Source organism: Haliotis rufescens, unplaced genomic scaffold (genome assembly GCF_023055435.1).
Source record: "Haliotis rufescens isolate VD_foot unplaced genomic scaffold, xgHalRufe1.0.p SCAF_6, whole genome shotgun sequence".
In the NCBI taxonomy this organism is placed as follows: domain Eukaryota; kingdom Metazoa; phylum Mollusca; class Gastropoda; order Lepetellida; family Haliotidae; genus Haliotis; species Haliotis rufescens.
The window spans coordinates 19,208,219-19,331,058 of NW_025964334.1; the positions used below are offsets into that span (position 1 = coordinate 19,208,219).

Consider the following 122,840-nt stretch of genomic DNA (forward strand, 5'->3'; position numbering starts at 1 on the left):
AGGGTAGCCTTGTGGTTAAAGCATTCTCTCGTTAACCTGAATGTTCGATTCCAATTCTGGGTACAATATGTGTGAAGCCCATTTCTGGTGTTCCCCAGAAACATGTGCTGGAATATTGCTAAAAGCGGCGTGAAACCGCAGTCACTCGCCCTCCTGAACAATGTTTTGCTGTGAATACAATGTACAGATTAATATAATGTTGGTTGGTTTGTTTTTTTACGCCACATTCAGCAATATTCCACCTATATGACGGCGGTCTGTAAATAAATCGAGTCTTGACCAGACAATCCAGTGACTGATACCATGAGCATCGATCCACGGAGCCTGACCACCTGATCCCGTTAGTCGCCTCTAACGACAAGCATAGTCGCCTTTTGTAAATGTTTCTAATATATATGGAACATATTTTTAGATGTTATCATCTGTGTATTTTATTAATTTTGTAAGTAAACGTAGTTAAATACATAATCTCAATTTATATCTTATCCGTTTTCACCAATTTTAGTCCACTTTTGCCAGTGAAATTTAGGGCCGTTTTAGCCAGCACCAGTTATATCGATGGCCGTATTACTTTCTTTGACCGAACATCAACAGCATCAGGACTTCTTTATGCAACAGTAGATGCACATATGACAATATGAGAGAACCTTAATTTTATCTGCGCCTTCTCATTCTGCAAAGGTACATTTTACGCTACCCAAGGGGGTGTGAGGCGCCTCAGAGGAATTGCCTCAAACAGAGCTAAGAAAAATACATTATGTCTAGGCATCATCTGCTGTCTGTCAGATGGTCTGGAATGGTTTCGCACTCGTGACCTAATCTAGATAATGTCTAGACATATTCTATTCTATTCTATTATTGCCTGTGTTGTCCAAAATTGATTTTATTAGGCTTTATTTATTATACATTCATTAACAGGGCCGTTCAGCTAAATGTAACGGTGGGTGGCTCTTACTTTTAGTTTACGTACTTATTCGGAAGCTGCAAGTTGAATAGTATAGTGCACTTAATACACCCTTTAGTGAAGGATTATCAAATATAATTTTGGCACAAACAAAACAGTTAAAGGAACCCCATTACACACCGAAATTCAAACAAATGATTTTGTTTTGTTTGTTTGTTTGTTTGTTTGTTTGTTGTTTAACACCGCACTCAGCAATATTCCAGCTACATGTCGGCGGTCTGTAAATAATCGAGTCTGAACCAGACAATCCAGTGATTGACATCATGAGTATCGTAAGCGGTGAGGTTTACAAGTGGAAGTTGATGAGGCCCGTAAAGATCCGGGATAGAATAGGTCTTCAGCATCCCATGCTTGCCGTAAAAGGCGACTATGCTTGTCGTAGAAGGCGACTAACGGGATCGGGTGGTCGGGCTCGCTGACTTGGTTGATGCATGTCATCGATCCCAATTGCGTGGATCGATGCTCATGATATTAATCACTGGATTGTCTGGTCCAGACTCGATTATTTACAGACCGACGTCATATAGCTGGAATATTGCTGAGTGCGGCGTTAAAAAACAAAACAACCAACAACAACCAATGATGTGACTTCTAGAAATAGTATAGCATGCTGTAGCACGTGTCGCCTTGTGAAGGAAGTGTAGTACACATTAGCTCAGAAACGGTACATTGAAGCGTAACTCACAGATCGACGGCCGCTGCTGGCAAGTGTGACTTACGTCACCATCCTTGATCGCCTCTGGCTTGGTGTTACTGAACGATATAAATTTATCGTGACAGACATTATTTCAAATGTATCGTTACAGACCTTAATCTGTTGTCTAGTCTACCATGAAAATGAAGAATTGTGGTTGGTCAAAGCAGGATTACAATCAGGTATCAAATTATGATGCATGTCATCGTATCCCAATTGCGTAGATCGATGCTCAGGATGTCAGTCTGCTCCAGACTCGATTATTTACAGACCGCCGTCAGCTGGAATATTGCTGAGTCTGGCGTTAAACAACAAATAAAAAAAACTTGTTGAAGACTTGATTTCAAATGTAAATTCCATTTGAGTCTGGTAGTGATCTAAATTCTCTCATCACAGGGGATGTCTGCATGCATACTTACCAAGAGTAATTACTCCAAAACTGTGAATCATTAATCCGGAAAATGTTAATGTCGATCATTTTAAAAGGACAGTGGAGTCCGGGTTATCGGGGTTTCGGTGCATATTCCAACTAAACATAAAAAGTCCGAGAGCGCGTGCTATAACAGAGATTTTTTTTAAATTATTTTTTTCTTAAAGTCACTTGATGGTTTTATTAACAGGTCATCTTCGATAACAGCTACAGATCACTGGCGTCGAGTCATGACTAAGCATGATCGGGGTATGTTGACAGGGGCAACAGTGAAAACACAGATAGCTCAAATCTTTGCGTTTGCCCACCATGTTGACAACTGAACAACGCATTCGTATATGGGCAGGTGCAGTCATGAACGACATTCAGCCATCGTCATGGACATGTTCTACCGTCAGGTGATCGAGTCGATCGTGGATCTGTTTCCTTCTGCTGAGTATTCGATGTTGTCGTGCAAGATAAGCAGTCACATTGAAGCAGATATAGCCAAGTATATATAAAGTATTCTGCAATTTAAATGTAAAGGTGGCCCAGTCGTCTTAGGTGCCGCCACGTGTGAAGATCCGGGTTAGAATAGGTCTTCAGCAACCCATGCTTGTCGTAAAAGGCGACTATGCGTGTCATAAGAGGCGATCGAGTAACGGGATCGGTTGGTCAGACTCACTGACTTGGTTGATGCATGTCATCGATCCCAATTGCGTAGATCGATGCTCAGGATGTGAATCACTGGTTTGTCAAGTCCAGATTATTTACAGACCGCCGTCATGTAGCTGGACTATTGCTGAGTGCGACGTTAAACAACAAACAAACACGTCCATGTATTCCATGGCACAGGCAATGCCTTCTTCATTTGGGATATTTTTGGGGAGTGTTCAGCCTTTTCTTGATCGTTCGATCACCTTGCAATCTCATTAAAATCAGATCTGAGTTCGCGCTACCGCTAAACAAAGATCTGAGGACATCCCATTACGAGTCACGTCAGACCGACCTTGCGCGAACTTTGACCGACCAATGGAATAACCAATCAGAAGGCAGTTTTCTCGTGTTTTACAGCACTAATTTCAAATTGGCGACTACGCTTCGAAACATATTTTGACAAATTCTCGATTACAAATTTGAAACCTGAACAAAAGAACATTCTGGGATGGCTAATAGATGGTCTAGATTGTATGGATTCAGTCGTTAAACCCGTAACTAGCGTTCGGAGTTAAAGTTTTCGAGGTTGCATGTCACTTTCACAATCTGGTAAGCGATGCTCTGATTGGTCGGATGAAAGGTCGTTCTGACGTGACCCCTAATGGGATGTCCTCAGAGCTTTGTTTAGCGGTAGCGAGAACTGAGGTCTGATTTTAATGAGATTAGTCACCTTGAGTCATGAACAAGTGGTTGTCGTCTGTTACAGATATGTTTCCACGCGGTTATGCATTAGTTCTATTACCAGTTTTACTAGTGTTCGAATCAAGTTCTCAAACAAGGCAATCATTGGTGAAACAGGCCGTACAAATATATTATATACAGTGAGCCAATTAAGGTTGATTAAATATTGGATTAAGTTACCTAATGATGCCTAGTAGATACCCATATCCGTGAAGATCCGGGGTAGAATTGGTCTTCAGCAATCCAAGCTTGCCGTAAAAGGCGACTATATATGCTTGTCGTAAGAGGCAACTAATGGGATCGGGTGGTCAGACTTGGTTGATGCGTGTCATCGTATCCCAATTGCGTGGATCGATGCTCATGATGCCTCGATTATTTACAGACCGCCATCATATAGCTGGAATATTGCTCAGTGCGGCGTTAAACAACAAACAAAGATACCCATGTCATTGTTACACAATGTTAAAGGTACTTGATAATGGTTAAAAGAATTAGGTGTCAGATGTGAGAAATCTGTTATTTATTTGTGGCGTTTCATATGTATGGATTTCCACAGTTATTTTTATATTCATTTAAGGAGAGACTATGTGAAAGATATATTTTGTCACATCAGAGTGTTTCTGTGTCATTTTGTCTTAGCAATTACAGCAACATAAAATCGTTGTTACAAACTGAAAGATATTTAACTTGTTTAAATGACAAACTTTACTCAGAGCTTATTGTATGCCTAGAATTTCTTTAAACAAGTTTAATGGAAATGAATGTCGCAGGTCCAAAGACGGTGATATTGTGAATTCTATTTGTACAAATTGTTTATCCGGTGAAGTAGAGGATGAATACAATGTCTTACTTATACGTGAAAAGTATTCCCATTTAAGGTATAAATGTCTCCCTATGTTCCAGGGTGGTTTTTGAAGACCGTCAGGAAGTTATGAATCTGCTAAACTCTGAAAATTCTGATATTATCCATGCTGTTGCTGTGTTTTTAAATCATGTCTTTATAATGATCGAGAAATGTGTAAATAATTTAAAATCTAATCATGTACGTCACGTGACAAATGTGAATATGCAATCTGCATTGTACTATGGGCCTTGGTGCCTAATATACTGAATAAACTGTCTGTCTGAACCCAGTTCTCATTGTCCATACTTTAATGGTTCACTAGGGGTGGTCGGGTAGCCTAGTGGTTAATGCGTTCGCTCGTCACGCCAAAGACCCGGGTTCGATTCCCGACATGGTTACAATGTATGTGTGAAGCCCATGTCTGGTGTCCCCCGCCATGATATTGCTGGAATATAGGCAAAGGCGGCGTAAAACAATGTTCACTCACTCACTCACTCAAGGGTTCACTAGCCTGGTACAGGATCAATTTAAGTGACTGATGATATGTCTAAAGTTATCCTCGCTGTGGACCGCCTCCGTGGTCTTGTGGTAGAGCGTCCGCCAGGAGAGCGGAAGGTCCGGGGTTCGATCCCCGACCGCGTCATACAAAAAGACGTTAAAAGATGGCACTTGTTGTTACCCTGTCTGGCGCTCGGCATTAAGGGGCTAAAACAAGGACTGGTCGGCTCGGAGTCAGTATACTGTGTCTGAGTGGGGTATTCATGTTAAACATGGTATCTCAGTGAGCTATCACTATAAATCGGCATCAGTCCGGACTAGTACAAGCAGCCACACAAACACACACACACGCACATGCACGTCGCTATATAAGTGCAATAATCTTGGACGCGACGTTAAACCCCATTTCACCTCACCTCACCTATCCTCGATGTCGGTACAGCAGTAACATCTGAACATTCTATATTGTGAAACATGCCCTATGTTAGTTTAATAGCAACAAAACTGAGTATTGATTGCAATAAAACCGAGCATCAGCCCCGTCAGCATGTTGTCTCACACCGACAACGGTAGTCGTTTGCTCCGCTGTAAGCAGTCGCAAATTAAATACCAGTGCCTAAATATAAGTAGGTGAAACATACTTTTTTAAACATATGTTGATACGGGGATCAGTTTGTGAAAGATTTTTATCAAACTATTTTATATCTGTCGAACCCTAGCTGCAGTAACAAATACAGAAATAGCATTTGAAGAGCCAAAGTTACAAAATTTCACTCGGAGTAAAAACCGGATTGTGTATCTTCACGTTATTGGGTATAGGTCACCCCCACCTAAGCAATGGTTGATGGGTGTGTAGTCAGTAAATATAATAAGCGCCCTCGGTGATATTTGCTAATATTGTATATTGGCTAGTGGACAATCCCAATTAGCACCCCTTCCGATTGATCAATGTACACAAGACTTATTTATTCGTGTATAATATGTGTGTTATATGCACCCTTAATTATGGGCCATTAACTTCTTGAAAACTATATCTGTCGTATATAAACATTTCAGGCTGTGAGTATAAACCATGAAATTTACGATCTTTCAACTCCTTTTTTTTGTCATCAAAATAATATTCTAATAAAAGCCCCCTATTTCTAATTTTCAGAGCGCCATGGGCGCTTATTATATGGAATACGGTAAGTAGTTCAACTAGGAAATACTTTCAAGTACTGTAGTAGGCTACAGACAACATTTTTTTATGAAGGGTATGCATAAGTCCAACAACCATATGTATTTGTTGGTGATTATTTGTTTCTCTAGATCTAAAAAATGTGTTTAATGGTTTGGAAACAAGTTTTGATTATGCTCTCAAAATCTAATCTGAAGAACACAGGTTCTAATTTAAAATAGTTATCGCAAACATGTCTTGATCTTGATTTGATTAAACGCTGCAAAATTACGTCTCGCTTTCGGTAACTGCATGGGTATTGTCCGGGTGTCGAGACTATTGTGTTTACATCCTATTTTTCAAAGCCATTTGCTTTGATGAACCGCTTGATTGTATAATGTTACATAAATGTTGATATGATGACACAGTGAGTTGGAATGATTACAGTGCTGAAGTGACCCAATCGCGAGTGAGAGCATTACCCGCCAAGACATTTTCCATCATCAGTAAACCAATCCATGATTGGTCCATTGTTAAGATCCAAATAGAGCTAACCAATGAAATTTGCTCTCTCATCCGCTGTCGATCTTTTTCCACCATATTTTCCTCGTGCTCTGCACCGAGAAGTGTAAGTAAACATTATTGTAATATATTACGGTTATGCGGTGTAATATTTGGATCAATGACAAATTATTAACAAAAGTGTAACAGCTCCGTCACATCTGTACATATTAATTTCGTTTTGACCTGTAATTTCTTCTGCGATCAAAATTTGTCTCGAGGTAAAAAAAATGTGCGCTTTCATTTGCAGCCATTTTGGTCGGTGCTAACGCTGAAGGTCGCAATAAAATGCGTTTTCTAAATAGTACAATCAGGATATGTCGTTTGTGTGCATTCTAATTAAGCTATAGTAACTGTCAGGTTGATACGATCGGCGATTTCGCATTCAGCTTCGCTATTTCGCGTCCGTAGTATCCATCTCGATGCCACTGCGGTAGGCACGTTGTCGGGAGTGAGACAGACGAGAGGCATGTTGGAGTGGCGTACGTCGTCACTCACTGACTAGAACTTATTACGTCCCACATGTTCTGTTAGAATTGAAGAAGTCTCTGAGATATTCTGGTTACCTCGAGTGTTCGTACAGCACGGATCTCGGGAGATGCAACGGTCCCACGTGTTTCTATAAATAGAAATCCGATTTGAGTATATCTTTTTGCAGAGGGGTCTACATATCAGATTTATCTGTGTGAATCAGATACAGGGTTGATGTGATAATGAAATAATTAACAACCACTCAAAAATGTTTTTCTTTAGTCTAGTATATGGTAATTTGATGACTTAGGGTCTTGCACAAGATGCAGTAATACTTGGAATCAAGAGATCAACAAATTAACATTTACTCCATAATGATCTACAATTAGCAAAGGAGACAATTGTATGATCGTTTGTTGTTATCAGTGGTTTTGAGATCATGTAATGAATAACGTTTTTGTTTATATTATATTTATTACTAAGTATAAGTGGATTTCAGTTTCTGTTCGAAGCTGATGAAACAAAAGTGAGCTCATCTCATTATATTCTGTCAGATTGCATACTGCAGATTGTACAACTAGCTTGTTCGCCATCTGGCTCCTATGAAGATCCAAGGTAGAGCTGATCTTCAGCAACCCATGCTCGTTGTTTGAGGTGACAAACATGATCGGATGGTCAGACTTGCTGTCTTGGTTGATACATGTCATTGTATCTCATTTGTGTAGCTCGATGCTCATGATGTCAATCACTGGTGTGTCTGGTCCAGACTATTATTTGCAAATTGCTGTCACATAGCTGGGATGTTATTGAGTGTGGTGTTAATCAACAAACATGCAAACCTGAGAAATTATTATTTCATGTGTTGTATGTATGACAATAAATGACTGTTATTTAACAGAAACCCCACGGACAAAAAACTATGACAAGTATTGTGATGAAATAATCATTTGTATTCTTTTTATTTCCAGACTCCAAATTTTACCAACAATGGCTGAACCAGAAAGGTATGTTCATAATCCATTGACCAGTATATGTATACTTTTTGCCTTGTCCAGACTTCATTATTTACAGTCCCACTGTGATATTGCTGGAATATTCGGACGTTGGCATAATCTGAAGGGGTGAAACAATATATTGGTGCACCGATGCATCGTGAGTTTCCATGTGATGAGGGGCGGTCAGGTAGCCTAGTGGTTAAAGCGTTTGCTTGTCACGCCGAAGACCCAGGTTCGATTCACGACATGGTACAATGTGTGAAACCCATTTCTGGTTTCCCCCGCCATGATATTGCTGGAATATTGCTAAAAGCGGCATAAAACCATACATGTCTGCAGGTAGCTTTGACTTTTGAATGTGCTCTGAAATATGTTTTAGTCACGCCTATAAGACTGTGATCCTGTAAGGTACCATCCTTGTCCATAGTGGTCCTAGCATGCCACTAAACTATGCAACTTTTCCTTCAATCCAGTGAAGAAGTTCTAGGTGATACATACCGTATTTGACATAATAAGCGCCCAGGGCGCTCTCAAAATTAGAAATGGGGGGCTCTTATTAGAATATTATTTTGGTGAAAAACAACAGAGTTGAAAGATCTTACATTTCGTTGTTTATGCTGACAGCCTGAAATGTTTATATATGACAGATATATTTTTCCAGAATTTAATTTGTACCCATAATTAAGGGTGCATATAACATACGTATTATACAAGAATAATATGTCTTGCGTACATTGATCAATCGGAAGGGGTGCTAATTGGGATTGTTCACTAGCCAATATATTTGTAAATATCGCCATGGGCGCTTATTAGAGCGGGGCGCTTATTACGTCAAATACGGTAAGTCATTATGTGGTACATATTGCGATACTCAATTTCACTCTTCAAGACGTAGGAGTATAACTGGTGTATCGCCTGGTATACATTCACGAATTGTAGCTGAATCAAAGTAACTAGTATGCAATAAAGTCTGAAAGAAATCGGACATGTGAGTGGTTACACATTCATGCATGTAGTACTTTTTGGACATGTAAGATATAACAAAAACAATTGCTTTCCATCTTCGGCAATTGACATGATTGACAATGACAAGTCTATTTCATCAAATTTATACTTTATTTCATCACAATAGTTTATGTTGGATATTATTGATGACACAGTTTTCATATTGATAATCGTTAATATTCCTTCCCATCGATGGTAATTCCGATTATCGATCCTTTTAGCCAGCTCTAATAGTAATACTGTATATGCAGTAGGAAGAGCCTTTGGGGCTTAGAACATTTTTGATTGGGGGTGCTTGTATATGATGTATTACACATGTTAATTATGTTGTCAGATTGAGTGGTAGAGAACAAAGTCGGTTCAAACATTAAGAAAACAAAAACTCTTTGATAATAGTTACGCAACTTACGTGGCAATTTTATGTAATCCTTCTACGCTGCTGTGGATTCTCTGTGGGGATTCCATGTTTGAATAGGTCCCTAACAACCTATGCTGCTCATAAATTGTAACAGATCAATGGTAGGATTCTGTGACTTGGTTGATTGTTCTTTGTTGTTCCCCGAAGTTGTGGATCATTGCGTACAATATCAATCACTATATTGTCTGGTCCAGACTTGATTGTGTCCACAGACGCCATCACAAAGCTGGAATGTTGCAGAGTGCTGCGTTAAACAACAAACACACATGTAAAATAATCCGTAACATGCAGAGACTGTAATTAAGTACATGGTTTGTCTAGAATTAATCAGGGGGTGATTGGAGTGGGGTGCTTTATACAGTAAATATGGTAAGCTTATCTTATTATTATCTACATGTTATTAAGGATAATATATATTATTATTGATTATTCTCTCTAAATTAATAGGAAAATTGCTTTCTCAACATATTGCAGTACTTCCAAATAGGATCACTTAATTGTAGTTTTATAGATTTACCTTGGTATTATTGATGTATGGAGCTAACAATAACACAGTTTTTTATGCACAGTTTTAACACAGGTAAGTTATGTGGGAACATCAATGTATGGAATGAGTGTTTTGTAAAGCTGACAGGCAAGTGCAGTCAGCTAGTAAATTGTGGAACATTATTTTAAACTTATGTTAGTAACTTGCTTGCAACAGCGGTATAAACAACAGTTTCAGTCCACTAGTCCTTAATATGATAACATATAGCAAAACCCTTAAAAATGGCAAATTTCTACTAGTCCTTATGATACCTAAACTATTGGGCAGTTTAGCAAGGACTACAGGATTAGCGCCAATTTCTACTGTACTGCTCTATTTTTCAAATGGATATTGTGTTTGATGTGATTGAAAGTCAATGCTACCAAATACTCATTATTCAGAGGCCTGCAAGTATGTTACATGCACTTCTTCCCTTGCTTGGTGGACGACATGAACATGCAGCTCACCACTGTTTTTGCAAATTGGGATATGGGGGACGTTCAAATGCAAAACGGCAATTAGGGGCTTGCCAAATACTTAATAATTAGTCTCATTAAAATATCCTTTTAATCTGTTATGATACTTCTCTGGGTGAATTCTGAGGACACCTCTGAATAAGGTTGCATCCGGTGATACTGGGTGAAGCTTCAGCAAACTTTTACTGTTTAATCTCAGTGAAGGGAGGGTGGATTCTTGAGCCAAGCAGACGGATTCAGTGGTGCCTTTAGCCATCTGCAGATTTTTTGCATTTTATTTTTCTCGATTTCTATGGAAACACTTGACTTAGTAGTCTCCAAAGGATTGGGGATGTGAATTTGTTTCTGGAGCACAGACTGAAAACTGTTATCTTTCCACAAGGCAGATATCACAATATCAAACCTAAAGTGGTGCTTTTTTCTATTTAAGGATTTTTTTGCATTTCTATTTTTATCTGTATCCATGGAATCAATTTGGACTTAAGTCTCTGATTTTGTTTCCGGAGCACAACTCAAAAACCGTTCAAAATCTCTCAGCAAAACTTGGCAGATATATCAAACAGATCTTGAAGTGGTTCCTTTTGCTATTTTGGTATTTTAGGCGTTTTTATTTTCTCCGTTTCCATGAAGACAGTTGGACTTGGTCTCGAGATGGGTGGATGTTGTTTTAGAGCAGAGCTCAATAATCTTAAAATATTCTTTAACAAAACATATCATGTTTATTAATGATGTCCTGAAGTGGTGCCTTCATTTTGAAATTTTTAGGAATATTTTCCATTAGGGTCTGAAATGGTCTTAGTGTGAGAGAAGAACTTGAAAACCTTTAAATATCTTCATGAAGACTTTGAAATAAACTGTTTGAAATAAAATAAAATTTCTTTGATTAGGTTGTGTGATTTCTGATTTCATATTGACAGTTGTGAGGGAATATTATCATAGGATAAACATCTGAAAATGCTGAAAAATGGGGACTGGGAGGATGCGTCATCTTCTGATGACTCTTGTTTCCGTTTGCCAACACCATATAGATCAGAAGATAATTTCTGATGATTCCCAACATCCCCTCATTTTTGGGCGTAGTATATTTATTTGCAACAAGTTGTTTTTCTTATGCAGCATCATTAATTTTGTCGCTATTTGGAGCATGATGTTGGCAGTAAATGTTCAGTCGATTGGCAGTACTGTATGTGCATACAAATTTTATGCTTGTATGAGCTGCATAGTAATACAAACAGTTGAGGCACAGGAATTTAGCTGAAGACAAATGGCATTTGGGCAGTGTCATTATTGTATCAACTTTTGAAAGGACATTCTTCTATATTTCTACCAAATTTGACATTATACTATTGGACACCTCTTGGACATTTTGGATGACAATCAGAGTCCAAGAAAATTAAATCATCTGAAATTCAGAGTCATTGACTGCTTTGGAGAATAAGAATTATCTTGAAATATTTGAGAATTTTAATTCAGTCTTATTCAGGATCGACTTTTGTATTGTATTGGCATTATTTTTTGTGTGTTTGTGAACAGGTAAGGTTTATTTTTGGCTTTTTGTAAATGTCAGGTGAAGCCTTTCTGGGTCATATGAATAAATGTCCTGTTTTATCAGGTATCAGCATTCTTCCAGGGAGTGATGACTTGTAAATTATCAGCCATGTACAGGTGGTTTGTTCTTAAACACATGTTAAACACATGTACAGTAGTTATTATGAAATATAAGATTCTATTACATTATTCGTTTGTTTATATAAATCTGATTTTGTGCTATGGCTATATTTCTTTCTTGTTGATACACCTGAATAGTGAATCAGGGATTTGTTATGAGCAATATTCTGTGGTCCGGTGAATTGTCGTTACTACATTTTGGGGGTCACAGTTTTTGAAATAGAGGTCCCAGGTTAACTACTGGACACACATTAAATAAATACAAAGTCTGTGTGATGCTTTAATGTGAAGTTTAGATGGGAATGTCCCTTGTTTAAATTGATAATTGAGTGAAAAATGTCTGACATGGTCTGTTCGAGCATTGATTGTATTTCTCATTACAGAAAAACGTATTTATTGTTTGCTTCAATATTACAATTTTCACTCCAGCAAACATACTATTTTGTGAGCAGTGGATATTATATGTTATATGCATACATTCTTAGTTTATTCTTAGTTTTCATTGGTGTAGGGTAGTATTTTGCATCTGGTAGAAAGCTGGTGAATTGTGAATTCTCAAATATTTTGGTTATCTGATTGTCCAGGTGTGTGAAGGATGGGCAACATGATACTGCAAACATGGACCATGTTAGTAGTTGACACATTATCATACATCATGGCTTATGTCTCTGTTGGATTGGCTTTAACCAATTGAGCACAGCTCCTGTTAACAGTTTGTGACATTGGCATGATGAGAGGTAGACCTAGCTAAGTGTGGGTGGGTGGGTGGGGGATTGACTTGAAACAAATGTGGACTGATGAAAGTAATGATTAATTTCTAACACTCTTCGTGGTATTCCAATCTAGGGACCCTTAAAAAGGTTTACTTTTCCATTTGAGTGTTATGACCAGGCCCCTCAACTCTCATGCTTGTCTCAAACACTGCAATATGATATGGTTATTTGTTTTCAGCATGGTTTATGACAAACATTATTACATAGAAATGAGTTTCATAATATCTGGCATTGGAAGCATTTGTATTAAGCTAAAAATCTTTTTTCTTGTGAGCGATAAGTGTTTATTGATTCCACTGTCCCTTAATTAAAAAATGAAAGGTGAAAAAAGTGCACCTGAAAAGCATGATTTGACTTTGTAAGCTTTGTGTAAGAAAAGACATGTCCCCCACAAAAAGGTTGTGCATACAATAGAATACATGGCTGTGTATTCAGAGTGCGTCTTGACCCAAAAATACCCAAACTGAAATGTGTTTAAAAAGTCCATCCAATCTACGTAGTTCTTCTCCTCCAACCCCCAACCCCACCCCCCCCCCCACCCCCAACCCCACCCCCCAAAAAAAGCAAACTAAACAAACAACAAAACACAAAACAAAAAATAAATTAAAAAAATATCCAAACAAAACAAAAAAAACAACACAAACTAAAGTGTGAAACAAGAAATTAAAGATGGCTGAAAGTGGTCAAGTTTGCTGATTGGCGTTGTCCAGAGAAAGACATGATTGATGATTTTCTGTTTTCAGTAAAACACCAGCTGAGGGGGAAGAGGAAGTTGAGGAGGTAGAGTCGGGGGACGAGCAGGCTGACGGTAGGTTACCTCCCTTGAACTACATTATTAGTTACCCTAAAGCTAGTCAGCAGAGAAAGGAAGGAGTCTGATATTAACCTGTAACAGTACTGATGTTGCAGTGGAATAATTAATGTTCGTAAATATAGGAGGATATATCAATATAATCTAGTGACGTTAATTGCAACATAATTCGAGTCACAAATAATCCCTGAAAATGTTCTTGTAAAATTGAGTTGTTTTACTTTTGTTCCTCCAGAATATTTTTTTTTTATATACCTACCTAACTTTTTAGGACAAAAGTCAAGTTAAAAAATCTGAAAGTTGTTTTTTTTGTTTCCCTACCTCACTTTTGAAATGAGTTTGAAATCCGTAAACCAAGAAATAAAATAATGTCGCCTAACCTGCTTGTGTTACCGGGTAATCCCTCTGATGAATGATAATTGTTATTACTGTTAATCCTTCACCCACGATATATAGTCCTGTACCACATTCATAATTCAGTCTTGCTTGACAACTGTATATTATAAGGATCTATACCAAAACGTCACTATCACTGTATAATAAAGAAGTTGCTGTCCATAAATTTGTTGTCTACTTTGAAATAGCTTCAGACTAGATGGATATGACCAATTATGTCTACCCATGTCATGACAGACCTTGTTAGTAAGGGAAATCTAAGGGTCTTGTGATATTCTAGATGATGCCCAGACTGCAAACGCCCTGTCGACCATGATGCAGAACCCCCATGTGCTAGCAGCCATCCAGGACAAGCTGGGCAGTATTGTTGGCACCCCATCAGGCTACATACAGAGGTGAGCAGCACATTCTTTCATGTACAAGTACAAGGCACACTTCAACATGTTCACCAAATGCAGCGGTAGAAACTAACATTTTAGTCCGCTAGTCCTCATAATAATAATAATAATAATAATGAGTCCATTTGTATGGCGCCAAACTCCATGCCAGCTCGTGTGCTCGTGGCGCTTACATTATTACCCCAGTCAATGGATCAGTGATTTTCATTCTCAGATACCTGGGGAGTATACATGATAAAGGATATTGATAACATAGCAAAACCCTTGAAAATGGCAAATTTCTACTAGTCCTCATGACAAAATTAACTGTTGGGTAGTTTGTCAAGGACTATAGGACTAGTGCCAATTTTTAACTCTGAAAGGAACTTCTTCTTAGTCAAGAACAAATTTATGTTTTTCTCAGATTTGTATCCCCCAAATAATTGAAGATTGCAGTGGGCAAAATAATATTAATCGCTTTTGGGAATAATAATCTGTGATCATTTTATTACTGCATAGTGCCTGGTATCATTTCTTGTTCTTGTGGATTTGTTTCTGGTTGGGGTGGGAAGAGGAGGATGCTATCCTTCACTTCAGGAAATGTGATTACCGTATTCAACGTAATAAGCGCCCAGGGCGCTCTCAAAATTAGAAATAGGGGGCTCTTATTAGAATATTATTTTGGTGAAAAAAGAGAGTTCAAAGATAAATTTCGTGGTTTATGCTGAAATTTTTATATACGACAGATATATTTTTCCAGAATTTAATTGCCCATAATTGAGGGTGCATATAACACACGAGTGCGTATTATACGCGAATAAATAAGTCTTTTGTACATTGATCAATCGGAAGGGGTGCTAATTGGGATTATTCACCAGCCAATATATTAGCAAATATCGCCATGGGCGCTTATTAGAGTGGGGCGCTTATTACGTCGAATACGGTATGTCTTTTTAAAATGACGGAAGAAGTGACTAGACACACCTGTAAGACAAGTTACTAAATTGGTCTGGCCTGTCATGTCTAAAAGTCAAAATGTTTGGCTTGATTTGAAATATTTCTCAAATTGGATAGATCAGAAGGTATAGCACCTTTCAAGAATTTACATTTTTGTTTTTTAATGACAAAATACTGTCACAGTTTTACCTTGACCTTCAAAACTAACAGAAAGTATGAAGTTCGTGTGAAATGTTGACATGATGTAGTGCACTGTTATGTAAGCTTAAATAATTACTTTATTACAGGAACTTTTTAATTCTTGTCAAGAATTTGGTACAATGAATATTATTGTGTGTCCCTCAGGATGAAAAGCTTGCAATCATTGTGAATACCTTGTACCTGTGTCTATCTATGGTTTTACAATTCATTAACAACTAAGAACAAAGGAAATGTACAAACAACATGCCTGAGATGCCCCAGTTGAATTCTAACACTGAGCTATGGGAATTGACCCCTTGACAATAGGCTACCCAAGCTGTTCAGGAGGAGGTAGCTTGATATAGTCATATATATTGATCGGATGAAAATAAGTAATGAGTTACACATATTTAGATAACATTATACTCACCCCATATGCATCCAACATGCCTGAGATGCCCCAGTTGAATTCTAACACTGAGCTATGGGAATTGACCCCTTGACAATAGGCTACCAAGCTGTTCAGGAGGAGGTAGCTTGATACAGTCATATATATTGATCGGATGAAAATAAGTAATGAGTTACACATATTTAGATAACATTATACTCACCCCATATGCATCCAAAAAAACAAAGCACAAATTTTGCCATGTGACTATTGAATCAAGAAATAGATACCTTAGCCAGAGTCAGATGGGAATATTTTCAAGGCTTCCTCTTCGCCAGTTATGTAGTGGACAGTGTAAGCACTTGAAGTTTTCTTGTACGTGAGTAGTATAAAAGGAGTGAAAGCCAATTCAAACTTCTTCTATGTTGTCGTCTCCTACGTTTAGTCACTTTCTTTAGATGTATTGTCGAGTTACTTTTGTAATTTCCTCTTTACGACATGAATTTGGTGCACATACAACTGTAATTATACTGATGGTGATGCAGATGTTGCCGCTTATTGATTGCAATATGGATTGACTCTATTATGAACTTAATCTCCATTGAACCAAGAAAATCAATAATTCCCGTTGTGTATGTGTAGCGTGGTAGGTTGGATCAGTTCTTGGGGGAAACTGTTGTAGGAAAGGCATGAGCACCCACAGATCCACAATGAGTACTTTGGATGAGAAATTGGATGAAATTGATGAAATGTTGTTGAAGTAAGTATTGTTTAGAGTTTTAAGGGAGTTTATTACGTTTGTTGGTTACGTTGAACTCAATCTCTCCACCCTGGAGGGTAAGGGTCTCATTGATGCTTTATCTATGTATCCACCTCTTGAGGGGAGGGATTGAGGTAGGAATTATGGATAGTAGAAATATTAGTATGAAAGGATTAGTGAATGAAAAATGTGAGAAACTGAATTTACTTCCCTTTGTGTTGACAGCTGATACTGTTCATGGTATTTTTATTCGTCTGACCTTAAAAGATAATCTACGGAATTCCATCCATCCTTCTGAGGACATATTTTTGTGTGACTTATGACTTGAAAACGAACCTAAAGGGGCAGGGCTATTTAGTATTACCAAGGAATTCTGTCCGTCTGTCCATCTGTCCTTCCAAGGATATTTTTGGTGTGCTACCTGTAATTTGAAAACTACTCATAGATTCTTTTCAAACTTCGTGAACACTTTCTATATACACCAAAAGGAGAGGTGCAGAGCAAGGTTTTGTTTCATTATTTTGATTTTCTGAATAAATACAGCAATTCATCTGTTTTTGACTTACCGTATTCGACGTAATAAGCCCCCCGCTCTAATATGCGCCCACGGCGATATTTACTAATATATTGGCTAGTGAACAATCCCAATTAGCACTCCTTCCGATTGATCAATGTACACAAGACTTATTTATTCATGTATAATACGCACTTGTGTGTTATATGCACCCTTAATTATGGGCAATTAAATTCTGGATAAATATATCTGTCGTGTATAATACACACAGACTTTTATTTTGTACCATTTCAGGCTGTCAACATAAACCACAAAATTTACAATCTTTCAACACTCCAAAATATGATTCTAATAAGAGCCCCCCTAATTCAAATTTTGAGAGCGCCCTGGGCGCTTATTACGTCGAATACGGTAAATTTTTTTCATTTAACTCTTTCAACACCATAGGCCGGTACACCGTCCAAGAAGACAGGCCAAGCCACAGTCACGTCAAAATAGTATATAATTTTATGAACCTACCTGTCATATCATTCATTTATTAAATCTATCACATTTCACAATGTCTGAAATATGTATTCCATTTCAATTTATCATTTTTTATTGATAGATTAAAAAAATATTCACTATTTCCCACAATGTTTTTGAAAATATAATTCTCGGACACACTTCAACAACGGGTCCACATCAAACATGTCAAAGAGCAAAAAAAAGACGTTTCAAGCAAATCTTTAAATAATATATAAAGTAATAAATAAAATCAACAAAAATATATATAAAAAGTTGTCAAACTTACATCTTAGCTATAATTTCCATCTTTTCGTGCGATCGCATGTAATGTAAGTATAATGACATCTCGGTTTTCGTTGCCTCAATTTCTCGGCTCGGACACAATGTTTAATGCCAAAATATATGCGTGAAAAATCTTTGTCACAGCTAGTAACCTAGCACGATACATCCACGAAGCTCCATATTTTTAATATAGATCGCGATTTCCTGCTTAAACCGTTCAGAATAACACGATTTAACAACAATATTTCGTCAAAATATGAAATTCATCATACACGACGGTACCATAGCTGTAATTGGCATCCTTAGGTCACGTGCTCAAATTTTACCTATCACGAACCTTGTAGCTGATTTCGGCAAGAAAGCGTCATCAGAAACCGATGTTACGACCGTGAAGATGAAAAAACAAGCTTTCCAGCAATGTGTCATATGATGGTCTACGATGACCGTGTTATTCATATGATGCTTCAAAAACGGAGGTATTTCTTCATGATACTGAGCGGAAAGCCGCTGTATTGGGAAATGGGTGATGACAGATACTATTTATACTTCTTTTTAAGATAATTTTCCAATTACGTAAACAATAAAAACAAAAAAAACGAATAGGTATTACCGTATTAGTGAACTTAGAAATTTGTTTTTTACTTCAACGTTTGTTGCACCTAACACTTGAGAAGTACCACATGAATTTCTTTCTTTCCAAACACTTTATTTTACTAATTTGACAGGTGCAGCACAAATTATTTGATTTTGATATGTGTATTTTTAGAATTTAAAAATAAATTCCGTGTTTAACTGAATATATGTTTTTCCATTTGTGAGACCTATGATTTGAAAACTACTTGATGGATTCTTTTTCAATTGGGAGTTGAGTTTTCATACCATGAGGAGATGTGCAGTGCAAAGTTTGGTTTAGTCTGGTGCAACTAGCTTTTCATATCAACATGCACCTGCTGCAGGTTAAATCAAGCTCCTTAAACCGAGCACTGATATGTGTAGCTTACAAGAAATACCCTGTCATCACAATAGAAATTAGGGGGAGGCATTTCATTGTCATCATTTCAGGTTAGAGATCAAGTCAGGACAATTGACATATGAAGGATGAATTTCCTGTTGGTATTATACTACTCAAGCTTTGATAGGGATAATCTGATATGTGAGTCTATTTAAATATACAACTGACATATTATGAGAATCAGTATTGTGTATCATTGAAAGATAAATATATCGCTATTGGCTTTTCTGCTTTGCAGCTACTCGAGTGTACTTGTGACCGGTATATAGAGAATCTCACCCTCGTGTCTTTTGATATCAAATATATCATACCGAGTTGATAAAAGTGGAAAAACTCCGAGGCTTGCCGAGTGTTGATATATTTGATATCAAAAGACAGGAGGGTGAAATTTTCTTTATCATCAAACATCATTCTTCCAACTTTTTCAGTTTGTAGACAGTTATAAGCAGTGTCTTTAGTGTAAAAAGTACTGCTAACAGTTTCAGAGCCATTAGTGATGTCATTTGATTGTAACCAATGACGTCACAATGGTCTGCAAAGTATTGTGATGCAATTTCATTGCAGCGATATCTACATTGTAGATATTGCTTGATCTCAGAAAAAGCCATATCTCCTGTGGGAGCCAGTTTGGGATGATAAATGACAGTTCTTGTATTTTCTTACAGTTACTGTTCATTGTAAATACAAATGCCCATCAGAATCCAAAAGGATTTTAGCCAGGGGTGTGGTTTGATTTGGAATGACAACATGTTTAATATTCATGACATGTAGCCATGACAATGTTTTCAGTTTCCTATGCTCTTAATAACTGACTAAAGATCTGGAAAGAGTGTATGATCAAGTTGTCCGGGCAAATAGTTTCTGATAAATCATGTTTATGGCTATTGTAATGCAGTATGTCACTTTGATGAATATGTTTCAGTTTGCCGAAAGTGGTGAAGCGGCGTCTGAAGGCACTAAAGAAACTACAGTTTGATGTAGTCAAGCTGGAATCGGAGTTCTACAAGGAAGTACATTCTCTTGAGTGTAAATACGCATCCAAATATGTGTCACTATTTGACAAGGTATGTTGCTATTGCTGTGATCATTCTACTTTTAGTATAATATATCATACATGCTTCACTGTCACCAACAGTCTGACTATAAACAGAATCTTTAGCCTGAGATATTGTTGTGTTGACCGAAATAGATGTAGTTGGGCTTTTGTTTAGACCATAATGGAGATAATAACTGATATAAGGGACTGGGCCCCTTTCCACAAAGCGATCTTAGAGCTACGATTGTCGTAAGTCAGTGTTAAAGAATGGGAGTTACGATCGACTTAGCGCTAAGATCACTTTGTTAGAAACTAACAGCTTTAGTTCACTTGTCCTTACGATGTAAAATTTCTACTACTCCTTTGGATACCATAACTATTGGGCAGTTTGGCGAGGATTGCAGGACTAGTGCCAGTTTATAATGCAGCAGGGGTGGCCAGAGGATTTTGATCCACTAATGTACTGAAATAATGACTCACCTAATGCATATTTATCGATGTCATATTTATTGATGATCCTCCACATGTCAGTGTACATTTTTTTCATGGCCTGCCCCAAAGATTGTGTATTGTATTTTGTACTCTCCCAATTAGATTTCATATATTTATATATAATTTGATAATCCTCCAGTCTCCTGATTCCACTTGAAACCCCACAATAATAATTGACCGGTCTAAAATACTGTTCAAAGTAGTGTAAAACGTAACTCAATCGCTTGATCTTTGTTTGCAGAGAAAAGACATTTTAAATGGGATAACAGAGCCCACAGATGAAGAGAGTGATTGGCCCAGTGAGGATGAGAAGGATGACGAGGAACTGGCTGTAAGTATTAAGGAGTGAAACAATACCCTTGGGAACCTGAGGCAGGATAGGTCCCATGTCCCAATGCTTGTTTGACCTGACTTATGAGTTGATAGTGGGTGACCTATGTATGTCCTCGTGCCCCTTGAGATTGGAACGATGCTCATACACTCAACCCCTGGTTTGCTGACCAAGATTATTTAGAGGACCGTATTATATTACTCAAAGAAATTAAAGAACACCCAATTCATGCCTTGACAGATGAACTATAATCATATGAAGGAATCACGTGTTCTCTAACTTCTTTTGAGTAGTATATAATGCTGGAATATTGCTGACTGAATAATCAAATCACAAACTCACTCACCAAGTCATCGTTGTGTGAGTGTAGTTTTAAGACAGTTCAGGGGGCGGTCAGGTAACCTAGTGGTTAAAGCGCTCTCTCGCCACACCGAAGACCCCGGTTCGATTCCCAACATGGGTACAATGTGTGAAGCGAATTTCTGGTGTCCCTGCCGTGATATTGCTGGAATATTGCTAAAAGCGGCGTAAAACCATACTCACTCACCTAATAAAGTTCACTCACTTCAATAAGATGTAATCTAGTTCATTGTGTAAAATCTCCAACATTAACCTGTACTTTGTTGCATGTTAGTAACAGTTGTCTGACATTTTAATCCTCTCTTTCCGGCAAGGAGGATATGAAGAATAAGGCCAAGGTTGAAGACGAGAAGAAGGAGGAAGACAAGAAGGAAGAGGAGAGTGAGTACATCGTTGATATATAGCTTTACATACTAAACTACAAGGGGAGTCAGGTCAGAATAGGTCTTCAGCAACCCATGCTTGCCGTAAAAGGCGACTTTGCTTGTCATAAGAGGCAACAAACGGGATTGAGTGGTCAGGCTCTCTGACTTGGTTGAAGCATGTCATTGATCCCAATTTCATGGATTGATGCTCATGATATTAATCACTGGATTGTCTGGTCAAGACTCGATTATTTACAGACCACCGTCATATAGTTAGAATATTGCTGAGTGCGTCGTAAAACAACAAACAAACCAAACCAAACTACATGGGGAGTCCGGGTTAGAACAAGTCCCAAGCTTCCCCATCTGAATGAATCGGTTGGTCATGCTCAGTGACTTCATTGGTTTGCTTGACCATGATTGATATGTTTGTGAATTGTTGGGGAATCTAGAATAACGGACATGGTTTTTCAAGTAACACGTTACCAGTCCCTTGGAGTTCGTTTACAATTTCATCATGAATCAATTTAAGAGTTCGGTTGAAATATGACAGTTAAGTTGGACAGCGTTCCATTTGGATCCATTGAAAGAATCCATTGACAGAAGATTAAGGTCCACAGTCACTGATACTCACTGAAAAAGGCCGACGTCCACAAGTGTGATGTTGCTGATGGTGTTGAATAATGCCCTTGTTGCAGGGCCCTTTGCTCATGCCGTCAGCCACTGACATTGGTCCAAACCGATGTTGTACTGACAGCTTTGATTGAATATTGCTGACTTAGGTGTATGTATCAACATAATGGTTGTTTATTTCAATGTTTCCTGTTTCCAGGTGATGCCAAGGGAGTCCCTCACTTTTGGTTAACAGTTTTCAAGAATGTAGATATGTTATCAGAAATGGTCCAGGTATGTGTATTGTAGAATTGGATCCGTAGCTTTTAAATATCACTGCTAATTTTATCTTGATGAAATTTCACAGTGATTTTATGATGACTTCTACACAAAGATAATTGGCATCAGTGATTTTTCTGCCATGAACTTCCTCAAAATAGTCCCTTGAAATTCTTTGGGCGCGTCATGAAAAGGTTCAGCTTTTTGTAAAACTTTGTCAGTTTCCGAGGCTTGGTCTACAGGCATTAAATGATTGTACATGATAACTCTTTCTTTCCAGGATCAGGATGAACCTATACTACAACACCTTCAAGATATAAAAGTCAAATTCTCTGAATCAGAACCTATGGTGAGTACTGTGTGTTGGTGACAAAGAGGTACTGTATATCGCTGTGTATAAGGCGACCCCACGTATAAGACGACCCCCTTGTACACGCCTTCAAAATCAACCCAAAATCCTATACTCTGTGTATAAGGCGACCTGGAATGAAGCACATCACAAGTGCGGACACAAACCTTATATATGCAATAAAAATATGTTTATCTTGCGTTGTTTTTTTCTACAATGATAGGTCGCGTGTGTAACTCCAGCACTTGTCGCCATTTTGTGTTTACATGGTACGACACCAAATTGGTGCCCATAAAATAAAATTCATTTATGAAGTAATAACATATAAGAGACAATGGTGAGTAATTTAATCGCCAATTAACTATGTTGTAACTAACTAGGCTTATGTTTGCTTCACATTCAGCGTGTTTAGTCCACAATCACTTGTACACACCGTCTCCAAAACTTGTTAATACAGCTGTAAAAACAGCGGGAATTGATTTCAGCTTCACCGGTTATCACATGTTAGGTCACATGTGCAATATGCAAATGCTTACCGGTACTTCCGGCTCTCTTCTCACGGATGTTGATTGTTTTACCGTGTCAGGTGGTTTGACAATCTGCATCGAGGCGAGGGTCATTTCAACTTTATTTGCAGAAATTATTAAACTTTATTCAAGGAAAAGAGATACAAATCATGTTTATGTATGGAAATAGTTATTGGAACAGTTATTTAGGACGAAATGCGAAGTTTTATTGTCAAATGCTGGGCTGGCTATCGGACGCCGGTTGACATCGCCAGTGGAAAAAAATGTGAGATCTTCGACTTCGTGTATAAGACAACCCCCCTTCTTAACCCCCTCATTTTAGGTACGAAAAACTCGCCTTATACACAGCGATAAATAGTTAATGAAAACGATCAATTTCAAAATAATTCAGAATCGGGAATAGTCTATTAAATGTCAATATGGTACCCTGTACCCAACAATATCTGCTGTTTATTATTTTTATTCCCATCACTGTAAAGAGTAGTGGGATGATACATCGATGGATCACAAATTTTTACTTCTCGATACGTGTATTGATGACAATGGCACACTAAGTGAAAAGTATTGATTCTTACCTTAAATGTATTCATGAATAAATGCATTTGTTTCAAATAAAATGGCGGCGCCCAGTCAAAACGATCTTATCAATAATTGAAATCTTTATTGTGATAAAACGAGTCTTACATCGCGAAGTACATCAAATCACGTGGGCACCTTGATTAAAGACATGAAAATTTTTAGAAAATACCTGTTGACAACGAGTTGGTGGTGCACATTCTTTAATAATCCTGCTATTGACCGAAATCTGCATGACAATTTACGAACCAGATTACGATTTTGTTGCGCAATTTCATTGGACTATGTATTGACTCGTTAGTCCAGTCAAAATGTAACTCCATAATACCAGCCTAGTTCGGCAAGGTTGGAAACTGGACTTTTAAAGTCAGTTTACTCTCTTGCCTCAGGAAGATGTAATGAATGTTACACCAAACACTAATTACTAGTGAAAATGTGTAGTGAAAATGTGTAGTGAAAATGTAAATATTTTAATCCATTGTGCCGTCCTTGACACTGCCAACTGTAAATCGTAAGTGTGCCAGGTATTTGTCCATCTTGTCCATGAAAAAGATGGTTTTCGCATCACAGATAAGAACACATGCAAGTATCGTGATACTAGTGGATCGTGAGCAAGGTATAGTGATAAGTATCGGATCTCACAGTTGGTGTATCGTCCCAGCCCTAGTAAAAAGTGCTCCCCTCCATTCAAGATGTCAACTTGTACACATGCCAACATATTTTCTTAACATCTTTTATCAGCGATGGGAATGAATACAGGATATTCATTGCTGTGTTCGGTATTGACGTTTAACAGACTCTCATTTGGAGCCAAATGGACTGTAGCAGCTGTGACTGTTCCAGCTGATTGTGAACAATTTATGCAATTTCCCACTTTGTGTGTGCCTTTGTACCAGCTCTCCTTGTTTCTCACTGACTCTGATGCTGGTAAACTGCATACCACAAAATACAAAACAGTTCACTGCCACATATAGCAGTGAAACAGCAGACAGCCTTTGTATTTCACGCTAGTCTGCTAGCCTGAGACAACTAAATTATGCTGAGGACAAGTATAAATCCAATGATGCTAGTCCTATTTACTAGAAGCACTTGAATATCTTTGTAATAAAATGTTAAAGAGTTGGGAAGTGTTTGTCATGTCATAAGTCTTGATTCACCTTCCAAAAGAAAGAATATCAACGTATGAAATAAGGGTACCGGATCACGATATGAATTGTGTCGCACCCTAAATATAGCAATACATATCGTATGACGACCTCACTGTATCGTTTCACCTCCAATGAGTCAAGGAGGGGTGTTTTAAATTTCCTGATGTCGCAGGCCAAGCTAACTTCTTTGAAAGGGCTAAAGATAGCGCTGACAAATGGCAACAGACGCCAACACACTGTCGTCACTATTGATGCCGGGAGTTGCTGTTAAGTCAGCATTATTAGGGGGCAATAACAGATGGTTATTATTCATTAAGAGCAGGTTAGTTGCAAGTGTCGACAGTGAAATAGAATGTAACAGGTGGCGGGGCCAGGTATTGATCTTTGCATATAAACCCTCTGAGGTATTGTGGGAGATCCATTGAGGCTAATTACATTCAGCGTGTCAGAATTTCTTATGGATTTAATCACATGTTACTGGTGCGTGGAAGCAAGTTTGTGATAGAATTTGGCCACTCCCATGCAGTTGTGACCTGGCATTTTTATATTGCTTGATAAGACAAGGTTGGATACAAACACCACTGGTCTGTGACTCGAAGACAAAAGAGGGAATCAGTTTCTTCTTTTATTAAACCATCAGTATGAAATGAAGGGTACAAAAATAATTTATTCGAATAATATGCCAACCTATGAAAAATAAATCACATGGTAGATGCCGGTAAAGAGAGGGAAATTCTTAAGTCTTGCTTGTCAACTGTATCAAGTCTTTTTAGGGTGTTGCATCTGTCCAGTTCAGACACTCCACTCGTACTATCGGAAGTTGCTGTAGTCAAAACAAGAACTAAGTGATAAGATTATCAACTGAGTTTCTGAATCACTGTCAACAAAACGGCAACAAACATTCACATCTGAATGTAGCACAGAAGTTATGTGTCCTGACCAGAAGATAGTAACAAAATATGAATTGTACTTTGGGAAAGTTGGCAGCTATGTTGTTGCAGGAGACAATTATATGATGGGAGATCAGGGGCTTTGGCTGTCATTTTTCTGGTAGGGCATCATTATTCCTAAATTGCATGGGGATGTTGAGCATGCTACCAAACACTGGGTCCTGGCCAGGATTGGATCATTTGATACCCTTCTGTGAAATAGCTGGAATAATGCTGTCTGAAGCTTAACACAGTACACAAACAGGTGGCCCAAAATTGTCCCCACACTCCCCTAGATAAAGTACCTTGAATACAATTTAAGTATCTACCTTGGTCTCAAATAGACCCGTGAAGATCGGGGGTAGAATAGGTCTTCAGCAACCCATACTTGCTGTAAAAGGCGACTATGCTTATCCACTATGCTTAGGTGAACGGGATCAGGTGGTCAGGCTCGCTAACTTGGTTGATGCATGACATTGTATCCCAATTGTTAGGATCGATGTTCATGATGTCAATCACCGGATTGTCTGGTCCAGACGCGTTTATCTACAGACCGCCGTCATATAGGTGTTATGTTGCTGAGTGTGGCGTTAAGCAACAACAACCAAACTCAAATGGCAACCAAGTTGGATATCTGTGGGGAATATGTGTTAGAATTGGCACTGAGCTGCCTATGCTGGTCAAAAGCGGCGACTTAATTAGTGAGGTGGTCGTGTTCGGTGACTGGGCTTATGGCATGTCAACATACCAGGACAACATATATCATTGTTCGCAATATCACTTGATTATCTGGTCCAGGCTTGATTATTTGGAAACACAGATTCCTTGGATTTGTAAAACATGTGAAGTATATGTATGGATAAATTCACAAAATTCACGATTTCTAATTATTTTTCTCTTCTGTTGCAGGGATTTACTTTGGAATTTTACTTTGAAGCAAATGAGTATTTCACAGAGACAGTGCTAACAAAGCAGTACACAATGAGGTTCGAGCCAGATGCGCAAGACCCACTTGCGTATGAAGGCCCAGAGATAATCAAATGCCAGGGGTGAGTATGCTGTAAGGGTGTGAGATATTACTGTTGTATCGGTAAATTGAGCTTCATTCTGTCCACGATACATATCACAATATCATTTTTTCATGTTTGATATATCAGGTGATTTCAAATTGGTATTTTTGTCAGGTGTATAATATATACTTGCTAAATGCCTTCATACATACACGTGCATGCACGTCGCTATATAAGTGCAATAATCTTTGACGCGACGTTAAACCCCATTTTACCTCACCTCACCTCACCTCAAATGGCAACTAGACCCGTGAAGATCTGGGGTAGAATAGGTCTTCAGCAACCCATACTTGCTGTGAGTATGCTGTAAGGATGTGAGATATTACCAGTGTGTCGGTAAATTGAGGTTCATTCTGTCCACGATACATATTGCAATATCATTTTTTCATGTTCGATTATATCAGGTGATTTCAAATTGGGATTTTTGTCATGCGTATAATGTATACTTGCCAAATGCCTTCACTGGCCAGGAGCGAGCATCCCGGACCCCACGATGGCTGCATATTTATTCAATGAGTAAACATTTTGGCTGCATTTTTTTTGAGTGAGTAAACATTATGTTGTACCAGCATCTTGGCTTGATCCAATTATGAACTTCAGTTGGTATTAATGTATCAATTTTTTACTTATCCCGCATTACTCCTTAATGCGTAGTAATGCAGGATAAGTATACAAATGTAAAAAATATTTAGATTATACTAAGATTGCTTCTGAATTCAAAATTTAGAATTGTACAATTTATTGTGATATGTATCGCAATACAGCCTGGTGCATTGCAAAATAGTGTGATAGACTTTAAACCACCAATACCCATCCCTAGTCGGCTGCTTCTGTTTTTAAACATTATGACTCCAACCTGTGAAGATCCGGGTTAGAATTGATCTTCAGCAACCCATGCTTGCCGTAAAAGGCGACTAAAGGGATCGGATGGCCAGGCAGCTATATGGTTGATGCATATCATGGAATCCCAAGTGCATAGATGGATGCTCATGATGTCAATCACTGGATTGTCTGGTCCTGACTCGATTATTTACAGACCGCCATCATATAGCTTGAATTTTTCAAGTGTGCGGTGTTACATGTGTTGAACAACAAATGTAGTCATATGAAAAATTGGATGTTCATTAACTTTCTTTTGAGTTATATATTAACTGAATATGAGAGTTTTTGCCATATTATGTTGCTGAATTTGTGAGATTGTGTAACTAAATTTGCCTGTGAATTCCCTCAAAATAGAAAAATAAATGTGAGAACAATGCACAAATTGAGAAAAAAACAAAAACACTGAAGTTACTGGAATTATTTTTGAGGTGTTTATTTCCATGTCTGATAATGTCTAGGGAGAGATTAAAATCTGTTTAATGGAGAGAATTCTGTTTCAGTTGCAACATCACCTGGAACAAAGGCAAGAATGTGACCGTGAAAGTGGTGAAGAAGAAGCAGAAACACAAGGGTAGAGGCACAACTCGCACAGTCACCAAAACTGTACAGAATGATTCCTTCTTCAACTTCTTCAACCCGCCATCAGGTACGGACTATTGGAACTACACTAAACTGTGTTTATATCATAATGAACATGCTTATAATAAACTGTTTCTTTTGTCCCGGCCATTTGAGGTATATACAGTCATGCCCCGCTTATACGGACTTCAGTTATCCGGAAACCGATTTTCATTCAAAACGAAATAATTACTATATAAATTTACCCGTATATTCACTTTCCGGAACCCGATGGTCATTTTCATAAACGAAACACTGAAATGCACACAAAATTGTCTCACTTACCCAGACAATACACTTCCGCTGGTGGTAATCCTTTGATTCGTGAGTCAATTAACCAAGTGACACTGAGTTACGTTTGAGACGAGCTTGTTTATTGTACATGTAATCCCATTCGATAAATATGGCGTCTGTGGAGGTCAGAGGTCAAAGTTGTGACTTCAAACTGTGAGTATAGCCTGTCAACCAGCGACACGCAGTTACAGCATGCGAAAAAGGGAAATTTGGAATTATTGTTTAAAATTCAAACCTCAAAATGTGGTAAAGTTCAAACTTCCATGACAGATTTTTTTGAAACGTGTATGTCTTAAATAAAGATTGAGTGGATGTTTCTGTTTGCTCTGTTTGCTCTGTTTGCTCTGTTTGCTCTGTCATCTGTCATGAGTTGCATAATTGAAGGGAAGTAACTCTTCCAGTAAGAAGCTGGTTTCAGTTATACGGAAATTCGTTTCTACGGACGAATTGTGAAATGACGCAAGTGTCCGTATAAACGAGGCACGACTGTACAACACTTGAAATGCTTGTATCGAACTAGTCATAACAAACTTAAAATAGTGGTCCCTTTGAGTTTGTTATAACCGTAGTTTACTATACTGTCAAACTCAATTATTAAACATCATCAATACTACATTTTGGGATAGTGGGTATTCTACATGCACTGGAAGAATCCATTTGCATTGACCATGGGACATTAAGAACTACGAAATAACAATACTTTCTCAATTTGTCTGATACATCTGACAAGTCAATTAGTTTAAAGACCTAGATAAGTCCCTGATATTGCCAACTGTGATGTTAAACAATATTCACTGGCTGCCACTATCCTACAAGTAACCTCTGTTTTTGATTTCCAGTACCTGAGGGTGAAGAAGCTGACATGGTAAGTTCATGGCTGGATACTAGGACTGATACGATTCACTTGCGTATTCAGTGAATCGAACCGTATCCATTTAGGAATTGAATTCATTATTCATGGCCACAAGAATCGAATATTTATGAATATGCAATCAAGTGCATTTACATACCCTGTACCTAAAAATGATATATGCATAGATTTCTTCCAAAACAACACTCTTATGATATTTAATTTAACAGTATTGCGGTCACTGATCATTGTCACATTTGAGCTGATACTAGTACCTGGATAAGAGCAGTATATAAATGTATGATATATTAATAATTAACAAACGATGTCAAATAATTTATGTTGTTTTTGTTTCACTGAATATGACAAATAATACATAAACTGCTGACTTGTTATTGTATTCGTGAATTAATATTCGTATTCATTACCCATTTCCGTGATACGAATCGTATAGTGTATTCGTTGCAGCCCTACTGGATACAAACATTAAGCATGTCTCATTTCCTTGGGTGGGGCACGGGTGGCCCAGTCGTCTAAGGAGCTGCAATTCACTGTGCGGAATTGCACCCCTTGGGCATGCCAGAAACTTATTTTTGTGCATTCAAATCCTGGTTCGCACCGACTCTTGTTTCAAAGTTTGGCAGCACCATACCCATGCTGGTGGGTTTCACCGAAGTGGTAGACTTCTGAAACCTGCATCACTTTGGGCTTTCCTCCCACATGAAGTGGACTTGTGATATACCGTATTCGACGTAATAGGGCGCTCTCAAAATTGGAAATAGGGGGCTCTTATTAGAATATTATTTTGGTGGAAAAATCAGAGTTGAAAGATAAATTTCGTGGTTCATGCTGACGGCCTGACTGTTTATATACGACAGATATATTTTTCCAGAATTTAATTGCCCATAATTAGGGTGCATATAACACATGAGTGCGTATTATACACGAATAAATAAGTCTTGCGTACATTGATCAAGCGGAAGGAGTGCTAACTGGGATTGTTCATTTGCCAATATATTAGCAAATATCGCCGTGGGCGCTTATTAGAGCGGGGCGCTCATTACGTCGAATACGGTAATTGAAATACTGTTTGAATCGGCATTATACCCAACTCTCTCTCTCTCATTTCCATGGAGCAAAATGTGCTTATGAACATGTTTCTGTTCCAACAATCTTGTTTATTTGTTCCATTCTATGAGATTGGGACAAATGTTATGATGTTATGTTAGATCACTTAGAATTTAGAGAGAAAAATTGCAGAATGTCACAGTTTCCATGTTTCAAATATTTCTCTGAAAAAATTGACACTAACAATTTTATAAATTATGCAAGAAGAACTCATGTCATTTCTTTATTTCAACTGGTCTCTGAACGAACCTGCTCATTGCCAGAAGTATCTCATTTATGTGATTTATGTAAAAGTGCCATGAATTCACTTTTACCCTTTTATTTCAGGATGAAGACTTGGAGGCCTTATTAGCGGCAGATTTTGAAATTGGACATTTTATTCGGGAGAGGATAGTACCCAGAGCTGTGTTGTATTTTACTGGGGAAGCTTTAGAAAATGATGAGGTTTGAAAATATATTGCTTTGATTATGTTTGACACTAGTGTTTAATAGTGGTACATATTGTGTTCATGCTGAGAAAAGAAAATATTTAGTTCCCAAGAATACTGAAAAGAAATTATTTTTCCTGAGGTTCAACACACAAAAATATTTTAAATACACACAAAATATTGGTTGTCATCTAAGAAAATGTGTTTAAATTATTTGGCACCTCCTTTGAGAGAATTTTGTTTGTTTGCTTTGAACAATGGCTAAATAAATATTTCCTCTCTTTCTACCCCCTAACGTTCCCAGAACATGCTAGATGTGCTTGGCCCCATTGTAATTAAATTATGATGTCATTAAGTATGGATGATGTCATATGTTTCTCAACAATGACTGATCAACATTGAGAATATCTATAATGAACATGTTCAAATGTTATTCCACACAATTATTCTCCCCTTATGGGTAATATTAATTGATTGGGCCCTCTGTCCCAATTATTATGGACAGAAGTGTATCTTAATGTATTTGAATTTCTGTTTCAGTATGAGGAAGAGAATGAGGAAGAGGTAAGAGACTGTTAATATGGGATGATTTTGTCCATGCGCAGCTCAACTTTGATTTCTGTAGCCTAACTTTGGTTTTAGTGCTTCGGCTATAAACATTTGGTTGTTGCCTTCTAACTGGTGTATGACTGGTGTACAGCTGGTGTCCCTTGCATTGCTGCTTTCCATTTGTTGACAATGATGTTTTGTGATGGAGAAACACGTGTTATTTGTTTACCACATTAATACAGGTGACAGACATCACAACATACAATTCTTTCAGTTTATGGGTAGATGGGTTTCCACGATGAAGATTGTCACAGTTTTGGAGACAAGATATTTTGAGTACAAGTTTATGGAAATTAGAGAGAATTGAATATTCTTGGATTTTTTATTTTGGATTTCATTGGGATTACAGCCAGAAAGACAGAGAAACAATATAATTATATAAAGTACATTTAAGCAGTTCTAATCGGTAGGAGCTCAGTACAGTGTTGTAGCTGAGAATCATCATATTAACAGTAGACATTTTTCTAAGGACTTAGCTGTTCTATGGTTCTATAGTTATGGCTAGTGAATGCTAATGACTGAAGAGGGTTATACAGTAGAATCTTGCTGACTGTCATCCTTAACTGTTATGTTACCATTGTTTGGGTATATGTGCATTTAACCATTTCATCTTAGAACATTTCCACCGATGGACCTTACCTGGTGAAGAAAGACTTTTTGAGATGAACATCATTTTGGTTATTATTGGACACATAAGTAGACGTATAAAGGGTTAAAATGAACATTATCCTTATTCTAATTTGTAACAAGTACCTACCCAAATATTGCTTTGGCTCCAATAAGACTATTGTTATAACATCATAGATTTGTCTTAGTCATTGAACTGCTGTCAAAATCATTATAATGACAATTCAGTCAGTTGATGACAATGTTAATTATCAAGAGTTTTGCATCATGTATCATCTCAATTTTTGTGATAGCCACCGAGCATGCTGAGTCTCTTGACAGGGCACGATATAAATACTTATCTGTTTGAAAGTCTATAAGGACAACTTGCTTTCTCTAAGATTCTATCAGTGTTACATAAGCCACTATTCTGAAATTGAGCTGTAGACTAAGTGCTGGTGTCCACAGTACCTCACATCTGATACTCATCCATAGGTCTTGAACAGGGATGCCAGTCAATCAGGTTCTGCTGTCGACCCCAAGAGTTGCCCTCACTGCTCCTGATGGAGGTGTTGCTTTGTAGAGGGTGTAACCCTGCTGGGAGTGCCCTTGTGTCTCGTGGTTTGCTGTCTTGTGTGCCTGTCTGTGTAGCACTGCCGCACTAATGCCTATTTCTGTCCTCAGCATGACGAGGAAGGCGATTACAATGAAGATGACGACCCAGATTTCAACCCACAGGTGAGATGATTAAACATTTTTGAATGAAAAGCGTACCGGCAGGAGTATTTGCATTCCTCTAAATAGACTTGATACTGTTTTGTGTTTGTCTGATCTATGTGCATTAGTATAACCTTGTTATTGAAACTCTACGTTGACCTTTTGAAATTTGCATCTCAGCGCACTGGGAAAAAAAGTGGAAGAAAATAAGGAATATTTAGCTTATGGTGAGAAGTAGATAAAACATTCTGATTTTTTTGTGGGATCTTTTTTTTTGAAACATTTGTTTGCGTTATAGGTTTTCATTTTCAGTTGAATATTTTGACTCAAGATTACTAAAACTGTTTATTGGTGTCTTCTATATGTTCTGAGTCCATCATGGCGAGGAAGTACTTGCATCCACTCAAGCTAATTAAGAATGCATATTATGCAGTAAATTATACTTTCCCACCTCAGGGTTCTTTGGGTGTCTCGGCAATGCTTGTTCGCATTACTTTCAATGGGCAATTGTTTATTTCATATCTGCAGTCTGTGCCTAAGCCTTTTAAGCTTCTTCAAAACTTCTTTGAGAGACATTTAGAAGCTGGATAGGATATGTGGATGAACAAATTCTTCATATAAATTTGGAGCGATGATTTGGTTTAGATTCTAACATGGCTGCTTGATAAAGGTGTTAGAACCTACAGCGAAATGTTGCTTCTAATTGTAATATAGACTTTCATCCATGTATCTTATTACTAACTCCATATAGTTAGGATTCATCACTGAGAATTGCCTTTTTGTATTCTACAAATTCAAATTTCATATGTAATATGTTTTATATGTACGTAATATGTTCTCCACAATGCAAATTATCCTGCACATCTCAAATGTAATAGACACTGCAGGCTTAGGGTTCATGGGTAAAAGGCACAGACTGTTCTCTAGACTGCCTCACTGCCTCATACTAATGCAAAAATTTGCTTTGTGATTTTCAACACTAGTGAATAATATGAATTATAAATTTTAAAAAGTTCATATTCATGGGCCTTATATGTGTAATTGTATGTCATCCCCATCAACTGTCCCAGATTTTCAATTCGTAGAAATCCCATTGTATTACCAAGATGAGTCTGGGTTCAGATTGTTATTTATTTTGGTTACCTTATCCTATAACTGCAATGCGTGTTCAGTTAGTTCAGCATTATCTATTTTTGTTTGGAAAATAAAATGCATGCAAAATTAACAAAATATTCATGTTCTTATCAGAAAGGTATCATTTACAGCTTCAACATTCTTATTATGAAGAAAATTCAAATTCAAGTACTTTTGGTGGAAATTTTTTGAGTCAGCTGATTACAAACTGTATATTTGACGCATGTTTCAAAAGAGCAGCAGTTTCTGTGTGCAATATTGGTGTATGCCTTTAAGGTACTTGTTTCCTCTTCCAGCTTATCATGTAGTTATTTGGTATGTAACTTCAAAATAACCTTAACTTGTCCTTTTTCTTTTTCTCTCCCCCAGGGATCGGAGTAATCCCAAACCCATACTGAAATAGGTATATGGTTTTTGTATGTGGTCAATCTGTTGCTTTATTAATAAAAAGCCACCCTCGACAGCGTTAGAAACAAACCAAATAGTAACCGTTTGTAAAATGTACATGTTGAAATTTCCAGCTTTTTTTTTTCTCTCTCTTTTTTTCTTTCTTTTTTAAAACTGTTGTCATCTCAGGGAAAGAATTTGCTTGACTAAATTGGTTGAGTTTGCATTGGAAAATGTATTTGTAGTAAATTGTTGACGTAATGTCCATCTTGAATAGAAATGTTGAAACAAATTTTGCAGGAAAATTCCCAGGGATAGAACGTAATTTTGAGTCTACTGGTAATAATGATCAAATAGGTCTTCTTCCAAATTGATACCTTAAGAAGGTAAGCTGCCTTCAACTAGATATTCTTTGAGTTGAAGAACTCCAGATTTTTCAACATTACTATAGATAATCTGCCATCGCATGATAGATTAACTATAGTAATATGAAAGAATCGGGTGTTCTCTAAATTCGTTTTGAGTTCTATAGATGTACAGCAGAAATGATATGGCGGAGGATTGGTTTTATTCGCAGGATAATGTCTAGGAATAAAGTTCCTTCTATTTTATGTGGGGTGGCCCAGTCGTCTAAGGCGCCGCGATTCGCTGTGCAGAGTTGCATCCCTTGGGCACGCCAGAAACCTATGATTGTGGGTTCGTATCTTGGTTCGCCCCGATTATGTTTCTAGGTTTGTCAGCACCATACCCGTGCTCGTGGGTTTCACCGAAGTGGTAAACGTCTGAGACTTGCATCACTTCGGGCTTTCCTCCCACATTAAGCTGACACACCATGATATAACTGTAATACTGTTAAAAGCGGCGTTAAACCCAACTCACTCACTCACTATTTTATGTTGAAGATGTTAGAAATGTTTCGGCTGCCATGTACGCGGTGACTTTAGCTGATTTGTTACAAGACATGTTCCCTGCAAAGCATTTCAGTAATTTTGTTCTATCCCTGTGAACTATCACTGAAATTGTTCCAGTCTGATCGTCAGCAGGATTATATAGGCTATTTTCCATGCATAAGGTCGTGGAAGGACCTGCGTTATTTCTACCGCTGGCTATGTATGTTTAGTCCGCCCTCCCCCTGTGCAAGGATGTGTACCAACCTAGGCTCATCTGCATGACTGTTCAGTAATGGTTTGCATGGGATTTCAATTTCATTTTCTTACTTCACTGGTTTTGGTTCTGCTAGCCTCATTTTGTGCCCTTTGCTTTAACTATTTAAGTTCTTGTACTCACATTGTGGAATGGATGTGCTGGTATTTATCTGTTGTATTTCAGTGTTGGCTGTTTCACAGTTTTGTCTCTACGGAGATGATATGGATAGGTGGGGCAGTTTTTAGAATCTGATCTAGTAAGGAAAGATCAGCTGTTGTTGTGTAGTGGAATATGGGTGTATTGTAGGACGTTGATGATCATCTTTCATGAGGATATATGGTGTTGAAGACATTTTACCTGAAATGAAAGATTAATTTTGTTGTTGATAAGGTTTTTTTTAGTTTGAATTGGGTTTGTAGATGTTTAATTTTTAATGCTTTCGTTACTGTATCTCCAAAATTCTAGAAACAGCTTGAGTTTGTTTACATCGTGCATGTTGTGGATTAAATTAATGGCTCGGTATTGAGTCGAAAAGGTTGTATTTGTTTTCAAGAGTAGCTTTTTTTATCGTTGTTTCCATGATCACCTGGATCATGCAAAGGTTTTTAAACTTTTTCTGAAAAATGTATGTTTAGAAGAAAGAAGTAAAAAAGTTTGGAGAGGTTTTATGTGATTATTTTTAGTAGTGATAACAGGTTATGTTACTGTTTATTGATTCTGGGGGTTCCGTTCTTTAACCAGTGAAGCACGTGAGGACTGGTACATTTGAAGGTGGTGAGCCTGTGGGGACTCGCTGTTTTTCTTTTGACTTGTCATTTCAGTATGGCAGAATATTAGACAAATTTCTGGTATGATGTTGCAGTTTTACACTGTTTTGTTCCCTTTCTCAGGGTATTTGGTGGCTCAGTGTTCTAAGGCACTACCATTCACTTGTCTGGTCATGGGTTTGAGTCCCAGGTTTGCCCAAGACATGATCCTTAGTTTGTTGGCAAATACCTGTGGGTTTCATCAAAGTTGTAAAAGTCTCCAATCTGCGTCAGTCATTCAGTTACGGTGGTATTGCCCAGAATATGCATAACAATTGATGGTTTCAGTAGTCGCAAAAAGTTGTAATTTGATCATAATATATGCATAAGTAAACATAATTAGCAACGATTATGATAACTTCAGATTAGAGTACCTCTCCTTTGGGTTGAGTACCATCTCATTAAAATCAGATCTAAGTTCTCGCTGCCGCTAAACAAAGATCTGAGGACATCCCATTATGGGTCACGTCAGATTGGCCTTGAGCGAACTTTGACTGACCACTGAAACGACCAACAAGAAGTCAACATCAGCCGATCAGAAGGCAGCTTTCTCGAGCTTTACGGCACTCGTTTCAACCTGGTGACTTCCATCACAGACTACGCTTGAAAATCTTGACACAGTTCTCGATTAAAATTTTGAAAACTGAAAACGAACATTGCGGAATGTCTAACATATGTTTGAGATTGTATACCAGTGCTTCCCACATACTGTGCAACGCCTCCTCCGTTCAATTATTTATCCCACGGATGCGAGAGAAAACGGAAACAGTCGTACGGGCCATAACTGTCGTTCAGAATGGTTAGAAAATACATTCAGACTGACACTTTCATGAGGTGGTAAGCGACGCTTTGATTGGTCGGATGAAAGGTCGTTCTGACGTGACCCGTAATGGGATGTCCTCAGATCTTTGTTTAGCGGTAGCAAGAACTAAGATCTGATATTAATGAGATTGGTTTGAGTACACCAGGGAGGAAAATAGCTGATTTTGACATTGTCAGCAATACTTTATTCATTCCTATTACATTGATCAGTATAATTACCAAGCCTTAATGTTAGCTTTATACTATTGCAATAGTGAAAAGAGCCCCAATGGAGATTCTGCATGGGAAACGTCCCCAGCAAACTATGCTGCTCTCTGGGACTTCATTGGTGGCATACGTCACGCCGAAGACCTGAGTTCGATTCCCTACATGCGTACAATGTATGAAGCCCATTTCTGGTGTCCCCCAGAACTGGAATATTGCTAAATGCGGCGTAAAACCATACTCACTCACTCATTGGTGGCATGTCATTGTGCCCATATGGTGTTTGTCGTTGCTCGTGTCTTCAGTCACATGTTTGCATAGTCAAGATTCAATCTTTTCCAGGCCGCTTATATAGCTGATATATTGTTGACTGCAGCGTTAATAACCTTTCTCTGTCATTCCAACCTACAGTATAATTGTCTTAGAATTGTACGAGCAATGAATTCTGTTGTCGTTGAAAAACAATATCATGAAGTAAAGGTAGCACAATGTGTTAGCGTTTTGAAGATGCTCAGGGGTCTTTAAAACCTCAGCTGGGGATCCCCCTAAATCTTGAATTGTTTGCATAAGGATTAGATGACAAGACTCCATTGTCTTCCATCTCAATCTTCACATGTGACTGAGAGATAAGTATTGTATTTATACACACATTCAAGTTATTTGCCTCTATAGACCAGGTTTAAAAAATAATAATTGAATAATTGAATTACGAATCCGCCGACTCCAAAGAATCAAAATATGAAAAACGTGTTAAAAAAACAATTCATTTATGGTCACTGTCAATAGAAATAGAATTAAAAAAACAATGAAAAATAATTAGAAAAATTATTATTTCAAAAATAACAATTGACCTACGAATCTGTCGACTCCAAAGAATCAAAATATGAAAAATGTGTAAAAAAACAATTAATTTGTGGTCACTGTCAATTCGACCTACTGACCTAAATGTTTGGGTATAAAATCTGCAATAACACCCAAGAAACAAGAAGAAAAAAAAAACTGAATGCAAAACAACCAAACCTGACAAGCAATGTATTTAATGATGAAATACTATACTTCATATAATAAGCGCCCCGCACTAATAAACGATATTTTCTAATATATTGGTGAGTGAACAATCCCAATTAGCACCCCTTCCGATTGAGCAATGTACACAAGACCTATTTATTCGTGTATAATACGCACTCGTGTTTTTATGCACCCTTAATTATGGGCAATTAAATTCTGGAAAAATATAATTTTCTTATATAAACATTTCAGATGTCAGTATAAACCACAGATCTTTCACCTGTTTTTTTCCACCAAAATAATATTCTAATAAGAACCCCTTATTTCTAAATTTTAGAGCGCCCTGCGCGCTTATTATGTCAAATACGGTAGTGTGGTAGATTTGGGGTGGGTCTCTGTAGCTGCATGAATATGTGTGCGATGATCTGTTGACCACTCTTCCAACATGAGCATGTGATTGTTAGTTGTTGTTGTCATGACTACTCCAGACTAACATCGGGCTCTGCTGCTTTTGAAATGTACGCTCCTGATTATTGGTGTTAAAATCTCTTGTCTCCAGGATGTTTGAAAAGAAACAGTTTACATCATTGAGAGAATCTGGGATTGCAAAGCTTTCCATCTTCAATCTCCTGTAAAAGATTTTTTTGGGGTTGCTCATGTCTTTGTTGTGGTTCCAAAAAGTCATAATGAAACAGATGTATATTGTGGATCTCCAAAATCATAGATGATTCAATATTCTGAATAGTTTTAGTCAACATGGTTCTGTTGGTTTGCCAGGAAGAGGAGCTGAAAGACTAAGATCGATACTCTTTGTAGTGATAAGAATGTGCTCTTTGTGGATAATTTAGGGGCGGTGGGGTAGCCTAGTGGTTAAAGCGTTCGCTCGTCACGCAGAAGACCCGGATTCGATTCCCGACATGGGTACAATGTGTGAAGCCCATTTCCGGTGTCCCCCGCCGTGATATTGCTGGAATATTGCTAAAAGCGGCGTAAAACCATACTCGCTTGCTCGCTGTGGATAATTTAGACCAAGAGATGTCGGTACCCTCGTCGTGGAAGCGTTTTGTTCTTCATTCAAAAGGCTTGGGGTTCATTTCTTGTGGGTACAATGTTTGTTGTCCACAGTAGTGATGTTACTGGAATATTGGTAAAAGCAGCGTAAAACTGTACTTGCGTACTGAGACCAAGAATCCTGTAGATGAATCCAGGGGGATGAGAAATTTCCACAGATCCGAGGAATTCCTCTGCTTTCTTTATGTCATGGTCACTTTTGTGATGCATGCCATTTCAATTTACTCAAAAATCAGGTAGTCTCCAGACTTCAGCCTGATTGCCGGAGAGCAGAAGGTCAAAAGTCGAACCCCCACATCATACCAACGAGCATAAAAGATAGTACTTAATGTTACCCTGCCTGGCGCTTGGCATTTAGGGGCTGAAACAAGGACTGGTCGGCTCGGAGTCTGTGTCTTAGTGGGTTATTCATGTTAAACTGTGGCATGGTATGTCAGTGGGCAAGCACTATAAAATTGGCATTATTTCTGATCAACACACTAAGACACACATACACACACATGCAATAATCTTGAACATGGCATAAAACCCCTTTTCACCTCCAGAATAGGTTATGTTTCTCCTAGTTATCATATGAATTCAACATGAATTTTCAAGGCTTGGTGTTGCTGTGATTTTTTTTCTGCCTTAGCGATGCTAATGTATGAACAGTTTTAAGCCAGAACACATTATGATGTAATTGTCATGTCAAGACAGATGGATATATCTTATGTACTGGTCTTAAGGTCTGGGGACGACTTCGTCATAGCTGGTCCTCACTTTATTTCACATATTTACATCGATGAGCTTTCTGATTCAAAGGATTTTATTATGTCTCCTATGCTTTGGAAGAATGCTTTTAGAATGGAAAGCAACAGAACCTGGTATATTGCGAGGGGCGGTCGGGTAGCCTAGTGGTTAAAGCGTTCGCTTGTCACGCTGAAGACCCAGGTTCGATTCCTGACATGGGTACAATGTGTGAAGCCCATTTCTGGTGTCCCCCGCCGTGATATTGCTGGAATATTGCTAAAAGCGGCGTAAAACCATACTCACTCACTCACTGATATATTGCAAATGAAATTTTCAAGTATAACAGGACACAAAAAATCATTCTAGTAGTCAGTGGTGTAGCCTCAAGGTAAAATGTTCAACCAGGTTCAACTTTCCCCCAGTGTGAGCCCTGCCTCCTGCCCTTGTACAGCTGGAATAATGCTAACAATGGCATGAACCCTTTTCACTCACTCACTTCATCATTAGGGGGCACGGGTGGCCCAGTCGCTGTGCAGAGTTGCGTCCCTTGGACATGCCAGAAACCTATGATTGTGGGTTCGAATCCCGGTTCGCCCCGATTATGTTTCTAGGTTTGTCAGCACCATACCCGTGCTCGTGGGTTTCACCGAAGTGGTAAACGTCTGAGACCTGCATCACTTCGGGCTTTCCTCCCACATTAAACTGACAAGCGGCGATATAACTGGAATACTGTTAAAAAGCGGCGTTAAACCCAACTCACTCACTCACTGACTCACTTCATCATTATCATAATCATTTGACAGTTGTGACTTAAGCCCCTAGTCCGAGACCGAGTCTACTAAAGTTTCTTGTGGTCTTGTGAGGTCAGTTTATACTGGTCTACATACTTATACTCAGATCATTCCAACATGCAAGTTTGTCATTGTTGACTTGAAAGTTTTGAGGCTCAGGCTGTTTGAGTTTTCACTCAATCATAATGATAATGCTCATTTTCATTAAAATTAGATAAACAAAGATCTGAGGACATCCCATTAAGGGTCCTGTCAGAACAACCTTTCATTCGACCAATCAGAGCGTCGCTTACCAGATCATGAAAGTGACAGTCGGAATGTGATTTCTAATCATGCAACCTCAAAGACTTTAACACTGGGTATTCCGAGCGATAGTTACGGGCTTAACAAATAAATCTATACAATCTAGACCATCTATTAGCCATCCCAGAATGTTCTTTTGTTCAGGTTTCAATTTTTTTATCAAGAATTTGTCAAGATATGTTTTGGAGCGTAGTCGCCACTTTGAAATCAGTGCTGTAAAGCACGAGAAATCTGCCTTCTGATTGGCTAATGTCGACTTCTTGTCAGTCATTCCATTGGTCGGTCAAGGTTCGCGCAAGGTCGGTCTGACGTGATCCGTAATGGGGTGTTCTCAGATCTTTGTTTATCAGTAGCGAGAACTAAGATCTGAATTAAATCAGATTGGATAATGCTGGGTGTAGTGTATACAATGAGACCCATGGCTGCTGTGATAGTAGCTGACGGTCAGCTGTTCTGCTGATTACAGCGTTACTGTTTTATATTAATTCTGCAACTGCGTCATACTGCTGATATCTAAATTAGATTTTGGTTATATTGGCTTTGGGTTATTTCCTGAGTTTGGAAATAGCTTATTAATTTAACAGTAGTCACTCGTTCAATCGCCATATCATACGACGATGCTTCTTATCAGATGTAACTCTTGACACCTGTATCAATGCATATGAAATGTACTGTCTCCATTACCATTTGTGAGAATGTTATTTCTGCAGCTTGTGACAAGTTTTACTCATGAAACTATTACAACTGTTTTATCCATGGAGCATGATTGTGAAATGGTTTTGAAAATGTTGAACGAACTTCTCAAATCTCCATATTTGAGGCTCGGTCTCGTGCATCCAACTGTTGTGAAGCTGATATTGTTTGCATGTTTGTTGTTCTGCATATGGCTGCCAAGTATACCTTGCATCAGCAGTGCTTCAACATTGTATCACTTCATATTCATTATCCACAATTCAGCATCTTATTCCAGGTACACATTTGGGGTCACGGGGCAGAATAGTCTTCCAATACCCCATGCTTGTTACGTGTGGGTTTCCGACCTGTGAAGATCCTGGTTAGAATAGGTCTTCAGAAACCCATGCTTGTCATAAGAGGTGACTAACAGGATTGGGTGGTCAGACTCGCTGACTTGGTTGATGCATGTCATCGTATCCCAATTGCGTGGATCGATGCCCATGATGTCAATCACTGGATTGTCTGGTCCAGACTGGTTTATTTACAGACCGCTGTCATATAGCTGGAATATTTCTGAGTGCGGCGTAATACAACAAACAAACAAAACATGTGGGTTTCCTGGTTAGAATAGGTCCCCATGAACATATGCCTTTCGTAAGAGGCGACTCAGTGGATGGGCTTAGTTATATGGTTGATTATGTCTCGTCGTATCCCAATTGCAAGGATCGTTGCTCATACTATCAATCACTGGATTGTCTGGTCCAGACTTGATTATTTACAGACCTCCGTCATATAGCTGGAATTTTGCTGAGTGCGGCGTTAAACAACAAACGAATGAATGAAATGAATTATGGGGATTGGGTGCTCACTGTGTATACATGGTGAACCCTAGGCATTGCGAATGGTAAAGGTTTCAACAATTTGTTTGAACCTGTTGAAAGGTTTCTCTGAGGAGGCAGTGAAATTGCTGACTATGTTCCATATTTGGAATTTATCAGCAAATTGTTCCATTTACAGTGTTGATATTATCATTAGTTTCTATGTGTATATGATTGGATGTGGTGTTACCTTGTTATGAACATGCATTGTTGACAACAGTATTGTATGATATCTTGTTATTAACATAAATGTTCTGTTTCATAATGTGTTTAATTTTATAGTCTTCAAAATTCTGTGCACACATTCCAAAAGGTTTACGGTTGTACCAGTTATTTTAGATGGTGACAATCTTTTGATTCTTTCCCCATTGGGTAGTAAAGTTAATCACTGTTCCTAGGCCCTGATAGAGTGGACCCCTGCCTACACTGCTTCATCAGTTAACTGGAAATATTGCTGACTAGAGAATTTCTTTTAAAACCCAATCGTTTTTTACTTTGAGACATCTCTGACTGTTAAACCTAATTTTTTGGTATATTCCACCTGCAATATAGCTGGGATAATCCGACTGTTGAGTGAAGTCCTTGCCCTTCATACAGTTTTTGCACCCCCCCCCCCCCCCCCCCCCCCCAAAAAAAAGGAATAGGCACCAAGTGCACAGGTCACAAAATAGGTGAAGTTAAGCAATGTAGGTCATGGAATGGGAGGCAACAGGTGGCCCAGTTGTTTAAGGCCAGCAATTCGCTGTGCAGAGTTGCATCCGTTGGGCAGGCCAGAAACCTATGATTGTGGGATCAAATCCTGTGTCGCCCCGATTATGTTTCTAGTTTTGTCAGCACCATACCCATGCTCGTGGGTTTCACCGACGTGGTAATCAGAGACATCCTTCACTTTGGGCTTTTCTTCTACATTAATCTGAGTCACCGTGATATGACTGGAATACTGTTAACAGTGGCGTTAAACCCAACCATTCACTCACTCCTTGAATGGGTAACTGTGTTCGGCAGCTTGGCTCCTGAAAGTTTCTAGGGCCTCGGTCCTGCCCCACACTGAAGCAGATGTACACATGTGGTGTGTCTCCTTGGGCAAGTGACTTCGTTCAAAATGTGCCTCTCTTCACCCAGCAGTGAATGGGTACCCGGTGAGATGAGATGGCAGTGTGTCTATTAACCAGCTTGGGTTGTATACTCCCCAGGTAGCTGAGAATGTTGAGTGCATACTGATCCGATGACCTGGGTAATAAGTCCACTTTAAGGAACCACATAGTGGATGGAGAACAGCCCCTGACAAATGCACTTATTATTATTATCACATCGTACCTTCAAGTCTGTTGAGTATCATCATTCCTTGGTGGTGTGGATTCGTTGTTCATGCTTCCAGTCTCTGGTGTGCCTGGTCCATCAGTTATTTACAGAGAGCTGTAATAGAGCTGGAATGTTAAGGAAAACCTTAATTCATTTATTTCTTGACAAAATTGATGCCTCCATTTGATAGTGAAACCGAAATGGTAATGGAGTAAATAAGAACCTTGGTTGATATGTGCCTGAGTGCATTTTCCATGCGTTATGTGCCATCACAGGGGACCCAAATAGCTCAGTCTAAGATGCTGCAACATGCTGTGCACAGTTGCTTCCCCTTAACTGCCAGGATCTGCTTCATGGTTTTGAATCCCAGATTTGCCCTAATGATCATTAGCCCTTGCTTGATCCTGCAGGCACCATACCCATGTCCGTTGGGCTCACCATATACTTAAACATCACAATCCTGCTTCACATTTAGCTTTCTCCCTGACACTGATTTGGCTAATAAACAGCAAAAAGAACTCACTTCCTGAATGATTCTTAAATTTTATCACTAAGGTGTGAGATTAGGATAATCTTAATTGTTAAAGCTACATAAATTCATTGTCTGAAGTCTTTTGCCATTAATCATTCAGTATAATGATAAATTTTCCACTGATATTCATGTTTCTACTTGAAAATAGGGTTTTTTTTACTTAATTTCTTGCCAACTTTTCCTATTCTTGTCTTGACTAAGATGTGAAATTTGTCAGTCAGTTGAGATCCCCAGACATGTATGACATGTTCTAAGTATGTTGCAGGAAACAACTGCATTCTATAGTGACAAGACGGCTATGGTGACCATGCGATCTAGGTCACCGCAACTTGTTGTGCAGAGTTTCATCCCTTGCCTGGGACAGGATCTGTAGATCATGAGTGTTACCTGATAGTAATCCTTGCAGGGCTTTATCAAGGATTCTAAATTAAGTGCCCTCGGCAGGCAAATTTCGGGTGGGGGGAATCATTATTGTCATAGGTTTCACTTTCCTAAATTGTGAAGTATTTTAACATTGCATTCAGAGCAATGTTGTTAAACTAAGCATTTAAGATTATTCCTCATTATTGGTCCTGTTATCAGTGAGGTTTTAGACAAGTTACTTCTACAGAGCCTGTCATTAGTTATAACTATGTAAACATTTATTGGAAAATGTATAATTCCAATTTGGGTATTTTTACAGACAATTGCTGCAGATTCAGGGCTGAATATCAGCTTCTGAGTAGCTCTAGATGAACCCCTGCTTTGGGTAGTCAGCACTATTCCCATGTTCACGGGTTCCATAACATTCATAATGTCTGGCCGCCATGATTATTTTAGGCATCTTGTCCTACTTATTTGGCTATTTGACCTATGTTTGGGTTATTTGACCTTCTTCGTCACATTTGGTTTGCCAACTTTATCTGATGTTTGACCCATTTAATCTGTTGCATGGCCCATTTTATCAGTTTCATGACCCACTTTATCAGGTACTTGGTGGACTTTATCCATTGCATGACCCACTTCATCAGTTACTTTACCCACTTTATCTTGACCTTGACCTACTTAATCACTGTTGTTCTACATTTCAGGGTGAAGGAGGCAAACCGGCTGAGTGTAAGCAGCAATAACCAGGTCATCATGGACGTTTCTGAAACAACATTTCTCTGAAGCACATGTGTCTTCTGCTGGTCCAACATTTCAGTCAAATTTACCTCAAATTCTGTGAATATCAAGCTTTTCTAGAACCCTTGTGTGGCTTTTGCAGGTTTCAACTGTTTATGCCTAGATGAACTGAGGGTGATGATAAAAGCTAATCCAATCTGTAAATGTGATCCTTATGGGGAAAGAATTGTAGGAATAAATATATGTCTTAATTTATCTGATATTGATAATATGCAACTAGTAAGTCCTCTCGTGCCAGTATTCCAATTTTGTAGGCTTACGACAAAAATGTGATGTTCACAAGATATATTTAGGTTGCTTTGACTTGAAAACATGGGATCCTAGTCTGGATGGAAGAGTCCACTTCAGACAGAACATGCCTGAATACTGGTTGCCTCACTGAACACCCTTTGTTCAGAATGGAATGGACCTTGTGCATGCTTCGAGTTTCAGTCAGGACATTCACGGAGGTGCATTGAATGTGTGCATACTATATCATGGACAACATATTTTTTGGAATCTTCCACTGTAAATGGACTTTTCGAAGGATTGACTACTTTACTGCTCATTAAAGGACCAGAGTCAACGTCGGCTGGTTTCCATGGTTATGCTGTCGGTTGTGTCGCAGCTTTTGCATTTATCTGTTTCTTCTATCATTGATAACACCACTTCTGTTGAACTTCTCTGTTTGGACGTTTCTGAAATTCTAGTTTAGAATTCATGTTAATTGCTCAGAAGTCCCGAATCTCTTCTCCTTGTCAAAGTTGAAATTTTGATGTACTAGTTACTGTTTGGTGTTAAATGTTGGCAAAGTGAGATGAAACTTGTTGGTAAATGCCCTGTGCCAGGTCCAGTTAGCAAGCAAGCTTGAGCAGCAACTGTTATAGCTCTGTTGATGTATTAGAACTCAACAGTTCGAAATGCTGCACAGGCTTTCTGGAACCTAGGCCTGTACTTAAAGACTTCAGCAATTATTTGTGAATTCTACACTTCTAATACAGCTTTTTCATGTCGCAGTTTTTAATGTGAAAATGAAATAAACGCCTCTTATTTTCACAAGTATTTAGTATTTACTTCAGAGCATATTTTTGTAACGAATGAACACGATGAATGCAAGGTAAACGTGCTAAAACTTCAGGATTGTTTTGATCTTTCATTTGAGATGCTAGCAACCTGAGAATGATATTATATTGACAGACTTCTTCAAATCATTGAAGGAGGTATTGTTTAGAGAAGTCAGAATGTGATCTGTCATGAGCTGATGCAGTTATAAATATCAATCAAATGCAGGAGAACGGACAGTGATAGCTGGTTACTTAGTAGCTTTTGAATGGCTACGGTGAAATGGAAATGTTGGGAGTTTGAAACCCATATTGAATTATATTTGACCTTGGTGAAGTGAGATGATGTAAATAAAATTCTACTGTCACACCAGTAGTCAGTCTACAAATTCACCCAGCAAGCCTACTATCCCAAAAAGGTGGTTGGCTGACTCAGAAAATACCCAGTTTCTGTTAGCCATTGAACTTGGCTGGGGTTGAGAGCTAACTGAATCCCTTTTGTGATCAGATTGTGCCCTTGAGGATGTGGATTTGAATACACATTTGATGCAGAGCTCGGACATTTTTTGCACATTTCATTTTGGAATTTAAGTACACCCTAAGCTAAACCGACCCTTAATTGAAATATACCAATTGGCGATTCCTCTGAGACGGCTTCAAAACAGCTGTTCTAGATTCTCAAGTCTCGTCAAGCACAAGATGCGGACCATTACATTTTCAACTTTCAAAGAGATAAACTTTCTATGCATGGAATTAATGGTGCAGAATGAAGGAACGATATGCTGTGTATCTTTCATACGTCAAAGATGGATAAGCTGTCACAGGATCATGTTATAAATTTTCTTTGTATTTGATGATGTTGGTGGAATTATTAATCATATTTGTGCATTAAATTGTGGGCATTTTTTCATGTTGTGTGTTTGTACAGCTTTTGTCTAACTTTATGATTTTATTATTTAAATTATTCACACAGCTCCACACATTCTGAAACAAGTCTTGAAATTTAGAAAGTGTTCTGTTTGTGAATTCAGGTTCAGGAAATTTATTTTTCTATTTACTGGAAGAGGGGAACTAGTGTTCAATTTTAATTCTGATTTGTTAAAGCATTTTGTTCATTACAGGGTTTTTTAGGACTTCTTAACACTAAGTACTAGGTATTAAATGAAAGTGTTCCAGTGAGGGAATGGCATGATGGGTGACATTTTATTTTGAAAACTATAAAATCTTTGTTTTGTTGTGTGATGTTTGTGAGAGCTCATCTCATGACTGCTTTGGTTATATGTATGCGTCCCTCTGATGAAGTCCAGTATTTAATGTCTTGTTGAAAACCACATTTTCTGTGATATGATAATTGTAAACTCTTTGAAGCAGCAGGCACCAAAACAATAACATGACTTCATTTTGTCATATGCATTCTTTAATTTGGGCCCCTTCTTTTGAACAAGTCTGGGATAAAGCTGCTAGCAAATTATGCATGATTTTTGTAATCTATACAAATCCATAATTATTTGTCGTAATTTGATTTTATGTAGTTTTCATTCTCATTCACATAAAACTATTTCTGTATAGTTTATTTTAGTGTGGATGTTTTATATGAAAAGGGAAAACAAACAATATCTTTGAAACTTAAGCTGGTTAAGCCAGGAAAGATTCGTCAGAACCAGTTTAAGTTTCCACTTCTCTTATGTTCAGCTTATCCCATTGTGACCTGGTATTCAACTGACTTTTATTGCCTAAAAGCTGATAAACTTGTCTAACTGTACACATGTGTTTGTCATTACTAATCCACTGGTACTAAAATGACAGGCAAGAGCATGTTGAAAAGGGAGACAACCTGGTTGGATTATGTGTCTATTTTGATAAGTACCTTACTACCCATTCATCACCATTTCTTTGTTTTGAATGGAATCGGGAGATATTCTCAATAATGCCACAAAATTTAAAAACATAATTATTGTTGAAATTGTAACATACAAAAGTTGTCCCTCATTTTCTGGGAGGGGTGAAGTAGCCTAGTGGTTTAAGTGTTCACTCTTGGCTGAAGACACCGGTTAGATTCCCCAAATTGATACAATGTGTGAAAGCCATTTCTAGTGTCCCTCCATTATATTACTGGAATATTGCGAAAAGCAGTATCAAACAATACTCGCTCATTCATTCCTCATTTTCAGAAGCACTGTCTATGTGAAATCTCTGAGTTGTGAGGGGGGCACGGGTGGCCCAGTCTTAGGCGCAGCAATTCGCTGTGCAGAGTTGCGTCCCTTGGTCACGCCGGAAACCTATGATTGTGGATTCGAATCCCGGTTCGCCCCGATTATGTTTCTAGGTTTGTCAGCACCATACCCGTGCTCGTGGGTTTCACCGGAGTGGTAAACGTCTGAGTCCTGCATCACTTAAGGCCTTTTATATATATATTCGGACGAGCCAAAAGACACCTTTTTTTAATTCTGGGATTGCAAAACAAGGTACATATCAAGTAAAGTATTCATGTGAAAAAATCTTTGAATCTCATTTAACATGTTCCAACAAATCAGACTGTCCACACATTTCCCAATGATACAAGGTTGGAAATAGCCACCCAGTGATGTTGCACTTGTGACATTCTGTGCTATGAGATTGAGGCAGGAGCGACATCACTTCCGAAGTTGGGCGGTCGGGTAGCCTAGTGGTTAAAGCGTTCGCTCTTCACGCCGAAGACCCAGGTTCGATTCCCGACATGGGTACAATGTGTGAAGCCCATTTCTTGTGATCCCCGCCGTGATATTGCTAAAAGCGGTGTAAAACCATACTCACTCACTCACTCACTTCCGAAATGAAACTGGGGGGATGAAATGGTCGAGGGTATTATCAAATACCCTGTCGATATAATGTGGATAATCGATGATGTGTGGGGCGAGAAACAGTTATGGCTTGATCTTGGAATGGGCTGTAGTTGAATTCGTAAGCAAGCTAAATCGTAGACCCCTACAAAATGCAGGGTGAAGTCGACAGCAAATCATATTGGGAAATAGATTTGAATAATTATTTATTGCAGATTCATATTCAATTATAATGTGGCAAAGGTATTTCAAATGTTAAATTTTATATGACAATAAATGCTTAACAACTCTTTTATTGCACTTTGCTAGAATATCAAACAGTTTGATGATAATAATTATTCAATTCCAAAATAAAAAAGTCTAAGAATTCACTCCCGCTTTGTCTACGAATTTCCTGTAAATTGTGTCGAAAAGTTGACGGTGTCAACGAATTAACCGCTGATGTGTGGTGGCGAACCGCTTCCAGGCTGCCGTTGTTCAAAGCGATCTAACTCCCATACCTCATCATTGACAGACGTACGACAGTTGTTGCGCTAGGGTTTTTTTTGTGGTTTTTTTTTTTTTTACAACGGCACTCAGTAGTTCATTTTGTAATTACCCCAGACAGGGGTTTGAAAACCTGGTTCTTTTTTTTTTAACTTTGCAAAAACTAACAATTGTGGAAAATATTAAAGCATGATGTCCGAAATTGCCGAGAGCTGATTGGTCAAATATGAGAATTTCCCTCGGATTCCCGAAGTTCCGGGAATTTTCCTTCTAGAATGCACTCATTTTACTCCTTGCTTTTAAAAGTTTATTTTCTAAACCCCCCTACACTGTAAAAAAACAAATTCTCATGTCTGGATATGTAGCACAACAGTGGATTTGGTCATGACAAGAATGAAGGTTCTTTTTTAAGATTGGAAAATGAATTGCATATTTATACAATATCAGATTGTGGGATATGTTTACGTACCAACATGGTACCACTGTGCCCATTAATGACTGAAACAATGAGGATATATACATTTCAAACTGCTTCACAAAATGTTGCGATACTTTTCATGGATAAGACAATATAAGATTAGTCTGTCCTCTCAAATCAACCATATTTTCCTCTAGTTTGCTGAGGATCACCACTTTATAAGGTGGTACGTCAAATTGTGTGCTTCTGTCATGAAATAGCCAAAGACAATATTAATCAGTCACATCACCCGTCAAAATGGGAGTATCTGAGCAAAACTGAAACGTCCAACACAATCGGCGAATACCAATTCATTGTCCAAACAAACAACTCTCAGTGGAGCGTATGTGGTCAACGTGCATGATTCGATCACAGCCTGGCACCGTCGTCTCATGCTCCCAATAAGTGTGTGAATAGTTGCGAAGGGAAGATTGTCCACTCTTCAGTATGAGCATTGCCGTGTTACGTGAAGGACAGGGCGCCTTGAGAGGGCGATCTGCAGCTCGTTCCACATGTGTTCGATTGGGTTGAGGTCTGGTGACCGGCCTAGCCACTCCATGCGGAAACCAGCCTTACGGAGGCGATTACGCTCTGTGTGAGTAGAAACGTACACGCCACTGGCGGTCCGCGGTCATTTCTGAGTGTGGTGGCAGTCACGAAGTGATAAGGAAAAATATTTCTTCCTGCAGTGTGTTGGAACCACCTGTATGTCGCTGGGTTTGTTTGTTGTTTAACGCCACACTCAGCAGTATTCCGGCTTTATAACGGCGGGCTGTAAATAATCGAATCTGGACAAGACATCATGAGCATCAATCCGCGCAATTTGGATACGATGATATGCACCAACCAAGTCGCTCCTTACGACAAGCATAGTCGCCTCTTACGACAAGCATGGGTTGCCGAAGACCAATTCCAACCCGGATCTTCAGGATATACTGCATGTGCAAGCTGTGGCTTGTTTGTGGTTCATTCTTCCCCGCCCTGAAGGCGGGGAAGTATACGGGAAACGTTAATTTTGTAGCATGTATGTCGACATGTTTGTTTACGGAATTTACGGAAACAAAACATACAAATCATGTGCGTGGAATGTTGATGCTATTCTTTTCCAGCAATAAGAGATACTTCAAAATCGTCTTTATGTAGTGAATTGATGCATCTGACCGTTTCTGGTCATTAACTGACATTATCAAACCATTCATGTGTAATCCGATGTCCTTTTTTCCTCAAGGACTAATTTCCTGATTTTCACGGTGTATACAAAAGAAGAACTGAACTCCGGAGATCGTAAATAACAGCATAATATAAAATATGTTCTGAATATGCTTATTCATGAACAACGACGACATCTCTATTTAAATGTAATATGGCTGAATTCCACATTCTACATACCACACTTCACTGTTCACTGGAAATGTTTGGAATACTTATATTCCGTATCTGAATTAACCCAGTCCCCAGAGTTTTTTTAATCAGTGCACCGCACATAGCCAAATGTGAAACGTTTGGTAGCAAAGTCAAAGCAAAATCGGAGTAGTGTGTCGGCGAATCTTCATCAAGGCTGTAGTATTTTTCAACCGTTTAATGGAATTCAATGCACAGCCGTAACTCTGGTCACTATCATATATTTTGTGTCCCATGGCTCAAATCTATTTGCGTCTGTACCGTGTTCCACTGACCTCGATAATCTGTTGGATGAAGGCACAGCTCTTTATAGTCACATAGTTAACACCGAAGGCTATGATGGGTATTTAGGTCATAATCAGCTCCCAGCATTGCAGCCACTGCCTCAAGCGACATTGTCTATATAACAGATCAGTTTTATGGCCCCGTAACAGGTGCTCCAAATATTGAAGCAGGGAAAACAAATTGCATAGAATCATTTCACCAAGCAATATTGATATTCCAGTCACTTTTTGTAACTTTTAATGATGTCTCCATTGCATTTTTTACGGATTTTGATTCGTATGCATTATTTGACTCTCATCAACGGAATGGATTGGGTCAGATTGATCCGAATGGACAAGCAGTTTTACTTCTGTTTAGTAGTATGGATGAATTATTATGTTACATCTAAACAGTATATCAGGCGACTATGCTTGTCGTAAGAGGCGACAAACGGGATCGGGTGGTCAGGCTTTGGTTGATGCATGGCATCGATCCCAGTTGTGTGGATCGATGCTCATGATATTAATCACTGGCTTGTCTGGTCCAGACTCGATTATTTACAGACCGCTGTCATATAGCTGGAATAGTGCGGCGTTAAACGACAAACCAATCAGTCATCATCATATGAACTCAAACCAGTCATTGTTACAAGTAAACCACATTCCACAACAGTTACTGACACTGGATAAAAAAACAGTACATAGAAAAAGACCAATTAACTCAACTCATGATCACATTTACTATTCTTTGAAAGAAAGAAATACAAAAAAGAAACTGACCAAAAAACGTAATACAAGAGACGAGGAATCTCCGTTATTGATTATTCATACGTGATAAAATTTTGAATATGTGCATCTGTGGTTGTGACAAAAAGACCTTATCTAGTATGACTTTTTTGCCATATGGAGCCCTTAGTATTTTCATTTACATTATTATAACCGAAAGCCAAGTGTAAAAAGAATGTGTTCTATTATTTGAGTATGTGCATCTGCCAATGTTGTTGGTAGTTTTGATACTATTTCCACATGTTTACATTTGTGCCAGAAATTGCTTCCATTTCCTTCGATCTACTTTTTAAATAAAGACCCAGGTTAAAATAGGTCTTCAGCAACCCATGCTTGCGGTAAGAGGCGACTAACAGGATTGGCCGATTTGGTCGATGCTTAACATCATTTTCCAATTGCGTAGTTCGATGCTCTTGGTGTCAATCACTGGATTATCTGGTCCAGACTGGATTATTTACAGACCGCCGTCATATGGATGGAAGAAACTATTTTTGAGTAGACCTTCCCTATACAAATGTATTGCCCAATACTCAAAATTAATATAGAAAATAATTTAAAAACAGCGTTGTGTTATTTGTGGTTAATATAGTTATGCTCCTTCATGCCTTTCAGTAACATCATAATTATACGTTTGTGAGGCATCACATATGGCGGGGAACTTTGATGCTCTGCATCAATGTTTTCTTGTTCATATGTAGGTTGCAAATGTAGAGGGCCACGAGAGAACCTGGACATTATGATTCAGGATTGACGCTGCTGTTACAGACAGACACGTTATTTATTATAGTATCACTAGGTGTTAATGTACACTTAATTGCAACTCCGAAGGCGTTATTAGACTCCAGGGACATCAATAATATGTTTTTAAAAAGAATATTAGCGTTACAGTATATGACTAACTATATCAGCTGTTGCTGTCGAAGTAAAATATTATTGCAGCTTTCGGCAGAATATTTAGGTTATACTTGCTGTTGGTGGCCTACCACTGTCGTGTTGAACGATGACGTTAGCATGGTTCATTATGGCAACGACGTGCGGCTGTAAGATTTCACCACATGGATTTTGTATCGAGATTGGAATTTTATTTTTTTCAGTTACGGCTTCAAAACCAGATTTATGTTTATTTAAAAATACAAGCCTCAATTTTTCAAAGCAAAAAAACATCTTGCAGCAATCGTATGTTTGTGGCAGGTATTTTATTTCTTTGTCAACAGCCTGAAGCATAATTAATGTTTTCAATAAGTTTCGGGAACAAAATATTTTTTTCGGTAAATTCCAAGGACCCCCAGAATATTAAATGTTCGGCCCCTAACTCTTGCTCCCGTTTTGTTGAACCAGCGACATAATTATTTGGCCACCATTTTAATTCTGAAAATCTGAATAACAGAAACAAACCCTGCTCCTGCGAGCGTGATAAAGATGGAATATTGCTGAGTGCGGCGTTAAAAAAACAAAACAAAACATCTTTTCAGCTCGATGCAGCATAAATCTTGACTCTTGAAGAGGTTCTCCATCGAAGAATATCTTAACAGACTGAGCAACCGAAGCATTCGTCAACACTCGCGTGTTTCCGAAACCAACAACATGCAAGCATTCCATTTGCGACCAACTCGTCCCATTCCGGGACAAGCCGAATGTAGATTCCATTCCATTTGTCACCACTCGCCCCTTACCGTAACCTGCAAGAAGATTGGTCCCCCCTATCGATGAATGTTATGTGCGAAAATAATTTTTGATTTTACATATGTCTTGCATCTAAAAATATACCCAAGACACAGTTAAATCATACTGAATAATTCCGCACGTCCCAATGTGCTTTAAATTGCATTTGGAATATATATAATACATGGGGAAATAATATGTGAACCATTACGCAACGAGTTGTTGTAAAAGCATTAAACATCACTGCTTTATATTGTTTCTTTTGTACAAAAGAACATTTGGCAAGCCATTCAAGTAATTCATTCTCAGCTATCCATATTTTATTTGCAAACTATTTTTAAAAAATAAGATATTAAAACGGACAAGACGAAGGATTTAAGTAATTTCTACAGTGAATTTCTTATGCATATTCAGTTAAGTGTTGCAAATTTGACATTGTCTTTTCAATTTTTGAAACGACATTTTTTTATGACTCATTTATTTCATGACTTGATCTGTACTTTGATCGACAGCGTTACAAGATAGTACACACATTTCACATTAACGTTATGAAGGACTGCCATGCATATCCACCATGTCTAGAGACGTAAAGTAATATTTCTAAACATATACCAACGGCGTCGGGAGGCCATGTTAATACTCAAACCCTGTTGGGAGTCCAAGTAACCAATGCTTGTCGTATGAGTGAGTGAGTGAGTATGGTTTTACGCCGATTTTAGCAATATTCCAGCAATATCGCGGCGGGGGACACCAGAAATGGGTTTCACACATTGTACCCATGTCGGGAATCGAACCCGGGTCTTCGGCGTGACGAGCGAACGCTTTAACCACTAGGCTACCCGACCGCCCCTGTCGTATGAGAGGCTAGACGCCTTATTGGATGGGGTGGTCAGACCCGGGAACTTATATTGGTTGATTGGTACCATCTAACCTTGACGGGGTGGATCGTTGCTTGCAAGGTCAACTACTGGGTAGCCTGGTCAAGTCATCAAACAAGCTTTAATATTCGAAACTCGGTTCTAATTTAAGGTGTTAAGAAAAAAGTTACAATTACAATTTTTTCAACTAATGTAAAGACATGTAGCTGAGTACTACCTATCAATTCTGATCTTTTTAAGATAGCTTCCTTTTGAGCGAGTTATTTATTTTTTACAAATGTCGAAATAATTCGTTCGAATCTTATATATCATTGCGTTTTATGATTTGTGGTATATCAACCATCACATAGTTGCGAATGTTTATTGAGGAATCGATTTTTTTAGCAACCTGTATGCCAATTATCTCTGATTAATCACCACTGCCCTAATTTTGATATTAATAATCCATTCACCCAAATCCACCTTTTAATATTCTATTAAAGTAAAGTTAAACATAATTTCCATAAAGCACAAGTTAATTGAAGTGGGTTGTCTCTTAATATGTCAGTGTTAGTTGGTATACATTAAATTTATGACAAAATCATATTTATAGATATATACTCTTCAAAAAAAAGAAACTTGACGCTGACCTTCAAAATGTAATATAATGCGATTGTTTCAAAATAGGACACAGAAACCATAATTGAAACCCTGTTTGAAGATCAATGTATACAATGTTCAAAACATTAATCGTGTCAGCTAGACAGACACACGTACACGATACAGTTAATGTCACAGGGGTACAGAAAATGTCAGTATCGGTTGTGCCCACCACGTGCATCTATCACCGCGGGTTGACGACCCATAGATGCAATCAAGTTGTCAATAACACGCTGTTGGATGTGCTGCCATTCATGCTGAAGCGCCGGAAGTGTTTGGGCGGTGGATTCCTTCTGCGAACGCGTCGATCCAACTCGTCCCACAGATGCTCAATCGGGGACAAATCTGGTGACGTGGCTGACCAAGGTAATGTCTGGATGTTGTTGTGCTGTAAGAAGTCCTGACACACACGTGCAATATGCGGTCGAGCGTTGTCCTGCTGGAACTGTCCGCCATGAACGTTGACGTGAGGAAGAACGTAAGGCTGTAGGATCAAGTCTCTGTAACGCACACCTGTCAATGCACCTGCCACATGCACGAGAGGCGTCCTACCACCGTGATGAATTCCGGCCCATATATACCATGATACTCCCGACGCCAAATGGGACAACCTGCTGCACACAGTTGGGGGCGTAACGTTCACCCCGTAGACACGTGCGCGCCCATCAGCACGTGTGAGTAGGAAACGGGACTCGTCAGTAAACAGTACATTTCTCCACCTTGCACTTGCCCATCTAACCCTCTGTTGGCACCAAAGCAGACGGTCCGCCAGATGATGTGGGGTCAATACATGACGTCGAACAGGTCTTCGTGCAAAAAGTCCAGCCTCCCTCAGTCTGTTGCGTACCGTTTGATCTGATATTCTGCGTACCCCAGGGATCTGTGTGGTTGTAGACGTGGCTGTGGTAGTGCGGTCTCGGAGGTGTCGCAGCCGGATGTATCGATCTTGTGCTTGGGTTGTCACCCTTGGTCTGTCGTCAACTCTGTTGGTGTTTTTGTATCGGGTCCACAGTGCGGAGATTGTCTGTCTGGATACGCCAAAGTGCCTGGCCACTTCTTGCTGAGTTGCCCCAGCTTGTAATCTCCCAATGGCGTTGTTCCGTTGAGCTGCATTCAGTCTTGGCATTCTGTCACCGCCTCTACTGCCGTTATAAGGACTGTATGAACAGCCGTTGATGTGGATTTTTATACCCATTCAGCAGGGGGGCCTGCATGCCTAAATGCAGGATCCTGTGCTGCACGTTTTTTACAGGCGGTTGCGTTTGGATGAAGCTGTAAAATTGATCCACAAACGCTACGTTTATGTGCTTTGCATGTGTTTTCGCGAATTATAGACACATCATCTCTCTGTTTGACTTATTTGGTTCTCATTTAATGTAATTATTTTAGATATTTGGCAAAATGTGGTTTTACATCCAAGTCAAGTTTCTTTTTTTGAAGAGTATATAATAAAAGCTGTCACCCGGGCTAGAATAGGTCTTCATCAACCCATGCATGTTTTCCATAAAAGGTGACTCCTTGTCGCAAGAGGCGACTAACGCGATCGGTGGTGAAGCTCGTTGACTTGGTTGATGCACGTCATCGTATCCAAATGCGTGGATCGATGCTCCTGATGTCTGTCACTTGATAGTCAGGTCAACAACAAAGAAACGTGTCTGAACTCGCCTAAACTGACACAGACTTTAATTGTGCACTTTTGACATGGTCCATGAATACCATAGAAAATATGAATGATTTTAGCAAATTCAACCATCTCTATAGTTAAATGCATGTCTACTTTACAAATTCTAACATTTCAGTACGACATAAATTTTATTAATCGGTATGAAAGTTGCTTTTGGTTTTTATGTTTTTATTAGAGCATTAGCTATCTTGGTATTAGCTATTAAAAGCAAATTTGTAAATATCACCAATGAGAGTTCGTGGGCAGTGGGCTAGCCTAGTGGTTAAAGCGTTCGCTCGTCACGCCGAAGACCCAGGTTCGATTCCACAAAAGGGTACAATGTGTGAAGCCAATTTCTGGTATCCCTGCCGTGATATTGCTGGAATATTGCTAAAAGCGGAGTAAAACTATACTCACTCACTCAACAGAAGGAACTACGAGTCCGTGTGCATATGTCTGCCAGTCGTCCCAACATCGAACTGTTTAATTGTGGTGAAAGGTTTTGCTAAATTGAAGTACAAAGCGTGTGGTTGGGATGTGAATTTCGATTTCGTTATATCTGCAAGTTGGCCTGCTCGTTTCTAATTCCCATGCAGTCCAACATGAGCCGGAATCTGTACAATATGGGGGGAAAAACGGGTGTTTGATCGTAAAGATGTGTAAGTTTCCCTAAGACCGAGAACGGGTGTTTGATTGTAAAGATGTGTAAATTTCGCTAAGACCGAAAACGGGTGTTGGATCGTGAAGCGAGAGTCACCAGAGCGTGAGGCACGGTAACGGTATAACGAGACAGCGGTGGCACTATAGCGCGGTAATTGAGCGGATGGTAGAGCTCGGGCTGCGCCCGGTAAACTGCATTGTTGCCAAGTCCGGTGCCAATCCTCAGTTTCTGTTCACTCCTCCAGCAAATAAAAAAAGAAGAAATATATGCTGTGATTGACCAAATTTCTTTTCGAGACTCGATCCCAGCCTCGTTATGAAACTTGCGCCGTCACCGTGAACGTGAGCATGGCGAAATTTCTATCCAGAGTTCACGCCCTTGGATTGCAAGCTTCATTCAACTGGCGGTTCAGCTCGACTATGACAGCTCAGAAATTAAACGCGGACTTGTCACGGGAGTTGGTTGAAAGTGTCGACAACTTCTTGTTTGATTGCGACGGTAGGTGTGGATGCACATTCATGATTACGTTTACAAGCCTGCAATTTCTTCAATGACTTATGTTTGTCTGAGAAGTAAAGCTCTCCTTATTCAGCGCTAAAGGTCAAAAAGTATGTAACTGTCATGTGATTGTCACGTGATTTTGAAAACAAGCAGCCGACATCCTTCGTTCGATTTTGACAGATAAAATTATGTCAATCGGAGTTTATGCGAGGCTTTAAATGTCCGTGTCCAAGGTTGCGAGGCGCTCACAATGTTGGCCCAGGCAACCCTGTTATCATACCCCATTGATCGACTTAAAATGTTTACTGTGTCTTTGTGCAGCGTATAGTTACTTTGATTAGAAATGCTAGCCTACTCATGGAAATTGAAATCTAATGATTCTGACCCTTACGTAGTCACATTTATAAATTCTCAGTAAATATTCATGTACGAAGATTTGGTGGGTAACAACACGAAGCAGATATTAACCCAAATAGGGTAATTTTCTTCCTTGTGAAATGATGCAATCCTAGATTCTAATCTAATTGTCAATTTGTCCAAAACATTTAGAATAAAACTTTTACAGGCATACACAATTAACTTGTGTATTTTATTTGTATTTTTCATATAAAATTGAAAGAGAGGTAGGCATTTTATCATGTGTGGTAGGGCAGGGACACGTGATCGACTTGGGTACTTGGGTCGGTTGGGTTCCTTAATGGGATTGGGTACCCACAGGACTACCCGCAACCGTGGTTACTACCCTGGTAATCGGCCCCTCAATTACCCGACCCTACCCCGGTACCCACTGTAGGTCTCAAGAGATGGGTACAAAATGTTCTGACTGGGAAAAGCTTGACTGTCCCCTGGAAAAATGTATTTAGATACACATATGAAATGATCTGGTCATGTCTACACCAAGGATTATCCTTGAATTTGTTACCCATGAGAGAAAATCCCCCCTGGTCTAAAAGCAAAGAGATTTTTGGGGGTATGATGAGATTTTGCAAATTTTCAGACATTTTGTCTTCCCACAGTGGAAACTGTATTTGATCTTAGGTATTTGGGACTTGAATTATGTTGCAATTAATGTTACTAGATTATATACATGATATAGATACAGTATCCGATATTTTCAGACATTAATTATTCCACTGAATATTTAAACATATTAGCAATTAGTATCAACAAAAAAATGCATTATTTATATTTCTGTTTATTGTCTACTCTAGAAGAAAATACATTAACATTTCTGTATTTCAGCTCATTGTCAACTTTAGGCATGTGTGTTAGGAGGAATTATTTGTGAGAACAATTATAGATAAGACATGTTTACCACCATCAGCTGTTCATTTTGTTGGCATGCGGGGAACAAACAATTTCTAGGGCTCTGATCATGTCTGTTGAGATCGTAATTATATATATTCAAAGCCATGGCATGAAACAGCAACAGTTGTAAATGGTGTTACAGTTTGCTGGCCAAAAATATATAATTTACATTCGTAAATGTATATTAGTTCCCATATATGACCATTTTAGCCACTTGAATTACGAGAAAAACGAAATAAAAAATATATAAAAAATAAAAGTGATTTCGTAAACTAGCGCTTGCTGTAAAATGCGCCGCCTCAGGCTATATTTAATAAATGAATATTCAAAACTCTCAACATCGCTGGGCGTATTCAAAGACATAGCGCTTGCTGTAAAATGCGCCGCCGCAGGCTATATTTAATAAATGAATATTCAAAACTCTCAACATCGCTGGGCGTATTCAAAGACATAGGGTGTAGAGATGATAGATCACTGGGGGGAGCTTATGCACACTCGATGACCCCTGACGTCACAGGGCATTGTTTTCAATAAATATGGACAAATCTGGAAGCAAACATATTTTAGCATATTCTAAAAAATCTCCAACCTGTTGTTTTGCTCCTAGAAATAGTTCAAAATTTGTAATTCATGCACATTGGCCATTCTTGCAAGAGGGCACGTTCATGATGACCAGTGCTGTCTTATCTAAAGTCTAGGCGAATCCCATCTAAAATACGATTATTTATGATCTGAAATTTAGGTTTGGTTTTGTCATTCCAAAATCGAAAATTGCTTGTGTTTTGAAACTTGGCCCGTGATTACATTTTTTCTCTTGATTTTCTGCACAGATGCTCATACATGTACGTCTTCATCTTCCCAAGGCAAGAGACTTAACTGACTTTAAAAAGTCCAGTTTCCACCCCTTGCTGAACTAGGCTGGAATTTCTGGGCTCTATCATAGCGCCACCAGTGGCTATTACGAGTTATGTCCCTTCTAAGCCTCTCCTATGGACCAGTTGGATGCCACCTCTCGTATCACTTGCATTTGCTTCAAACAAAATGGCGCGTCCAGTCATGACGATCTGATAATCAATATCTTTATTGTGATAAAACAGGTCTTTCATCGTGAAGTGCACCAAATCATGTGAGCACCTTGATTAAAAACATGAAAAGATTTGGAAAATATCTGTTGACAACGAGTTGGTGGTGCACATGTGTTATGTGTATGGATGTATGCTTTTATATGTTTGTTAGTATATCAGATGCATTTAGACTTGAATTGAAACAAGAAGGCTTGGGTTTGCGTAATTTTGCTTGAATAGTACACCTGGGGAGCTGGCTGCCTGAGCGGGTTAAGTAATTATGTAATAATTGAAGCTTGTAGCTAATCAGCATTATAGTATAAGGTTGGGGTGATTCAAAAATAGTTATTTTTTTCTGTTTCTTGGGTGTTGGCCAGACCTGTATTTTAACCTCCTCATATTTAATGTTAAAGTTCAGAACACTGTGTGAGAGATTGTATCCCATGTCGGGGCTTGTGAAACTGACACAATTTGACCGAGAAATTGAGTTGTTAAAATTTCAAAGTTTAGAGAAAGAACGAGAACTGGAGTTTGAATTAGAGAAGCAGAGATAAGGTTGGGAGGAGAGAGAGCGTGAGAGACAATTTCAGTTAGACAAGTTAGATTGTGAGAGACGGAATGAGTTAGACAAGATCGGAGCTGCTCATCAGCATGTGGATGTTTCTAAATTCATTAGGTTTGTGCCTCGTTTTTGGGAAAGTGAAATAGATACATATTTTGATCATTTTGAGAAAACGGCAACACATTTGAAATGGCCTATAGAGTGTTGGACTACTTTGTTACAAAGTGTGCTAGTGGGTAAGGCTCATGAGGCTTATGCAGCTTTATCTTTGAGTCATAGTGCAAGTTATGAGTTGGTCAAGGATACTATTTTGAAGACATATGAGTTGGTGCCAGAAGCGTACAGACAAAAGTTCAGGAACTACAAAAAATATGATAACGAAACGTATATTGAGTTTGCCAGGGTCAAAGAGACTGCATTTGATAGATGGTGTACATCTAAAAAGGTTGATAGACAGAATGATAATTTGAAACAGTTTATCCTGGTTGAAGAGTTTAAAAGGTGTAGTTCTACTGAGATTAAAGTGTATTTGGATGAACACAGTGTAAACACTTTGAGTGAAGCAGCTAGATTGGCAGATGAGTATGCACTTACTCATAAGAGTTCATTTTCACGAAATTTTCAATCTAGCGGAGGTCAAGGACGTGGTAGTGCCAAGCATACCTTGGGTCACAATTCTCAGTCATCTAGGTATTATGGTCGTGGCAGTAGTAATTCATCCCAGAGTCAGTCATTCCAGGGCAATTCATCCCAGGGTCAGTCTTATTACTACTCAAATAGTAATGTTGGTTAGGGGCGTGGTCAGTCTAACTACTATTCCAATGGTAATGGTGGTCAGGGTCGTGGTCAACCTTATGGCTATTCTAATGTTAATGGTGATCAGGGTCGTGGTCATCAAGGCAATCGTGGAGGTCAAGGGGCAGATAATCATCCAGGCAATCAACAAGGCAGAACAAACACTTATACAGGGGGTGGTAGAAATCCAACTCAAGATAGAAGTGTCCAGGATAGTGGTTGTGCTGCATTGCTTGAAAAGTCACCAAGCAGTTTTCTTGCAAAAGAAAGCCCTGTTATTGAGTCGAAGTGTGATGTTGAACTAGACAGACAGCATCTTATGATCCTTTCATATCTAAGGGCGAGGTTCATTGAGCAATGGTGAGCAAAATCCAATTACTATTCTTAGAGATACAGGTGCTTTGCAGACACTTACATTGGAAGGCATAGTCCCTCTGTCAGAGAAAACTTACACTGGTCCCAATGTCCTCATGCAAGGTATTGAGTGTGGTGTGATTAACGTTCCTCTTCATAGGGTAGAACTTAAGTCCAAATTTGTATCAGGAACTGTTATTGTTGGAGTTAAAGAAAAACTGCCTGTTTCTGGTGTGGATCTTCTGTTGGGGAATGATTTGGCTGGAGGGGAGGTTAAGGCTCGTGATTCAGTTGGTTGGGTGGACCCAATTGTTTGTGAGGAACCTACCGTTTGTGCAGATGTAGTGGGTAACAATATTTCAGATACAGATCAGAGTTTGGATCATGTGGGTATAGATGATATCGTATTGTATCCTTCATGTGCTGTGATGAGGGCTAGAGCAAGAGCAAAAGCTCAGTCAGAGGAGATCTCAGTCCCAGTTGAGGAAGTTAATGATTTTGAGTCTGAGTATGATTTGTCACATACATTTATGAGTGAGGTGGATGTTGTGAAGGATACTGATGGTAGTAATCCTGTGGGGTTAGCACAAAGTGGAGACAGTTTTGAAGGAGTTTGGTCCAGAGAAGAACTCATTAGGAATCAAAATGCAGATTTAGAGGTACACAAACTGAGGGATAAGGTTTTATCTGAGGTGGAGATTGAAAATGTACCTGTTGGGTATTACTTGGATATGGATGTTCTCATGAGGAAGTGGAGACCGCCGGATAGAGTAGAGTAGAGTAGAGTAGAGTGGATGGGTTTTGGCAGGTTCAAAACCAAATTGTAGTGCCGCGATGTTATCGTCGTGACATTCTCAGTCTAGCTCATGATTCAATGTTAGTAGGTCATTTAGGAGTTACTAAGACATGTCGGAAATTGTTGAACCATTTCTATTGGCCTGGCTTGCAGGATGATGTGAGGAAATATTGTAGGACTTGTCATACTTGTCAGTTGGCAGGAAAACCTGATCAGACCATTCACAAGTATCCTTTACAACCAATTCCAGCATTTGAGGAACCTTTCTGTAACATTTTGATTGATTGTGTGGGACCATTACCAAAATCTAAGGCAGGCCATAAGTATTTGTTGACCATAATGTGTACTTCCACAAGGTTTCCAGAGGCAATTCCTTTACGGAATATTAAGGCAAGAACTATCTGTGATGCACTAACAAAATTTTTCACTGTTTTTGGATTGCCTAAGTCACTACAAACGGATCAGGGTTCAAATTTCATGTCTAATCACTTCAAAGATCTGATGCGTGAGTTGGGAGTGAGACAGTTTACGTCTTGTCCATATCATCCAGAATCACAAGGAGCTTTAGAAAGGTTCCACCAGACATTGAAAACTATGCTCAGAGCTTACTGTCAAGATCATGGTAAAGATTGTGATAAGGGTATGCCTTATGTGCTTTTCACAGTGATGGAAACTGTGCCAGAGTCATTAGGGTTTAGTCCTTTCGAGCTAGTGTTTGGTAGACAAATGCGAGGTCCATTGAAATTGCTGAAGGATGCATGGTTGAAGGAGGAGACGGAAACGAATTTGTTACAATATGTGACAGATTTCAAAGAACGAATGAGTAGTGCTAGTGAGTTGGCAAAGAAAAACTTACAGTATAGTCAGGTACGCCTGAAAGAGTGGTATGATAGAAAGACTGTCGAGCGTGAGTTTAAGCCGGGAGAGAAAGTGCCGTTGTTACTACCGTTACTAGGTCAGCCACTACATGCTAAGTACAGCAATACAGATTTTGTGATAAGTTCACCAGGCAAGAGAAAGGTTAAGAGGTATTGTCACATTAACATGATCAAAAAGTATCATGAAAGAGAGCAGGAAAGTATATCAGTGTGTATGCTGAATGTTCAGGATGATAAATCTGATACTGGTCAGGAGCTTCAGTTTGAAGGTATGGATATGCCTAAGACTAAGCTAAACAACTCTGAAATATTAGACAACTTGGATGATAATCTATCGCACATGGTTGACAGTGAAAAACAAGAGCTGATAGACTTAATTCAAGAGTTTAGTCATTTATTTCCTGATACACCATCACGTACTGATATGATAGAACATGATGTAGACGTGGGTGAGGCTAGTCCAGTTAAGCAACATGCTTATCGATGCAATCCAATTAAACTAGGGCTATTGAGAAAGGAAATAGATTACATGCTGGAGAACGATATCATACAGCCTAGTAGTAGTCCATGGAGTTCCCCTTGCATTCTTGTGCCAAAGTCTGATGGTGTACAAATTTTAAGAAGGTCAATTCTATGTCTAAAACTGATTCTTATCCCTAGCCAAGAATAGACGACTGTATAGATCGTGTAGGGCAGACAAAATATGTGACAAAGTTTGATCTTTTAAAAGGCTATTGGGGCATACCATTATCACCTAGGGCAAAGCAAATACTTGCATTTTGTACTCCAGATGGCTTGTTTGAGTACAATGTTATGCCTTTCGCACTCAAAAATGCACCAGCAACATTCCAACGCTTAATGAATCAGGTCATTTTCGATGTAGAGCACTGTGACGCCTACATTGATGACATCATACTTGCGACGAAGACATGGAGAGAGCACATACAAGGCATAAGACATTTGTTAGAGAAGTTATCTCAAGCTCAACTCACAATCAATTTGAGCAAGTCAGACTTTGTGAAGGCTACGGTTACCTACCTAGGTCACGTGGTAGGGCAGGGACAGGTCAAACCAATGCAGGCTAAGGTGGAGGCTATTTTGAAATTTCCTACACCCAAGAACAAGAAACAGGTTATGAGTCTCTTTGGGCTCGAGGGCTATTACCACAAATTTTGTAAAAAAATTGCGCACATAGCAGCTCCATTAACAAGTCTGCTAAAGAAAAACTTTCCATTCCATTGGAAGAAGGACCAGGAGGAAGCTATGCAGAAAATCAAGGTTATTCTGACGAATTCATCAGTGTTGGTAACACCTGATTTTGAAAAGCAGTTCATCATTCATGTGGATGCGTGTGATCTTGGCACCGGTGCAGTTTTGCAGCAACAAGACGCACATGGAATAGAGCATCCAATATGCTACTTTAGCAGGAAATTTAATAAACACCAAAGGAATTATTCTACCATAGAAAAAGAGACATTAGGGCTGATATTGGCATTGGAACAATTTGAGATTTATGTGGCTACAACAGTGTACCCAGTATTGGTGTTCACGGATCACAATCCGTTGGTGTTTGTGAACAGGATGAAAAACAGGAATCAACGGCTAATGAGATGGAGTATTGCCCTTGAAGAATTCAACTTGAACATCAAACGTATCAAGGGGGCACAAAACGTCATCGCTGACGCCCTTTCCAGAGGTTTTAATTCATAAACAACTTAGGAATGTATACCTTGAACATGAACAATGATGGTTTATGAACATTTGGAGCAGTATGCTATGCTTTGATGTATCATATGTATAGTGTGTTGTTTTTCTTGTGTGTGTAAAGATTTGGAAAATATCTGTTGACAACGAGTTGGTGGTGCACATGTGTTATGTGTATGGATGTATGCTTTTATATGTTTGTTAGTATATCAGATGCATTTAGACTTGAATTGAAACAAGAAGGCTTGGGTTTGCGTAATTTTGCTTGAATAGTACACCTGGGGAGCTGGCTGCCTGAGCGGGTTAAGTAATTATGTAATAAGTGAAGCTTGTAGCTAATCAGCATTATAGTATAAGGTTGGGGTGATTCAAAAATAGTTATTTTTTTCTGTTTCTTGGGTGTTGGCCAGACCTGTATTTTAACCTCCTCATTTTTAATGTTAAAGTTCAGAACACTGTGTGAGAGATTGTATCCCATGTCGGGGCTTGTGAAACTGAACTAGAAATCATGCTGATATTTGCAAATGTGTGCCTTGGAAAACTGGCATTGTGAGCTTATGTGGAACTATGGATATATGTGTTTTCGTGGACCAAGGAGTGGAGTGAACAATCAAACATGGAAATCAGGGTGACAATATAAGTATACAATTTATTGTAGCCCTTTGATAGTGATATTATTGTACATGGTAGCCCAAGCCTAATTCTCCCATAGTAAACTTAGCTGTATTGGCAATCTCTCATGCATTGTTTATAAATATCTGTCTTAATTGTTGTGCGATCCTTTAATCGTGCAAATGGATTTGGAGTGCATCCCTTCGTTCCACTTCCACTCGTAACACATGCTTTACAGATCCTGCAATCGACCGAAATCTGCATGACAGTTTACGAACCAGATTTTGATTCCGTTGCGTGATTTTGATTTGACTATGCAAAAACCTGTTAGTCCAGCCAAAATATAACTCCATAATACTAGCCTAGTTTGGCAAGGTTGGAAACTGGACTTTTATAGTCAGTTAACTTTCTTGCCTCGAGAAGACGGTACGTCTTTGATTTCTGCTAGAATTTAAGTGACAAAAAAATGTGGTTAATAACTTGTGGTAGATCAGCGAATATGATTTGACAATCCGGTATAAAAAAATGTAGTGCAAAGCTCCATGCAGTGATATAGGAATCAGTTATGCACAGTAAGAGATGGCATGAAGTGTTGCGAATATGCAAATCACTGCTTCGATTGACAACTTTTGACGATTGAAGAAACTATCGAGTAAGTTTTTTATTGACATTTTTAGGTACAGTAGATCAGGGTTCACTCAAGGGATTTTCAGACATGGGCCCTTCCTGTGTAAATTTCAAATATTCACAAGGTACGCCCATACAACAAAATGTTAAAATGCCTCATTGTATTCAAAACTGTGGGCCTAGAATTATCCCTGGTAGATAATTTTATTCAAGCAGAACAACTTTTTTATGTTAGTAGGTGAAAATGAGAGTGTCAATGCAGATAAAACTTTTGAAAGATTTGCGCTGAATTAATGTTGATGCGATATCTATGACAACTGTGCGAGAATATCATGGAATAGCAGCCTAAAAATCAATCCCTGAAACACTGAACTTGACTGAAATTTTATCATCTTTCAAACATTTAAAGTCAGAAGGAATGTTTGCATGGTCAGAAAGAAATGCGAACATTTATGACTTATAGTGTAACCATAGATTTCTCGATAATGTTTGCCATTTAACAACATGTCACATGACTAACCGTGGGTCCTGGTAGTCCTGTGGGTCACTGGGTCCTACTCAGTACCCTCCCTACCCAAGTTACCCATCCCAGCCCTAGTGGTCAGTCATGTGATATGTTGTTTTGTTAAAAAACTTCACTATACTGTAGAATTAAGTCATTAATGTTAGCATTTCTATCTGATTATGCATGCATTCCTTATGACTTTTATGTGTTTGAATAAAGATAAAGCTTCAGTCATCTTCAGTGTATTCATGAATGACCAGATTGTTTATACGTGTATCCAACAACTTCTTTCCTGGGCTCTGGTAAATCAATTCCTAATCAGACATTTTGTACCCAACTCTTGAAAGCTACAGCAGGTACCCAGGTAGGGTCGGGAACCCAGGATGTAAATTTGGACTCGCCCCAGCCTGGATGTGTGGAACAGTTAAATAATTAACTACAGACATTGTCCAAAGGCTAGGAAATCCAGGTATATTATTTGCTATGTGTTATCAAATAATACTAAGTTCCGTTTTTACCCAAGCTTTGTAAATTAGGAATGTATTATTGATAAATATCTCAGATTCCTCACCTGGATAACAATGCAAAATGTTTTTAAGACATTGCTTAGTATAAATCAAATCTTTATTTTAAGTACCATATTTTCTTTATTAAATTTTGCGTTTATTAGAGGACAGCGTGTATTTGTGTATGAGTGGCCCAGTGTTTTTTCTCTTTAATTCTGGCACAGTGGCAACTCACTCCCTTTAACAGTTTTGTGTCTATAACTTTCGTAATTACTAAGATATGTTGATAAGATTTCAAGTATAGAATTATTCCTTCCTGCTGTATCCATTTTGGGAATCAGATATTCCCTTAAACAATGTTAAAATAATGTTGATCAATGTAGAGATGACTTATATTTTACTGATATCAAGATCAATAAGCATGATAAGGATTTGTTTTGTTGTTTTACACCGCACACAGCAATATTCCAGCTATATGACATGGTATGTACATAATCGAGTCTGGACCAGACAATCCAGTAATTGACATCATGACCATCGATCCACGCAATTAGGATCGGTGACATGCTTGACCACCCAATCCCGTTAGTTGCTTCTTACGACAAGCATAATTCGCCTTTTACGGCAAGAATGGGTTGCTGAAGACCTATTCAGGATAAGGAGGATCGAAGAGACTTTCATGCTTAGATTTACTTTATTGCATAGAATCCAGTGTTAAAATACCTCTTAATTTATGAAGATAAATTCTGGTACAAAAAATCACAAGTTTGAAAACGATAATGTTATATTTTCCCCTTTGAGATAAGATCAGACCAATAACAATACGTTTTCTGAAGGAATTTTGGGTTATATCAGCATAAGGTCTCAGCTTATTGATGAACACATATACAAATACATGAGAACCTCACAAACTTTATAAACATTAAATGTGGCACTAGCAAATACATGCTTAACAATTATTTATACCCAAACATTATTTAACCTGGTACTAACTGGTGTGAATGAATTCCTGGGCCTGTTTGTTCTCAACATTGGCACTCACAGGCAGCAGCCAGCAGCCAGCAGGTAGAAGTTGATACTCCAAATGTTAAACACGAGAGTTATTGCTTGATATTATATTTACTGCTCAAATGAATCAAGGTCACTTTTAGTAACTGTAGAGTGTGTCATTAAATTGTACCACAACAAGTAACACAAACTAATTATTATTTATGTCATGGACTTTCAAATTTTTTTCAACATAGTAACTTCTTCTTACCTCTAGTTGTGCAAGAATGAAATGCTTTGGAAGAATCTGTTAAAACTGTCACAACATTATGCGATTTTAAGTTAAGAAATTATGCACTATATAATGCAGAAACTTGCATGGGGTATTCTTCATTGTGAAAAAGCACAGCATCTATTGTTTCAGGTGTGCTGTGGGATGGAATAGGCGCCATTCCTGGAAGTCTGGAGACAATCAAGTATCTTAAAAAATTGGTAAGGTACTAGATAAAAATATTATGATTAATAGGGTCTTTAAAAGTTTGAAGTTCAAATGCAGGAGCTATGAGGTGAAATGGCATATATTATTATTGACTTGTGTTTGTTGATAATTGATCCAAGAGCAAACAAGTGGCGTAACGATACGGCGAATAAGTATTGTATAGTGATACGAGGCCCACGATACAATACATTGTTTTACGACCACTGTATTGTGATACATACAATATATTTCATTGCAAGTTATATAGGTGTAAAAACGCGAACAATTACAGGAACTGTTCAACCACCAGCTCATGCAGATTCTCAAGTATATCATGGTTGGACATAAGGATCATACACCGTATTCAACGTAATAAGCGCCCACGGCGATATTTGCTGATATATTGGCTAGTGAACAATCCCAATTAGCACCCCTTCCGATTGATCAATGTACGCAAGACTTATTATCCCCCGCCACGAAGTGGAAGGGGGATATAGGAATGGCTTGCCCTCATTTTGCCTACACCTCATTTTGCCTACACCTCATTTCGCCTACAATAATTCAAATGCTTAATTGCCTCACCCCTACGTCACACTAGAAACAACGCACACTAGAAACAACATCATAGCTGAGGATTGTTGATGTCATTCGACGCATTGTGGTTTTCTAGGACAGCGAGTGTGATCAGTGCAAAAGAAATTTCTAAATTCTTCTCTGTATATAGGCATCTTTTTCGGTAAATATTTCATATCATACTCCATTTAAAACACTTGTGCCTTAATATATGTCGGACTTGTTAATTGATATGATTTAGGACCTAAATATAATTCATACAAATAAAATTATTATGTTGTACAAGAGGTTGCAAATTTGGTGTGGCAGGTCAGGTAACTCTGACACTTTGACATGGATTCTTGAGAATGATAGTATCAAGATTGTTTTGTTGAACAGAATCTCTATACATGTACTATTAAGCATTGTGGATCATGTTCTCATTTCTACATTATGCAGTTCAGAATGTTTACTATCATGATTATACCAGCTCAAATTATTTAGCGATGAATAAATCTATGACGGGAAAAAAATATAGCATTTGTATTATTTATTGTGTCACTACTCATAACAGGAGAAACTGATTAGGTAAGATCAGCTCATCTTGAAAACATCAGTGCAAGGTTATGTTTCTGGTCTTTGTGAGAGTGTCTGTCTGTTAGCATTGAAATTTAACATCTGTTCTCAGGAACTACTAAACTTATCATATTCACATAACAGTGTCCGGACAGAAAAAGTTAAATGTCCGGTAAGCAATATTTTAAATCGGACATTTGAGATTCACAATCGGACATGTCCGGCGCATATGACCGTTTCTGGACCCTTGCATAACACGTTCTGCTTTTGCTTGGTTAACTTGGTTATGTGAAGGATGAAAACTGGTCATTGAAACCAACAATCAAGGACATTTCTGCTTTTTTCCATGATTGATAATAAGAAATGTTCCTGTACTTTACTTACAATCAAACTGATATTCATTTATTCATTTGCATAGACTTTAGGTTTTACACTCTATTTAGCATTGATTTCACGATATGATTGTTTACAACTTCAGGCGAATCTAATGATGTAAGGCTGATGAGGCAGTCACTTTGAAAGCCTGTAAATCACTATCAATTAATAGGGGCGGTCGGGTAGCCTGGTGGTTAAAGCGTTCGCTCGTCACGCTGAAGACCCGGGTTTGATTCCCGACATGGGTACAATGTGTGAAGCCCATTTCTGGTGTCCCCCGCCATGATATTGTTGGAATATTGCTAAAAGCGGCGTAAAATCAAACTCACTCACTCACTATCGATTAATAATTCTTAGTGTCTGTTTAACATGTCATTATTCTAATGTTCCTGAATACCACAAAATAGGTCATTCAAAAATAGGGATCAAAATGTTCTGAGAACTTAAAAAAGATTAAAGTACCTTTTGTAATTTTGGGTATTATGTCTGGTATACAAAAGCGCAAGTTTGCATCTTCACCCCTTAAATGTTTATCAACGTATGAACATGATTAGGTGAGGTTCTGTACCTTTGATACTCTGGTTCAGCATTCGAAGTAAGCACCTGCCCGCAGGCTCGTGGCAGGTAGATCTTGTTTCGGGCCTGAGGTTTCAAATTTGTATGGGTCCTTATGGACTGCAGTAAATTTTCGTGTCAATTTATTTTTTCACAATAAGCGACTGGAATTTTGTTTATTTCAAACACTGCTCTGTTTTTCAAATTAACGGTATCGTTACCTAACTAGACAAAATGCAGGAAATATCTGGCCAGTTCAGAAACACTTTTGGTGAGTTAGTTTTACTTTATAATATACAACATACAGTTATGCATTAAATGGTGATTTATGTTCGTTTCCTTTTGAAAATCTCTTTGAGGATGTCAACATTTCATAATTAAGTTTCAGTGGAGGTGTAAGGGTATGTCACAAATTATCTGTGTGCTACTTGCTATCTAATAGCAGTTATTGTTATTGTTAATCTTCTGCTTATTACAACATATCATGTACATATATTCCTCTCATCCCTTGGGACCACCTCCGTGGTCTAGTGGTAGAGCATCTGCCTGGTGAGCAGAAGGTCTGGGGTTCGATCCCCGGCCGTGTCATACCAAAAGATGTTTAAAGATGGAACTTGTTGTTACCCTGCCTGGGGCTTGGCGTTATGGGCTAAAACAAGGACTGGATGGTTTGGAGTCAGCATACAGTGTCTGAGTGGAGTGCAGCATGGTATCTCTATAAAATTGGTATGAGTCCGGACTGGAACAAGCACACACACACACACAAGTACGCACGCAGTTGAATGTGTTGGTAAGATAGGGAACCTTGTCCATAACCACCAAGGATTTATCAGGCAGTGCTAAGAGGAGCTGCTCCTCAACATACGCAGTGTAAACCTGACTATTCATCTCGGTATGGTAGTCTCTGCCATCTGTAGATGTGGATCTGAACACAAGATCACACCCAGAGAGGAAACCTCTGTGGGAGAATGCATGGAGGACAATCAGGTGCTCCTCTTTACCAGGGGAGATCTTGCGCTGTGGCTCTCTGGTATCTGGGTGAGACCATTGGTAAGCCGCTGTGTGGCAGGCGTTAACCCAGGTTTCGTCCAAATAGACAGGCTCGTAGCCTTCTTCTCGTTTCTTTTTAATAGTGCGCAAATAATTGATACACAAACGAATGATATATGGTCGTTCACACATTGCTAGTTTCGACCCTTTCATCGTTTTGTACTGATATCCAAATTTGGAAAATATCTAAGTCATGCTCTGTAAGGAGAATTTGTTTTAGTTTTCGTGTTGAAATAAATTCATTTTCTCGGGTTTACTGCCAAATCACGTCCCTGACAACTTTCTTATCAAAGGAATCTAACTTTAATTTCCTATCCTGTTTTGAGATGCCCCCTAAGGGATGTGCAGGGGAGCATGTTTTTTTATGAGAGTTCAAAATCTTAACTACTGTTTGTTTTGGAAGCTGTACCGCATGAATTGTTCTATTCATATACTTTGAAATGTCAAAGAAGGCCGAATGTCTTTCACTTTCAGCCTTAAAGTATTCAAATATTTTAACAACGAAACCTTTTGCATCAGCAGAAAGTACTTGCGCTGAGACATCATGAAATCTAATGCCAACACCGTATTCGTGCGTGCGTGTTTCCCGTGCAACCTTTCGAGTTGAGTTGATTGGTTCAACTGTGTCATATGGCCCTGTGACGCAGGGGTAGCATTAGGCAGATGGCTGTTACAATGAATGCGCGTTCCACCCGTGATGAACAGGTCTGGTTGTTGATGAAATATAGTGATAGCTAAATAGACATATTCATGCACCGATTGTCTTTAAATGAAATATTCAGTTATGTATGACTGTTTAATAGTCTCATACCAACTTTGACTGAAGTAGGTCCAAAAGTTTTTCAGATATTGTAGTAAACGTCGGTACCTTAAATTACCTTCCAGACTATAGTTCGTTCGGCAAGGGGGGTTGGAAACTGGACTTTCATAGTCAGTTAACTCCCTTGCCTTGGGAAGATGGAAGAAATACTAAATTGAGCACCATTTCCTTCTCTATTCTCTTATCAATATATTTTATTTTCCTTTTATTCATTGCAATTCCTGCATTATGTTCTTTATCGTGTATGGTTCATTTTTGTGTATGTAACAATTGCTTCTCTTTTAGGGCAAGAGGGTTTTCTATGCTACCAATAACAGTTCAAGTACCCGAGAGCAGTATGCACAAAAGTGTCTGAAGTTTGGTTACGATGCTACAGAGGTATGTGTCCTCTATATATCAACATGATCAAGGCAGATCCAGTGTTCCAGACAATGTTTTGATCCATTGAGCATGTTGAGTATTTACACACAAGTAATCATTCTCATTGCAGTCTGTGACTTCAGCCAATAGTCTGAAGCCCAGTCTAGTAAAAAAAATATTATTCTAGTAAGCTCAACTTATAATAGTCCCTTACAGTAACACTTAATTCTACTGAAAATGATGCCAAGAGCTAGTTTCGGGCCAGTAGACTCCATTATCTTTAGCACAGACTGTCATTGGGTATTTATTCTATTCTTTGGGTATTCAGTATGTTTTACTCACTTTGGTCAAGTTCATTGGGTTTAGCAGTAAGCATTTGTTAAAAATAGTTTGGCTTAAAGTGCCACTAGCGTAGGGAGTGTCACATGAGCTCACTTGTAATGCCATGTGGCTAGTACCCTGTTCATATGCACCTCTATAGATATCTGCGTTTATTTGCATGAGTGTGTAAATATAGATTATAAGTTGCCGTTGGCTGCGGTGCATTGGCTCACACACAGGGAATATCACATATATGCTCCGAGGGATCGGTTAACAACGACTTTATCTCACTGACATTCATACACACATGGAATATATGTTTCACCAAGTAAAACATTTTGATTCAGCCATTTTGACAGCTAGCAGATGATGCAAACCATAGATCTTCCCTTTACCCAGTACATTCGGATAAACATCGTTTCTTTTCAGCTCATTTCAGATAAGCACGCTACCTAAGGTGTGTTGCAATTGATTTCTCAGCAGGGTACATGAGCGGGCTATATGGAAAATAATTGCCCACTCCCTAACCAATCAGATAACCATGAGTATACTCGTTATGCGGCACATATACACCGAGAGTAAATTTGCACCATGTCTGGAACAGGTGCATATGTACATTTACACAAGAGCAATGATTTTTTATGTAAATGTTGCAATGTGAACGTTTATTCCAGAGGATGATCTAATTCCTATAATCTGTTGATTTGCCTACACCAAAAAATTGGCAACTGTTCTGTATTCTAAGGTTGACTCTATACAGCAATACCAACTTTCATGTGGACTCCGGGGGCACGGGTGGCCCAGTTGTCTAAGGTGCCGCGATTTGCTGTGCAGAGTTGCATCCCTTGGGCACGCCAGAAACCTATGATTGTGGGTTCAAATCCCAGTCCGCCCCAATTACGTTTCTAGGTTTGTCAGCACCATACCCGTGCTTGTGGGTTTCACGGAGGTGGTAAACGTCTGAGACCTGCATCACTTCCGGCTTTCCTCCCACATTAAGCTGACACGCCGCGATATAACTGGAATACTGTTAAAGGCGGCTTTAAACCCAACTCACTCAATCACTCACTCATGCGTACTCCAAGAGCTGGGCAGTCAGTGTTTTCTTTTGGTTTCAACATGTTCATGGAATCTAAAAGTTGTGTACGGAGTAAGTCAAACACATGTTGGTTCATGCAATGATTTTTGTAAGGTAACTTATTCCACTTTGTTTGTTGGACAATGTTTTCATGATGAATACTGTAAATCTGAAAATTAATGCGTCTCCAAATATATACAGCTGCTGACCCCTAGCCAAAAATGAGACTCAATGTCAATGCGATTCCCCCGACCCCACCCCCATCATCAAGCTGCGTTGTCATGATTATGCACTTCTGTAGAGTTCATGATTGTGATGACCATTTGAATAGTGAATACAGGTACGCCAGCTGGAATGGCTGCAGGGTTAGAACGAAACTGGTAATATAAATCTAGGAGATTTCATGAAAAACAGTGACAGTGACATCAGGTTGAATTTTGAATGATATTAATATTCCCATAGGGGGCACGGGTGGCTCAGTCTAAGGCGCCGTGATTCACTGTGCAGATTTGCGTTCCCTGGACACAGCAGAAACCTATGATTGTGGGTCCGAATCCCGGTTCGCCCCAATTATGTTTCTAGGTTTGTCAGCACCATACCCGTGCTCTTGGGTTTCACCGAAGTGGTAAACGTCTGAGACCTGCATCACTTGGGGCTTTCCTCCCACATTAAGCTGACACGCCGCGATATAACTGTAAACCCAACTCACTCACTCACTCACTAATATTCCCATAAAAGTTTCATTACAAAGGTTATAAGATATTCACTGATAATTTTTTTTCACTTATTTCAACAGGAAGAAATTGTGTGCACAGCCTTCATTGGAGCTTTATATTTGAAAAACATAAACTTTACTGGGAAGGTGTACCTCGTGGGAAATCCTGCCATGGGCGTTGAGCTGGATAAATACGGTATTCGGCACACAGGCATTGGGGTAAGTGTATGGATATGTGTGACGTCCTTCATAGGGGTAGGTGGATGAATATAGATGGTATCCTGCATCCAACATAACAAGCATTGGGTAGGTGGATGGATGAGTATGGTATCCAGCATAGGGGTAGGTTTGGTTTGGTTGGGTTTAGTTTGGTTGGGTTTGGTTTGTTGTTTAACCAGTATTCCAGCTATATGACGGCAGTCTGTAAATAATCAAGTCTGGTCCAGACAATCCAGTGATTGACATCATGAGCATCAATCTTCGCAATTGGGATATGATGACATGCATCAAACAAGTCTGAGCCTGACCACCCAATCTCGTTAGCTGCCTCTTATGACATGCTTTAGACAACATTCTAACCCGGATCTTCAGGATATACTGCATGTGCAAGCTGTGGCTTGTTTGTGGTTGATTCATATGTAGGTTGCAAATTTAGAAGGCCACGAGAGAACCTGGACATTATGATTCAGGATTGACGCTGCTGTAGCAGACAGACACGTTTTTTATTCTTCCCCGCCCTGAAGGCGGGGAAGTATACGGGAAACATTATTTTTTTTTGTAATACTTTTTTTATTCAGGGTTCAGGATACATTGTACACGATATAGTGCATATTAATACATTGACAGTTTGCACATCATTTGTAATGTGAGATTGATATTACTAGTGATAATAAATGATTTAATACATAATATATATGTATCACATTATGGAATCCCCTTTTTTATCATAAAAACAACAGCCATTCACACTTCTCATACAAACACCATTGGGAAACATTAATTTTGTAGCATGTATGTCGACATGTTGGTTTATTTGAAATTTCAAGCCACGCATTTACGGAAACAAAACATACAAATCATGTGCGTGGAATGTTGATGCTATTCTTTTCCAGCAATTAGAGATACTTCAAAATCGTCTTTATGTAGTTAATTGATGCATCTGACCGTTTCTGGTCATTAGCTGACATTATTAAACCATTCATGTGTATCCTACATCCAACATAACAAGCATAGGGTAGGTGGATGGATAAGTATGGTCATCAGCATACAGGCATGGGGAAGGTGAATGGATAAATATGGCGTTCTACATACAGCCATAGGGTAGGTGGATGGATAAATATGGTGTTCTACATACAGGCTTAGTGTAGGTGGATGGATGAATATGGTGTTCTACATACAGGCATAGGGGAGGTGGATGGATAAATATGGTGTTCTGCATACAGGCATAGGGGAGGTGGATAGATAAATATGGTGTTCTACATACAGGCATAGGGGAGGTGGATGGATAAATATGGCGTTCTACATACAGGCGTAGAGGAGGTAGATGGATGAATATGGTTTTCTACATAAAGGCATAGGGTAGGTGGATGGATAAATATGGTGTTCTGCATACAGGCATATGGGAGGTGTATTGATAAATATCAGGGTATGAAACTCCCAAAGATTTCAGCCAGACCACAGGACTGGCTAGCTGCAATACTTGCCAGCCCTGACCAAAACCTGCCTGCCCACTATAATCATATGTTGCTCAGGATAATTTAATTAAAAATATGGAAACTGATTGCTTGTAGCCTAAGCGCATCGCTAAATGTTAGGTTGTCTTAAAGCTAATGGGGTTTCTTTTTGGTTACATTTTATCATTCATCTTTACATGTGAATTAATGCTTATCATCAAGAAATATTTAGAATATTTTCACCTATGAAATATAACCCGACCGTCGGGCAGGGGGATTTGAAAATCTGGCAGCCCGAGTTGAAATCAACCCGTCTCGGACGGTCGGGCAGGCAGGTATTTCGAACGCTGTAAATATGGCGTTCTACATACAGGCATAGGGGAAGTGGATGGATAAGTATGGTCTTCAGCATACAGGCATGTGGAAGGTGAATGGATAAATATGGCGTTCTACATACAGGCATTGGGGAGGTGGATGGATAAATATGGAGTTCTACATACCAGGATAGGTTAGGTGGGTGGATAAATATGGTGTTCTACATAAAGGCAAAGGGTAGGTGGATGGATAAATATGGAGTTCTACATACCGGGATAGGGTAGGTGGATGGATAAATATGGTGTTCTACATAAAGGCAAAGGGTAGGTGGATGGATAAATATAGTGTTCTACATACAGGCATAGGTTAGGTGGATGGATAAATATGGTGTTCTACATACCGGCATAGGGAAAGTGGATGGATAAATATGGTGTTCTACATCCAGGGATAGGGTAGGTGGATTGATGAATATAGTGTTCTACATACCGGCATAGGTTAGGTGGATGGATAAATATGGTGTTCTACATACCGGCATAGGGGAAGTGGATGGATAAATATGGTGTTCTACATACAGGCATAGGGTAGGTTGATGGATGAATATGGTGTTCTACATACAGGCATAGGGGAGGTGGATGGATAAATATGGTGTTCTACATACAGGCATAGGGTAGGTTGATGGATGAATATGGTGTTCTACATACAGGCATAGGGGAGGTGGATAGATAAATATGGTGTTCTACATACAGGCATAGGGGAGGTGGATGGATGAATATGGTGTTCTACATACAGGCATAGGGGAGGTGGATGGATGAATATGGTGTTCTACGTACAGGCATAGGGGAGGTGGATGGATAAATATGGTGTTCTATATACAGGCATAGGGGAGGTGGATGGATAAATATGGAGTTCTACATACCGGCATAGGGTAGGTGGATGGATAAATATGGTGTTCTACATACAGGCATATGGGAGGTGGATTGATAAATATGGTGTTCTACATACAGGCATAGGGGAGGTGGATGGATAAATATGGAGTTCTACATACAGGCATATGGGAGGTGGATGGATAAATATGGTGTTCTACATACAGGCATACGGGAGGTGGATTGATAAATATGGTGTTCTACATACAGGCATAGGGGAGTTGGATTGATAAATATGGTGTTCTACACACCAGCATAGAGGAAGAGGATGGATAAATATGGTGTTCTACATACCGGCATAGGGGAAGTGGATGAATAAATATGGTGTTCTACATACCGGCATAGAGGAAGAGGATGGATAAATATGGAGTTCTACATACCGGGATAGGTTAGGTGGGTGGATAAATATGGTGTTCTACATACCGGCATAGGGGAAGTGGATGGATAAATATGGTGTTCTACATACCGGCATAGGGGAAGTGGATGGATAGATATGGTGTTCTGCATACAGGCATAGGGGAAGTGGATGGATGAATATTGTGTTCTACATACCGGCATAGGGAAAGTGGATGGATAAATATGGAGTTCTACATACCGGCATAGGGTAGGTGGGTGGATAAATATGATGTCCTACATAAAGGCATAGGGGTAGTGTTTGAAAACATACAGTATTCCACGTAGAGATACAGGGATAAATAGTTACATTTTTCGAGTATTTAGCATGCAGGTGTAGTGGTAAGTGGTTAGATAAACTTTGTTTTCAACAGTCATTGGGTGTACTTTAACTTTATTAAGACAGTCTGCAAGTGCAAAGGTCAAAGTTGTCTTGAGTTTTGTGATATATTAGAAAATGTACTGGTTATTGTTATCACATTGTTTTAATTTAATAGTAAACCAGGTCCTTCCTGTTGTAAAGGGCTGACATGCAGTTTGATGAGCAGTATCCTCGTCTCTGCTCTGCTGACTGCTGATTGCATCATTTCTTATTATTTTTTATCAAGAGTGTCTGAAGCGCTATCATTTCAAAAGTGAAAATGTTTCATGTTTCAGCCTGACCAGGAAAAAATTGATGGCTCCTATCCAGAATGGTTGACAATGAAGTTGGATCCTGAGGTGAGTGGCAACAGTGAGTGTGCCGTGGTTTGCTGGTATTTAGCACCACTGGTATTGATTTCAAAACTTCAGCATGTTCAGTGGATACAGTGTCTGCCCAGAGAGTGGAACATCAGTGGTTCAATTCAGTCCCATGGCCGCCTCCGTGGTCGATTGGATAGAGCATCTGCCTGGTGTCTGGATGGTCGGTGGTTTAATCTCGGGCCATATCAAACAAAAGGACAATCAAGGATGGTACTTGTTGTTTCGCCTGCCTGGCGCTCGGTATGAAGGGGATAAAACAAGCGGACATGCATGCATTCTGCCGAGTACCTGGCTTGGTGTTATGACCTGTACACCTTAATGTTTGTGTTATCTGGTCCCCGGCATCATGTTTCAACCAGTTGTCTCATCCTTTGCATGGTGTTTTATCGTTAGACCTTACATGTTTGTGATGTCTGATCCCTGGCGTTGTGTTAAACCCCATAAACCATATATCTTTAGGTTGTCTGGTCTCTGGCATGTTGTTATATACAATGTACCTGTTTAATGTTGTATGTTCTTGAGATGTGGTATATTTTTATATTTGGAGTAGTAATAGATGAGAATTATGAAAGCATGTGTATATCAGGAAAACATTTCCCTCTTAATACCCCTAATGGTTTACCCCCAGAACCCAATTGTTCAGAAGGTTTTGGAGTTCAGGAAATGTGATTTCTGCAAATATTAATGAGATTTCAAATTCAGCCTCTGTCTAAAATCTTTTGACTTCACTTGTCTGACTTTTCTCTAAAGCATCATTTTGATTTTACTGTTATTATATGGACTATCTTTAGTTTAGCCAACTTGACCGAACGACTTGACTTGTGCTTCGGACTTGTCAAAGAACATATTCCAGTATTTCGTTTCAGACGAGTTGCTAAGGTCGCAGACTGCAAATTGTGTATTGTTGTCTTTACTACAACACTGTGAAATAATTCAACACAACCCATCTGTCATCTGTAGTAAATATCAACAATCTAAATGTTTTTGGTTTACAACCTATCCTTGCTCATTCCCGATGCAAGGGAGGTAACTGACTGTAAAAGACCAGTCTCAACCCTTGCTGAATTCTGCTGGAAATTCTGGGCTCGATCATAGCGCCACCAGTAGCTATTACCAGTTATGCCCCTTCTATGTCCCTCCTATGGACCAAAAGACCGCCTCCGTGGTCTAGTGGTAGAGCGTCCGCCCGGAGAGCGGAAGGTCCGGGGTTCGATCCCCGACCGCGTCATACCAAAAGACGTTAAAAGATGGTACTTGTTGTTACCCTGTCTGGCGCTCGGCATTAAGCCTAAAACAAGGACTGGTCGGCTCGGAGTCAGTATACTGTGTCTGAGTGGGGTATTCATGTTAAACTGCGGCATGGTATCTCAGTGAGCTAGCACTATAAATCGGCATCAGTCCGGACTAGTACAAGCAGCCATACACACACACACACGTGCATGCACGTCGCTATATAAGTGCAATAATCTTGGACGTGACGTTAAACCCCATTTCACCTCACCACCTCACCTATGGACCAGTCAGATCCCAAAACAAAACGGCGGTGCCCAGTCAAGATCTGATAGATAATCAATATCTATATTGTAATGAAACGGGTCTTTCCCTGCAAAGTGCATCAAATCACTTGAGCACCTTGATTTTAAACCTGAAATGATTTGGAAAATATCTGTTATCCTCGACACATGCTTTGCAAATTCTGCAATCGAGCGCATTTTACACAGCATTTTAGGAACTGAATGTCGATTTCATAACACAATTTTGATTGGACTATGCATAGATTCGTTAATCCAGCCAAGATATAACTCCATAATTACCGTTTAGTATGGCAAGGGTGGAAAGTGAACTTTTAGAGTCAGTTAACACACTTGCCTCAGGAAGATGCACAATTTAGTACTCGGGCTCGTGGACTAGCGTGAATTTCTTCCTATATCTGTCAAATGCAGGACAATAATTTCCTTTAACTGGTATTTATGCTGTGGTGTTATGAAACCCAATAATTTTCCTCTTGTCTTACCCTCAGTATTTTACCTACCAGTACATTATCGTAACCACCACACTATTTATTGTTCAAAACCATGTTTCTTCTTCTAGAGATATATGTCATCAATTGAACTGCTTAATTGTATAGGTTGTTGACATATACAAGGTTCATATGATATTTATTCATGTAAATGGGTTCAAATCCCGGTTCGCCCCGATTATGTTTCTAGGTTTGTCAGCACCATACCCGTGCTCGTGGGTTTCACCAAAGTGGTAAATGTCTGAGACCTGCATCACTTCGGGCTTTCCTCCCACATTAAGCTGACACGCTGTGATATAACTGGAATACTGTTAAAAGCGGCGTCAAACCCAACTCACTCACTCACTCACTCAATTATTCATGTAAAACTTTGTATCGTTTCAGGTCAATTGTGTAATGGTTGGGTTTGACAAGTACTTGAGCTTTCCCAAAATCCTGAAAGCGAGCAGTTATCTGAAGAAAAAAGATACTATCTTCTTGGCAACCAACGAGGATAGTAATCTACCTGCGGCGGGGGACATTGTTATTCCTGGTGAGTGTGTGTGTTTCATCTTGAAAATTGTTGAATGTTGTTGTTGGTTGGTTGGTTGGTTCATTACTCAGCAATATTCCAGCTATATGATGGCGGTCTGTAAATAATCAAGTCTGGACCAGACAATCCATTGATTAATATCATGAGCATTGATCCACGAAATTGGAATCGATGACATGCATCAACCAAGTCAGCGAGCCTGACCACCCGATCCTGTTAGTTGCCTTTTACGACAAGCATAGTTGCTTTTTACGGCAAGCATGGGTTGCTGAAGACCTATTTTACCCCGGAATCTTCACGGGTCGAATGTTGTTGTCTGCCAGTTGCCCTATTAGACTGCCAAGTCTACCTCATCTAGATGAAAAACAAATATCATTCCTGCTAGTCTTCATTATTCTTTATATATTATTCTAAGCAGATGTACTCAGGTTACAAGCAGTAATAGAATTGAAATAGAATATGTCTGTGTTACATCTGTTGCCATGGTTACCTATTACATGACGGTTAGGCCCTGAATTGTTCCAGTTAGATTATTTACGACAAGAGTCAACACTCAAGAGATCTAATGTTATAACAGTTCAGGGCCTGATTATAACCATCTGTTACCGACAACAGATGATGTCTACACATATTTTATTTTGTTTCTATTATTTTCTATATTATCCTATAAAGGATTTTATCCAGATGCATTTACTATCAGTATCGCATATCCACAAACAGGGCTTTCAGCTTATTTGAGGAATGTACCAGCCATTAGCTCTTACTTCCAGTGGACATACTGTTAGACAGTGTTGGTAATATCTATTTTTGTTTATTAATAAGAGGCACATTAAATAAAATAATATACTGAATACATCAATCCGTGAAGGATTTATTAAGTATATTCTTTTCAAAGCAGGGGTGGTCGGGTAGCCAAGTGGTTAAAGCGTTCGCTCGTCACGCCAAAGATCCGGGTTCAAATCCCGACATTGGTACTATGTGTGAAGCCCATTTCTGGTGTCCCCCGCCATGATATTGCTGGAATATTGCTAAAAGCGCAAAAAAACAAACTCACTCACTCACTTACTTTTCAAAGCAAAACATAAAGAGACATGTAAACATGGCCAAATGCAAAGTTTTGGGCAGTAATGTTTACATCTTGTAAAGTGTCCTTGATTTTATAAGGGTAGTCATTGTCAGTGCAAGAGTTACTCTCACTCACAACGGACATTATTGAGAATGAAGTGAAAGATAATGTGACTTCCTAAAATAGTAGTGATATGCATGTGTAGCACGATCCCCCAAAAGGTGCCTAGTACCCTTTGGATATTGCTAGGAACAGTTAACATTAAACTGCAGTTGTGGTACTGAAAACGGGTCTTGCCGGCAGCCCAACAGCTGTTGTTGTCAAACTATGCATGCCACTAGGGCGTTTTGAATGGCTCTGGACTTAGCAAATGTTAAGAAACTTTGAGGATTACTGTGGCCACTGGGAGACAATGTTCAAAATGTTTCCATACTGAACAGTAGCCCAGGTGATTACTGCTGCTAGGGGTGCTCCAAATGCAGGGGATCCGTGAAGATCTGGGGTAGAATAGGTCTTAAGCAACCCATGCTTGCCGTAAAAGGCGACTATGCTTGTCGTGAGAGGCGACTAATGGGATCGGGTGGTCAGGCTCGCTGACTTGGTTACCGGTAATGTATTTCATCATATCCCAATTATGTGGATCGATGCTGATGATGTCAATCATTGGATTGTCTGGTCCAGACTCGATTATTTACAGACCGCCGTCATATAGCTGGAGTGTTGCTGAGTGCGGCGTTAAACAACAAACATCATCATCATCATCATCCACATCATCATCATCTAAATGCAGGGGTTTCATACCACAATGTTCAGTATTATCTGTTGTCTGTTAGATTATTCTGGTGTCCCCCGCCGTGATATTGCTGGAATATTGCTAAAAGCGGCGTAAAACCATGCTCAGTCAGTCAGTTAGATGATGCACAGCAACTTGCTGCATTAGAACTTTAAAATAGAATGTCACATGATTCTGGGTCAGTGTGTTACAATTTTGTGAGTACTTTTGGTTTGGATTATGTCAGTTCAAGTTTCGGAAAATACATTCTTAGGGCGTTAGAGCTTATAATAGAAAGTCCAATGGATCTTGATTAATTTGTAATATATTTGTTATGTAATCAGTAGGGCTACAACAAATACACTATGAGGCGAATACGATTTATATCACGAATATAGGGTAATGAATGCGAATATTAATTCACAATTACAATAACAAGTCAGCAGTTTATGTATTATTTATTATATTCAGTGAAACAATAACATCATAAATTATATGACATGGTTTGGTAATTATTAATAAATTATACATTTATATACTGCACTTATCCAGGTACTAGTATCTGCTCAAATGCGACAATGACCAGTGAAAACAATACTATCAAATTAAATATTATTAGAGTGTTGTCATTGAAAGAAATCTATGCATACAATATGTTGTTATGGATATTTTTAGGTACAGGGTATGAAAATATACATGATAGTATAGTCATAAATATTCGATTCTAGTGGCCATGAATAACGAATTCAATTCATGAATTTTTACGGTTCGATTCACCAAATACGCGAGTGAATCGTAACAGCCCTAGTAATTAGAGTTATGTCTGGATTGGACTGTCACTTCCAGTTTTGAAACAAACTTTACTGCATGGGAACATAAATTCTGATTGTCATTATATTATACCACAATGCTGACAAAGTTATCAGTTTCCAGTAGTTATCAGTTTCAGTTTTGGAAAACACATCCTTAATGCAGGGATTATCCTGGATTTTTTTACCTTTGAGAGAAAATCTCCCCTGGTTCAAAAGCAATGAGATTTTTTGGTGTGTGATGAGATTTTGCAAATTTTCAGAGATATTTCAGCTTCACACAGTGGAAACTGTATTTGATTTTGGGTACTTGTGACTCGAATAATGTTGCAATTAATGTTACAAGATTATATGGATATATCCTCGGATATCCTATTTTCGAACATTAATTATTCCACTGCGCATATTTAAAAATATTAGCATTAACAAAACATTAAATTTGTACTTATATTCCTCTTGATTGTCTACTTTAGGAGAAATTACACCAATAGTTATGTATTTCTGTTCATTGTTGATTTTATGGGGAATTAGTTGTGAGGACAATTATAGATCGTTTAGTTTACCACCATCAGCTGTTCATTTCGTTGGCATGCAGGAGACAACAATCTGCAGTTATCAAATTTCAACAATGTGTGTATAGAATGGTAACTTAATATCTTCAAAATGATGAAATGAAATAGCAACAGTTTGTTGGCAAAATATACATCACTTACATTCCAGTGCTTTTGTCAATTTCGTTGTCATATTTCCGTCTGTGGTGTGTACCGTATCAGAGACCGGGTCTCTGACTGTATCAAATTAAATCATATCAATATGGACTTTTCAATTAATTAGAAGTGACAGTTCAGTATACGACGACCATTGCTCCAGGTTCGCCCTTTTGTTTAATTAGCAACAATTAAGTCATTCATTTCCCGCAGAAGGCGGCGTGTTTGCCATATGTAGCAGCCAGAAATGTCACCGGAAGTTGAAAAGACTGTTGACATTCACAGTGTTTATGAATTATTACATTTGAAAGATTAAGTCACAGTTTTCAAGTTTTATGGACAACTCTGGAAGCAAATGTATCATAGTATATTCTAAAAAATCTAAATCCAACTTGCTGTTTGACCACTAGAAATAGTTAAAAATTCGTAATTCATGCTCGGTGACCATTCTGGCACACAGAAACTCAATGATAGCGTGTATAACATAATATATTTGTATCTTGAAAAACAATCACATCCCTCTATATAGATAAAGACAAGGAGTGACACCCGCCGTCTTCGTGGTTCGAATCACAGTTTGATATCGCATGAAATATGAATGTCACTTATTTCAACCTATTGGAACTTGCTAAACAAACCTCAGGCTACACAATCGTGTTCATATGTGTCACCTTACCTCTAATTTATTTTAAACCAACCATCAGATCTCAACCCTAAGCTTCGCCGCTGAGGTAAACAAGAAAAAGGTGGCTGGAAATAACGGCGCTACAGGGGCTTGAACTCGGGAAACGTTTCTGATTGGCTAAAATAAAAATTAGTGGATCTAAATAATGGAAACACAGTGAAGGGAGGGAAATTCAAAACCGTCAATGGTAAGCCTGCATGCAAAATGTTGGAGTTGACAAGGAAATCTACAGCATAATTAAACATTTCGAAGCAGATTATCATTGACGGTCTTGAATTTCCCTCCCTTCACCATGTGCTAATATTATGATACACAATTTAACCAATCAGAAATGTTTGCTGAGTTCAAGCCCGTGTAGCGCCATAATTTCTGACCACCTTTTTCTTGTTTACCTCAACGGCGCAGCATAGAGCTGACATTTGATGGTTGTTTTAAAATAAATACGAGGTAAGGTGATCACAGATGAACATGGTTGTGTAGCCTATGGTTTGTTTAGCAGGTACCAATAGGTTAAAATAAGTGACATTCATATTTCATGCGATATCGAGCTGTGATTCGAACTGAGTGGGAAATCTTGAATAAGAAACAAGATGGCGGGTGTCACTCCTTGTCTATATGAATTAAATGTATATAGAGGGGTGTGATTTTTTTCTATATGAATATATTATGTTATACACGCTATCATCGAGTTCCTGTACTATGCGAGAATATCGCAGAATCACGGCCTAAGTCAATCCCAGCTTAATGCGTTAGGACTTTTATTCTGAGATTCCTATGATTAAAGCTCAGTTAATAAAGAATATTATTGATACTGCCAGTTAGGATAATGTTACTGATGGTATCAGAAGAAAACATACTGCAGTTGACCATCGCTTCAGAAGGTCACATTGCTTTATTTTGCATCTTAGTTGTAAGTACCCAATCTGTGCCAAAACTATTTTTGAGTCAGCTGCTAGACCATACGTTTATCTTGGTACAGTAAAGTACGGTTATAACGAACTCAAAGGGACTACTAATTATAGTTCGTTATAACCGTAGTTCGTTATAAGCATATATACAGCATATATATACAGCATAACTACAGCAAATAGTCTGGACCAAAAAAGCAAGATCGTTATATCCGTCAGTTTGTTATAAGATTGTATAGTTTAGTCATTGTATATGAACTAGCATAAGATGATTTTCCAAGACCAGAAGACATGTGACTGGACTGTGGCTTCAGACTGGTAGCTAAAGTTGCAACTGAGTACCTTTAATTTAGTTCCCTCAACTGATGCAAACAGGAGGGGCACGGGTGGCCCAGTCGTCTAAAGCGCTGCGATTCGCTGTGCAGAGTTGCGTCCTTTGGGCACGCCAGAAACCTATGATTGTGGGTTGGAATCCCGGTTCGCCCCGATTATGTTTCTAGGTTTGTCAGCACCATACCCGTGCTCGTGGGTTTCACCAAACTTGTAAACGTCTAAGACCTGCATCACTTCGGGCTTTCCTCCCACATTAAGCTGACACGCCGCGATATAAAAGCGGCGTTAAACCCAACTCACTCACTCACTGATGCAAACAGGATCAAAAGGAAAGATTCTAGGGCCTTTTAGACTGGTAAAGGGAAAAAGGGAGGTAACCTGCAGTATTTCCATGCATGAATGCTTCATTGATAGTTTTCATTTGAAAATAGACCAAGCCAGGCGTCTTTTGACATGCATGAAAGAACAAGTTTCAACATCTTATGTAAAATTATGAAGTATTTTCATGAGAAACGTAGACCCGAAGTATAATCCAATATGGCTGATATTCGCAACAACAAAAAATGTTACAAGATACTTTTTATGTGAGATTTAAGAGGACATTTGTTTAAAGTAGTTGGACTGTTGGTTTATAAAAAGATAATTTTTATGTAAGTTTTAGGAGAAGATTTGTTTGAAGTAGTTGGACTGTTTTTTTGGACACATACCCTACAGAAGATGAAAATAAGCTTAGAAGAGACCTTGAAACCAATATGACTGCCAAACCACATGACCAAAGTCAAAGAACAAAAACTTTGACAAATGTCAGAAATGTCAGTCATGTGCATGATGAATAAAAGCCAATTTGTTATTCCTTCAATTTCAGGAACTGGCACAATGGTCCATGCAGTGAAGTGTGCCAGCCGAAGAGATCCAATTGTTTTGGGAAAGCCAGAGAGGCCGATGTTTGACGTTCTACAAAAGGCACACAACCTTGATCCTGCTAGATGCTGTATGGTTGGTGACAGGTGAGGAAGTCTCACCATTGAGCGTGTATAGGTATACTGGTAGAATCTGTAGCAATCTTCAGTCAATATCTCTCCTTTAGGATTACATGACAAAATAGGGGTGGTCAGGTAGCCTAGTGGTTAAAGCGTTCGCTCGTCACGCCGAAGACCCGGGTTCGATTCCCGACATGGATACAATGTGTGAAGCCCCACCGTGTCCCCCGCCGTGATATTGCTGGAATATTGCTGACAGCGGCGTAGAGCCATACTCACTCCCTCACTCACTCACTCACTCACTCACTCACTCACTCACTCACTCACTCACTCACATGACAAAATAGGTACAAAGTACCCCAGCTTTGCTGATTAGAATAACTGCATTGCTAAAATTTAACATGATAGTAAGCATAAAAGTAAAGGGGTCCTTGTCATAACCCCAATGTGATTTACAGGCTGCTGTGTTATTGTAGTTGATACAGTCACTCTCTCACTCATGGTCGGGTAGCCTAGTGGTTAAAGCGTTTGCTCGTCACAATTACAATGTGTGTAGCCCATTTCTAGTGTTCCCGATGTGATATTGCTGGAATATTGCTAAAAGTGGCATAAAACAATTCTCACTCACTCACTCACTCACTCATGGAAGTCTGGCAGCAGCACAGCTTATCTGTGCTTCTTAAACATGAAGTGGCTATTCAGTGTTTGTTTCAACTGCTTCAGACTCAACACTGACATAGGACTGGCCAAGCAGTGTGGGCTGAAGTCGCTTCTTGTACTGAGTGGTGTGTCGACAGAAGCTGATGTTCAGCCAGAATCCAGCATCTTTGCCAAGGAACAGTTTCCTGATTATTACACGTCAACTCTCGGGGACCTGGAGAAATTGCTCCAGAACTCACAACAACAACAGAGTTGATGATGAATAAAGCTAAGAATATTTTCTAGGGAAATATGTCATATTGATATCAAAGTTATTTTAAATTTAGTGACTTTGACAGGGCAGTTTTTTCATGTTTATTATATATTATGCATTTCTGTTGCATGTTTTATTTCTTAATTCTTTTCTATCTCCACAACATGTATTGTTAAGTTTTTAACATTTGAAACAGTGTTAACAGTGTTTGTAATGTTAGGCAGGGGTGCAAATTAACCAAGACTGTCTACTAGACCAAAAAGTGGTAACATATAGCAATAAACTCCAAAAAGTTTGAAATTCTACTAGCCCTCAGGATACCTTTAACATAAACAAAACTGGTCTGGGCTAGCAGGCTAGTGGTAATTGCCATCCCTGTGTTAGGTGCAGTACCGTATTCGACGTAATAAGCGCTCAAAATTAGAAATAGGGGGCTCTTATTAGAATATTATTTTGGTGGAATAAAACAGAATTGAAAGATAAATGTCGTGGTTTATGCTGACAGCCTGAAATGTTTATATACGACAGATATATTTTTCCAGAATGTAATTGCCCATAATTAAGGGTGCATATAGCACACGAGTGCGTATTATACACAAATAAATAAGTCTTGTGTACATTGATCAATCGGAAGGGGTGCTAATTGGGATTGTTCACTGGCCAATATATTAGCAAATATCGCCGTGGGCGCTTATTAGAGCGGGGCGCTTATTACGTCGAATACGGTACATCCTTTTGTAAGGCTAAAATATTCTTATGCAATTTATTCTTGTGCAATAACTTTTCAAAAATTGTTGTAGAATTATCATGTGTATAATTGTTTTTATGAAATAGTTGATTACTCTTTTGCCTTTGTCATTAATCAGTAAAATTGAGTGTTTACAGGTTTTGGCAACCAAGAGTATTGTTATGGCATTACAACACCTGTGCATAGGTCGTGTTTTGTTGTCTTGTTTTTCTTCCTGCTAATACCGGTATATCTGTATATCCAGTTGCATGTTTGCTCAAGCTGTGTCAAAGTAAAACAGTAATGTATTCAATAAGCTGTGATGTTTTTTGTGTCCATTTTATGGTCCATGTTATCTTTCTTATAGCTTTAGTTTGTTGTGGTACGAGAATTTAGGTTGATTTTGGACCACTGACAGGCCTATTTACACCAAACAAGTTCAGTCTTGACATGTAGTTGTTGTTACAAAATCTGTTAATGTAGACATATTTTTATTAATAACAGATGTATCACTTTTTGCTAAATGAAAAAATCTGGTTTATTAAAAGCTGATGAAGAGTGAAGATGTTTAAATATGAATTAAAATGTCAACTATATACGTAGTGATGGGTATTGTCCTCATTTTCGAATTGCAATATATTTTGATAATTATTCATATATTGCGATATGTACCACAATATTTTGCATGTGTTCTTTCACCTGTAATTTGTTATGAACTTGAATAAAAATGGACCCACACACCAGACTTCCCCACCTCATTTTTGACAACTTCGTTATCCGTTTTGTTGGATGTTGCTATTAGGGCAGGGACGGGTAACTTGGTTACTCAGGTAGGGTGGGTATCGAGTAGGACCAAGGTACCCACAGGACTACCCGGACCCGTGGTTAGTCACGTGATATATTGTGTCATGAAAACATTTACTATATAACTACATGGTTACACGACAATTTTAAGTCTCTAATGTTCGCATTTCTTCATGACTATGAACACGTTCCTTCTGACTTATATATGTTTGAACAAAGGTAAAACTTCAGTCAACTTCAGTGTATGCATGACCACATCCTTTTATAAGGGTATCTCAATACATTCTGCCAGGGCTACGGTCACACTATTCCCAATCGGACATTTTGTACCTATCTCTTGACACCAACAGTGGGTACCCAGGTAGGGTTGGGTAATAGGGGTGTGGGTACCCGGGTAGTAAATTTGGACTTGTCCCAGCCCTAGTTGCTATGATCATGATGATCACAATGCATGTGTAATAGATACATTACCGTATTCGACGTAATAAGCGCCCTGTTCTAATAAGCGCCCACGGCGATATTTGCCAATATCTTGGCTAGTAAACAATCTCAATTAGCACCCCTTCCAAGTGGTTTACGTACATAAGACTTATTTATTTGTGTATAATACGCACTCGTATGTTATATGCACCCTTATTTATGGGCAATTAAATCCTGGAAAAATATTTCTGTCGTATATAAAATATTTCAGGCTGTCAGCATAAACCACGAAATTTACGATCTTTCAACTCAAAATACTATTCTAATAAGAGCCCCCTATTTCTAATTTTGAGAGCGCCCTGGGCGCTTATTACGTCGAATACGGTATATACAGGAAGCTCATAACGATCACAGGAATCAAGTTGCTAACTTCGGATTTTCATAATTTCATTGTGACTTGTCATTAATGTAAACCTTGCTCACTCAATATACTCAATATACTGATATTTTCCAAACAGATTGTGGTAGGTATTCATGAGCATTTCAAATAATGGTAAACCATTATGCAGTTAATAATGCGCACCTCTACGAAATCCCATGAAAACTGCACCATGATTTGCTTCCTTAATCACTTGCCTTCAAATATTTGTACTTACTTTTTTCAATCATGCAACTTTCTATGGGTTGGAATCAGGTTGGAATCATTAAGAGAGTACACCGCAATGGCAGATAACAAATCTTAAACGTCAAGTTTCCAAACTGATAAGTAAATATATTGTTGCACAATCTAAAATATAAGTACTCATATTTGAAGGCAAGTGTCTTTGGAGGTAAGTCATGGTGCATTCGTCATTACATCACGATGCATGCACTTTGCTGAAGCATGTAAAGTGTGATCAATGAAGATTCCGGGGTAGAATAGGTCTTCAGCAACCCATACTTTCCGTAAAAGGCGACTATGCTTATCGTAAAAGGCGACTAACGGGATCGGGTGGTCAGGCTCACTGACTTGGTTGATACATGTCATCAATCCCAATTGCATGGATCGATGCTCATGATGTCAATCACTGGATTGTCTGGCCCATCTTCCCGAGGCAAGAGAGTTAACTGACTTTCCAGTTTCCACCCTTGCCGAACTGGGCTGGAATTACTGGGCTCGATCGTAGCGCCACCAGTGGCTGTTACGAGTTATGTCCTTTCTATGCCTCTCCTATTGCCCAATCAGATTCAACCTCTCGTATCACTTGCATTTGCTTCAAACAAAACGGTGGCGCCCAGTCAAGACGATCTGATCGATAATTAAGATCTATATTGTGATAAAACGAGTCTTACATCGCGAAGTGCATCAAATCACGTGAGCACCTTGATTAAAAACATGAAAAGATTTAGAAAATATCTGTTAACGAGTTAGCGGTGCACATGCTTTTTGCAAATCCTTCAGTCGACCGAAATCTGCATGACACTTTACGAACCGGATTTCGATTTCGGTGCACGATTTTAATTGGACTATGCATAGACTCGTTAGTCCAGCCAAAATGTAACATAGTCAGTTAACTTACTTGCCTCGGGAAGATGTGTCTGGCCCAGACTCGGTTATTTTACAGACCGCCGTCATATAGCTGGAATATTGCTGAGTGCAGCATTAAACAACAAACAAACAAACAAACAACTGTGGAACAAGTCAAAATCAAAATCATTTATAGGAGCAGCACGCGTATACTGTTATATGCTGGTTCAGGGGCAATCGGGTAGCCTAGTAGCCCTGTTGGACTGCCAAGTCTACCTCATCTGGATGACATGGGTACAATATGTGAAGCCCATTTCTGGTGTCCCCCGCCGTGATATTGCTGGAATATTGCTAAAAGCGGCGTTAAACCATACTCAATCACATGCTGGTTCAAGACCCACTTCAGTGGTTTAAGGCACCCCTCATTCTCTAACATTCAACATTATAGCTAAAACGGATAGAATTATCATTAAACCGCCCACCTGTTATCAGAAATGAGCAGGCCACTGTAACTTGATAATGCCCTCATATTGCTTGACGAAGGGCCATTATCACGCCCATTGGTAGGTGATGTCATATTGATGTTCAGTATTGACGTTATCTGGTTTGTCCTATTACGTTTCCATATTTGTAAAAGTGGGTCAGTAACATTTGTTGTGTGATGATTGCGGTAAATGTTTCAAAACCGATATTGTTGTATATTTTTATTTAATAACAAATTCTATCCATTTAGCCATAATAAGGGTAACGCTATTTTTCAGGGCATTATGAATACTGCACCATATTGACTGCATCATCAATTTCTTTTATGAAGGTCAATCTGTGAGTTCTTTCTCTAATTAAACAGTAACTGATTACTACATCCAGCAGACCAGAAACTGAGTCCTCTTTAAGGCTGTTTTACTGTCCACCTAGTATGAGAACTGAACTGGGTTGGTGTCAAATTGTTAACCATTGCTGTTCTAATGGTCCTTCCCAGTTTGATCCCCGTGAAGATTCCGGGGTAGAATAGGTCTTCAGCTACCCGTGCTTTCCGTAAAAGGCGACTAACGGGATCGGGTGGTCAGGCTCGCTGACTTGGTTGACGCATGTCATCATATCCCAATTGCGTGGATCGATGCTCATGATATTAATCACTGGATTGTCTGATCCAGACTCGATTATTTACAGACCGCCGCCATATAGCTGGAATATTGCTGAGTGCGGCGTTACAACAGTTTGATGTGTGGCTTCTTTTCCATAATGAAATGGACAAGGTCAAGAACTTAGCTCACCTTATTGTCATGTGAGGTGATGTCATGGAGTGTTATCTGAGTGAAATTGACATGCACAAAGTATGTTTTGGGCAATGATTTATCTCAGGGTTTGCATACTTGCAGACCCGTGAAGATTCGGGGCAGAAAAGGTCGGGATCGGGTGGTCAGGCTCGCTGACTGGGTATCCCTATTGCGTGGATCGATGCTCATGATGTCAATCACTGGATTGTCTGGTACAGACTCGATTATTTACAGACCGCTGTCATGTTTCTGTAATATTGCTGAGTGTGGCATATAGATTATGTCTATCCTGTTACATATATTTTGTCATGAATATGTTATGGCGTGTCTGAATTGGAATATATGAAAATTTTCTACCAAATCAATGTCAGCTACAGAACGTTATGGTGCCCATTTTACACCTACAGAAATACACAAATGTAGTACTTTGTCAGTATCATAGATAGTATAGAAGTACATGCATAACCACCGGATGAATCCAATCAAGCGTGAAGCTCTGAAAAAGGAGATACAATATATGCTGGGCAATGACATTATTGAACCAAGTCATAGTGACTGGAGTTCACCTTGCATCCTTGTGCCAAAGCCTAATGGTACTATCAGATGTTGTACTGACATGAAGTGTGTGAATGCTGTTTCTGAAACAGATTCTTGGTATTGGATAAGAGTCAATGATCTCATATCACATGCATTTGCTTCAAACAAAATGGCGGCGCCCAGTCAAGATGATCTGATTGATAATCAAGATCTATATTGTAATAAAATGGGTCTTACCCCGCAAAGTGTATCCCGTCAGTTGAAAAACATACAGAGATTTGCAAAATATCTGTCGACGCCCAGTTGAAGGTACACATGCTTTGCAAATCCTGCAAACCAACCAACCAACCAACCAGCCTGCAGTCGACCGAAATGTCAACGTTGAAATCCATGTTGTTTATGAACTGGATGCCTAGTTCGTTACGCGATTTTGATTACCTGTGCATAGACTCGTTTAGTTAATCCAGTCAAAATGTAACTTTGGAAATCGAGCCAAGTTCGCAAGGGTCGAAACTGGACTTTTATTGTCAGTTAATGCCCTTGCCTCAGGAAGATGAAGAATTTTCTGCTAAAAGCAGAAACCTTTGCATGGGCGGATACAGCTTTTTAAAGACATTGGGTAAAGGAAATACCATAGCTACGAGTTTTGCTAACTCAGGGATTTTTGCGGATTTATATTCTGGACAAGAATGACCAATGCTCATAACCGCGTTATAAGGAGAAATCCCACAATCACACGCCCTGCGAACGTCAACCAAGATGGCGGACCGACTCGAAGAAGCACAGCTGGAGAAACTGAAGACAAGTCACACGTGGGTCAAGGTAGCGTTGTTTTCTTACCTCACCTGATCACAGACCAGTAGAACTTTGAATGATATGTCGTCCGTATAGAATCCGACTGGTAACTGTCCCATATATCAAGACTGTGACATGGACAGGCCTTCACGAAATACCGGGAAGATTCCGCTCTCCCTGAATTTTCATTCCAATCCAAGGGTTTCTTGTCTCAGTTCTCCCCGCTGCTGTGGAAATTTGAATCCCGATGTGATTAATAAATACCCCTACCGTCACACAATCGTAATAAAAAGGTCATGTTTATATAAAATTCGTTTCCGAAGCAAAGCTACTAGATCTACCTCACAAATTAATGTATAGAATATTACCAAGTGATCTAAACTTTAACATTAAATAATTGGTTGGTTGGTTGTATTGTTGCTTATCGCCGCACTCAGCAATATTCCAGCTATATGACGGCGGTCTGTAAATAATCGAGTCTGGACCAGACAATCCAGTGATTAATATCACGAGCATCGATCCACGCAATTGGGATCGATGACATGCATCAACCAAGTCAGCGAGCCTGACCACCCGATCCCGTTTGTCGCCTTTTACGACAAGTATAGTCAACTTTTACGGCAAGCATGGGTTGCTGAAGACCTATTCGACCCCGGAATCTTCACGGGTCGGTTGAAATTCGAGACGAGAAACACATTTTAAAAAATGGATCACCTAACAAAAGGGCGATGACTTGAGTTAATTGTGGTTGTTCTCATTTCAGATTGTGTTGGAAATAGAAGCCACGCTGGAACACCGTATAAGTGATTACGAGTTCGTTGTTGACAGATGGCCGGATTGCAGAGCAATGGTTGTTCGGGCGAAGCCAAATGATATAAAGGTATTTAACACACGTCTGTGCATTAGTTTATGTAGGCATTATGTGAATTATGTTACATGGTTGAACTGCAGAGCGATTGCTATTCTACGGTGGCCCATACCCGCCACTGGTGAGATCATTTTTCACTGTATGCCTCAATATTTTATCTGGCGGCCGCCAGATACTTCCACTGGTGAGATAATTTCCCCCTGTAAACCTCTATATTTTATCTCACCAGTGGAAGTATCTGGCGGCTTCCAGATAAAATATTGAGGCATACAGTGAAAAATGATCTCTCCAGTGGCGGGTATGGGCCACCGTACTATTCGTATGCCGTCTCAGTACTCACGTCTCTATGCAGAACAGTTTCGCTAATTGCCGGTCAGTCGATAAAGAGTTAAATTAACCTACATACACCATTATTCATTACGGAAGCCTTTTAGGGCCATTTATTTTTTTATTATTTTTTCGATACTATCTTGAAATTTCAAGATACATACTAAGTTGACATTTCAAGTTATTATCTTGAAATTTCAACTTAGCATGTATCTTGAAATTTCAACATAACATCTTGAAATTTCAAGAAAAGAATAGAAAAACAAATGGCCCTAAAAGGCTTCCATAATTCATTGTTATTTGTTCATTTTACAAATTGCTCCCCCTGAGTTGATTCTTGGAGGTGTTATTTTTACAATGCAACAGTTTTTGTACTTTCCACTACAAGATAAAACCCTCATGTGACACTGATACTGATATTTCCATCGGATAAATGACTTGCAACATGTAGCGGTCCACGCAATTGACAAACATATTCCCCCTGACAGTTGAAGTATCTGGAGCCGATTGTGAACCTGTACGCCACCGACAACGATGCACTGAGGGGCCTTCTACACAACCTGGACTGGTCAAAGGGGAAACGGTTTGAATGTGAGGCAAATAACCATATCGTGGGTACAATGCATGTATTAATTTATGGGAATGTGCACATGGGCGTACATAATTATATTATACGTTGTAGCAGGATCACGACAGGTACATTGGGTGTTATGCGTCCTGTGTTAGGTTTTATACCCCGAGCCAGAGGGACCATTAACCACATGTACCCCGAGTGATCCTGCTACAACGAATTTATCTTACCTATATGTTTTGGTATGACATTGTAAAATAATCAAAACAAATTGAAATTTGATAAAAAAAACTGTTCGATTGAGCTGAGGTTAGCTTGTGCTGTGTCACGTGACTTTCATTGACTCGGGGGAAATGCGGGCGGCTTTTTGCTTGGAAGCGGGGTATAAGGGATTTATTCAGCCCCTTAGAAATCTACGTGCAGCCTGTCTTGCTCGTGACGGGGTGTAAGGGATTTATTCACCTGCTGAGAAATTTATTTCCCTCCAAGGCGGCATACATAGTATTTTGTCAAGAAGATGTGCACCAAAGGCCAGTACAAATCCCACCCGTTTCCACACATTCGTGTATGTGTATGTGCGTATGTGTGTGTCCCAATGTGTATGTAGACACGTATACATACATACAGTGAGTGAGTGAGGTTGGTTTTACACCGCTTTTAACAATATTCTAGCAATATCACGGCGGGGGACACCAGAAATGGGCTCCACACATTGTACCCATGTCGGGAAAAGAACCCTGGTCCACTGGGCTACGTTCGCGAAGTGTGACGTCAGGACTAGATATAATGGAAGTTCTTGAATCGAAACTGGACATTTCAAGAAGACAATGTACCATGTCATATTTATTAATTAACGCCGCACTCCGCAATGTTCCAGCTACATGACGGCGGTCTGTAAATAATCGAGTCTGGACCAGACAATCCAGTGATTGACATCATGAGCATCGATCTATGCAATTGGGATACAATGACATGCATCAAGCAAGTCAGCGATCCTGACAACCCGATGTCCTTAGTCGCCTCTTTAACAAGTGATATTCGCCTCTTATGGCAAGCATGGCTCACTGAAGAACAGTTCTATAACCCGGATCTTCATGGAGGTAAGCCCGCCGTGATATTGCTGGAATATTGCTAAAAGCGGCGTAAAACCATACTCACACACTCACTCACTCATGGAGGTAAGACAAGTATGGGTTGCTGAAGACCAATTTTTTACCCGGATCGTCACGGTGGCACGAGCCAGGAAAACGTGAGGTGTGGTGAAATTGGGTAGAGTATAGTATTAAGCTGCTTTTAAGCTGCAATATTCGGGAACACGAGAAGTGGCCTTCACACATTGTACCTACGTGGGGAATTGAACCCGGGGTGACGAGCAAACGCTTTAACCACTAGGTTATCGCGATTAAGATTACTGCACTAATATATCGACGTGCATACACCCTACCTCTTACATGTCATCCTTTCTTTCAATTTATCAGGTGTTGCCAGTAGGCTAGTGCCGGTTTTGACAGAAGTGATACAACTTCACCGAGTTCCCACCTTAACACTCTCTGACGCTGTCTACCTGAAAGTCATCCAAGATACGCTGAAACTCAGGTACATTTATACCATAGATCTCTTAGGCTCCTACACTTACAATAATCTTTGTGTACTTGCTTAACAACGAGAACTATTCAAACATCATGTCGACAAACATGATATATCATGGAATTCATTACCAAGTGAGACAAAGTAAATGATGCACCTGTCTCCATTATGAGTGAATGAGTTGGGTTTAACACCGCTTTTAACAGTATTCCAGTTATGTTACGGCATGTCAGCTTAATGTTGGAGGACAGACCGAAGTGATGCAGGTCTCAGATGTTTTTCACTTTTGCGAAACCCACGAGCACGGGTATGGTGAAACATAATCAGGGCGCACCGGATTCGAACCCACAATCGTTGGTTTTCTGGCGTGCCCAAGGGACGCACCTCAACACACCAAATTGTGGCGCCTTAAACTGGTCCATGGTAGTATGAGAACTATTTGTTAAGATTTGAATAGGGGCGGTCGGGTAGCCTAGTGGTTAAAACGTTCGCTCGTCACGCCGAAGACCCGGGTTCGATTCCCGACATGGGTACAATGTGTGAAGCCCATTTCTGGTGTCCCCCGCCGCGATATTGCTGGAATATTGCTAAAAGCGGCGTAAAACCATACTCACTCACTCACTAAGATTTGAATACTTGAAAGCTTGGAATTGTCGTGGGACGTAACACCAAGACTGATAAATAAAACGAGTTTGCATTAATTTCATCGATGCATATGTCAGCCCAGACTGACAGAATGCCTCGTCTTTTTCTGACGTAGAAAATAACATTGCGGTATACCGTTTTTCATGACGTTTTTCCCAGTATCTTCCATCGTGACAATTCGTCTTTTATTTGAAGACTCAAGAAATGTTGATATTCTGAACTATTAATAACTACAAAATATGTGCTGGTAAAAAATACTCAGTTGTAAACGACCGTTTTTGAACGAAGGTGCAACAGGGTAAGGCTTCAGCTTGGCTCCGTCTCAACATGTCACTAGCTGTCGCAGTGCGCATTGGTCCCAGACCCAGACCCAGACCCAGACCGGAAGCGACAAAAGGAGAACAAAAGGATCGCCCATTCAACCGCACACAACTGGGGCTCTCGTGACCGTCACCTGTTTTCACTATGATCAACAGTATATAAGGGAACTTCTTAAATTTTAGATATATTGGATATCTTGAATGTTTGTGATAATTATTCTTCGCAGGGCCGTTCATGAGGGCTGTACCCTCTCAAGCCTAGGGGCAGATCGAGCAGCCCTGGTTAATTCGGTGTGGCCTCAACGTAATGGAGATGTATCTGAAGCCTACATCAAGCACTTAATAACCTCACTTCCTTCCACCTGTCTTTACAACCAGGAGGGGGAGCTGTTGGGATACGCCCTTACCTATCACTACGGGTGTCTGGGGGTGCTGCACGTGCTGGAGGAGCACCGAAGGAAGGGGTACGGGAAGGTCGTCATGTCTCATCTCGCACTTCAACATCTACAGAAAAAGAAAGAGGTGTTTGTCATGATACAACGTGTAAACACGCCGTCTATTAAGATGCATGAAGGTATCGGATTTGAGGTTTTTCCAGATATGTCATTTGACTGGATATTTTGTGATTAGTAATGTGCAGATCTATCGTCTGTCATTGTTTCTAAAACGTATGAGCATTTAAGATCGGGTGTAGTCAAGTAAAGACATATTCAAGACATACTACAACAACAAAACCTGGATTTTTTAAAGGAAAACAGTTTGCAACAATGTAATTTTTGTTGAAGGCATTTTTTGTCAACAGTCTGAAGCATAATTATGTTTTTCAACAATTTTTGGGACCATTCATTTTTATTGATAAACCACAGCCCCTCCTCCCCACCTAACGGGTGAACCATTTGATTTCTTGTGGGGGTGTGTGTGTGTGTGTGTGGGGGGGGGGGGGGGGGGGGGGGGGGGGGTGTGATAAAACACAGCTCATAAATAATTTTGTGTAAATAAAGAGGTCATATCATGCAAGTCACTGTGTTGTTTCCTTTGACATTGTTAAAGACTCCATTTGTCCTTCTGTGATATGATTGAAACAGTTGTTGACTGTGATATGACCATTAAGCATCATATACCCTTATCTGTAAAAAAACAAACAATATATACATATAGAAATATTAGGGCTGGGACGGGTAACTCGGGTACTCGGGTCAGGTGGTTCCTGAGTAGGACCCGGGTACCCACAGTACTACCCGGACCCGTGGTTAGTCACGTGATAGATATATTGTTTAATAGCAAGAATTATCTATAACTTCCACGGTTGCACTATAAGTGACTAATGTCCGCATTTCTTTCTGACTATGCACGCATTCCTTCTGACTTTATAAGTTTGAATAGAGATAAAACTTCAGTCAACTTCAGTGTATGCATGACCAGATCGTTTTATTTGAGTATCTAAATACATTTGGCCAGGGCTACGGTCAAACTATACCCAATCGGAAAATTGTACCTATCTCTTGAGACCAACAGCGGGTACCCGGGTAGGGTCGGGGAATAGTGGGGTGGGTACCCGGGTAGTAAATTTGGACTTGTCGCAGCCCTAAAAAATATAGTTTATTGCAATAACCTAAACTGACGAGCAAAAGAATGGGTACTGACTAACATTATTTGATCCTGTATACAGGACCAATGTAAAGGAAGATACTTGTATTGTCCAAAGACATGAATTAACACCATCAGTACAAGTTATGTCATGAGAATCAAGTTGGCCTAAAATGTACGCTATTTCAGTTTGAGGTGCATCAGTTGTGAGGATGAACGTGGATCGATGCCCATGATATCAATCACTGGATTGTCTGGTCCAGACTCGATTATTTTGACCCCCGTCATATAGCTGGAATATTGCTGAGTGCTGTGTTAAACAACAACAACAACAACAACAAAAAGTTGTGAGGATGAAGGGTTTGTTTTGGTCGGGATGTGCAAGGGGGGGGGGGGGGGGCTATTTTAAGGGCTTGCTTTAACTATTGAATGCCTGTTGGCAATTGTTGGACTATTCAAAAGACCCTTTTTCTCTCAGAAGGTTGTAAAGAGGGGAGGCAATGCCTGAAAATTTTGGTACTATTTGAAATAATATGAGGCCAAACCTAAGAAATGACGCACGTCATGGATATTTTTAGGGGTAGGGATCTCTGTGACTGAATCACTTTTTGAAGGATCGACTTGAATGCCATCTTTCCTGAATATATGCCCTAAATAGATGACTTGTATTGTTGTAAATTTACATTTGTTTGGCTTGGAAAATAGTATGATGTCATCTACATGCATTAGTATGTAACTCCAATTCATTTCTTTTAATGCCACTGAAACGGTTTGCTGAAATGACATAGAAACATTTTTGAGGCCAAAAGGGATTCCATTAAAAAACACCATCGTGGGTAATGTAAACCAACTTGTGCTTTGCATCTGGATGGCGAGGTACAAGCATAATCAAGCACACTAAAAGATTTGTCATGGCTGTCACCTCTGGCATTAACAACATCTTCAAGAGGGAAAAATATAGGCTTGGTAACTGCATTGAGGCGTCTATAATCTACGACAAAACGGTAAGAGCTATCACGTTTTTTAACCATGACAATTGGAGACTGTCATTCAGAAGAACTGGGCTGAATGATATCGGCTTCTAACTGGTCTAGAACATTCTTTCCTAATGGCTGCGTTTTGCCTTTAAAAAGGAAGTCTAATGGGTCTGGCGTCACCTGTTTCTATATTGTGATGATGTAAGTGCGTGTGACTTAATTCTGACCAATCTGAGGCAAAAACTGATCTTTGTGATTGGAGAAATTCATTTTACTGTATACGTGTACTTACAGTGTTGTTACTATTTTTAAAACGCTTTTGAGGACAAAAGCTCCATGACGTTCAGGGGTATTGTTATAGTGTAAACCACTTCAATAGGTTTCTTTAAAAGGTGTAAGTGACAGAGCAGGTCTCCCCACTTGGAACACTCTGTCCAGGTGTATGTTCTGTAACATGATTACTATCAACATGTACCTTTACCATCGTTATTCCCCATCAACAATAAATATGGCTGCTGTCTTAAACGTCACCCCTGAGTTTTGTTTTCTGTCGTCCACCCTGAACTACCAACCGAGGGCAAAACACGCCCTTGAAAAGTACCAACACAGTCTTCTGGACACTGTGTCAAGTGAGTGACAGAATGGCCGTCTCAGCTTGTGACGTCCCGTGACAGTACGATTCATCAGAAGAAGGATGCGTATGTAGCGTTTTTACTGGTTTGTAGTCATAAGAGGTCTGCCACTCTTAGGCCTGTCTCCCGTCTGTTCAGTATGCCTGTAACAGACCATCAGCGTGGTGACTGTCATTCGGCTACAGCCAAAACTCCTTGCGACAAATTGGTCATGCATTGCTCCTTGATGTATAATACCAACCGCTTGTTCTCTCAGTTGTATCCTTATTCTTAGCATGCTATTTGTCACTGTCCAACGGTTTGGGTGTGAATGAACAGTACATAGTTCCTTTTAATCCATATATTTGTAGGCTGCCATGCTGCAAATGCAGAAAAAGTTTCACTGATCTGGGTACTGTAGCATTTACATTACTCAGCAAACTGTTTTGGTTGTGTTTGGGCGATAGATTCAATGTGTCCAACTTTTTGTTTGGTGACTTTCTCTTGTTCGTGAGTTTACCTTAAAAGATATGCTATTTATGTCTATCTAAAAAAATAAATAAATAAAACATCTCTAAAGAAGAAAAAAATATCAGCCCCTAAAAATGAAGAAAAAAACTCCATATCTTGTACTAGTCCGGACTAATACTGATTTTATAGTGCTATCCCATAGAGATATTGTTTTAAGCTCGTATGACAAGTCTTGAGCAGGTTCAAATGTTTATTCAGGAATGTTACAGTCATGCATAGCATTTAAGATGGCTGGCCCAAGCGAGCTCATGTGTTACATCGCACGTGAAGTTCCATGCATGTACCTCCCCTACACCAGTAACTACCTTCACAGAATCTATTCCACATGTACCACACCGCTGTTTAACATGAATACCCCACTCAGACACAGTATACTGACTCAGAGCCGACCAGTCCTTGTTTTTAGACCTTTAATGCCAAGCGCCAGGCAGGGTAGCAACAAGTACAATATTTTAACATCTTTTGGTATGATGCAGTTGCTCTCAGGGCAGACGCTGTACCACTAGGCTGACCGGTGAAGATCCGGGGTAGAATAAGTTTTCAGCAACCCATGCTTGCCGTAAAGGCGACTATGCTTGTCGTAAGAGGCGACTAACGAGATCGGATGGTCAGGCTCGTTGGCTCGGATGATGAATGTCATCGTATCCCAACTGCGAAGATTGATGCTCATGATGACAATCACTTTATTGTCTGGTCCAGACTTGATTATATACAGCAAGCCGTCATACAGCTGGAATATTGCTGAGTGCTGCGTTCAACAACAAACAAACAAACCATCCCTTCACTTCTACTTTTCTATACCTGAACATCCAGGGTAGAATAGGTCTTCAGCTACCCATACTTGTCTCTAGCCACGCAGATAACAATAACATTTTTTGAAAAACAAAACTAGTAATATGTAAACAAACATACTATTATGAAAACAAAACTAGGAATATGGTTTCACAACAATCACTTCCTGAAACATTGGTTATTATTTTCAAGGAACAAGGGGTATTAAGTTGACACAATCATAGTGGTATATATATGATACTGTTGACATTGATATATCTACAGTGGTAAAGTTATGAGTATATTTTTAATAATTAATCTTTTGAAAGTAATAACTCTATTGCTGTAATACATTTTATAATGAAGTAGATCAATGGTAACATGCAGATATTGTATATTGTTAAAATTGAAACCTACAACGTTCTGAGTGCGTTTGTTAGAGGTTACTTTTATTTTGTATGTATTTCGTCATATTGATTTACCGAATGTTGTTACAGAAACGAAACATATAAATCATTCGCATGAAATGTTAATGCTATTTTTTCCCGATGTTAAGAGATACTTTAAAATCTTTTCCAAATGTTGAAATCAAAATTGATAGAACTTGATAGGGAAAACTGGTTTAATGGACTTTGGAATGACAGTGGCCATACAAAAGGTACTAAGCTAAGAATATTTAGATTGTTTAAAAATACACTGAATGTTTCATTTTATGTATGTCATATTCTGGATAGACCATGATGAAGTACTTTAGCTAAACTTCGCTGTGGAACTTTACCCTTAGAATGAGGAAGAGGTCGTTATACACGTCCGAAAACCCCTGTTTCTGAACACGTCTGTAAATTTTGTAATGGCCAAACTGTTGTAGATGAAGTTCACTTTTTGGTAACATGTGACTGTTATAGAGATCTAAGACTTAATCATTGGCAGAAAGTATCCCATATTAACCCCTCGTTTATTACCATGTCTCCGGCAGACCAAACCATATTCTTAATGCAGTGCGACGATCTGGTTAAACCACTTGCAGCGCAATCTTCTCAATTTTTCAGAGAAGAAAATATAATATAAAATAATAAATTGGGTAGTTGTATACATGAGATAATTCATATCATTTTCACTGTTGTTTTGCTGTGTTGTATGATTGTTGTATGGAGATGCTGCGTTGTGTGATGAGTGACTGGCCTGTAAGATTGTGCTGTATGCTTGTTTCGTATTGTCGGAATTAATTGTGTTTGTGTGTTGTTTAGTTGGGAGTGTGTATATGTGACAGTGGATTGTTACTTTGTTAGTGTCTTTGTACGTGGTTGATGCTTCATTTTGTGGAAGTCGGAAAGGATGTGGTTGCGAGTGAGGGCGTGATTGATAATGCAGATAAGGGAGTTGGTATGGATGCGGGAATGGGTACAGGTGAGGGTATGTTTGAGAAATAGGGTGTGGGTGAGGATACTGTGTGACAGTGTGGGTGAGGGTATGTTTGAGAAATAGGGTGTGCGTGAGGATACTGTGTGACAGTGTGGGTGAGGGTATGTTTGAGAAATAGGGTGTGCGTGAGGATACTGTGTGACAGTGTGGGTGATTGTATGTTTGAGAAATAGGGTGTGCGTGAGGATACTGTGTGACAGTGTGGGTGATGGTATGTTTGAGAAATAGGGTGTGCGTGAGGATACTGTGTGACAGTGTGGGTGATGGTTTGTTTGAGAAATAGGGCGTGCGTGAGGATACTGTGTGACAGTGTGGGTGAGGATACTGTGTGACAGTGTGGGTGATGGTATGTTTGAGAAATAGGTGTGCGTGAGGATACTGTGTGACAGTGTGGGTGATGGTATGTTTGAGAAATAGGGTGTGCGTGAGGATACTGTGTGACAGTGTGGGTGATTGTATGTTTGAGAAATAGGGTGTGCGTGAGGATACTGTGTGACAATGTGGGTGATGGTATGTTTGAGAAATAGGGTGTGCGTGAGGATACTGTGTGACAGTGTGGGTGAGGGTTTGTTTGAGAAATAGGTGTGCGTGAGGATACTGTGTGACAGTGTGGGTGATAGTATGTTTGAGAAATAGGGTGTGCGTGAGGATACTGTGTGACAGTGTGGGTGAGGGTATGTTTGAGAAATAGGGTGTGCGTGAGGATACTGTGTGACAGTGTGGGTGAGGGTATGTTTGAAAAATAGGGTGTGCGTGAGGATACTGTGTGACAGTGTGGGTGATTGTATGTTTGAGAAATAGGGTGTGCGTGAGGATACTGTGTGACAGTGTGGCCGATTGTATGTTTGAGAAATAGGGTGTGCGTGGGGATATTGTGTGACAGTTTGGGTGATTGTATGTTTGAGAAATAGGGTGTGCGTGAGGATACTGTGTGACAGTGTGGGTGAGGGTATGTTTGAAAAAAAGGGTGTGCGTGAGGATACTGTGTGACAGTGTGGGTGATTGTATGTTTGAGAAATAGGGTGTGCGTGAGGATACTGTGTGACAGTGTGGGTGATTGTATGTTTGAGAAATAGGGTGTGCGTGAGGATACTGTGTGACAGTGTGGGTGAGGGTTTGGATGTGATTGAGGGGTTGTCAGCTAGGGTTTGGATGTGTTTGAATGAGCGGGTGTGTTTGAGCGGGTTGAGTATGCTGCTGTGAGTGAAGGACTGGATGTGGGAATGGATGTGGTTGTGTGTATATAGGATGGTTGTTCGGGGGATATTATGTCTTTATGAGTCTTTTAGTGTCTCGTAGGCCATTTTGGCTGGCCTCTGAGATTTTACATTCTTGCCTTGTCATTTTATATGTAAAGCGGGTATAATAAAATATTCTTCTTCTCTTCTTCTTCTTATCTCTTCACATCCGCGCACCTGGTGCAACCTTTAGACATCAATGTTCCGACAATCAAGCGAAGAAATGCAAACGTAAAACAAATCATTTTGTCCACACTTGTGTATATTATGACGATTTTTGTTCAGGTATACACTTACTTTTAATAAAAAAGATGACGGCTTTCAAATGAACCTCTTTATTATTTATACATATTTGCCATAAGAAATATTTCATATAAAGGAAATATGTATATGGTGAAGTGAGCTTCTTTCACTTGACATCTTACAGGAATTTCTATGTTCACATAAACAGCAGATTGTCAAAAATATTTTCATCATGGCATTTTAAATCATATTTAATGCGGGAGTATATCGGCGATAGTGGGTAAACTGGTACTGTTTGTTAATTTGGGGATTATATATTTATTGCAATTTTATACCAAGATATGATAATGCGTTTATACATTTTAATAAGCAGTGGTTCTCTTTCAAATTCGCTGAAGACCATGAAAACTGGTATTGAGTAACAAAATCAAGCTGCATTTTCCAAACCATACATTAAAATCGGTGCAGTCTGGATTAAACATGTGCGTCTTATGACATTATATGGGTACTTGCATCAATGGGTAGGTATGCCACACAATTTTGTTGGGCCATGCTGATCCCAAGTCTGGATCCAAGTTATCTTGTAAAGATATGCTACAATAACTGTGACAGTGAGGAGTATGACAAACATCTTAACACATCAAAGTGATGGTATCCCCAGCTATCCATAAAGCTTTGATGTCTGCATGTGGAACCGTAGAAGAATTGCAGACAAAGGGAACAACACACACATGGAAATAGCTTTTCAGGTTTATTATTATTACTATTTTATATTTTTTCTTAAAGGTTAATCATCACATTTCAGAAACAACCCTTACATGCCTACGTGGCTAGAGGTTACTAGGACTTTATCTATCAGATAGTAAAAAACAGTTTTATTGTCAACAGTTGCTTCTTGGTTAAATTCAAAGCATCTGGATAAGTGTTCACAGACAATTAAAAAATGCCTTCAACAAAAATTACATTGTCGCAAGATGTGTTCCTTTAAAAATCCAGGCTAATAGTTAAAAAAGGATATATGGTTTTGTAGATGTAGTATGTCTTGAATATGTCTTTACTTGACTACGCCTGATCTTAACTGCTCATACGTACAGTCTGTAAGGTTTGAGAAACATTGAAAGATCATAGATCTGCACATTACTAATCACAAAATATCCAGTCAAATGACATATCTGGAATAACCTCAAATCCGATACCTTCATGCATCTTAATAGACGGCGTGTTTACACGTTGTATCATGACAAACACCTCTTTCTTTTTCTGTAGATGTTTAAATGCGAGATGAGACATGGCGACCTTCCCGTACCCCTTCCCTCGGTGCTCCTCCAGCACGTACAGCACCCCCAGACACCCGTAGTGATAGGTAAGGGCGTATCCCAACAGCTCCCCCTCCTGGTTGTAAAGACAGGTGGAAGGAAGTGAGGTTATTAAGTGCTTGATGTAGGCTTCAGATACATCTCCATTGCGTAAGTCCCACACCGAATTAACCAGGGCTGCTCGATCTGCCCCTAGGCTTGAGAGGGTACAGCCTTCAGGAACGGGCCTGCGAAGATTAATTATCACAAAAATTCAAAATATCCAAATACATCTAAAATGTAAGAAATTCCTTCATATACTGTTGACCATTTGTATCTGTAAAGCATCATAATGTATACAGGGGCACGAGAGCCCCAGTTGTGTAAGGCGCCTCAATTAGCTGTGCAGAGTTGCGTCCCTTGGGCACGTCAGAAACCTATAATTGTGGGTTCGAATCCCAGTTCGCCCTGATTATGATTCTAGGTCTGCAGCACCATACATGTGCTCGTGGGTGAACGTCTGAGATCTGCATCACTTCGGGCTTTCCTCCACATCAAGCTGACACGCCACGATATAACTGGAATACTGTTAAAAGCGGTATTAAACTCAACTCATTCACTCATAATCAAGACAAGTGCATCATTTACTTTGACACACTTCGTAATGAATTCCACAATATGTCATGTTTGTCGACATGATGTTTGAATGGTTCTCGTTGTTAAGCAAGTACACAAAGATTATTGTAAGTGTAGGAGCCTAAGCGAACTATGGTATAGATGTACCTGAGTTTCAGTGTATCTTGCGTGACTTTCAGGTAGACAGCGTCAGTGTGTGTACCGGTGGGAACACGGTGAAGTTGTATCACTTCTGTCAAAACCGGCATTAGCCCACTGGCCACGCCTGATAAATTGAAAGAAAGGATTACATGTAGGAGGTAGGGTGTATGCACCACGCTAAATAAGTGCAATAATCTTAATCGTGACGTTTAACCCCATTTCATCTCAGTGGTGCAGTCATTAAAGCGGTTGCTCGTCACACCAAAGACCCGGTTTCAATTCCCACCATGGGTACAACATGGGTTTGTTCTATGACGTTTCCATATTTGTAAAAGTGGGTCAGTGACATTCGTGTTGATTGCAGTAAATGTTTCAAAATCGACATTGTTGTTTCTTTTTATTTGATAACAAATTCCATCCATTTTAGCTATAATAACGGTAACGCTATTTTTCAGGGCATTATCATTTGCAGAAGCCCCCGGTCTTTTCAACTGCCCTCCTTCGTCGGGCAGTTAATGGAAGACCTCGGGCTTCTGCAAATGATAATGCCCTGAAAAATAGCGTTACCCTTATATTGAGACTTGCTTATGAAGCCTTTTCAGGCTTGGGACCATGTGGTGTGAAAGTAAATATTCCTATTTCAAGCAGTGTGTAAGGAAATTACAAAATTACAAGCATATTGATATGACTTGGATCAAGACATCACTGTTTCACTGCTACCTCTCTACAGCACCAAACTTGACGATGTAGTTCCTTTTGACCCTACTATTTATAGTGGAGATACACGCCAAGAAGCTGTGTCTAGAAACATGAGTACAAAGACAACAACAGTAGTATGGTGTTGATTACATCTGAAAATGAAAAAGGTTTGAGTTACGAGTCATTCTCATCAAAGATGATATCCCATATTTCATTTTAAACCCAGTAACACAGTTGGTGCCTGTTTCTACTATGGGTTTGCATGCTCTTGTTACTGAAAGTAACGATACTCCGTCTCTGAGTAAAAACTTTTGGAACCTTTCCTGATATCAGTTTATAAAGTTAATGAAAACACTTATTTTTCTCTTAAACATTCAGTCCCTTTTATTAGAGATGGAGAATGTGAGAGTCACCCCCGGAAAAGACACCTCTGCCTGAGTCACGACAGCATTTGAGGGACAACATACAAGGGATTCTACCCAATCTTGATGCAACAGTTCTCCAAAATCTAATGATGAGTCTGGAGAAGCTTGGAGTAGAGAGCCTAGCTGATATGACTTCTGTTGAAGAAAGTGACCTGAAGAAGCTTGGAGTAGAGTGCCTTGCTGATATGACTTCCGTTGAGGAAGTGACCTGGAGAAGCTTGGAGTAGAGTGCCTAGCTGATATGACTTCCGTTGAGGAAGTGACCTGGAGAAGCTTGGAGTAGAGTGCCTAGCTGATATGACTTCCGTTGAAGAAAGTGACCTGGAGAAGCTTGGAGTAGAGAGCCTTGCTGATATGACTTCCGTTGAAGAAAGTGACATGGATGATAGTTTGACACCTATTGCGACCAGAGTGAGTGAGTGAGTGAGGTTTTACGCCGCTTTTAGCAATATTCCAGCAATATCACGGCGGGGGACACCAGAAATGGGCTTCACACATTGTACCCATGTCGGGAATCGAACCCGGGTCTTCGGCGTGACGAGCGAACGCTTTAACCACTAGGCTACCCGACCGCCCCTTATTGCAACCAGAAGGATAATGAGACACAGTCACCAGGTGAGGTGTCACAATTTTAGAATTATTTTTGTATGTAGGTTTGCAGATTGTTAGGAATAAGAAAGTAAGCAATTGCAAATATTAATCTGGTATTGCCGTCACAATGCACATTCTATATGTGAGTGGAACTGATTACCTTTATGGCACATGTTACTGACACTACGTCCGCTGTCTATATAGTGTTATGTTTAGGAACTCATTGAATTGAGCAAAGGATTTTATGCAATGCTACTTTAATAAGTTTGGTAAGTCTTGTCTCTTTGGGGCACAGAAACTTTGAGCTTTGGTGCATTCATTAGTTTAACACTGATTAAGGCATTATTAAAGTAGAAAATGGAAATGATTTGATCCCCTGTCCTTTAATCATACCTTAGATCATGTAGATAGCAACTACTTCATTTGTCGATTTTATTTGCAGTATTGTGTGCACCCGGATTCGATAGATCAAGTGTTTCCTCACTCAATACAAGTCAAAACACACCACAACTTCCAGGAACACGTTTCTGTAGCTCATTAACTTCTTCAGTTCACTCAGGCCTGAAAATATTGTCACAGTCACCATCAAGTTGTCAAGCTATTTCACCCCCTTCCACGTTTGTAAGTCTTACAGATAGTTACAGCACACAGTCACCATCAAGGTGTCAAGCTATTTCATCCCCTTCCACGTTTGTAAGTCTTACAGATAGTTACAGCACACAGTCACCAGGCGTAATGGCACCTCCACCTTTTAGTGCATCCTCCTCAACTGGCTCATCACCACCCCGAAGTCCCATCCTTATTGAAGTCGGAAATAGAGATCCAAACTAGGCATCTAAGTTTCAGATACAATGGGACCGTCCACCCAGGGACATTTGCAGACCAAAGCTGACGAACTTGCAGTGAAATTAGGCCATGAAGATTTCACGTGTAACACTGCAATTACGTGTATTGTGTTTTGTCTTATCCAAGATGGCGGACGTTTCCGAGCGAAAACGTGTATAACGAACAACGGATATAACGAACTGATTTCTCTGGTTCCTTGTAGTTCGTTAAATCTGAGATGGTTGGTGGTTTTTGTTTATAGAAAACAGTTTCATTTGAATCAAGTTGGGGACAATTGAAACTTGTACAAATATTCTCACACATACATTCACACACACAAATATTCTCACACCTACATTCACACACACACATCGCGATCGATGCACATATATATGTACGCCCATGTGCACATTCCCATAAGTTAATACATGCATTGTACCCACGATATGGTTATTTGTCTCACATTCAAACCGTTTCCCCTTTGACCAGTCCAAGTTGTGTAGAAGGCCCCTCAGTGCATCGTGGTCGGTGGCGTACAGGTTCACAATCGGCTCCAGATACTTCAACTGTCGGGGGGAATATTTTTGTCAATTGCGTGGACCGCTACATGTTGCAAGTCATTTATCCGATGGAAATATCAGAATCAGTGTCACATGCGGGTTTTATCTTGTAGTGGAAAGTACAAAAACTGTTGCGTTGTAAAAATAACACCCCCAAGAAGAACTCCTGGGGAGCAATTTGTAAAATGAACAAATAATAATTAATTCTGTAATTCAGATCAATTTTTATATTCATAAAAATAACTAAGAAATGCTATTATCATTTTGTCGTCTGCAAACTGACAAAAAACAATATTCCCCAAATTCGATCTACACATACTTATCCTTAATACTATGTACTATGGGTTTCGTGATATATACAGGTTATGCATTTTTGGAAATATAGCTCAAATAGGTTTCAGAATTGTATTTTGGGGAAGAAATGAAATGATATATATTTACGCGTGAATTAGTCACGTGACACCGCCGCGTGTATTTTCTAAAGTTGTATTTGAGCAAGGTGATTATGGTGTATTTTTCAGATATTTCCACACAAGAGCCCGTTTTGTTCATCAGTTTCGGATAAATATTTCTCTCTCTTCTAATGAAATAAAAAGTAAAATGAGACGCGATCACGTGCGCGCTATAACGGGGAGTTGGCGATCGGCGATAAGTGGTCGCTCTACATTGAAACCGAAGAAAGGAGGTATGCCAACAAAAGGATTTTACAAAAAGAGCTAGAAAGACGAAACACCATCGAAGATTGCTCACGATATATATATACGGGGTCAAATTAAAAACTTCACATTTTTAAAAGTAATCCCATATATGATATACAAAGGACAAATGTATCAGAGAAGGTGATTTTTAATCATTAATGTCCAAAGAAGGATTTTAAATAACGGTGGTAACCATAATTTGTTCCAAGCACCTACGGTATTCGGTAATAACATCAACAGTTTAAATCATAAGTCCTAAGCACGAGAATCTGATGGCACAAAAGTTCAGTAGCGTGTATGGCCACCATGTGCGTTGACAACTGCCACACAACGCCTCCGCATGGACATTGTGATACTTGTGAACACATGATTGGGAAGACGACGCAATTGTTGCTGCAAAATGGTGCCAAGATCTTGCAAATTCTGTGGTTGGTTCTGGAGAGTGCGCAGATTCTGCCAAGAGCATCCCAGACGTGTTCGGTGGGATAGAGGTCGGGAGACCTTGACGGCCAGTCCATGACGTTGACTACCGCATTCTGAAGGAAAATCCTTGTCAAAATTGCTGTGTGGGGTCTGGCATTGTCGTGTTGGAAGATCAAACCGGGTCCATGTGCTGCCATAAAAGGCAGTAGTTCTGGTGCCAGTACCTGCTCGCGGTAAGCAGCAGCGTTGAGGTTGCCACGGATGACAAGAAGCCTTGAACGTCCATCGTAAGTGTCGCTGTACCCACAATTGACGTTGACGTCTGTGTAATTGAGTCAGAATCGGCCCGCAGTATGGCCGTCGTGCTTGAAGGTGAGCAGTTCTCAGACGGTTTCGAACAGTTTTCGCACTCAGTCTACCCCTAAACAGTTCATTTCTGGTTGATGTAGCCGTCAAAAATCGGTTACGGAGGTGACGTGAGACAATCTGACGATCCTCTGCATGTGACGTCACACGTGGTCGACCTGGCGGAGGGCGATCAGCGGTGATACCCGTTTGCTGTAAATCATTAACAGTCCGTCGACTACAACCCATCGTCCTTGCGACTTTAGCTACGGACGTTCCCGTCTGCAACATGCCGATGGCACGTTCACGTTGCACATTTGAAGGGCGTGGCGTGACAAATGGCCGTAAAGACTTTTGTTTTCTTGTGTTTTTCTTTTTTTGTTAATGACTGCTAACAAGTATGTGAGTCAGGAAGTCACGGTAGTTAATACAACAATGTGTACAGGTACCATGTAAGTTCCCCGGTCTCCACATCGCACACATGTGGACAACAAAACAGGCAGCTGTCTTTAGCTCAGGATACTCTCTAGCTATCCTCCACGCCACGTGTGGGGTCACATCCGGATGAAGACTCTCAAAGTGCACAGTGTCAGGGTCTGATGGAAGTCTTTCCCGCCATGCTCGTACTTCAGAAGTATTCACGGCTTCTTTGACTGTTCTTTTCCATATATTCCGTTCCAGGAATGTACCGGAACTAAGAAATGCCTCCAGGTGACAGTACAATGAATACTTGTGGAGGATGCGACATATGTCTGGGACAAAGCCCATACTTGTAGATGAACACTTATGTATATACATGGAGATACGAGTCATAAAAACCTTCTTAGAAGGCAGATGATTGGAACAATTACAGAGGTGGCCAAGAAAGAATAGTTTCCTGATGCTGATAAATGATTCTATGGGGAGCCAGCCGAGAAGAGCATTAACTATGTCAGACCTAGTATGACATGGAAGTCCCTGTGCCTTTTTGAGAATGGACCTCTGTGCTCTTTCTAAAGCCAGAATTTCTGCCTTGGAAATCATCGACCAGAGTTCACACCCAAACATAGCCTTTGGAATACAAACTGCCTTAATAAGTTTTGAGCTTGTCATGGGGTTTAGAGCGCGTTTCATGCAATCCCGATTTGACGAGTGCCATGGCTGATGCTTTCATCTTTGAGCAGCTCTCCAGAGTTCTCTCCCATGAGTTAAATTCAGGTGAGGTATGGTGAAATGGGGTTTAACGTCGCGTCCAAGATTATTGCACATATATAGCGACGTGCATGTACGTGTGTGTGTTTGTGTGGCTGCTTGTACTAGTCCGGACTGATGCCGATTTATAGTGCCGAGATACCATGCCGCAGTTTAACATAAATACCCCACTCAGACACAGTATACTGACTCCGAGCCGACCAGTCCTTGTTTTAGCCCCTTAATGCCGAGCTCCAGACAGGGTAACAACAAGTACCATCTTTTAACGTCTTTTGGTATGACGCGGTCGGGGATCGAACCCCGGACCTTCCGCTCTCCGGGCGGACGCTCTACCACTGGACCACGGAGGCGGTCTAGTTAAATTCAGAGTTCAATATAATACCAACGTGCTTAAGCTCATTTGTCACTGGGATATCACGCCAGAATATCCATAATTTCTGCCTTGGAAATCATCGACTAGAGTTCGCACCCAAACATAGCCTTTGGGATACAAACTGCCTTAATAAGTTTTGAGCTGGTCATGGGGTTTAGAGCGGGGAAGCCAGGGATAATCACATTTGACCTTATTTCAATTTACGAAATAAAATTCATGTCATGCCTACACAAACTAATGCACAGACATGTATAAGATACCTTTATATCATTTGGCTTCGCCCGAACAACCATTGCTCTGCAATCCGGCCATCTGTCAACAACGAACTCGTAATCACTTATACGGTGTTCCAGCGTGGCTTCTATTTCCCCTACGATCTGAAATGAGAACAACCTCAATAAACTCAAGTCATCGACCTCTGGTAAGGCGATCCATATTTCTGTATGTGTTTCCTCATCTCTTACCTCAACAAGCAAGAGAGCGAGAGTAACTAAATAAATAAAAATAACAAACAAACTTAACTGTTTTCACTAACTATGTTACTTATTTTGTTCAATTTTAAAGTTTAGATCAATTGGTAATTTTCTATACATTATCTGTGGGGTAGATCTAGTAGCTTTGCGAGAGCGTGAGAGAGAGAGAGATGGAGGGAGGGAGAGGGAGGGAGAGAGGGAGAGAGAGAGGGAAGGAGGGAGGGAGAGAGAGGGAGAGGGAGGAAGGGAGAGAGAGAGAGGGGGAGAAGGGAGACAGAGGGGAGGGAGAGCGTGAGAGAGAGAGGGAGGGAGGGAGAGGGAGGGAAAGAGGGAGAGAGAGAAGGAAGGAGGGAGGGAGAGAGAGGGAGAGGGAGGAAGGGAGAGAGAGAGAGAGGGAGAGAGAGGGGGAGAGAGGGGAGGGAGAGAGAGAGGGAGAGAGAGAGGGGGAGGGAGAGAGAGAGGGAGAGGAGAGACGGGGAGGGAGAGACAGAGAAAGCGAGGGAGGGAGAGAGAGAGAGAGAGAGAGAGAGAGAGAGAGAGAGAGAGAGAGAGAGAGAGAGAGAGTAAAAATACAGACAGCCTTAACTCGTCCCCGGTATTGACCCACCGGTATTTCATGAAGGCCTATCCTTGTCACAATCTAGATACCTGGGACAGTCACCAGTCGGATTCTATACGGACGACATATCATTCAAAGTTCTACTGGTCTGTGATCAGGTGAGGTAAGAAAACAACGCTACCTTGATCCACGTGTGACTTGTCTTCAGTTTCTCCATCAGCTGTAGCAGCTGTGCTTCTTCGAGTCGGTCCGCCATCTTGGTTGACGTTCGCAGGGCGTGTGATTGTGGGGTTACTCAGTATAACGCGCATGTCGGGCGTTCTTTTGTGTGTATTTGCACATAGAGTTATCGCTGTTGTCAATGGCCATGCACACAGGCTCACACACGGTGCATTACACCAAACGCACCGGGGGAGCGGTTGTCAAAGAATTTATTTTGCAGACATTCATTCCTCTAGATCCAGAATATATACCGGCAGTATCACCGAGATAGCAAAACTCGTAGCAGACGACGCAACGAACCGAGGTATTGTAACGTGTGAAAATATAGAAATATTAACAAATGAAACACCGAAAATAACAACATCTTTCATTAGACACTGTTCATGTATATATACGTATAGTCACTGTGCATATTGATCCAACATCTATTCTATAGTTTCGATTACATAGTTTTAGTGACACACGTTTTGTCCTCTCCACTTGAAATAGAATAACGAAATATCGTGATTATTGATTAATGAATATAGCTGCATGTATACTCATACTTATAGGGTGAAAACAAGCCATTCCGCGATAAAACATATTACTATGAGTAATGACACAAAATGCAAAGTACGCTTTTCAAGAAATATCCATTTTCCTTGAGATACATATTATCATTGAGTTTTGATCACCATCCGGGTTAGATTCGACAATCAGGTGATTATATTGAGGCTATATTTAGCAGCGACAGTAACAAAACATACGTGCTGATGACTTTTTAAAGCGCTATTGACCAAGTTCACTGCTAAATATGTCCCGATTGTTGATTCATACACGCATGATAACCACGTAATCAAAACTTAATGGGGATTTTTCGCTATTAAAATGTATATTTCTTCAAAAGCTCACTTCGCAATTTTTGTCATTGCTGTAAGTAATATTACTTATGGGCGGAATACTCATCGCGATATAGCAATATTCCAGCTATATGACGGCGGTCTGTAAATAATCGAGTCTGGAACAGACACTCCAGTGATTGACATCATGAGCATCGATCCATGCAATTGGGATACGATGACACGCATCAACCAAGTCAGTGAGCCTGACCAACCGATCACGTTAGTCGCTTCTTACGACAAGCACAGTCGCCTTGATGAAAATGACGCAAGCACTGGCGAAGGAATGAAAGAGACAAATGGTTTACTGTGTCTATAGTCGTCATGCTTCAATAAGTTATACAGACAGACCACTGAGGTATACGTGAGTGAGTGAGTGTGGTTTTACGCCGCTTTTAGCAATATTCCAGCAATATCACGGCGGGGGACACCAGAAATTGGCTGCACACATTGTACCCATGTCGGGACTCGAACCCGGGTATTCGGCGTGACGAGCAAACGCTTTAAGCACGAGGCTACCCGACAGCTGAGGTATAAGCCTGGGCAATATGCTTTGTCAAATCACATGTTTTGCTTTGTGTTTAATACATTAAAGTGGGCGCAAAAATATCACACTGACAAGCGATATTAGAATTAAAGGTTAACTCCCATACTTTAACATCGAAGTGGTAGGAAGTCGTTTGTTTGTCCGTGAACAGTCCACTTCATCACTTAACTATCTGAAGTATCATCATTGAAGAAAACCATATCTTTAAGTTTTGTTTGTTTGCTTGTTTGTTTGTTGTTTAACGCCACACTCAGCAATATTCCATCGATATGACGGCGGTCTGTAAATAATCGAGCCTGGACCAGACAATCAAGTGAATGACATCATGAGCATCGATCTTCGAATACGATGACATGCAACAACCACGTCATTTCGTTTGTCGCCAGTGGCCATGTCGAATGTATCATTGCTTGTATGAATACTTTCCGGTACATTAAATATATCCAGTTACCTTTTCTTCGTCTTTTGACGCATCAGTGACAAGAATGATGTCCGATGCAATTCCCCATTATGACGTGTGCCATATATTCCCGTGACTTTTTAGGGGAACGATTGATTGCCTTTGCATGTGTTTGTGACGGGTGCCACCGATGGGGCAGGATACGCTCACCTTTTCGCGAACACCTGGTATCATCACTATTTGATAGTGACTGAAAACACATGCTCATGATACAGTCGGAATCGTGCAATCGACTTTTCTTTTGGCTGACATCTCTTATGAATATGGAAAGTGTTTTGTTGCTTTTATTCCCATCTATACGTTTTTGTAACTGCTCGAAACATATATTTCTACACATTATGGGTATATGCTCTGTAAACAAAATATTTAAAACACATAGTCCTGACTACATGAATAAAAAGTCGGACAAAATGGCGGATTCTGTATCACTTGAGACGTCTTGTTTGGCCAAGTATGTTATTTTTAAGACAGGTGGCGATTAGTTAATAGGCCCAGCATAGTTCCCGTTCCGCCATCAACATCTTGTTCACATACAAACGAAAATATTCTGTGCACCATTAAAGAATCATAAAATAATAAAATAAGATAGTCATGGATTTTTCAAAACAATGCTTGAAAATCACGGAGGGCACGGGTGGCCCAGTCGTATAATGCGCCGCAATTCGTTGTGCAGAGTTGCGTCCCTTGGGCACGCCAGAAACCTATGATTGTGGGTTCGAATCCCGGTTCGCCTCGATTATGTTTCTAGATTCGTCAGCACCATACCCGTGCCCATGGGTTTCACCGAAGTGGTAAACGTCTGAGACCTGCATCACTTCGGGCTTTCCTCCCACATTAAGCTGACACGCCGTGATATAACTGGAATACTGTTAAAAGCGGCGTTAACACAACTCACTCACTCACTCACTCACTCACTTGAAAATCACATGTACAAACACTTTGTTATGATTACCCATGACGACCCTGAAATTGCACGTGCGTCCCGATCATTGCATGCCTAAATTCCCATGAGTAGAAAATCCTTGACACATTCACAGTATAGTGGGACCAAGTCAATATAAACAGAGAGTAGTGAGTAAGTAAGTATGATTTTACGCCGCTTTTAGCAATATTCCAGCAATATCACGGCGGGGGACACCAGAAATGGGCTTCACACATTGTACCCATGTCGGGAATCGAACCCGGGTCTTCGGTGTGACGAGCGAGCGCTTTAACAACTCGGCTACCCGACCGCCCCCAAACACAGAGTAAATCGTGGAAGTGTTTAACTGTAAAATACTACTTTGTTGAAGGTCAAACCTCGTAAACGTTGTATGCCACGCTATTTGAATGCTTGAAACCGGAAATGCAGGAAACGTTGTTGTCGTGCGTGTTGGTGTTCATCCACTCTAGGGTCGGTACTAATTGGCAACACCAGGTACCGACCATGTTAAGGACGTCCACGAGTAGCGTTACGAATCGGTTTCAGACTGCAACTTTGACAGCCCACAGCATCTCTGGCTTGCGTCCGATCTTGGTGCCGTTGTACAAAGCGATCTTAGCGCTGAGGTGATCGTAACTCCCATATCTTAACATAGTGAGTGAGTTGGGTTTTGCCGCCGCTTTTAACACTTAACATAGACTTACGACAGTCGTGGCGCTAAGGTTGTTTTGTCCAACGACACCCTGGACGGCGGGGAATCGATTACGAGAGCATAACATCCGTCCAATTTTGGCGCCACGTGATCGAACTGCATCGAATCTGAGGTTCAGGGTACAGGACTGGGCCCACTTGCACAAAGCGATCTTAGCGATAAGACTATCGTAAGCCTATGTTCAAGTATGGGAGTTACGATCATCTTAGCGCTAAGATCGCTTTGTGCAAGTGGGCCTTGGAGGTTAGTCCTCCTCACAGATGAGTCCATGTGTCATCTTGACGCCAGTGATGGCCATCGACGTCGTGTTTATCGACGTCGGATGAAACGTTACGCTGACTCGTGTGTTGTTCAACGTTCTGGATTCTGTGGTGGGAGCATATTGGCGTCGGAAGGAATCACTGCGCAGCACCACACCGCCTGGTGGTCATTGATGGACAGGTGTACGGGTGTACGGTTCCGTGACCAAATTACTTCACCTCACTTCCTCCCGTTCCTTCAGACCCATGGACGTCACTTCAGTTTACGACCCGTGAAGATCCGGGGTAGAATAGGTCTTCAGCAACCCATGCTTGCCGTAAAAGGCGACTATGCTTGTCGTAAAAGGCGACTAACGGGATCGGGTGGTCAGGCTCGCTGACTTGGTTGATACATGTCATTGATCCCAATTGCGTGGATCGATGCTCATGATATCAAGCACTAGATTGTCTGGTCCAGACTCGATTATTTACAGACCGCCGTCATATAGCTGGAATATTACTGAGTGCAGCGTTAAACAACAAACTAACAACAACAACAACACTTCAGTTTACACACACGCTCATGCTGCACGTGTGGTCACAGTCGTTGGACAACAGAACGCCCCACACTCCCTTGGCCTCCTGTTTCGCCAGATCTGTCGCCCATCATCTTCCCGAGGCAAGTGACTTTACTGACTTTAAAAGTCAAGTTGGCACCCTTGTCGAACTAGGCTTGTATAATGGAGTTACATTGTGGCTGGACTAACGAGTCTATGTATCGTCCAATCAAAATCGCGAAACGAAATCGAAATCCGGTTCGTAAACTGTCGTGCAGATTTTCTGTCGATTGCAGGATTTGCAAAACATGTGACCGCCAACTCGGCGTCAACAGATATTTTCCAAATATTTTCATGTTTTTAGTCAAGGTGCTCACGTGATTTGATGCACCTTGCTATGTAAGACCCGTTTTATCACAATATAGATAATTATTGATTATCGATCAGATCGTCCTGACTCGGCGCCGCCATTTTGTTTGAAGCAAATGCAAGTGATACA

At 39.6% G+C, this 122,840-nt stretch overlaps 4 protein-coding genes across 11 annotated transcripts; 3 read left to right on the forward strand and 1 right to left on the reverse strand.

Annotated features, from left to right (window-relative positions):
* Window positions 1-6,489: 6,489 nt before the first annotated feature.
* Window positions 6,490-49,000, forward strand: LOC124122955 (nucleosome assembly protein 1-like 1-A). Of its 8 annotated transcripts, XM_046486162.2 has the most exons (18): window positions 6,490-6,591; window positions 7,964-7,999; window positions 13,600-13,664; window positions 14,344-14,458; window positions 19,963-20,104; window positions 20,810-20,899; window positions 21,574-21,640; window positions 22,457-22,530; window positions 22,796-22,864; window positions 26,954-27,093; window positions 28,497-28,642; window positions 29,748-29,773; window positions 31,214-31,330; window positions 31,855-31,878; window positions 33,214-33,267; window positions 33,427-33,473; window positions 34,677-34,695; window positions 46,105-49,000. In XM_046486162.2, the coding sequence occupies exons 1-16, from the start codon at window positions 6,521-6,523 to the stop codon at window positions 33,454-33,456; spliced, it is 1,266 nt and encodes a 421-aa protein (XP_046342118.1). In that variant the 5' UTR covers window positions 6,490-6,520; the 3' UTR covers window positions 33,457-33,473; window positions 34,677-34,695; window positions 46,105-49,000. The 8 variants fall into 8 exon arrangements, with proteins under 8 accessions (XP_046342118.1, XP_046342117.1, XP_046342120.1 ...); XM_046486161.2 differs by lacking the exon at window positions 34,677-34,695; XM_046486164.2 differs by lacking the exon at window positions 33,427-33,473.
* Window positions 49,001-59,269: 10,269 nt separating this feature from the next.
* LOC124122956 (glycerol-3-phosphate phosphatase-like) lies at window positions 59,270-91,316 on the forward strand. The gene is made up of 8 exons (XM_046486167.2): window positions 59,270-59,451; window positions 70,577-70,644; window positions 74,844-74,936; window positions 77,114-77,251; window positions 80,994-81,056; window positions 83,485-83,632; window positions 89,778-89,919; window positions 90,616-91,316. The coding sequence occupies exons 1-8, from the start codon at window positions 59,301-59,303 to the stop codon at window positions 90,806-90,808; spliced, it is 996 nt and encodes a 331-aa protein (XP_046342123.2). The 5' UTR covers window positions 59,270-59,300; the 3' UTR covers window positions 90,809-91,316.
* A 5,520-nt stretch (window positions 91,317-96,836) lies between these two features.
* LOC124128762 (glycine N-acyltransferase-like protein 3) lies at window positions 96,837-101,820 on the forward strand. Its single transcript, XM_046492215.2, has 5 exons — window positions 96,837-96,899; window positions 97,636-97,752; window positions 98,556-98,658; window positions 100,117-100,234; window positions 101,418-101,820. Exons 1-5 carry the CDS (start codon window positions 96,837-96,839, stop codon window positions 101,818-101,820), a joined length of 804 nt encoding a protein of 267 aa, XP_046348171.2.
* A 6,826-nt stretch (window positions 101,821-108,646) lies between these two features.
* On the reverse strand, window positions 108,647-118,212 carry LOC124122960 (glycine N-acyltransferase-like protein 3). Its single transcript, XM_046486172.2, has 5 exons — window positions 117,986-118,212; window positions 117,033-117,149; window positions 113,646-113,748; window positions 110,649-110,766; window positions 108,647-110,113 (listed from the first exon to the last, which is right to left on the reverse strand). The coding sequence occupies exons 1-5, from the start codon at window positions 118,058-118,060 to the stop codon at window positions 109,711-109,713; spliced, it is 816 nt and encodes a 271-aa protein (XP_046342128.2). The 5' UTR covers window positions 118,061-118,212; the 3' UTR covers window positions 108,647-109,710.
* Between the last annotated feature and the right edge of the window lie 4,628 nt (window positions 118,213-122,840).

Coding starts and splice junctions, on each gene's coding strand:
- LOC124122955 (XM_046486159.2), top strand. CDS start 6,521: ATGAAATTTGCTCTCTCATCCGCTGTCGATCTTTTTCCACCATATTTT. Junction 13,665..14,343: donor GGGGGACGAGCAGGCTGACG/GTAGGTTACCTC, acceptor GTGATATTCTAG/ATGATGCCCAGACTGCAAAC. Junction 31,879..33,213: donor AGGAAGAGAATGAGGAAGAG/GTAAGAGACTGT, acceptor TTCTGTCCTCAG/CATGACGAGGAAGGCGATTA.
- LOC124122956 (XM_046486167.2), top strand. CDS start 59,301: ATGGCGAAATTTCTATCCAGAGTTCACGCCCTTGGATTGCAAGCTTCA. Junction 70,645..74,843: donor TCAAGTATCTTAAAAAATTG/GTAAGGTACTAG, acceptor CTTCTCTTTTAG/GGCAAGAGGGTTTTCTATGC. Junction 81,057..83,484: donor CAATGAAGTTGGATCCTGAG/GTGAGTGGCAAC, acceptor GTATCGTTTCAG/GTCAATTGTGTAATGGTTGG.
- LOC124128762 (XM_046492215.2), top strand. CDS start 96,837: ATGGCGGACCGACTCGAAGAAGCACAGCTGGAGAAACTGAAGACAAGT. Junction 97,753..98,555: donor CGAAGCCAAATGATATAAAG/GTATTTAACACA, acceptor TCCCCCTGACAG/TTGAAGTATCTGGAGCCGAT. Junction 98,659..100,116: donor AAAGGGGAAACGGTTTGAAT/GTGAGGCAAATA, acceptor TCAATTTATCAG/GTGTTGCCAGTAGGCTAGTG.
- LOC124122960 (XM_046486172.2), bottom strand. CDS start 118,060: ATGGCGGACCGACTCGAAGAAGCACAGCTGCTACAGCTGATGGAGAAA. Junction 117,150..117,985: donor CAAGTCACACGTGGATCAAG/GTAGCGTTGTTT, acceptor TTCTCATTTCAG/ATCGTAGGGGAAATAGAAGC. Junction 110,114..110,648: donor CAAGATACACTGAAACTCAG/GTACATCTATAC, acceptor TAATCTTCGCAG/GCCCGTTCCTGAAGGCTGTA.